At 40.9% G+C, this 125,157-nt stretch overlaps 7 protein-coding genes and 1 pseudogene across 7 annotated transcripts; 4 read left to right on the top strand and 4 right to left on the bottom strand.

Moving 5' to 3' along the window:
- Nucleotides 1-4,805: 4,805 nt before the first annotated feature.
- Nucleotides 4,806-14,056, top strand: LOC149276780 (coatomer subunit gamma-1-like). The gene is made up of 24 exons (XM_089503285.1): nucleotides 4,806-4,842; nucleotides 5,944-5,996; nucleotides 6,811-6,891; nucleotides 7,059-7,130; nucleotides 7,394-7,473; nucleotides 7,810-7,885; nucleotides 7,997-8,089; nucleotides 8,327-8,413; nucleotides 8,539-8,696; nucleotides 9,002-9,135; nucleotides 9,278-9,345; nucleotides 9,680-9,868; nucleotides 9,967-10,062; nucleotides 10,479-10,722; nucleotides 10,888-10,963; nucleotides 11,369-11,472; nucleotides 11,600-11,725; nucleotides 11,991-12,059; nucleotides 12,176-12,318; nucleotides 12,494-12,665; nucleotides 12,796-12,893; nucleotides 13,256-13,394; nucleotides 13,619-13,717; nucleotides 13,926-14,056. The coding sequence occupies exons 1-24, from the start codon at nucleotides 4,806-4,808 to the stop codon at nucleotides 14,054-14,056; spliced, it is 2,625 nt and encodes an 874-aa protein (XP_089359411.1).
- Nucleotides 14,057-17,373: 3,317 nt separating this feature from the next.
- On the top strand, nucleotides 17,374-20,755 carry LOC149276779 (abasic site processing protein HMCES-like). The gene is made up of 6 exons (XM_089503304.1): nucleotides 17,374-17,562; nucleotides 17,833-17,976; nucleotides 18,554-18,673; nucleotides 18,828-18,985; nucleotides 20,204-20,396; nucleotides 20,555-20,755. Exons 1-6 carry the CDS (start codon nucleotides 17,374-17,376, stop codon nucleotides 20,753-20,755), a joined length of 1,005 nt encoding a protein of 334 aa, XP_089359430.1.
- A 4,011-nt stretch (nucleotides 20,756-24,766) lies between these two features.
- Nucleotides 24,767-25,147, top strand: LOC149276778 (histone H2A type 2-B-like). Its single transcript, XM_089503289.1, has one exon. It carries the CDS (start codon nucleotides 24,767-24,769, stop codon nucleotides 25,145-25,147), a length of 381 nt encoding a protein of 126 aa, XP_089359415.1.
- A 4,756-nt stretch (nucleotides 25,148-29,903) lies between these two features.
- LOC149276777 (histone H1.10-like) lies at nucleotides 29,904-30,509 on the bottom strand. The gene has a single exon (XM_089503311.1). It carries the CDS (start codon nucleotides 30,507-30,509, stop codon nucleotides 29,904-29,906), a length of 606 nt encoding a protein of 201 aa, XP_089359437.1.
- A 5,056-nt stretch (nucleotides 30,510-35,565) lies between these two features.
- LOC149276776 (histone H1.10-like) lies at nucleotides 35,566-36,222 on the bottom strand. The gene has a single exon (XM_089503284.1). It carries the CDS (start codon nucleotides 36,220-36,222, stop codon nucleotides 35,566-35,568), a length of 657 nt encoding a protein of 218 aa, XP_089359410.1.
- Nucleotides 36,223-41,454: 5,232 nt separating this feature from the next.
- On the bottom strand, nucleotides 41,455-43,843 carry LOC149276775 (ras-related protein Rab-7a-like). The gene is made up of 5 exons (XM_089503286.1): nucleotides 43,791-43,843; nucleotides 43,245-43,371; nucleotides 42,838-43,056; nucleotides 42,193-42,321; nucleotides 41,455-41,550 (listed from the first exon to the last, which is right to left on the bottom strand). Exons 1-5 carry the CDS (start codon nucleotides 43,841-43,843, stop codon nucleotides 41,455-41,457), a joined length of 624 nt encoding a protein of 207 aa, XP_089359412.1.
- Nucleotides 43,844-57,752: 13,909 nt separating this feature from the next.
- On the top strand, nucleotides 57,753-62,829 carry LOC149276774 (dolichyl-diphosphooligosaccharide--protein glycosyltransferase subunit 1-like). The gene is made up of 9 exons (XM_089503303.1): nucleotides 57,753-57,977; nucleotides 59,399-59,460; nucleotides 59,705-60,011; nucleotides 60,142-60,351; nucleotides 60,593-60,785; nucleotides 60,976-61,075; nucleotides 61,295-61,553; nucleotides 62,043-62,288; nucleotides 62,647-62,829. Exons 1-9 carry the CDS (start codon nucleotides 57,753-57,755, stop codon nucleotides 62,827-62,829), a joined length of 1,785 nt encoding a protein of 594 aa, XP_089359429.1.
- Nucleotides 62,830-71,570: 8,741 nt separating this feature from the next.
- Nucleotides 71,571-79,226, bottom strand: LOC149276773 (fibroleukin-like; annotated as a pseudogene).
- Nucleotides 79,227-125,157: the final 45,931 nt, after the last annotated feature.

The raw sequence follows: 125,157 nt of genomic DNA, 5'->3' as shown, positions 1-125,157 counted from the left end.
TGACGTCTATAGTAGGTGCTGAGGTCTGCTGCCAATAGGACTTGTTAAAATGTCTGAGCACATGTTTTTTTTATGTAAATATTCAGTATATACTATAACACTTTATGTTAAAATGGTTCAAGAACCGTAATAAAAAAAGAAAAACAAATAAATCAGGGACTATATTATGGTGCTATTGTAACTCCTGCCAAGCATATTGCTTGAAATAACGTTGCAAATACATTTATAGCTTATTATTGCTACCTGTTTTACATTTGGTTTCCTATATTGTTTCTTTGCCATTTAAAACTTTTCTGTGCTTTGTTATTTTTCTAATGTAAGGCATCAATTTAAACTCTTTGAGACCAAAAAAGCTAATAAAAGCATTGCACTCCAGTAAGGCTGTTTTTACAGAGGTAATAGAAAAACGAACCTAAAAACAGTTTTAACATTGCCACTATTTAAAACAGAAACATGTAATAGACGCTATTTTTGGTTGTTCGACATTTCTTGTCATTTTTGGACCTATTAAAACATTCAGAATGTGTGGTCTTTGTGTATGAAACACTTGCATCCTCCTTCCTCCAGGTGGCAGCACTGTGATGTAGATTCACTTTATATACTATAGAGAGGTCTCTAATTGCTGATGATGAATAAACACCAGTTACCTTTTAAGATTCCAGTGTTGGTTGTTAGTTTTATAAATAGAAATTATATATAGAAAAATATTTTAAAAAGGAGACCCTATATGTCTGAGATAAATATATTGCATTAAAATTGGGATTTTTTGTGCAGTCTCATTTATTTTTTTTCTTCAATCAATTATTTTCTCCAGTTTAAGTATTAAAACAGGGCATCTATTATCCTACCAAGTTTAAATACAAAGTACAATTGGTTTATACTAAAAAAACATGCACCAATGTCTTAACCTAAATTTTTGGAAGCTTCTTTTTGTCCTCATTTAAATAAAAATGCTTTAATCTCCTATTTTTAAATAAAGTTAATATATTAAATATCCCAAATAACAAAAAAAGAAAACACATATAGGTTAATATCTGAGTAAACTGTGTCAGTTATACCTAAAATAAAATGTATACCATTCTCATTACATCAGCAAATTTAAATTCTTTACTGGTTTTTAAACGGAAAATTAGGTGAATTATTCGATGGTATGGATTATATATGATGACTTCTGAAAAAATTGCAATTTATTTAATCCAAATGAAATTAAGTGTATTCGCTAACCTTTTGGGAACATTCAACTCCTTAATATTATTGTGTATTATGAAGGGCTAGCCCAATTCATCTTCTGCGGCAAGAAGGGCTGAGCTCTCCATACTCCATAGCGACCCCCGATAAGTGAATGCATCTAACCATACGTCTTATTGTATAGAGTTGAAGTCTACTTTGTATATTAGGATAAACTTGCTTTGGGTACTAAGTGGGATAATACTGGATAGTACAATTCTAAACACTTCTTTCACAAATAAAAAGGGATTAATTTAAAAATATATTGTGTGCTGTTTCTTTTTTATAGCATTATTTTGTCATTTATCATATGTTTTGCATCATCGAGCCTATGAATTTAAAATGCGACGTAGATTTAGAGACTTGTCTATCAGATGAATGGCTAAAAAATAGCCTAGATATGATTGCTCAAATTTATTACATCATCTGGAAAATGGGAACGTCTTGGTGATGGTCTTTGCTCTAAACAAATGTAGGGCCCTAAGTAGCAGCTTATCCTGCTTACACAGTAATGCTGCCATCAGTAAAATTTAAGAAGTAAAGTTTTCTCAAGGCAAGTAAAACAAAGACACCAAGGCTGTTGGACATATAGGTGACCAAGGGGTAGACCCTGTAGGATGTAAAGGACCTGCCAAAACAAATTAAGATCCAGCAAAACCAACAGCTTTACATCATTGTAATAAGTGTTACGTCATGCGTACAAAAGTCATCAATATAAAGCATGGTTTCACATGACAAATATGAACTGCTATATGCTATTAATATATATATAAAGTGTTAACAAATGCCCCAGCACTGACATTCTGCCTCTATATAACTCATATAATGTAGCACAAAGGGTATTATTTCCTCACCGAAAAGACTGCACCGACGACGCTGCCTAGACAACTAGCAGTCCACAATCAGACTACAAATTAAAACCTAAAATGATGAAGCGATACCAGATAATCTGCATGAAGAGCTGTCGGAATCCTGTTCTAGATTCCTGTGATAATATTTGGAATTGCAGGCTAAAAGTAACACTGTGATGCGGCCTACATTCAAACAAACCCAATTGTCTGCTTTATTTTATCTAATTGCCATTATGCATACTCATAGTCATACGATAATTACAACAATAAGGTTTCATGGAATAGTAACTTCTTGAATACTTAATTCTCACAAATTCTGCTCATTTTATTGAGAAAAGCCATTAAAATCCAACGTGATTGTGCCCATCGTGTTCTCGACTCTTTTCATATATACTACAGAATTGTTTGTGCGTTTGTTACCCAGAGTCATACCCCTGATATTTACTGCTATTCAAGAAGGAATTAGTTTGGAACTATTAGCATAAACTGGAATAGTTCCAAATTAAGATCAGTTTGCCCTGATATATAGTATATGATAGAAAGTAAAATAAGACACAAAAATTCTGGAATTTATTTGATTGGCTTCTGTATTCCTAACCCTGGATTCTGTTCAACCTGGAACGTCTTGTAGAATACTATTGAACTCCTCTGAATAGATGAGAAATCTTGGTCACATACCGCTGTATATTTTCAGCCATTGGGTGGCATAGGATGAACATAGACTTGAGATGGAGCCCAATAGCCTGGGCTTCTTTAATGTGTATAAGAGCCAGTTTAATCCAGACTTCTAGGTGCTCACCACAATTATCCCATATTTCCCATCGTTTTATGCCTCCTCACATAACTTCTAATAGTCCAATTTCATCTGAGCAAAACTTCTTTACTTTCCATGCATCTCAGTAGCTTATATCCTTCCTGAATCACAGCCGCTCCCTCATGCTTTGATAGGAAGCTCCTACCTATGAGTCTACGGGCATTGCCTGCACAGTTGGAGTGAAGGGTTAAGCCTTCTGTTCTCTGATTATTTGACTCATGACTAAGTCAATGAGATAACAGGAGTGTTCCCAAGGCATTGTTCAAAGTACAGAGAACACTGAGCAGAAAAAATAGCAATAAGGACACAAGTAGAATGCCCCATAAAGGATAAACAGATCATTGTTTTAATCGCGTTTTAACCATGTTCTTCGATGATTACGACCACGGTATGTACATTTTTTTCACTTTTCAATACAACAACCGATTTTAGGTTCCTGGCTATAAGTAGGCAATGATTACAGAAGGTTAATACATGAGCTTCCGAACATTTGCCTTATTTGATTTAGATAATATTTGCATCTTTTCTTAAAGAGTCGACTGGCTCAGCCGATCGGTAAGCAAAGGATTCCATGGGAAATAACACTAAAGATGTATGGGGGCTTGCTAGTTAGAGCTCATACTCCGAATGGGGTTGTGGAATCTCAGTGGCATCTGAGGGTGAGTAACCTTATTCTTCTGTGAGGAAGATCCTTAATGTTAAATGGCTGCTGCCTTCTTGTCACTCGTTTGTTGTGTTGGGGGTCTCATGATTCAGACAGTTGAAGTTAGTTGCAATCTTTCTCTGTAAGCTTAGGGACTCTCTTGTCTGCCAGTTCTTGTTAGCTGTGGTCTTCTGGTCCCCCTTTGGTTGAGCTGAGGGTCTCTTGAGCTGGCCAACTGATGTTAGCTGCATTCTTCTTGTCGCCGTTTTGTTGAGCTGAGGGTCTCCTGAGTTGGCCAGTTGATGTTATCCGTGGCCTTCTGGTCACCCTTTGGTTGAGCTAAGATGAGGGTCTCTTGAGTTGGCCAGTTGATGTTATCTGCGGTCTTCTGGTCACCCATTGGTTGAGCTGAAGGTCTCTTGAGTTACCCAGCTGATGTTAGCTTCTGGCCTCTGGTCACCCATTGGTTGAGGTAAGGGTCTCTTGATTCTGACAGTCGATGTAAGCTTCTAGATTCTTGACCCTCTTTGATTGAGGTGTCTTTATGCCAACAACTGAAGCCGGATAGATTGTGCCTGTTTGGACCACTGGTGCTCTCAAGGATCAGTCAGAGAAGTCCCATTTATGGAAAATTGGCATACACTTGTCCCAGGCCTTTATTATCTCTTTAATTTTTAAGCAAGGGTCCATTAGATCCTGGCAGGTACCTCATATTCAGCCCATGTATGCCCTAAGAACATATTGGTTGTAACACAATGTGGATGAATATTGCAGGTAGGAAAAAAAAGTTAATTTCATATGTGTGTGTATATATATATATATATATATATATATATATATATATATGTATATATATATATATATATATATATATATATATATATATATATATATATATATATATATATACATATATATATATATATATATATATATATATATACAATAATAGGCCCGTAATCAGCTTCAACTAGAACATTACTGGCACTTTTTCTTCCTCATACATTTCATTCTATCCACATGAGAGAAAAACAAAAACGGCCGCCAACCCCACATCACACACACTGCGCATGCTCCGTCAATCACGTCTTCTCCACACACTACGCATCCGCTCCGGAGTCCCAGCGCTCGCGATCCAGACACCAGTTCCTGTTCTCGCAGCGAATACTCCGCCCATTCTCCCTGCGCGTGCGTAGACTGCGTTGTCAGGGGTGACGTGTCCCGGTGACAGCCTGGCAGGAAGTGGAGCAGATCTCACCCAGGCAAAGAGATGCTGAAGAAGTTCGATAAGAAGGACGAAGAGTCCGGTGAGTGTGTGCGGAATCGGTATGCGTGTGTTAGTCGGTGGGGAGAGGTACTGCGGAGGCCCCTGTTTGGGGGTTGGGAGTGTGCATGGGGCAGATCAGAGGCATAAGGCCTGGCCCTGTTGGTGCTGCTAATACACCTGCGAGCTTTATACACTTCACACCTGGCCTGGTCCCTTAGGGTAATGGCTAAAAAACACGGGTTAGGACCAGGTTATTATGTGTCAGGGTCTGGCCTGGGTCACTAGGGGTGGGTAACGTGACCTTTAACACTTATAAATAAAATGCACCCTCCAGTGTAGTAAGTAGTAGTTTTATTGCAGCCGCGCAGGATACCTTTGCCTGTATTGCCCTAGCTTGATGAAATTGTACTGCAGCACCCGCCATACCTGGTACCAGTAATGATTTTGGGGGCGCAGAGCTGGTCAGGGCCCTTATATCCCTAAAGAACGGGCAGATTCAGCATTCTGACTCTTTGATGTCAGTTTGGATCCTGGTCAGATTGCGCGAGTCGGTGCTGTCGTGATGAGTTTTGGGTTTTTTAGATTCCAGGGCTGGCCAGGGTAAATGGTAAATATATGTGAGAGTTGTAGGACTAACCCTGATGAGCGAGTCAGTTAAGGTGATAAGATCAACATCTATAACGGCACGGGCTTATTTTAAAAAAAAAATAAATAAAAAAATCCACGTATCGATAAACTTCGTATAACCATCGCCCCTTAAAGTAGAGCCGTGGTCAACCTAAGAGTACACTTCCGGCCCACCCTCACTTTTATGTAGGTTGGAGATGTCTGAGGTGGCTCTGACCTCCAGCAATGTCTACGTCTGGGATATTGTTGGCTTGGATCAAATAATCTAGCACAGCCCCAGCGCATGGATCGGCGTAACCCAAATCTGTACGGGGGCGCATCTTGCTTTTTCGGCTGGGCTAATGGAGTTGTCTTCTGTCACCGTATAATTCTTCATAGAAGAATTGCTACCTTTAAACATTTGTTGAATCACTAAGTTAACTAACTAAACACTAAATGCTTGTCTAAATTTAAAGAAAGTAATTCAGTAATTTAATGTTTTGGGGTAATTTTCGTATATGTTTTTATACTTTAGGTGGTGGCTCCAACCCTTTCCAACACCTCGAGAAAAGTGCAGTACTGCAGGAGGTAAGTGTTTTCTGTGTGTCGGGTATTAAATATGACATTTTGCAGCGTGCAGATCGTTATGGGATATACCGCAAAGGTATATATTACTGCATTAAGTATAAGATGTGCAATTGTGCAAATTGCTTTGAAAAACAGAATTTATAATACATTTTCTGGTGTTTGCACTTAAAGTATGTCTCATCGCTTTAAAATGGACACATTGACACATGAAGGAGGCAAATAAATACTCAAGTGACATGGTACAGGGCATAGGCACTTACTATAATAGTTTTCTTACTCTGTACCATCAAACATGCATTTTTTTAAAGGTATTTGTTAAAGATGCATTCTCGTTAAAAAAAAAAAAAAGACTGGCATTTGTGGAAGAAGCTGTGGTTATATCTAATATGGTACAGAAATATTCTGAAAACGAGACGTATCTTCTGAGAGAGATAGTGTTTACGGTTTTCTTAGTAGATCATTGCACGTTCCACCCGATGATCGGTGAGGAAAAGTAAAAAGACCGACTGTCTGCTAACTTCAGCTGTGAGAGACTCTCATTTTAGCTGCAGATCAGTAGAGGGGCTCTAGTTAAATCTATCCCTCTATGGATCTGAACTTTGGAGCATTATTACAATGACTTTGGCATCTTCAAAACATTCTAGGTGTATTTTAAAAGTTCAGTGGCACTTCATCTCGAACTCGTGTTATGGATTTGATTGGTTAGCTTTTGACGGTTAATGGAAGTTTTTGAGCTTAAATTGCGTAACTGTAGTTTCCTAAAACAGCCAAAGAATGAAATCTATGCACACAATATATTTATTTCCTTTTTCAGGCTCGTTTGTTTAACGAGACTCCCATCAACCCAAGAAAATGTGCTCACATCTTAACCAAGATACTTTATTTGATAAATCAGGTAGGTTCTGCATGTACTTTATTACCCCCTTGATACTGTGAAGTCACTTGATGGAGGCCACTTAATAAAATATTACATGCTTTAGTGACGGTGAATTGCTTAAAAAAAATTGTAACTTTTTGCTTATAGCCCGGTTTAAATGTAAATGTTCTTTTTCTTAACACCAGGGGGAGCACATGGGTGCCACAGAGGCAACAGAAGCTTTCTTTGCCATGACCAAACTGTTCCAATCAAATGATGTAAGTGCAGTCACACAAATGATAGAAATAGGTGCTATATGTATGGCTATAACATGTTTGTTAGATTTTTGTTATAATAGGATAAACGGCTTTATTTTTCTAGCCAAGGATGCGCTTTAAAATGCATGGTGCGGGGCTGCATTGTTTATAAATGCATGTCTCCAATGTACAATATGCATAAGCATCCCCAGTTACTATCCAACTACAGATAAATGAAGCTGCTTTCTTTTGCTGCTTAATGGCATCTCACATTTATCCAACAGCCGACGCTTCGAAGAATGTGCTACCTCACTATAAAAGAGATGGCCAGCATTTCCGAGGATGTGATCATTGTCACTAGCAGGTGAGCTCCCAGGTGGTCCTAGTGCAGTCTGGGGTTATGAGTGGCAAAAAGAATTACAAAAGCATAGAGGGGTCACACTTGCCAATTAACAGTAGTAGTTGTAAAACTTGCGTGTAAAAGGCAATTGTTCACCTATATGATTTCTGTAATGTGGTAAAAAGAAGCTATATTATCATTATTATTATTTATGACCTTTTCCTATATTGTATTGTATAATTTTTCAATTATTTTTAAGTTTAAAAATCTGGGACTTTACATCTTTTAAGTTCACTTAAGCCCTGTCAAAGTATAAATGTGCGATTCGTAACTTAATAACTTTTTTTTTCTCCCTAATAGTTTGACCAAAGACATGACCGGGAAGGACGACAGTTACAGGGGGCCAGCTGTGAGAGCGCTGTGTAAAATCACAGATGTAAGTTGTTTTGTTAACATAGCTCAAGATGTAAGTGCTTGCGTTGCCCTTGTATAGCTTGCCATTATGTGTTTAGTAACCAGTCCTAATTTGGTGTCTCTGTGTGTATAGAGTACAATGCTGCAGGCTATTGAACGCTACATGAAACAAGCCATAGTGGACAAAATTCCTAGTGTATCCAGTTCTGCATTGGTCTCCTCTCTGGTAGGTGCATTCACAGTTAATGAGTTGGGGTTAATTATGTTAATTTATTATTAATTATGTTTTAATATTAATATTAGAATTTTATATATATATATATATATATATTGTATGTGTAGGGGTTATCTTAATAGCAACATGGAATAGCCTTTCTGGTGGTTATGGCATCAACACCACCTTTTTCAAGAAAAAACTATTTTATATTTTAACACTTTATTCTCTATTTTATTTGACCAACAGCACCTGCTGAAGACAAGCTTTGACGTTGTAAAGCGCTGGGTAAATGAAGCCCAAGAAGCTGCTTCCAGTGATAACATCATGGTTCAGGTAAGATTTCAACACGTTTACTTATATACAGCGGGAAAATAAGGCATCCGCAATTCACATGTGGCTTCTTGACATTTCAGGTATGATGATTATCTAAATTTGCAAATGTATCTCTTCCCTTTCAGTATCACGCTCTGGGGCTCCTTTATCACGTGCGCAAAAATGACCGTCTGTCTGTCAACAAGATGTTGAGCAAATTCATGCGCCATGGTCTGAAGTCCCCCTTTGCCTACTGCATGATGATTCGAGTGGCAAGCAAGCTATTGGAAGAAGAAGATGGAAAGTAAGGACGGTTTTATTGCATGTAATTTGGAGTTTGCAAATTGCTGGAATTTAGGTTTTATTGGAGACAATGATGTTAGCGGGCTTCTTCATGTCTAGAAATTAGGATGGATGTTAGTGTGCTTCATAGGAACCCCGTTGGCTACCATTTCTCAGCAACATTTATGGACCTTAGTAGAGCAAGGTCAAGACACGGGACAAGCAGTGTTATATGAGTGAAAGATATCCAAGGATGATTTTTTCCTTGGCTGCGTTTGATCTGAAAATAGCTAGGAACGTTTGTAACGCATTTTTATTATTTTTCAGCCGGGACAGCCCCCTCTTTGATTTTATTGAGAGCTGCCTGAGAAATAAGCATGAAATGGTTGTATACGAAGCAGCCTCTGCCATAGTGAATCTCCCTTCTTGCACCGCCAAAGAACTTGCGCCTGCGGTGGCTGGTGAGTCCTCTACACACTTTTTAAAGACTTCCAAGTTTTATGTTTATCTTGGATTCATCTGAAATAGCAGAAGTTTGCAGCTAGTTTTGGTTTAAAGCTAATTTATACATGTCTGAGTTGTTATGTATTTCTTTTTTTCCAGTTTTGCAGCTGTTTTGTAGTTCCCCCAAAGCAGCTCTTCGATATGCTGCTGTTCGTACACTCAATAAGGTACGGTATTTCTCTAACACACATTTAAGTAAAACTTGATTAACAGTAGTTGGTTACCACTGTGTGATGTTAATGTTACTGGACAGAATTGCCAACGCTTGCCTCTTTTAATTTATATAAGTAAAGTTCCCACACAATGCAGAGATGTTAAGCCAGCTTGATTTTCGGATGCTGGCACCCTCGGTCTTGGTGCTGTCAGGGTACTGCAAGGTTCATCCTCTACCCTAAATACATGCCAGAAATGCACGGGGGTCACATAAGCAGGTACTTGTGCCCCCAGATTGCAAAAGAAGTGAAGTATCTATTTACTCATCTCTGACTGGCTTGATTACAGGTGGCCATGAAGCACCCATCGGCTGTAACTGCTTGCAACTTGGATTTAGAAAACCTGGTGACGGACTCCAACCGAAGCATCGCCACGCTGGCTATTACCACCCTGCTGAAAACCGGCAGCGAGAGCAGCATTGACCGACTCATGAAGCAGATTTCCTCCTTCATGTCTGAAATCTCAGATGAGTTCAAGGTCTGCTCGAGAATGATCGTTACGTTAACCTCTGTGGCCAGAGTCATGTTGCGTGTGTTCACTTTTCCTGAATAATCTTTTTTTTTTTACCCCCTCAGGTGGTTGTGGTGCAGGCGATCAGTGCTCTTTGTCACAAGTATCCCCGCAAACACGCCGTCATGATGAATTTCTTATTCACAATGCTAAGGGAAGAGGTAGGAGCGGTTGCAAGAGTGTGAATAACAATTAAGAAAATCTCTTTTTTTGTGTGTTTTGCCTCTTATGTTGAAGCCTGCAGGGTACGAGCTTCCGAGACATTTCCAATTACATTTGTCTATTATTATTGTATATTTGGGCAGTGAATAACCCATTCTAAAGATACCTCCTAACATTCTGTTGATTGTGGAACTGTGATTAACCCTTTAAGGACAATGGGTTGTGTATGGACTTTGTCATGAAGGGGTTAAAATCAGAATTTCCACCGTATCTGTGCATACATGGCATTGGCTTACCAGAGATTAAAGCAAAGTTGCTTGCATGAAACTTTACGCTTGTACGCGTTTCATTTCATTTCACGAGGAAGGAGGGTGATTAAAGCATCATATTCAGCTAGATTGTCTCTTCCTTCCAGGGCGGATTCGACTACAAGCGAGCGATTGTTGACTGCATCATCAGCATTATCGAGGAGAACCCTGAAAGCAAAGAGACCGGCTTGTCCCACCTGTGTGAGTTCATAGAGGACTGCGAATTCACCGTCCTGGCCACTCGTATCTTGCACCTCCTGGGACAGGAAGGCCCGAGAACCAACAATCCTTCCAAGTACATTCGCTTCATTTACAATCGCGTCATCCTGGAGAATGAAGAAGTGCGAGCAGGTACGGCTAAAACCATCTCTCACACGCACACTGCGAGCTGTGTATTTACTTTAGTTGAGACACTTTGAAGTTGGTACATTTTATACATTTAATCCGTCCACGTGGCTTCTGAATGATGGCATCTGTCACAGGCCCCCCATGATCTTTACTTTTTTTCTTTATCAGGCGCTGTCAGTGCTCTTGCCAAATTTGGTGCCCAAAACGAAGACATGTTACCTAGTGTCTTGGTGCTGCTGAGAAGGTAAAAAACTACAAAAAAACTTGCAAATCTACAGTGAGGACGGCCATTAGTTTTCTCTTGTCAACCTGTAGCATGGGACCTGGTTGGCTGAAGGCGATTTGAGTTATATGATTACACTGGGGTACGGTTGTGTAGCTGGTTCTCATTGAGCATTAATGCTTTCTCCTTTTTGTGTAAAAGTCAACAAATGATCTCAACATCGAACAAGTGTAAGGGAACAGCCCTGCACTTTTCAATAATGTTTTTTCCATGTTACTCAAATATTGCTCTTTATTGCTGAAAGTGTTTTTTTGTTTCTAAACAATCTCTAGGAATCCAGGAATATATATTTCAGACATTGCCCCTAGTCATAACGTCATGTCATTTCTCATGGTTTTGTTCACCTTTTTTTCCTTACGGTTTCAGATGCGTGATGGACGATGATAATGAAGTAAGGGACAGAGCTACGTTTTATCTGAGCATTTTAGAGCACAAACAGAAAGCTCTCAACTCTACCTACATCCTAAATGGTTAGTATGACTGTACTCAAAATACGCAAAAGCGTATATAAAGCTACATATAGATTTCTCTTTACCGTTCTGATCAGAATGGGATCCAAGTATAAGTCTGCGACTGACCTGTTTCCCTGGCTCTTAGGACTGTCTGTGTCCATCCCTGGACTGGAAAGGGCCTTACAGCAGTATACCCTGGAACCATCAGAGAAACCATTCGACATGAAGTCTGTTCCATTGGCAACAGCCCCTCTGGCTGAACAGAGAATAGGTATGTAGGCAAAATATTCTTTTCATTAGGCATTGAGGATATGTGCTTTTCAGTTATAGTAAAAGCAGAGCAAATTTATTGAAAATAATGAGAAGCTGCAAGGGCGGAAGTGAACTGTAGATGCAGGATTATTATTTTTTTCTTCCGCAAATAATTGTATTCTGTCAGACATGAAAAGGTTTTTCCTATAATATGTATATATACATAATATTTACTTTTGTCATTACAATAACTTGCAGTCTTACTATTCTTTCTGGTTCTTTAGAAAATGCCCCTGTCACAGCTGTCCGGCAACCTGAAAAAGTGGTGTCCACAAGGCAAGATATATTCCAAGGTAAGCTGAACCCATTGAAAGATAAATACAATGAGTCTTATATTCCAAGAAAGAGAGTGCATTGCTAACCGTTTGTCAGACTGTTCTTATCAATTTATTTACTGGTTTTGTTTCAGAGCAACTTGCGGCTGTTCCAGAATTTAAAGGCCTTGGCCCGTTGTTCAAGTCATCTTCAGAACCTGTTGCGCTTACTGAATCAGAAACGGAATACGTTGTGCGCTGTACAAAACACACGTTTGTAAATCACATGGTGTTCCAGGTGAGGTATCGTTCTTGGAGAAAGAAAAGCTATCTGACCAACTGTGGTTGGACATGTGACCATTGGAGTGTGACATAATTTGCAACCAAATTAATTTGGGTCATTCAGTATAATTGTAAAGGTATACAGATATAGATATATTTCATGTCGGCATACATTTGCTTCCTATTTATAGTTTGATTGCACCAACACACTGAACGATCAGATCCTGGAGAATGTCACCGTGCAGATGGAGCCTACAGAGGGCTATGAAGTCATCTCCTGCATCCCAGCTAAAAGCCTTTCATATAATCACCCTGGAACATGCTACACCTTGGTGTCTGTACCTGAAGAGGACCCATCGGCATGTATGTACTTATATGCAGGAACAAAGTCATCAATACAAAGCTTCTTGATGGGATTACATTAATGTGCCGTATCGGCATTATGTAGTTGGTTTGGTTTTTAAGAGTTTAATAGGAATTTTTTTCCCTTCAGTTTCATGTACTTTTAGCTGTCTGATGAAATTCACAGTAAAGGATTGTGACCCCAATACTGGAGAAGCAGAGGAGGATGGTTATGAAGATGAGTATGTGGTAAGCACCTGGATAGTTATGGACAATGTTCCTAACAATTATCCTTTTTTCATCTGTATTTAGTTTACCAGCCATACCCAAGTCTGCCCATTCTTTCTAAAAATGTAAATTAAAGGGAGAAAAAAAGAATGTTTTTATTAGATTAGCAGTTTTTTTTATTTTTACTGAGCATTATTAAAGGAAATCGTCCATTACGGGATATGTATGAATAATTCGGATGATTTAATTTCAATGTCGGCTAGATGCTCGGGGCAACAGGATCAGAACGGTGTTCCCGTAGGCTGGTATTTCAGGAGAAATTTAATAAACATGTATTTTATTGTGAATTTGGAGCTTGAAACCAACATCCTTTCTCAACTCAGCTGGAAGACGTAGAGGTCACAGTCGCTGACCACATACAGAAAGTTTTGAAGCCAAACTTTGGTGCCGCCTGGGAAGAAGTTGGAGATGAGTTTGAAAAAGAAGAAACGTTCAATTTATCCACTATTAAAACATTAGAAGGCAAGTTATTTTTTTATTTTTTGTAAATTAGGTACTTTCATCAGTTGTACCAGAATTGATCTTCATACATTTTATATATACTTAGATCAGAATGGCACGGGAAACGATTTAAAGGGGCAATATTGTTTTTTTTTTCGTTTATGTTTTTAAAAAACTATAATTCCAAGTGTGTTACATTGTATGATTCAGTTCAACTAACAGAGAAAATATCTATTTTTAAACAGAGGCAATTGGCAATGTAGTCAAATTCCTTGGAATGCAGCCCTGTGAGCGATCGGATAAAGTTCCAGAAAACAAGAATGCGCACACACTGTACCTTGCAGGTAGATTATTATTTCACAGTTTGTGCTGGATGGGCAGGGGTTAATTTACTAAGGAGCACTTCTCTAAAAGAATACTGTACTTTTTAAAATGTGACGATTTCTGCTCCTTTTTGATCTATGGACTGTCATGCCAGGCATTCGGAATGCGCTGGCACGAGAGCCGTTCACTCCAAATGAACCTGATATCATAACGATTTCTTCTTGACAGGTGTGTTCCGGGGTGGGCACGACATCTTGGTTCGGGCCAAATTCGTCCTGACAGACACGGTGACCATGCAAGTCACGGCACGCAGCAAAGAAGAATTTCCAGTGGACGTCATTTTGGCTGCCGTGGGTTAAGAAAAAAATAATTCCGCGTTTACACTACATAATCTACGCACGCAAAGGGATTTGCAGTTTAACATTTTGCGTGCCAGAGGGAATAGCATCACTTTGCTTGTCTCTCTCATACGCAAAAAAAATGTAAAAAACCCACAAAACATTTAACCAGTGATTGCCACGCGCGTACGGAAACATCCCGGCGTTGCGTGTGCAAAACCCTGCCATTAGTCACCTGACCAGAGCAGTCATTTTTCTTTTCTTCCACGCTGGCGTTATGACGGATGAACAGGAAGACCACATCTTTGTTAAATCAAATGATCCAAGGAGGGGTTCTTCTTTTATAATGTACAACTATACAAAAAATATATATCTCCATATTTCTCCATTCTGTTTAAATTATTGACTCTGCTGAACGTCGATTTCACATTTAGTTTTCAAAAGCAACTGAAATTAAATTTCCCTGAATTGTGAAAGTTCTGCGTATGTCGTGCAAACGTAGAAATACTAGATGCAGCATCTCATCAACTTTTTAACACAGATGCTGCATCTCGTATCTGCTCCCTTCTGCTCCAAAAGCGTGTGTATCTTTTTTATATACTGTATAACTCGCCATTTTTAGCTGCCTCGGCTAGTATTCAAAAAAGAATACAAACATTTCGATGTGTATAAAGAGATTTTCATGCTTCATTGCATAAGCGATAGATACATTGTTGGATCTGTGGGGCTTACGATTATGTGACATGGTTGTGAAGTGTCAAAAGTACCTGGACGGGTTATCTGTAATCTTTCTCTTGTAGTGAAACCTGCTACTCTTATATGAAATTGCAATCTGGTTCTTTCTAGCCTGACAAGCTTCTTTTTTTTTGGGGGGGGGGGGGGGGGGGGGATGTCTTATCCTGCCTTTTTTCCCCCGAACCTACCCAGCCCTGGTACATGCAAATCTTTTACGCCAACAAGATAATAATCAAAATAAAATAACAGAATTTGTTGGCCAAGATCATGCTAAGGAATAAATTACATCTGCATCGAAGGAACCTGTAAAAATACCTGCCTATGTTCCCTATATGATTTCTATTTTTGCTTTCTTTGTATGCAAAATGTAAAAATTTGGCATAATGACGCTCAATAAAAAAAAAAAAGAGGGGGGAAAATATCAAAACATTTTGGCTTCCTGAATGAAAAGCAATAGCTGTGCGATTTTGGCTTCTTGTCTTTCAGGTGGAGGCGTCACGTATCTTTAGATTGTGTAGAAGTGAGTGTTTGTTATAATGTAAGTGGAGGTTACTATTTTCTAGAGCAGGCCAAGTTCTCCATAGTTACACTAAAATCCACGCAGATCTAGAGTTTTGAGGGGTGTTGGGGTTATGAACAACCTTCTTAAAACTAACTACTCTCATTAAATTCTTCAGCATATAGCAGTTGTTCTCAGACTAGGGGCCACAGACCATCACTGGTCCTGAGGACCCTCCAAGGTGATCTCCAGCATACTACAAGGAACCTGAAAAAGTGTATAGGAGGGTAACAGTATAATGTTAGGCTTTGTCTACAGATAAGTTTTTATTATTTCAGCCGCACACATCCCCAGAATGGGAAATAGCAGCGGGGTGTTGGTTGGTGAACACGGGAGGGCTAGCGCCGTCTGGCTCAGGGGCAAGTAAAGCCTTGCGTCCCCTTCGGTAACTCACGTACACACATTTACACACTTATGCTAACAAGCACACGTACTAACACACGCTCCCTCTCGCACACAGCCATGCTCACAAACAATCTAACATATATATATTCAATCAGTTAAACCGCATCTTTCTGGTCGTTCACGCTTCAGGTTGCAGGACCGTATTGCCTGTCTTGGGCCAGGCGGTCTGTTGGTGAAAGTCTGATAACCGCTATCTCTAAAATAAATGTGTCCCGCTTTAGCAAATGTTGGGAGGTATGTTGCTTTGCCACCAAATGCCAACACAAAGTGCAGCTGAACACAACAGAAGTGGTGGCACCAAAGAAGAGAGTCTCTAGAGGTCTATATAAAACCAGGTATTTTTGGCATTTAAATCATAAACCATAGAGTAGCGGTGCAGTTAATTATAGACAACCCAGAGGGACTGTTCCAGACAAAAAGGAGACAGAGGCCAACTCTTAGTTGATTAGATTATATAAATCCCCATTATATTGCTGGATTGATCAGTAATGGTAGAAAACACATCTCTATCATCCAATCCGATTAATGCATTCTACAAGCGTCGTTACAGGTTATGCATGCTGAGACTTTTCAGAGCTGCACTACAACTCCCAAGATCCTCAGCCAGAATGGCAAGCCTCGATGTAACGTCTGTCCTGTTTACCGCAGTTCTATATACACGTTCCCTGCCTGGAGCTGTCAGTCAACCAGAAGCCCCACCCTCCATAACTGCTCATGCGACCACGTGACGTGTTGTGTAATCGTACCTGCACTTTCCCACCAGAAACTCTCCGCCGGCGGTTCGAAACGTGGTTTCCGGTTCTTAACGTAACAGGGGGGCGTATAATTACGGATACACCCGCCGTACCGTAGGTGAGTCCCAGATGGGCAGTATCGATACGGGTAAAACCTCGCTGTTAACACTTTGAGTGACAGGGGGCTGTCCGTTGCCTCACACAATGCATGTTCAACCCTGTGCCATGGCACCTAAATGGTTACATTTCATGTTTTTAAAATAACTTGCAATGATTGGGGGGCTCTAGGGGGTTTGTAATCATGTTATCGTAACACAGGGGCCACAGGTAAGGCCTGGCCTTGTGGGAATTCCTTGAATACTAGTATGTTGCAGCTGCGTGTTACCTGTTACATAACCCCCGAGTGTCCCTCTGTGTCATTAAGCAGTATGTGCCATCAGTTAGCTGTTATTATTACTGATTGATAGGACTGACATATTCAGTAGCGCTGTACAAAGCCATGACGTAACAAGGAGTAACACGTCAAATAATAAGTCGGATTTACAAAAAAAAAAACCAGGTGAATCCTATTTTCTAATAAAAATATTTAAAACCAAATCAAGTTATAATTTTAGTAAATAATTTCGTTTTTCTTTGGTAATCACCGAATTAAATGTGGTGTTTCCCTGTGAAGCAATCGCTTTCTATGACATCAACGCCCTTGATGGTTAGTAAACCTTTTTGCAATTATGTTACAGCCAGAAATTTCTGTGCTTTCCATGAAAACCGCTGAGTGACCCCAAACTTTTGAGCGGTAGAAAGTACTAAATAGGAAAATAATACCGGGCACTAAAACATACTGTTCTGTCTTTGCTATTGAAAATCATATTAACTAAAAACATGACTTTTTTGATTAGCGGAGCAGGATGTGCGGACGCACCGCATGCACTCTCGCGCCAGACGACGTCAGCAAAGCATGTTCCTACCGGGACAAGCGAGGGACGAGGAAGTGCCCCCAGTGGAGAGACGGGGACTCCACCAAATACACGCCATCCTATAACAAGGCTCCCCAGTCCACTAGTCCTGTACTTGTGTCTTTAAAACACTTTCAAGCGGTAACGATATTTTATTATCTGTATTTAGTGAACATTGGCCTGAGTCCCAGTTTTCAGTCTAAAATGTAATTTCATTTTCATTACGCGTCCTCTCACTTTTTAAAAAATCATTGTAAATGCCCAGAGCTGTTAAGGCTACACAGAATATATACTTTTTATACGGTAAAGATGATTTTTCACAATATTTTGGAGACCTGGATTGATTGGCATTGGTTAATTGACCCTGACAGATACTGTAATGTTGTTAATGTTCATTTTTTTGTTCTCTAGGATGCAGACTCTTCCGAGCGAGTCCTTGCAGCGATGCGCTGGGGACTTATTCCTTCCTGGTTTAGTGAATCAGACCCATCAAAGATGCAGTACAAGACCAATAACTGCAGGAGTGATACCATCACTGAGAAGACCTTATATAAAGTAAGTTTTGCATTCTTTTTCTGTTATAAAGAAGACCTGGCTGGTGATTATATGCTTTTGCAAAACAGGCATTATTATTTGTGTATTTTTTTTATGTCTATTACTAAAACGTGTGTAGTAGACTTGTGTGTTCGGATCTGTACGAATTTTACTGCTAGGGAAATTTGGCAATTTCATTAATTTGTACAAGTGTCCGAAAACAAGGTGGGGACCCCCCCCCCCATGAAACAAAACCGAAGCAGACGTTTGTATTTTATTGCTCTCTCTGCCAATGTCTTCCTACCTTCTTTGCCGACGCTTTCGGTCTATCTCCTTTTCCGCAGCCCGGCTGAAAAAAAAAAGGTAGGGAGACATGAGAGAATGAATGAGCGTGTGAGAGAGAGAATGAGAGCGTGAGGGTGAGTAACAAAGAACTTTGTTTCTATATGGGAAAAACTAAACAAGAAATTTGTCTGCGTCATTTTGATCCATTTGCACAAGTCTCTAATGTGTATTGTGTGCATCCGCTTATTTTGCTTTTTTTTTTTTTAAATACATTTTTAATATATGTACTTATCTGTGATCTTTTCTTCATTAGGCCCCCCTGTTTAAAGGCAAACGATGTGTCGTTCTCGCCGATGGGTTCTACGAATGGCAGAGACAGAATGGAGAAAAGCAGCCTTATTACATATACTTCCCTCAGATCAAAGCAGAACAGGTATCTTATCTCAGTCCATTCATATAATGGTTAATAAAATGTACAGACAATTTTCTCAGTGTCTGTAATGTTTTTATAGAAACCGTAGTATTGATTTTTTATATTGGTATATGAGATTTCATACTTGCTTCTTTTTTTTCTGCTTGGATCATAGTCTCCAGACACAAAAGAGAATGCAGGTTGGGATGGTTGGAGACTGCTTACCATGGCGGGACTCTTTGACTGCTGGGAAGCACCCGGCGGCGAGACGCTGTATACCTACACCATAATCACGGTGGATTCTTCCAAAAGCATGGATTGGATACACAACAGGCAAGCCTCAATTATCTCATCCCTTTAACTTGCTGCATGTTGTACCTTCTGTTATAGTCAAAAGAGGCTTTGTGATTGCCAGTCCTAATAAGCTGGTCCCGCATAATGCATGGATGAATCGGATGCTTTCTGAATCACCTAATCCACTGATGTATGCATTGTGCAGGGCTCGGACCTGCTTGCAGGAAAAACTTGCCTGATTTTAAACTTGCTGTGTGCTACGTGGTAGAAAGCTCATACCCTAATAATAAAATCGAATCGAACCCTTCACGGGCTCATGAGTTTATACGTTAGAGGCACGTAGGGGAGGAAGTTAAATGGCGGTTTATAATCACGCACAGCGTTCATGGTGCGTATAACCTCAAGAAATAACGTGAACCGGCACCAGTGCTAAGAATTCCATAAAAGTAGGTCCCACATCCACATGGTGCGAATACTTCCTTATAACGCACTTTCACTAGTGAGAGCGAGGAGTGTTTTCTATAGCCTTTTTTCTCTTCCGCTGGTTAAATCAGAAGCTGGCAGCTTTTCTTTTTCATTCAGTCTTTAATCAAGCAGAACCCGTTCCTCCACAAACCCAGCTGTGACCCGACCAGCCTGCAGGTTTCACTTCCTTCTTATGAATTTTTATTATTTCTCAGGTCTGTCTAAACAGAAAACTTATTTTTTTTTTTAATTTTTTTTTTTGGCAGGTGTTTTTTTTTAGCGTCCTTTCACTTTTATTTTAATTTTTTTACATACACCGTTTTAAATATTATACGAATACACAAAACTGTTAAAAATGTTGGGGTCACTTAGAAATGTCCTCGTATTTAAAAGAAAAGCAAACTTTGTCCTTGAAACCGGCGGCCCCAAACTTTTAAAGTGGTAGTCCTGGCTCACAACATGTGGGAGTTAATTATGTCATACACAATGTATGCGATCAATAGTTCTAAATAAATATATAAAACAGCAGAAATTGTGAATGAGACAAAACTTTACATAAATAATTATTTCTGGCGGAGGCGTTCATTGGCACCGGGAAGGATGTTTCTAATGCCACGTTTTATTTTATTTATTTTTACAAAAAGTGTTACATTTAGCAGGGTTTGTGTTATATACAGCAAAAATTGAAAGAAATTGAAAGTGAATAAACTGAGTTGGTTCTGTAACTCTTAATTTTTCCGGAGGCTTCCTATGAAATTGTAAACTTTCCTGATTTTTCACGACTATTTCCAGGATGCCGGCGATACTGGACGGAAACGAGCAAATAGAGAAGTGGTTGGACTTTGGGCAGGTGCCTACCCAGGAGGCTCTGAAACTTATCCATCCCATTGAAAACGTCACCTACCACCCTGTTTCAAGCATTGTGAACAGTTCACGTAATAACACAGCGGAGTGCATATCTCCATTTATTTTTAACAAAAAGAAGGTAGGGTTTTTTGTTGTTGTTTTTTTTGTTATTTTGGGTTTTTTGCCCATGATGTCACTTTAAAAGAAATAAATGAGCGAGGATAACTTCATAAGAATGAGATGATTGTGGCAGCTGCTTTTTGTAATTTGTCTTTCTTCCCTTTATCCTGCTTCCAGGAGCCGGCGTTAAACGCAAGCGGTAAAAGAATGATGCAGTGGTTACAGAATAAATCTCCAAAGACGGAAGACGATCTCGGTCCTAAATCACCACCCAAACTGTCCGATTTTGCGATATCACCCAAGAAAACAAGTGCCGGTTTAATGCATCAGTGGCTAAAGAAGGAAGATGCGCCGCTTCCGAAAAGACAGAAGAAATAAGATCGTTTCTGTCCTCAACACCCTGAAATTGTTCGTATTTTTACAATTTGTGCGTTTTTTACGCTTCTTTTTACACGGCCTGCGGATTAAAAGTCACACCGTCAGCCATTAACAATCAGTGCCGAAACAGCACAAATTTATTTAACGGCTTCTTTTAAAAAACATTCCTGTTAGAACTTTCACAGATGTAAGTTTTGAGGCGTAGAATCAGCTATTTACTGCTAAAGTTTTTTTCCATAAACTTTCTTCGGAAGTAAATAGCGTTTAGCAGGGAATAGTTGATTTCACGTGCAAAGAAAACCAAGATTTTGTGGGGATGTGAGGGAAGCAATTTCTCTACGCACAGTCCACTTCCTGAGCAAGTGCCTTCCATAATGCACACTGAAGCTGCCAGATGATTGGATAAATGGGGCGTTTGACCCAGCGTTCCTTGTTGTTGGCGTCACCCCGAGCTGGCATCCAGCAGACAGCACTCTAGCTAATAGTCCAACAGCTAGAGTCCTACAGTATATTAATAAGGATCTTTAACAGCGTCAAATTATTCTAGTGTCATTGGTGGATCCGGGAGGGGGGCAATGGGGCAAGATACACAGCAGTATGTCGGAGGGGGTATTTTCATGTGTGAACATGTGCCTTTTGGGTATGTTAGTATGTGTGTGTGTCAGTGCTGAATATCCAGTTGTGTTGGGGTGTCTGGATGCGTGTGTGAAAGTGTCTGAGTGTGTTAGTGTGCGTGCCTGGGTTTGTCAGTGTTGAGTATCTAGTTGTGTTGGGGTGTCTGAGTGTGTGTGGCTGGTTGTGTTAGTGCGAGTGTCTTGATGGGTGTATGTCTGGTTGTGTTAGTGCGAGTGTCTGGATGGGTGTGTGTCTGGTTGTGTTAGTGTGAGTGTCTGGATGCGTGTGTGCTTGTGTTAGTGCGAGTGTCTGGATGGGTGTGTGTCTGGTTGTGTTAGTGCGAGTGTCTGGATGGGTGTGTGTCTGGTTGTGTGAGTGTCTGGATGCGTGTGTCTGGTTGTGTTAGTGTGAGTGTCTGGATGGGTGTGTGGTTGTGTTAGTGTGAGTGTCTGGATGGGTGTGTGTCTGGTTGTGTGTGTCTGGATGCGTGTGTGCTTGTGTTAGTGCGAGTGTCTGGATGGGTGTGTGTCTGGTTGTGTTAGTGCGAGTGTCTGGATGGGTGTGTGTCTGGTTGTGTGAGTGTCTGGATGCGTGTGTCTGGTTGTGTTAGTGTGAGTGTCTGGATGGGTGTGTGTCTGGTTGTGTTAGTGTGAGTGTCTGGATGGGTGTGTGTCTGGTTGTGTTAGTGTGAGTGTCTGGATGGGTGTGTGTCTGGTTGTGTTAGTGTGAGTGTCTGGATGGGTGTGTGTCTGGATGCGTGTGTGCTTGTGTTAGTGCGAGTGTCTGGATGGGTGTGTGTCTGGTTGTGTTAGTGCAAGTTCCCCTCCCGAGGTCAGGCTCTGGATCGGCCCCTGGTCAGTGCGTCTGCATTAATGTCATACATTCCGTTCTCTCTGTATTATAAATTTGTGGGGATTTTCATGTTTTACAAAATGTTTTTTCACTTATCAGCTGGTGTTCTCTGCATTAATTGATTTATAAGATGCAGCCATAGCAACGGATTTTAATGGTCTGCTTAACATACTGAATACGTAATTGTCACGGAGCTGGCTAGTCCGACCGACTACCTCCGCTGTCTTGTGCTCCCTTAGCCTGGGACAACACACTTTCCCCGGTTCCCCAGTCACTAGCCGAGACTCAGTGTAGGGTAAAACCAAACGAAGACTGATTTATTTTAGACACACAGAGCTGGATATATCCAGCAAAACACACATTAACATAAAACAAGATATTGGGACACAAACCGCCCCCTTAATCTGCCTCTCAGAGACAACAAGGGCAGTAACGGGATTAACAATACAATAGGTGTGTGGGGGGGGAGACTGATTTATACAACATTAAACATCAAAGAATGGTGGTCACTCCCTGGTGGCAGATCCTGGCTGTCTGCTGGAGATAATCCCCTCAGCCAATGATGAGATGATACTGCTGGGGGTAGCCACAGAAGTCTTTACAAACCCAGGGCCCATAGTCAATAGGGAGGAGGCTGGCAGTCAGGCTTCTCCAGTGGCCCCAGTGATGGAGGCTTCCGTCACAGTAATACTCAATTATCAAGTGTGATTATACGTCGCAGCCCCTATTGCTTCTAGCGGGTCCTCGAAGGGCAAACACTTTACATACGTATATATTATATTTAATTTTGTAAAAAAAATAAACGTTTAGAATGTTTTTATGACTTTCAAATAAAATACTGTCTGCATGGAGCTTACATCTCCTACCCGAGGAGATAGTTAACCCTTCGTATTGGATAAGGTGCGGTAGAAGAGTCCAGCATCCCACTCTGCATTTGTTTAATATTTATTTCCGTAGGTTTGGATGCAGCACTCATGGACAATCATCTGAACATGATGGGAATTATAGTTCTTTTTAGATATACACACGGTGGGGGTGGTATTTCCTTCAACTTGCAGTGCACTGTTTGGCTAAAATTGGGGGATGATGGGAGTTATAGTCCACAAACAACTAACCCCTGATTGGCCTTGCGTGTTGCGCATGCTGTCTGTGAGATGCTTTTTAATCTCTGGCTGGATTGGAAAGGGGTCTGAAAGGCTTCAGCCGCGGCAGAGCGCGTTACATAAGAGACTGACGTCTGTAATCGCTTTATCGCAGCAGACTGCAGAACGCTGGTGTTGCTTTTTTCTTTCTTTCAGGAAAGAGTCCAGCATTTCTATATAGAGTCTCCTTTTTTAGCTTCATTTCCAGGATGGACGCCTATGTGTAGTAGTTTTGTTTATCTTTAATTTGATTAAAGGAATTGCTTTTCTTTCTTCTCATTTGGTTATATCTGCCCCCCTGCGGGGTTAACGTTGAATTTACATGAATTTGAAAAACTGGAATTGTCACCCAAACAAAATTAAAGAAATTAGTCTGGATTTTTTTAGCCGCTTTCTACAGGTTTGTAGGAATGAGTCTGATCCGTCGTTAAACGACGAAGGAACGGACCACGGGATGGTACCCGAGGACCAGCTAGGGGGGCTAGCCCCATGCACGGCTACTGGTTGTACCACCTGGATTGCAGCCCTGCTGGGTCCCAGCGCACACTTTGCACACAAACTACCCAAGCAAGTCCAAAAACACCAAGACAAGTGTGAAATCCTCATAGAAGAAACACGCAAGGGTTCCAGCCAGGGGCCTGCGACCTAGACATGTCTGCCTGTAACTGTAAACATCTATATGGCTACATGGGGGCATTAGAGCAGCTTAAAACCCCCTTCTGCTAGTGGTAAGAGGGTTCAGATCAACTGCCCCACCTCTAGTCAACCACCCCCTAGTGGCAGCTCTATCATAAGAATTGCCAAGAACACTTGGGGCGGTGAGCACTTCCTGCCACCCGGCACGTTTTTTATATATATATATATATATATATATATATATATATATATATATATATATATATATATATACAAAACACATTGAATGGAAGCAGCTTTATTTATGTTTATCAAACCTCAGGAGACCAGGCGATGCACCCGGCACGTGACCAAAGGCAGGCCAGGCAGTAAACAGGGGCCACTCGGTAACAGAGCCCAGCTGGGGGTGTGGCTATGTAAATCAAGGATGAAAGTTTCTTCTAATAAAAAGACGAGGGTACTTCAGGGCTGGCCAATAGCAGGAAGCGGCCGCGCGCTGTTTATAAAAGCCTCGAGTGGGCGGGGTTTGCTGTCATTGCTGCGCTGAATCCCGAGTGGAGTGGGTTGTTTATGAGTATCGGAGCTTGTTAAATACAGCGGGAAGCCTCCGAGGACTCCTCGTACAGAGCCGGTGCTGCCCGCGGATTCCCGGTACGGCTGCCGTTAGGGTAAGCTTCGCAAATTCTGCAAATAAGCGAGAAGTCACACGGATATTCGTCTCTTGTTCCCGCAGGTCTCCTTCTACCGTTTTTTCCGCCTGGGTGAGATGTCGGGCCGTGGGAAATCCGGGGGCAAAGCCCGAGCCAAGGCCAAGTCCCGCTCCTCCAGGGCAGGCCTGCAGTTTCCGGTAGGCCGCGTCCACCGGCTGCTTCGAAAGGGCAATTACGCCGAGCGGGTCGGAGCTGGGGCTCCCGTGTACCTGGCGGCGGTGCTCGAGTACCTGTCCGCTGAGATCTTGGAGCTGGCCGGTAACGCTGCCCGGGACAACAAGAAGACCCGCATCATCCCCCGCCACCTGCAGCTGGCCATCCGCAACGACGAGGAGCTCAACAAGCTGCTGGGAGGGGTGACCATCGCCCAGGGAGGGGTGCTGCCCAACATCCAGGCCGTCCTGCTCCCCAAGAAGACCCAGACCTCCAAAAAATGAACCCCACGTTTCCTGCCCCTCTGCGGAAGGGAAGGGGTTACAGGGCAGGGTGGGAGTTTTCATAAGTCACACTTTAGTCTCCTGGTGATGTGATCGGGGCGCAAAGTGGGTTACTTGCCCCTAAAGGTCAAGTTGTGTTGGGGGGGTAATATTGTTCCACATCTCATACGTCCATATTTCTGAAGAGTAATTGTGGTGTAAAGTTCTAGACCCGATGGAACGTCTGCGCTGATTGCTCCATGGTTAGAACTTTGCCCTGGAATTGGTCTTTATAAATATGGGAAGGGTCACCAGATGTCTGGTTTTGAAGGAAGCGGCTGGATATTCTGCTGGAGCCGCCCGCGATGCCACCGAGCCGTAGATAGAACCCAAAATAAGCACCCGTAACCTATTGACTCCTTTACGACTCTTGATACTGTGGGTCGCAGGACTCGCATCCCTATAGAGGATACGCGGATCTGGGTTATTATGCGTTAAGGTGTTTGTGGCCCCCAGCGGCACCTATTGCCGCTGAAAACGATGAGATGTAGGATATTATCCCCCTCGCCCTGCGCTCCTTTATTGCAGCAGCTGATGTTGATGGCAGCATCACAGCCCATACATGTTAGCGCTTAGTCTCGTTTTTGATCTGGTGGTATGGTAGGATTAGGGTTTTTTTCACCCCGTTTCCCATGTTATGTGACATTGTGGGGTTTCTTTTATTTATATTTAGATCCGAGGTGGAGACGGCCTATGTGTGGTAATACGATGTGTACGGGCCGCAGTTTGATGGTTCCTGGGTGAATTTCTCGGCATATCTTAAAAACCAATATGTTTCTTCATTACGTCTACAGAGGTAACGGAGTACACGGCCCTTCACTAAAAAAAAAAAAACGGCCAAGTGTGCAGCGTTACGGCCCCGCTTTGGTTGCTGAGGCTTTATTTAGGCGGACCCTCATATCCAGGAGAATGTTCTTAATGGTTGGGAACCATTGGCTTGGTTTTTGCCGCAGATGGGCCTCCAACTCCAAAGGGTTAAATGCTGTTGGAGCAGGCGGTGATATGTTTTAAGTTCTTTTGCGAAGGTTTTTATTTTTTGGGGGGTTATTTTTGGTTTTCTGCGTCCTTTTAACTATTCGTATGCCTTTAAAGGCTGCAGCATGGGACTCTTTAACGGAGAGAGCGAATAAAGTGACGCATCGCAAAACCGGTCAGGAAAAAGAGTTCCGTATTGATATATAAAACGAAGCACCTCCTGTTTTCTATTAGAGAAATGCAATTTAATAACGTTTTTCCAGGAACATTTCATTTTTATTTTTTTTTAAGCAAATAACAGGCATCCTGAAACCTCGTTGTGTAGGTGAGCGTAGGTGGTGGAGGATGATGCATATTAGATTCCCATGATTTTGGATATTTGTTTGATTTAAGGATTTCTAGGCCACTATATGAAGGGCACGATTATGTTAATGGCTTTAATAATCACTAATCTCCGCACTTTCATATAGTAATGATTTGCCTCTGAAAGGAGATTATTTTTCAGCCGAAGGGAAAAACACAATATAGTATTTTAAAAATAATTTGGAATTTAGTGTATAGGAATAACGGTGAGACTTTTCTTGATACTTCTCTTTTTCCCGTAGTGATGCAGTAAAGGGTGTATTAAGAGACGGACTGCGTGGATAGCAAGTTTATCGGTCGCTGCCCAGCTGTTCAATAAGGCTGCGGTATTTAGGGCGACCTAGTGGAGTTTTTTTTTTTTTTAATGGTCTCTAAAATAAATACATGGCTTGTGTTAAAGATGGGTCTTGAAAATGACGAAAACCAGAATAATTGGTTAAAAAAACCAAATAGGGTCTGAGGCATTAACTTTGCCGTACCTACAAACGTCACCCGCCAGCCTCTTCTAGCGGGAGCTTCATAGACCACCGGGGGCCATTTGTGGGCTGCCTGATCTGTTTATATGGTGGGCCCACCTTTTGTGGCTTTATAAACCACTATATATACGCCATAAAAGTTACCTCGGCCCCAGCCGGCACGTCAGTAGTCGTTCCCGTGATGTTGGCAGCTGGTGGCCCATCCGGCATTCTGTCAGTCTGTGGATCCCGGCGCATGATGTGAGCGTGTCACCAGATTTTACCGGTGGTCCGGTTTGACCCGATTCATTAGACAGGGAGGCGTTTGCTGCCCCTGATACCATCACATCTGCTGCTCCTTCTCACCAGGACCCCCCACGTTCAGCTAGCACGGCCGGCTCCACAAAGTGCTAAAATGATCCAACTTATTAAATATGCAGGAAACAGTATGGCAGTCGGGTCCGTGATACAGAGGGAGAGTCCTCAGGTGAGAAGGCATTTAGAATACAGGATTAAATCCGGTCGATCCAGGAAAGGTTGGGTTCACTGTCTGTAGAACGCTGCTGTGTTGACCTCTTGATCCTCTAGAAATAAGTCTCTATTCTGTTGGGGTAGAGGGCACTGTTAATGTTACGGTTGGGCGGCATGCGCCGTTATGGTTGGGCGGTATACCCTGTTACGGTTGGCCAGTATATGTAGCGACGGTCTGTGTGTTTAGAAACGGAAGCCGGATGGGATCTGGAATGTTCCGTAGCGAAGTATCATGTGGTCGATCTCGCCTCCCGGATGTTACAATGTGTTTTTTAGACGCGTTTTAATTGACATTGTGCAATATTGTTACTTTATAAACATGATTCTATTTTTGTTTTAATAAACTCCCTGTTTTAACAATAACGGTTTCTGTTTGGAGAGAGTGAAAGCGGGGGCCGTTACCGCGGGGTCTGTAAAGAGAATCGGTAAATGACCGCTGGGGTCAGACATGTCCGTTGGGCTGATTTTAACTCGGTCCCAATCTTGCCTCACTGATTAATAGCACGATGCGGAATCTGTTACACTCCAGAGCTTCAAGATTTAGAAAATCGAACTGTGACGGGACCCCCTGTACCCTGACTGTGTACTCCCGCCAAACGGTGCTTCCTCCTGCCGGGACACCAGCGATTAACCCCTTCAGCGCCAGACAGGAGCAGTGTTGTAGAGAGAAGGGGGGGGGACACCGCTGCGCTGGCACTGGGTCTAGCTGAAGCTTAGCTACCCAGTGTGAATATTATCCTAAAAAAAGTATCAGACAGCCCCCCCCCCCTAGCATCAGACAGCCCATGGACTTCTGGCTGAAACCTGCTACATATCAGATCCTGGTGCAAATACTGGTCATGGAGCTCTCTCAGGAGAGTAACACACCACGCATAACCCCCTCCACCCCAACTGCAAGTACCCCAAATCCATGTCCGAGGTCCACCAGTCCCAACGGACCCCCAGTACCCACCTCCTGAAAAACAACCCCTTCCGAGGCCAGGGCCCATAGTCTGTAAAGAGGAGGCTGACTCCCCAGGTGCCCAAGGCACGGAGGCTTCTCTGCCACGAACCTTTCCAAGGAAGAATAATCTTTATATCTACGAGATTTACACTCCTAGGTTGTAGAGAACCCACGGGCACCGGTCGTCTAAGCAGCGCAGTGTCTCAGCGATAGACTGAATGGCCTAATCTTATCCTGCTGACCGCCAAAGGACTCCCAGACTCACCGTCTACGGATCTGTCATGTTGCCCTGCACAGGGGGTTAACGCTACCAGCGAGAGAACATGGTTATCATCCTTGAGTTGGTGTGGTAGATTCAGACCCAAGTGGCTTTTGGTGTCAGACTAATTAAATTAGGGACATCTGCTGTGCATGGTCCCTTTAAATCTTAACGGTGTCACTCTCTCGCTGCCTGTGATAGGTTTCCCGCCTATCGACTCCGGCTCGGAGTGGGGGGGGCACAGCTGCCAGGAAAGCGCTGCCATCGGTGGCAATAAGGAGCAGGGCAGCAGCACCGAGATCTGGGGGTTTTCCTCGCCTATTAAAATACAACTTTGAAGGAGCAGGCGGGAACAGTAAATGGCCCCGTTAAGGCAATATCTGTCCATTGCTATGGTAACAGAGCCACTTTTCAAACTCTACACCAGAATCAGTTCTTATGCCAAAAAAAAGCCCAGCCTACAACCAGTCAGAATCACCGACATTTACTAAAATAAACCATTTACCCCTTAAATATTCATTGGGTATTAAGTTATTGTACATTTAACCGCATATTACCCAAAGCTTTGGGCATGTCATGGAGTAATACTATTAACCCTTTCAGTTCCTCATCTGATTTATATATATTTTTTTTGGGGGGGGTGATTGATACAGGTCCCTGGGGCATCAAGCTCATGTTTGACCCTTTAAGTACTAAACCCACCAAAACTTAACCCATTCATTCACTCTTTTGCTTTATGAATACCAGAAGACTCCTATTATATGTATCATAATAAACACTTTTATTCAAACGCGATACAAAAATATACAATAAGCATGTTTAACCCCTTCCTCCCCAAAGGGTTACAATTATCCCCACGACAGAAGGGTTCATTAAAAAAAAAAATATTTACAGTTAACCCCTTCTGCGCTGCAAGCTGAAAACTCAACGTACTCATCGACTACAGAATTTTTGGGTCATTCACAAAAATCTCCCCCCGGTGCAAAATTAACTTTTAACGTCCCAACGAGTAACAAATAAAGCAACAGGTCTTGGAATTTAGTAGATATCCTGTAAAGTGCGATCTACTGGCGAATAGATGAGCGAAAAAGAAACAAAGCTTAAAAGTTCCTTGTAGGATTCTTCTTAGAAAAGGAGTAAACGAACAAAAAAAAAATTAACAGTGTCCAAAGTCCGTAACGTAGATGGCTTTTATGCCTTCTTGGCTTTGAGAACCTTGGGCTTGGTCGCCTTCTTCACCGTCTTGGTCACCTTGCTGCTGGGCGCCTTCCTGGTTCTCTTGGCCGGTGACTTGGCGGTGGGCTTCTTAGCTGGTGGCTTGGCCTTCTTCGGACTCTTCTTGGGGGTGCTCTTGGCGGGGGCTGTCTTCTTTACAGGGGTCGCCTTCTTGGTAGCTGCTGCCTTCTTTACAGCTGCTTTAGGGGGCGCAGCCTTCTTCTGGATGGGAAGCCCCTCCAGCTTCTTCTTGTTCAGCTTGAAGGAGCCGTTGGCCCCGATCCCTTTGACCTGCAGCAGGGTGTCATTCTGCACCAGCGCCTTGATGGAGTACTTGAGGTAGGTGCGACCATTCTGCTGGTCAAACCAGGACACCTTCTTGGCCTCGTTGTAGATCTTGGCCAGGGATGAGCCGTTCCTCTCCCCGAGTTTTCTCAGAGTGTCCACCACGAGCTGGCTGTACCTGCCCGGCTGGTTCTTCTTCTTGCCAGCCTTAGTGGTGGTTGCTGCTTTAGCGCTGCCCGCTGCCTTGGCTTTCTTGGCAGGTGTGGCGGGGGCGACCTCTTGCTTCTCCGGGGCCATGATGCTTGTTGATCGGCTTGTAGATAGGCTTGTAGAGCTGTTAGTTGATCGACTGCTGGCGGCGTCTGCTTCGCATTCACTCTCTGTCGTTGGCTCCTCCTGCTTTATAGCTGCCTAGCGGACCACGTTGAGAGCAACAACAGCTCCAAGTTCCCGCTTTCTGCGACTTGTGTTTTTTCCACCACTTTTGCCCCCCGTTTCTGCAGAATCCGGGACCCCCAGAGGATGGGCGGACGCTGCCCCGGGACCCCCAGACGGTCCCCCAACACCCCGCATCCAAATCCCCTGCTCTGGAGCTGCAAAGACGCCGTGAAAAGCCGCTTTAACCCTTACACCCCAGGCTGTCACCAGCACAGGGGAGGAGAGGCGTGTGTTTTGGGGGCTAAATCCTCCAACTTCCCGGCCCGTGGAGGGGGCGACCGCCGTCTAGGGTGGGAGAAAACATTCCAAAGGAGATATATGGGGCTTTCTCTGTTCTCCAGGGAGGGGGGTTTGGGGAATAAAGTGGATTTAATTTGGGGAAGTAACACAGAGCCCCCTCACGTGATCCAGGAGCTGGGAAGCGATCGTGGGGTGTGCACGGGGGCTTTAACTGTGGGTTCTGATCCAGAGATGGTAACAGAGCATCGCCCACCGCCTGCTGGGGTATAAAATGTATGAATTCCACAAAAAAAATATTCTTTGCATATTAGGGACGGTAACTTACATTTTCTGGAACGTCTGTATATTTTGCAGTTTCCTAGAGCTCTGTTTGCTCAGGATCCAAAAACCCAAAGATCTTCTCTGACATGACTGAGGGGGTCAGTTTTGGGGCAATAATGCTTAGGAAAGGGGAGATTTTATGCAGTTTTAACTATTTCCATCCCATATGCTATGATGCGGGGGTTCGGACGCTCTGTCTAGTGTCTGGATTCAGGTTAATGTGTCGGGGGGTATTTTTGGGGAAATTAGGAGATACTGAGTTTCACTATAATGACGCGGAGGTTATGCAGTTGGGCGAAGTGGTAAAAGTTGAGCTATCACCTTTACCCTATTATTCTTTCTGGTTGCCCCACTTCTATTTCTTTGTGTTAGAATTGCGCTTTACACATTCTCCTATTTTTTTTGTATGTATTTGTAAATTTAACCTTAAAGTCAACTTCTTCAGGGAAAATTCACCCAAGGATTAGGATTTTGCCCGTGTGTATTTCTCCAGAGGCTTTCTGCACAAGGATGTTCCAGATCCTTCCTTAAACCCTCGCTTGGCACAGGCAGCCAATATCTCTGTTGCCATGGATTTGCCAACATCACAGATAACATTATGTGCTGATAATACTTTGGTAAATCATGTATCCATGTATTTATTTTCATTTATCATCAATGGACAATATTCATAAACCCTGATTTGCATTGAAGGGTATTTTTAGTTTTTCCAGGTGCTGGGTGAGAACAGCACGTCGTTATAATACGCCTGAAGAAGAGACGTAGATAGTCTTAAAAGCTTGCAATCCATTATACGTCAGTGAGCCAAGAAAGGTATGATCTTTACCAAATTTGCTTTCTCTTTTTCTATGGCTAAAACTGTACACTCTATACCACATCATTTTATACAGTATTAATTAATGCTGATCTGCAATTCTATTATTATCCACTAGATGGAGCTTTCTGTTATTACTCAGCTATGGTATAGCTACCCGGTCTATAGGGGTACCAGGGGCAGCTTTTATCCAATTGCCCCACAGCGGGTTGTCTCAGCCTGAACGGAGACGATACATACATACCTGGTTCATTAATTAAAACATTTCGTACAATCTTGCTAGGCATCTGTGTGGAGAAGGTTCACGACCAACCGGTCCCCAAATGGAGAAACCGAAGACAAATGTGACTGCGTCGGGTAATTAAATAGTACACATTAGTCAGCCCTGTCTAGACAGCTTCGCCCGCTACGTGCCACCTGTTTATCCTATTATTAACGCAGCTATTTTATTAATCTTTACGTATTTTATGACTTTTAATAAAATGAATAATACATTTCCTATGGTTTTATCATAAGCCAAATACAAATGAATGCAGCGAGATACTCGTGGCACCTGACGGCAGCTTAGCCCAGTCCTTGATGGTAGAAGTGAGTCGCCTGGGGGGGCCAGTGATCTCTCGTTTAACTGACCAGCCAAACGGTGGTGCTACAAAGAGTCTGATCACGCAAGATCAGCCCCCCCCCCCCGCCGGACCTGCAGCCCTAGGCCAGAATACAACACTGAATAATGACATTAAAGGTGAATTTGTCACTTCTCTATATAGCTGTCACAGAAGCCTCCGTGCCATGGGCTACCAGAGAGGATTGGGGGCCACCCTTGCCCCGACCATGGGCCCTGGCCTTGGAAGGGGTTGTTTTTGGGGAGGTGGGTACATGGGTTCCGTTGGGACTACTTCTTCCCACTGGTACAGAGTGCCTTGTTTCCCCAAGTACCAGAGACTCTAAAGAATGCGGAGTTCGGACAAAGATTTGGGGTGCCTGCATTTTGAGAGGGGGTTTATGTGTAGTGTTACTCTCCATCGGGTCAGGACTTACAGGACAGAGACCTCTATGGCCAGTATTTCCACAAAGATCCGGTTTCAGCCAGAAGTCAGGGTGTCATCTGTGTTTACTGTCTTCGCCACAGACGACAATAGCGACCCCCTACTGGGCTGAGGTGGGCCAAGTGCAAATACAGAGCGGTACTTTTGTATGTAAATTACCTCCCTTGGACCCCCTACTGGGCAGAGGTGGGCCAAGTGCAAATAAGAGGAGTTGGTTGAGAACTGTGTTTTGTTGTGACTATTGTATGTAAATTACCCCCCTTATATTCAACAGTAGTTCTGTCTCCTGCTTGGGGCAATCTGCAAAGAGCGCTATTTGTTTAACCCTTTGTATGCTGGAGCTCTGGGTTCCTGTCCTAGGCTTAAGAAACAGCTTCTGACGGTGTTTCCGTCACCGTACCTTTTCCGGTACTACAGGCCAGATCACACAAGACACTCGTCAGCCCAGAACCGGCCCTGGCGAGAAGAACGTTAAAAGGCAATTGTCAGAGGATAGATACGGCACAAGGGGGTGAAACCCAAAAATGCTGCAGCAGAGAGTGAGGTCCGTGAAAGCGGATCAATTAGAGGCAGCGGGTAAGAGGAAAGGGGGAAAATGGCTACAAGGTTGGGCATCTACAGGCCATAAAAGTCAGAGAAGAAAGAACAAAAGGAAAGACTAGTCAAAAAGGACTAGGGGAGAATCCAAGAATGAAGTGGAAGAGAGAAAGTGGGATAAAGAGATTATGAGGCAGGAAAGTGTGGGGTGGAGGAGGGACATGAATACCCAGCAGAGCAAAGAACAGGGGAGGTGAAAAGAGGAAAGAAGATGTAAGGAAGCAGCAAGGATAAAAGCCAAGAAATTAGGCGGCAAGACATAAAGCAGCAGCTGGAGAAGAAAGCCACAGGAAGGAGTGCGGAAAAAATAGTGCAGAAGCCCAGAGGTAGTGGTTACGGTTCCCCACACTTTGTGAGCCATTGTCTGCCCACTTGCACCCCTCACACACCCAAGTTTTTGTGCCTAGTGGCCCACAGGCAGGAAAGGGTGTAGGCCAGAAGAAAATAAAATGTCCCCCACAGCCAGATATAAGTTAACTGGGGGCACATTTTATTTTCTTCTGGCCTACAGCCGCTATCAGCCTTTCCTGCCTGTGGGCCACCAGGCAGACACTGGCTCACAAAATGTGGTTAACTGTAATCATTACCTCTGGGCTTCTGCACTATTTTAAAAAGCGGTGTTCTTGGCCAGTTACATAGATTGGGTTTATATATCATTAACTGAACATTGATATTAAAAGAAAGATAGTAATCTAACCTGGTCAGGTAGAAAAATCTCAAAATTATTAAGAATAAGGTTGGGAGAGGACATTGAAGTCTTCTCAGGCCTACAAATTGGTCAGTTAGAAGCCAATAGTCCCAAAATGAAACGTCCTGAAGGACAATAGGTGTAAACCGACACATAAGGGCACCTCGTTCCACCACAAAGGGAGTCTCCGCATTTTGGGGTAACAGAGGAGGTGAGGAGCGAGCGGCGTTTCCTTTTGTATATAGAACATGTCTAATATAAATTTGACCAACGTAGATCTTGTGATGGTACATAGGGGATTGTGTACGAATGTGCATATTGTTCCCCGCTTTCTCCAACAGCAGGTAGAATTTATTGGAATCATCTTTTATATGTACAGTATTCTTGATAAAATACCTTCCACAAATGGCTAGTAGTGACCCACCTTACAGCATTTGTTCATAGAGATCATATATATAAAAAGGGATTCTGGCTGGACAATTGTGTTATTACCATGACAACCAGTAAATGCGCTCAAGACAAACATCCCCTTTGTTGCTATGGAGATAAGAGCACTTATGCATTCCCCCACCCCCATATTCCTTTTCCCCAAATCAATTACATAAAACATCCAAATATGCAACAATTTAGTTTTATTTAGCAGAACAAAAAAAAAAAAGCATAATGCAGAATCAACACAATGAGACTGACATTACTGTGCAAAGAGACTGTCTGCAACCGAAACAAACCAACAGAACGAGTCCCGGCAACCCCCAGGGTCCAAACTAACCAGATCTGGGCAAATACCTTACAACGCCCACCCCACCCAGAGTCCTGCAACAGAGCTGTCACTTAACCCCGCCCATCGGACGCGGTTGCTAAGGTGATGGCTGTTCGCCAGCGTTAACAGCCAATCAGAGGCTCCTTGTTGTTTCTAAAGTTCCAGATGAGTGATACATTGTATCAGGTGACAGCTGCTCTGTGCTTTGAAGATGGCGGCTCCGGCTGCAGAAACACCTTTTACTGCAGATCAGAACCCCCCCCCCCAAAAAAAATCAAATCATAAAAATATCTAAGGGGTTAAAAAACTGCCCCCTTTAACAAAACACTGCCCCAGCACGACAGTCTCACGGCTCTTGGGAGAACAGAAGCTGCCACCACATAAGTGCAGAAACAAAACAGAAAAAACAATATGCTCAACATAGAGTTCATTTGGCCCCCAGGGGCCCTCGTTTACGCCTTTTTGGATTTAGGAACCTTGGGGACGCTGGGCTTTGCACTCTTCTTCACCTTTTTGCTCCCACCACCTGCTGTTTTTTTCTTGGGGCTCTTGGCTGCAGGTTTGGGGGTGCTGGCGGCCTTCTTGGGTTTCTCCTTCTTAGCCTTGGGCTTCGACTTGGCCTTCTTCGGACTCTTTTTGGGAGTGCTCTTGGCAGGGGCCGCCTTTTTGGCAGCTGCTTTGGGGGGCGCAGCCTTCTCAGCAGGAAGCCCCTCCAGCTTCTTCTTGTTTAGCCTGAAGGAGCCGTTGGCCCCGATCCCTTTGACCTGCAGCAGGGTGTCATTCTGCACCAGCGCCTTGATGGAGTACTTTAGGTAGGTGCGACCATTCTGCTGGTCAAACCAGGACACCTTCTTGGCCTCGCTGTAGATCTTGGCCAGGGATGAGCCGTTCCTCTCCCCCAGCTTTCTGATGGTGTCCACCACGAGCTGGCTGTACCTGCCCGGCTGGTTCTTCTTCTTCTTGTTCTTTTTTTTGGCTGGAGCAGCTGCCCCTTTGGTCCTCTTACTAGAGGACCTTCTGGTTGGAGTGGAGGCATCTTCTTCTCCTTCCTCCTCCCCTTCATCTTCCTCCTCGGTGGTCGGAATATTCTCTTCCAGCTCTAGAGACATGATGGAGGTTCGGAGATTGGAGGTTCGGAGCCGAATGTTTCTGGTTAAATGGATCGAACCGACTCTCTGCCTGACGCTCTGTGCGGAATGAAAAGCTTGGCTCGGCGCCTGTGCTCTTGTACTGACAGAGCGGACCACGTTGAGAACAACAACAGCTTCAGCTGCTCAGTGCATTAACTTGTGTTTCTTGAGCTGCATTCCTGTGGCTTTTTCAGCCCATCTAAGACCCCCCAAGTCCCCACAACCCCCGATATCTACAGTCCAGACGCCTCTCTTTACCCCTAAATGTATAACCCCGTTAAAAGCCCACGGAGGGGCAGCGGGAAAGTGAAATTAAATCGTGCACCCTATACCTCAAGGGCTGCAATGGATGGGGGCATCATGTTTGCAGGCAGATATTTCTCTATCCTCTTCTGGCATCGTGGATTTAAAGTCACTAGTGGACAGATAACAGCATGGAGATGCCACCTGGGGCGGTTAATGGGGGCTGGAGCCCGTGGGGTATTAATTTTAAAAGATTTAATTTGCGATAACTAACACAGAGTGCTCCCTCTAGTGGTAGATTGAAGCAACAGCACTATCAAAAATAATTCGGAAATTAAAAAAAAAAAAAAGTCACGCCTGATCCAAATAAAACTGTTTCAATCATGGTGTTTAACCCTTTCAGTGCCCGAGAGACTGTGTCTAACCGATCTGACTACAAGAAAGGGTTAACCGAAGTGAAAATATCCTTGAGATATTGGTCCAGATCTCAGGTTCCCACAATTTCCAATAATTCCTAATTCATAATAAAACAAAAGCTGAAAATTACATTATTTATGCTAGATATGAGACTTTATTTGCTCATCTAATATTTTTTATTTTTAAATTTTTATTGTATTTAATTTACACTAATACCCCTTCCATTGTGATTTTCTAAATGCAGGTTATATTTGTGCATCATTTTAAAAGCATGATCAGAACAGCGGCTTTATTTAAATTAGTAAACCTTACAGCAGTCGAAGGGTTAAAGACATGGCCGCTCAGCTCACTGTACCATTTAAATGCTGGAAATCAATACGTTTTGTGCAAGAAGACATGTGGTCTGCATGCAGCCTGTGTGGTATACATAATATAATATTTTATATATATATATATATATATATCTACAGGGCCGGGCTGGCGATGGCCGGGCAGCGCTGGCACTTTAAGACCAGTTGCCGTCTGACGACGTGAGATGCGGCTCAAAGCTAGGTATATCCAGTAGCAGAACAGGTGAGTGTGTGTGGCTGTCGGCCAGTGGCCCGCCAGGCATTTGCTCATTGCTCTGGTCCGGGCCCTATATGTATATGTATGTATATATATATATATATATATATATATATATATATATATATATATATATTAGTACCTTTCTAGATTGTAAGCTCCTTTGAGCAGGGCTCTCCTTACCTTTTGTTTCTCTAATTCTCAATTATGTGATGCACTTCTTGTTATGTACAGCGCAGCGGAATATGATGGTGCCATATAAGTCAATAAATAATTATACCAATAGCTTATGTTTTTATATAGCACCAACACCCCCCGCAGCGCTTCTTACAGTCTCTATATAAAACTAGAACCGGCAGACTGGATACATCAGGTAAAGCAGGTCCGGCTCGAGAGCTTACGATTACGCAAAGACCAAATGTGCTGTAATCGTCCTTCACTTTTCCCGCATCCTACATATAAATGTGTATAAAGATTGCATTATGCAGTATATGTATTCAGGGCTGGAGTGGGGAGGACTAAGTGGCCATGTCCAAATGGAAACAGCCATCTTAAGGTCCCTATTAAGTTATCTTTCAGGTCGTAAGAGGGTTACGTTGTAATAGCCGGTAGGTTCGGGCCGCACCGAGAACTCTCTGGGTTTTGCCTGGAGACTCCGGGAGAAGTTCTGCGTGTCCAGGTCACGGTGTGCCCCGCTCCCTGCCCGCTTGGTGGGACAGAGCGGCAAAATTGGGACTGTCTAAGCGGAACAGTTGGGAGCCATGCCATTGTTCTCCCAATTTAAAGCACCCAGTGCCGGGGGTTCCATGTCTGACTTTCGTTGAGTGGTTTGTAGATAAACACAAATAACGCATCGCAGCCTCGCCGTGCCTCTCGTACAGAGATCCGGGTGCCCTAAATAAACGGGGTCATGACTCGGGGGGATACAATAAGCGCACCGCGCAGGTACACGATGACTTCCCGCATGCTTATTCCTCCACCGCAAAGCTGCTGAGTGCCGTTAATTGGTTCAGGTGGTGATGGGCAGGGGGCGGAATAAGACACGGAGACAGGAGCAGCTTTGCCACCTTTTGCCACAGAGGTATCAAATACAACTAAAATGATTACAGCTTCATGGCGCCTTCATGCATTAACCCCTAGTGTCTTTTTTCAAAATTGAACTCTGCCATGACTGATCCGTGCCGCTTTATTGTAAAAGAAGGCGGCCATTGGGGGATTCTGCTAATCGCATAAAAACAAGGTTTTGGGGCATTTTTGTTTGTATTTCTCTTATCCATTGTTCCTCTAGAATTCTTTCTGTGGGGTACACAGCAATAAGCTAACGTGGGTTTTAACCGTTTGCACACTGCAATAAATTGTGTTTGACTCAACTTCGTTTGCGGATATACACGGCTGTTTCGGAGGACTGTCACGTCACACGCTATTATGGCTTCACACGCTATTATCGCTTTACATTAGGAACGATACACGCCAACGCTCACGATGCTGCATTTCTAGGAAAAGGTCTTTATGTTTATACAAGTCTTGTCTTGCCCCTCATACAATCCAAACCCGACACGAAGAGTCTGAAGAGGTGATTGTGAATGTTTTGCTTAATATTTCCCACGTGATCAGAGATCTCCCTCTTTAATTAGCCAATTAAGCAGCGGTGCACCCGGGAACCTTACCTGTACCGCTGCCCACCGGACGGCCGCTGCCCCTGCGGACCCAAAGCTGATTTAGTTTTAACTGCTTGGCATCCAGTACTTTACTCTGTTTTAGGAGCCCCTGTCCTGCTTCACCTGGGGCAGATCATCCGGGGGGGGGGGGGGGGTTAGATATCCTATAGGCCTATTGGATACGAGATTTTCTGCGTAACCAATGAATTAACACCTTGGAGGTCTGCGCTTACCAATGAGACACAGCCGTCGTATCGCAGTGTGCATCTTAGAGGAGTACTGGGATATCTGGAGGCACCGAGAAGGCAAAGTGGGAGCGGAGACCCCCAAACACATCACTCCTGCCATCATCTCTTATCTCGGGACAATGGGGGCTATTATTAAAACACAATACACTGCTTTTTACTGCTGTTTGCTGGACATTAGTTCAGTTTCTTATTGAAACTGAGATCTGGATGAGAGGAGAGAAAAAAATAAAAAATAAAAATCAAAGCTCCTGAGCCATATTTTCCCCAATAAGCAGTAATATAGAAGTGTTGGATTTTATGTACACATTGTATACATTTTATATGTAGAAACCGGTCTCTACAAGCGGCGTCAAATGGGATGTATTTAAAATGATGTGATAAATACACATTGTTAATTTTATTGAAACTAGCAACTCATTATATATATATATATACATATATATAAAACTGATCGCTAAATGTAATGTAAGATACAGTATTGTAGTAAAACAATGAAATTAAATAAAAAAGGGTTTTCATCCAGACTCCTAGTAGAAAAAGTAGAACATAAAAAGGTGATGACAGATCAGTCCCATCTAATCCCCGTTTTTCCCGATGTAGTCTCAGATATTAATCAGTCGATGGCGTTATCTTGCTGTCCCATGCGTGAGACGTATGAAGAGGTACGAAGCCAGACACATAATTCCTTGTTAAGTTTATTGGCATTATCATCATCTTTACAGAACTCAGCCTACGCAGTAACATGTAGGCTGGTGGAGGGGGGGGGAGAAAAAAAAAAAAAATATATAGTAGAATCGTCATAAGGAAGCAAGCTACAAAATGCAAGAACAGAGACAGAGGGGGTAGATAGACTGCCAAGGGTCTCTTACCTATAATAGTCTGCTCTGCTGTACAGGGGGGGGGGGAGGGGCTGTGTGTGTGAAAGGAGCGGAGCGGAGCGGAGGGGAGGGGAGGGGGGTCTCATTATCTGCCACTAAAGAGAGGAAGAAACAATATTACGCCCCAGAGGGAAGAGTTGTAGATCTACAGATATATCCAAATTCCCCTGCAGTCGTGATGAGATTATAAAACAGATGACTTAATACCTGCACTTAACCGAAATATTATATCCAATATGCACGTCACGGTTACAGATGTAATCGCAGTTAAGGAAGGCAAACGAGATCATAATAGTGAAATGAACAGGCGGCAGCCAACGTCAGAGACTCAATGGTTAAGAATCTGCTCCTACAAGCGCCTTTTCTTATATGTATTCTTAACTTTTGCAGGCCAAGCACACAGAAATAATGTGTCGCTGTACTGTCTAAATACCTGTGCTTCAATAGAGGTAAATAAAGTAAATAATAATAAAAAAAAAAAAAATCTTACACTAATTTATACATTTTTTTTTTTTTTTTTTAATTGGTTGCATATATTAACATGTACTATATGATTTTTTTAATTCCCCCCCCCCAAAGAATCATTACATAATAAATGGATTCTGTAAAAAGTTTCCGATTAGTTAAAAACTAACAAAAAAAAGCATTAACAGAGATACATACAAAACTCAAAAACCTAGTTGTGACTGGGTGCTGAGCTTGCAAAGGATTATGGGATATGCAGCCTTTCTGAACAGGAGACAGAGCCGTTAAAAGGTTTATTTTTTTTTTTATACCATGTAATATGTTAGACACGCAACTGTAAAAAGAAAAAAAAAAAATAGATAACCTTTTGATTTCTGGTCTCTCTCCACAAGACAAAAAAAATGAACATAGGTTGAATTAAACACAGTATGGTGTTACAGTCAAACCACTTTGCACCCAGAGGGGCCAGCAAAGCTATGCATATTGCAGACCACCTGGCAACATAGGGGTTAAACCAACATGGGTATATAGTCCACAGGGTAGTGGGGTGAAAGAACCATTGTGTTCTTATGATACAGGTGTTGGCTTCCACTTGGACCGGTGTCTAGGAGCTGGAGAGGGTGCAGGCGATTAATATCCTTTATGCTCTGGGCAGGGAGAAAAGGGGTCTTGTGTTCAAAGGCCTAAGTGTGATATCTGATAGCGAAGGACTCCATGGTTGCCCTCCTCCGTCACTCAGCAGCTGCAGCTCTCTGCAGAGGCCTTTGCTCGATCATTCTTATCCAGTTTGATGGGCTCGGGAAATTCATTGTACAGCTCAACCTCTGTTTCCTACAATAAAGGCAGAGAACGAAGACAAGGAAAATGCATTACACAGAAATAGTTAGAGGTGCAAGCTATTATGAAAGACATCTGTGCAGGAAGGCGGATCAGTCAAAGGGGTGACTTTACAATGGGGGGGGGGGGCTTTCCTACATCACAGCCCTTGTCAATCCCACCGAAGAACATGCAGCTTGTGGCAACTACACACAATGATAAATTACATCAAAAGACCAGCTGTATCTAAACCAAGGGTGCAAGTAACTTTTTTCCTTCGTTTAATCACATGGCTTTTTAAAGAGTGATATTCTTTTTAACCCCTTAACGACAATGCATTGTTTTTAACAGGTTTAAGGGCAACCCATTGTCCTTAAGGGGTTAAGGACAATGGGTTGTCCTTAAATCCATTAAAAACAATGCATTGTGAGGCCGTACATGTACGGGCTTTGTCATGAAGGGGTTAAAAAATGAAGATGTTCTGTTACAAAACACTTTTATAAATAAACATCTTCAAACTTTTTTTTTTATATTTCTATGTAAAACTTTTTCTGTACAGGATATAACCACGATACAGAAAACGTGCAAAAAAAACACAGAAAAGGTAAGTCAGTTCCACTGCCCGACCAGCAGGGGGAAGATATCGTTGCCCGTTACCTGTTTAAGTGCATTTCGTGCGATTGTTTGAAAAGCCTGTTCCACGTTTATCGCTTCCTTGGCGCTTGTTTCGAAATAGGGAATGCTATTTTTGCTGTGGCACCACACCTGGGCTCGCTTCGTAGTGACCTAATTGGGGTTAAACACAAAAGTGAGTCTTTTTTGTTTTGCATAAAACTCCCATAAATCTCCATGTTCCTATGGTCAGGTAAATAAAGCTGTGAAGTTGAGCGTCTGAATCATTTTCTGTGGTTTTTTGCTGGAAAAACCACGTTATTAAAACTGTTCTGAAAAATAACACCAAGAGCCTAAATCGGAGGTGTCCCAGATTCACATCCTTCAGCTCATGGATTTCTCCCATATTCCACAGGAGGAGCTCCAAAACCCTACATTTTCAAACTATGACCTCAATACCCAACAAGTGGAGGTTTTTTTTCTATAAAAAGCACTGGTGGATCTACCAATAGCTTTTTTTTTCTTTTGCTAGATCTCTAAAAGATCTAGTTGTTCGCAAAACCATTAAAACCCAAACTGCCCTACAGCCCCCGAAAGAATTTAGGTGTTCCTAATATTTTCTGCTTCTTTGCCCCTGGATAAGAATGCACGGGATGAAAATACAGTCTCCAAAACATTTAAAAGTCTTACTTGTCGGTTCTCAAGGTCTATCTTATTTCCCAGGACGACAAACGGGAAGTTTTCGGGGTCTCGGGGGCTTGCCTGGATGAGGAATTCATCCCTCCAGCTGTCCAGAGTTTTAAACGTGTTCGGTGCGGTGACATCAAAAACCAGCACACAGCAGTCAGCCCCTCGATAGAAAGCCACTCCGAGGGACTGGAACCTTTCCTGTCCGGCCGTGTCCCATATCTACAATATTCAGAAAAAAAGTATAAGATCCTGTCACGTGCAGAAGAATAAATAAATAATAATACACGCAGGAATGTATTATTAAAACACATGTAGATCTGACTAAACCGCATGAAATGAAGCCCGGAGTCACCGAAACACGTAATGCTCGGCTGGATAAACCTGATCTCTGTGTGTTTTTGACATACCTGCATTGTGACCAGCCTGTCATCCACCATCACCTCCTTGGTCAGAAAGTCAGCCCCTATGGTGGCCTTGTACTGGTTGGTGAATTTCTTGTTCACATACTGGTTCATAAGAGAAGTTTTGCCGACCCTTATAGAAGAAAGAAATGAAAGCCATATTTAAAAAGTAAAAATCGTCCGCCGCTGAAGCAGAGAACTAGATTAAAAATCACTGCCTGGGGGGTGTTCTATTCTTGCTTCATTCTGCCCAAGTTTGGTCTTTGGTATTTGTGAACCGCAAACGTGAATATCACACGTTTTACCACCAAATGTAGAAGCGAGCATCGCCATGATTTTCTTTTTAAAATATTACAATTAAGTGTTCGCTACAGAGTGAGATAACCATGTTGTTAGCATATGTATGGATTCACATTCGTATAGGTTTGTTGTTACCGAGCAGAAACATTGTCCGCGATCTGCTACACCAACAATGTAGTTTCTCTTCCAAATCGGTTCTTCCCAAGAAGAATAAAACAGACATAAAATTTCGTGTTCAGGATTTCTACTTACCCAGAATCCCCCAGAATGATGACCTTAAGCAGCACTTTCTTCCTGGATGTCATTTTTCAAAACTAAATGGAAAAGAAACAAAAAGCGAAAAGAGACATAGGTATATAGGGATAGTACATTATATGAGATTAATATATATATATATATATATATATATATATATATATATATATATATACACACAAACACACACACATATACATATATACACACACACTTATTTTAGGAGTAGAGGGTAATATACAAGCAGACGGTTCTCTAGAGAGGTGAATCAGTACGATGAATAGCGGAAGAACCATTACGCATGCATTTGAACCCAAAACGGAAGACATTGTACCCATTCTGCAGTATTATTGAAGTTCTAAGTGTTCAATGCATCTTGTTAAAGCTTACGACGGCACAAATGACAGCTTTTAGAAAATAAAAAAAGGCTTAAAATATTGAATTGAAAAGAAACTAATTAGCCTTAATTGGACACAATAAGAGACCCTGAAAGGGATCTGTCCAAAGCACTTGAAAGCAGGTATGCCGAGAGCAGGGAGACGAGAGGCTCTCCATGGTGGGGGTAGATGCCGCTTCACACGGGTCAGCTAACCTCTAACCACAGAGAAGAACGAGGTGAAATAGAGCTCGATTCTCCACGACGAGTCCCTCTGGGGCATGTGCTGTGCACATCTGACAAGGTTTACAGTCCAATAAAAGCAGGAGACCTAAATGTAACGAGAGTCTTGGACAAAGGGTTCTTTAGATGAGAACTAAGAGAGGGCAGGATGCAAAAGTAAGGGTTTTCAACAATGTATCGACACCGAAATCAAACTGATCAACTACCTAAGAGCAGGATAGAAAAACACAGTTCTTCCAAGAAACGGACAGCCTAGTCCAATAAACATCAGTTTCCGACAAGACTTCATGTAGAAGAGCAACGCGGCTCACGAGTACCAAGTACCGACAAGAGTACAAACGAAACAAACATATTACAGCAAAATCACCGGCAGTTCCCGGAACAAGCGAGGACTTCCGGTCCAAAGATATCTCGGCAACGAAATGATTCTGGAGAAACAATGTAACATTTAGTCATCGTTTGTGTAGAGTCGGTTTGCATGAAATCTTTGTTTTGAAGGGCTGTAGCTCCGAGGTGCTTTACAGAGATTAGAGATTAAGTATCAATGCATCGGAAACAAGATACTATAGACATGTTTACCGATGATCGGATAGAAGGACCAGCAGAAGTCAGGGCAAAAGGGGCAACAGAGTGCTTGGGACAGAGCCTGATAGAGGGGCAGGGAATAGTAAGAGGAAGATGTATGAAAGGACTGCATGATGTACCCCCAAAATATGACAACCCTGGAGAAACAAGGTCCAAATCCCAGACTGCGGCACTAAGCAGTCACTTTAGGGGCCGAGAGTAACAAGCCACGCAGTTTTTTTTCATGGTATGGCACTGGCCTTTAACATACATGTGGCTAACATGCTTTAATACAGCACTCGACAAACCCCAGGCGCCAGGTCACTACACCACATCGCTGCAGGAAAGCCGGATTAATGATGGCAGAAGACGGGCAGCGGTGTGGCTGGTCTGTACGAGGTGTGTTTGTGTTTGTATACTATAGCCTCAGAGTAAGTGTGTGTGTAAATGTATAGTGCTGGAGTCAGTCTGTGTATACTGTAGTATCGGTGTACGTGTTGGTGTCTAAATGTACAGTGTCAGAGTCAGTATGTCTACTGTATTGCAGTACCAGATCCCGTGTGTATGAGTCAATCGTTTTAGTCTTATATTTTTATATATGTATAGTGTTAGCCCCAGTGTGTGTGTGTGTGTGTGTGTGTGTGTGTGCGCATGTATATATGTTGTTAGCATGTATGGTGTTTATGGTACAGCTGGCATCAGCATGAGTATGTGTATGCCAGCATATAGTGTTAGTTTGGCTCCTAACTTTTTTGTCTGACTCGTAGATCCAAACCAAATTTGTCGACCTCTGCTTTAATATCGTTATGCCTTATAGAGATTTCTTACTGGTATGAAGGCCGAGCGGTGAGTGGAGTGCTGCAGGTAATCAATAATTCATGTCCGCTCCATCTGTATATGGCTTAGTGCTTTATAAAGCACCGAAGGCCGCAGAAAACCCTTTCATCTACTATTTCAGCCCAGATGTCTTTTGTCACCAAAAAAGGAGTCTTTAGGGACCCAACTCCACTCGTATTATTCCCCTATAGCGCCAGGTGATTTTTTTTTTTTTTTAACACACAGAATATATTAGAGTAATATATCCAATAGCCGTAAATACAAATTAAAGAGTAGGGGTGGCAAAAGAATACCAAACAAAATGGGTGGATATGTTCCCCTCTCAATGGAACGAAGGAGCTACTCAGGCCTCTGCCAAAGCAGAGGGTGTCCCAATAACTATAGAACTACAACTCCCATGATGCTCTGTAACCATATGCCAGTTGCACAACCAGCTTGCTGTTAGCACCCCCAGGCTAGAGAAGAAAACAAATATATAAGATGAAAACTAGGAGGCTATTTATTAAGAAAGGGGCTTGCTATCTGTTTTTTGAGACTACAACTCGCACCACCCTGGATCGTGCTGGGCATCGCGTGCTCAGGATGACATTAAGAAATCTAAGAAGAGGAATCAGTTTCATTCTAATAACGTCCAAACCACGGTTGCGTTTCATCACGAGAGGAGGGCGAGTATTGCGCAAGCACCTGAAAGCAGGATGACTGCACAGTTTAACTTGATTAAGTGTCCTTACCATACAAAAAGGTCTCGCTTCCAAGCTCCTAAGAGCTACTTCACTAAGAGCGGCACAAATCCAGTAAGGATACAGCTATGTTTATACTAGACACGATAATTATAGTTATTGCTTTGGGGCAGGTTCATATTATTTTATATAGGGCCATCAGATTCCACAGAGCTGTACACAAAAGGGACATAATTAGTATATAACATAAAATGACATACGAAAAGAACAGGTGAGGAGGCCCCTACACATAAGCTAGAAAACTGCTTCTTATACATTGTGAAATTTACACATTCCTATAATTTTGTCTCAAAGCCCACAGTGTCTTGAATGACGTAGCGCAGTCGAGTATATCTCCCTGCTTTCATTATCTCGGCTTCTCAGAACTCAGATACTCATACTTTGACCCCTCAATCTGCATTCCATATATTTCTTTACTGCTGGCAGTAAACTCTATTTCAACATCTAACCCAGACCTGGGCAAAGCACGGCCCGCGGGCCACATCCGGCCCGCTGAATAGCTCGGACCGGCCCGCAAAGAGTGTCCTGGTGACTCACCAATGAGTCCGGTGTCCCCCCCCGCCCCGGTCACTTACCTTAAACTCCTGTGTTGGAAGCGTTTGTCTCGGGTGCCGGCGCTTTACGCTGGGCGCCGGCATATGACGTCAGACGCCGGCGATCAGCAGTGAAGCGCCGGCACCCGAGACAAACGCCTCACGCTTCCAACACAGGAGTTTAAGGTAAGTGACCGGGGCGGGGGGGGGAGATCCTGAGAAGGGGGGGTTAGGGAGTTAGAGGGGAGATACTGAGAAGGGGGGGTTAGGGAGTTAGAGGGGAGATACTGAGAAGGGGGGTTAGGGAGGGAGGTCTTACTGTGTGTGTGTATCTTACTGTGTTTGTGTGTGTGTGTCTTACTGTGTTTGTGTGTGTGTGTCTCACTGTGTCTGTGTGTGTCTCACTGTGTCTGTGTGTGTCTCACTGTGTCTGTGTGTGTCTCACTGTGTCTCACTGTGTCTGTGTGTGTCTCACTGTGTCTGTGTGTGTCTCACTGTGTCTGTGTGTGTCTCACTGTGTCTGTGTGTGTCTCACTGTGTCTGTGTGTGTCTCACTGTGTCTGTGTGTGTCTCACTGTGTCTGTGTGTGTCTCACTGTGTCTGTGTGTGTCTCACTGTGTCTGTGTGTGTCTCACTGTGTCTGTGTGTGTCTCACTGTGTCTGTGTGTGTCTCACTGTGTCTGTGTGTGTCTCACTGTGTCTGTGTGTGTCTCACTGTGTCTGTGTGTGTCTCACTGTGTCTGTGTGTGTCTCACTGTGTCTGTGTGTGTCTCACTGTGTCTGTGTGTGTCTTACTGTGTCTGTGTGTGTCTTACTGCGTGTGTCTTACTGTGTTCATAGCTTATTCAGTTATTGTAATAAATATTTTAGCCCATTTTTTAGCTCAAAATATTTTTTCCTTTTTTTTCTCCTCTAAAATCTAGGTGCGTCTTATCAGCAGGTGCGTCTTATAGAGCGAAAAATACGGTATGCACTCCGAAGCCTTGTTCATTTTGTTCACTTCTGTGCTGTGCTAATAGTTATTCAGGCCTTACTTATTCAAGCACCTCTACCAATGACGTAGGCTTGAATAACTTTATTAAACAGCACATAAGTTAACAAAATGGACAAGGCTTCGGAGTTTGTAGTTTGTAGAGGTCTGGCCCTCTAAAACCATTCCAATTTCTCATGTGGCCCCATGGGAAAATTAATTGCCCACCCCTGATCTAACCCCACTCTGGGGGCAAACTTTCCAACCCTGGAATTTATTAGTGATAACGGTTCACATAACTCTTTGGTCTACGTGAAACACACTTCATAACTACGAGGATATCCTTCAAAATTTAGAACACAATTGATATTATATAATATACACACACCTGTTAGATGTAATGGCCCGATGACGTATGTAGGACCTGCCTCAAAACCAGAAGAAAAGGGATTCTAGGAAAGAATCTGACAGCAGATTCCAGATCACATCAGGGTTTAATCTACAAAGGGCCAAGACGAACAGCAGAATCTCTGAGGACTCCAGAGACTGTAGGCAAGTATCACCGACGCTGTACTGATTACGTTGGATGGGTAGCCGTGATGGACCAAAAGCACTCCTTAATCAAGCTTCAGCACCTAAAGAAACGTCCAGTGACAGGGGCAGATTGAAGTATAAGTAGCATGACATCTACACCTGCCAACAAACCAAAATAGCAGCTGTTTATACGCTCAGAGTAGGCTGGGAATCCACAGATCGACGGCACGCCTGGTACAGGTCTACATTCCACGGAAGTTACCTGTTTACATGTGAAAACATGAGACGTCAGAGCACGTGAGCGAAGCCCGACCTCACTGAGTCAGTTTCCTCAGCTTATGCCACATGCCGCTGATTCACGAAAACAGGAATATCTAACGAGCTTCACCCTTTGCCACCTTCTAGCTTTAGGCAGTTTAGTTAAAGTGTAGTTATAGGACTGTACCCGTGGCCCGTGTAGTGAAACGGCCACCTAGTCTATGAACTCCATGTCACGCGGGCCATCGACATAACAGGATAATGACTGATAGATCCCTCTTATCAACAATGTTAAGGTATAGAAGTCCGACCCGTCTTATTGGATGTGGATTTAATCCTTAATAATACGTAACGTTTTAAACAGCATTCATGTTCCGTCAATAAATCTAGAAGCAGATCACAAGACCGCAGTCACACCTCGAACTAATTCTTTGTAAGCTGCGTAAAGAAAGAACCTTTCCGTGTAACCGTAGGACACATTTGTATCTTTCAGATTCTTCTACTAGGAGGTAAGAAACAAAAGTTACTGTTCACCTTCCCGGCAAATGCCAGAATTGTCAATGTCTTAACAAAAGTGTGTGTATATAGGGGCTTGACAACCCCCCAGTCACCATGGCAACAAGAAATTTCTTCCTGGTGCCAGGATTTTACATTTTTTTTGGGGGTGGCTTCTAGATGAAAAACAAATTTGTCAAGCCCTGAATATATGTGATTAAAATCTATATATTATAGCACGTACCCTTTTTGAAAGCAGAAATAGTAATTAAGGGAGAAGTGGCTATTCATACCAATACCCTAGGAAAACTTGGCCCGTATAACAACGAATATCGGGCTCCAGCCATCCTTATGGGTAAGAAAACAGAATCCCGAGTTTTAAATAGACAAATGTGTTAACCCTCGGGGGATAGTGTAGCATTACTGTAAAGATTACTGCATAAGTCACAGTTACACAATGTAAGGTGCTGCGTCTGCTAAAGGACGGGAGAAGGAAGGTCGCCTGAGCGGACAGATCATATCGCCGCGTCAAAAGCAGTTATGACCACCGTAAGCCTGAAAAACGGTCAAAATAGCGAAAAGACACCAAAAAGAGACAAGACGGCATTTGCTTCCCTGAGCAGTTACAGCCGAACTGCACTTTCTCAGAACACAAAAGGACAAATAAATGATCTCATAACTCACCAACGGATCAGACGAGCTGAAAAAAGACCCTTAAAAATAAATAAATAGTAAAATCATTACAGAAAGGGTTAACACCAATGGCCAGACTCCAGCCGCCAAAAACCCCACCACTTAATTATTGTATGAAGGAATCATGTGGTTAATCAGCTGCTTGAGTCACAAGGGAGGGGACAGAACACACGAACAAAGAGCCTGAGATCCAGCGTCAAAAACGGCATAACGCGGCACAGGGACCCCCGCACCGACCCGTCACTAACGAGCTGAGCGATCACGGAATAGATCAGGAGCCAGAAAATATAAAGGAACGTATGAAATAACAGGTCTTCCCGGGCGGAAGGAAAGCCATTGTGAAGAAGCACGTGTTCGGAGCAGCAGGGCTCCCCACCAGAATCCCAACATGCGCCAACGCTGACCGCTCCAGAAGTAAAAAAAACGGCCAACATTAGCTTATTGTGACTTTTGGAACGTTATTGGCTATATTTATTAAGTTTTAGCAATTCACTAAGACCGCACCACGCATTCCACTGATTAACACAACGGCTCGTTTACGTTATCACGGCCCAGAAAGTAAAAGATTGAGACAAAATCATTCCATTAAAACCTATTAAAAGAATTCCACACTTGAGGATAGAATGCCATAAAACCTCAATTCTGCATGAATAATAAAACCTATTCTAACCTATCGATCACCTATATATTAATCACGCTTTGGTGTCCTCTCTGCACTTGAATCCGTTAAGGGGCACATGGGAGCTGTCATCTTGCTTGTTTTAAAGGTCCAAGTTGGCCCAATAAATGTGTTTCAGATGTAAATAGAGCCCAGGCCACCGAGACCGCTACCTACTACTCTGCCAAGGAACAGGGAATGGAGACAGATGAGACAGTCGTGATTTTGGAGCTTTCAGATATAAATCCATACCAGTAAAGCAGAATTTGGACCTCTCTTTTCTACTGGGAAGAAGTAATTTGCACAGAATGCACAGGTAGCCCCCAGGTCTCGGTCACGAGAGAAGATCCTTAAAGAAGTGTTCTTGAAGAAAAGCAGCACGTCCTGAAAGCACTCAACCCCTTCTGCCTCTTCAGCGACTATACAAACGTCTCAAACCACAGACTTTGCACACTACCTAAATTCTAATAATGCACAATTCCGCATACGGGTTACAACCAGTGCCGGCTGGTAGATTAAATTCATTGCTTAATTCAAAGCAGAAGGGAGACGCTTCAAATAAACCGGAAAAGTCCTGATCTGTATTATTGAACCATAACGAGCCCCCATGTCTGAACAATTACAACGCACCGGTGTATATATAAAGATTTATAGGGAGGGCTTTACATCATAAGTATAGGTCCCTGAGGTTATACGGAGACGTAGCAGGACACGCCGCAGATGTAATCTAATGTTTGACCTAACTAGAAAGCCAACCTCCACCTCAAGTATTAACAGATCTACCCTTCTACCCAGACAGACCACGGAGGCGTACTCTGGGACCCAAATACGCACCCCATACGCCTTAATTGTAAAGTATATTTACATACACATCTATATTATATATCTATACACACACACACCTATATCTGACAATATTTAAACAATTACTAAAAAAATTCAACAACAAAAAAAAAAAGGTGACAACCGGACATCTGTCACCAGCATTAAAACTATACAGAAAAGAAGGTTATTGAGGAACAGGAAGGCCTGGACAGCGTGTTTCATTCACACACACACACACACACACTATGACATGCAGCCTCTTTCCCGACAACAGAATCTGGCAAATAACAGAAATATGCATTCTTAACCCATTACTTGCTGGTGTGCACTGCAACCAACTGATTTCCTATTTAATTTAGTCCAACGAATGACCTACGTGATCGCTTTGTGATTTGAGACTTTGCAGATTTTGGGATAATACAAGCCTTTCAGAAAAATTTCAATCAACGCGGATATAAACTGCAGCTATTGGTCCTGGATTTGGCACGCACACACTATTATATATATATATATATAATTAAATCAAATGGGCATTTACTATACTTTAAAAAGAGGGAATACGAAAGGGAAAGTGAAAGATGAGACTATTTACTGGGGAAATAAGGCAATACCAGAAAGTCCAACCTTTAGAAAAATGTTCTTAAAATTAAGGCTCCGGGTGACGGGACAGGGTGGTCATCAGTGGGGGGAGGATAACAGGGGCACAGATGGGAAGGTAATGGCTACCGGAGTGACAAATGTCCCCAGGGGTATACTGGCCAAGCTGCGCTAATACCGAGAAACACAAGAGAGCAAAACGCAGTCCTTTCAGACTGAGGCATTCACTGCAGAAATCAGCGAAAGGGTTGGATAAATAAAGTTATTCAGCCACGGCATAAAATGAAAAGTTTTTTTGGCCACTTGCCATATGACCACAGAGTCAAAGAGCCACAGAGCAACTTGGTACAAGACGCTATAACATTTATTGTTGGGGGCCGGCTGACAGCACAAGGAACGGCACATAACGGGAGATAAGAAGCAAAGAAAAGCATCGAGGTGACCAGAGAAAGGCAGAAACCGACTCTGAAAGTGAAGAACAACGAGAATGCAAGTACAAAAATAAATAAATAAAAATAAAAAATGAGGGCTGTAAGAAATAAAAACCCCAGCAGGGGTAGAAGCAATAGAGAAAGACAATGGAACAAGGGGGTATCAAGATCTGAGGAGCTGGAAGGGGCACAAGTGACTGGGCAAAAAATGGCAAAAGGAATAAAATAAATGAAGAAAAAAAGTTGCCTGGAGTTGGCAGAGTAGGTTGCGGGGTAATTCTATAAACGCAATGGACGTGAATACTGGGGTTAATGGCAGCTTTAGAGCATGATGGCAATAGAGAGGTGGGGTGGCATTAGGGGGCAGAGTAGGGGGCACGGAGATGAAAGGGGAAAAAAAATGTCCGAGGGGGTGGGGAGGGGGTGATATCAGGGATACCCGTGTCTGATGTCAGAAGCCTCGAAGCACAGGATGGGGTTAAACGAGGGAGGGTAAATCCAGGAGTGTCCCTGTTGCGGGGCTTTCCGCCTCAGGCCTCGCTGGCTCTCCAAGGCCCCCATAAAGGGGCCCAATGCTTCGCCCATCCCAGCACCCCGCAGCATACCAAATACACCCCAGGACCCCCGGCTTCCCTCACCTGCTGTGTGCTCGGTGTCAGGTGCTTGCGTGTGACCAGGGCCGGTCCAGTTCAATCCGCCGAACCCGCTGCTTCTCTCCGCTTCCTTCCCTGCCAGCCCTTCTCTTCCCAGCGGAAGTGACAGCCAGTCATGGGGCTCCTGACGTCACCGCCTCCTCCTTCACTCCTATTGGATCGCGGAAGAAGGAGGGCATGAAAATGGGCCCACGTGATGCTGTTTGTGGAGGGGCCCCGGTCCGCCATGTTACCTGGGGCATGAAGATGCTTTTTTTCCCCCTGTGTTGCCCTAAAATAATAAATGTAGTAAAATGCTCGTCACCTACAGCATTCTATTCGCTTCCATAGTGACTGCTACACATTTCGATCTTTGGTCCTGAACTGTTCTGCTCAACATTGTCCATTACCTGTCTAGGACTACCTACGCTAGTGACAGGTGGTATTTACTGATTTCATACAAATACTGCCTTTTTTATATAAAATTACCGGTCATGTGTTTACTTCCATAGTGAAAAAGGGATCATGATATCGGTTAACGACCAGTACAGGCATGGTTTTATACCCAGTGCCTTTCTTGGCCCAGATTGGCTAAAACATGTCCCCCGCTCCTCTCGTTGGGTCCTAAGAATGCTGACAAGGACCTCGGATCCAAAAATCGAGACCAATTTAAAGGTTGGCCGGGGCGTTTTATTGGCCATGACCTAATTTTTCTCATAAATTACATGCTAGGTTACAGAAAAAACCCATATACTTTATTTTGTGGTCCTCAGTCGTTAAGTATTGTCCCAGAAGCCGAATGATTGACAGCTGATAGCTTGGCTTCCAGGCACTTGCACGCTCACTGACATCTGCCTATATCCTTCGCACACTCGCTTTTGCCCTACAAACCGGTCCGGGCTGTCCTGGCCCTTCATTGGCCTCCATAACAACCCCTGGTCAACTAATGTTCTCAGGTACATCTAAAGGTAACTTACGGTTACCACCCAGCAAGTATCGTAATGACAGAGCATTAAATATTGTACATATTATAAATTGTATTTAACGTTTCAAGATTATTCATCTGGAGCGATAAGAGAAACACAATCAAAGCTCATCATCTTCGTTATCCAAGGAGGCCGCCTTTTAGAAAAAGCAATGACTGCGTTATTGATGCCATAAGATCTTCGTTGGACATAATGTATATTTTTACTGACCATCTGGCGAATTTCCTACTTGGTAGCAACAATAGTTACATGCATAGAATTTCTAAAAAATAATGTATTTCAAGGCTGATACCAAGAGACACTCGATATTAACGTTGTACCTGGGCTTGGTCAACCCAATAACTAGTATCAGATTACAAAAATGTGTTGTTTTCTTTCTTAAAGACAGATTAGTTTTTGCAGGATACAATGTTTTCAGGCAGCTGCATATTAGTCGTTTTTATGAGTTCAATAGAATGAATCAGTCATCAGTCCATGGGACTTCCCCATTAAACGGGTATTGGCAGTCAAATATCTAGATAAAGATCACCCATTGTCTTTCCAATTAACATACCATGGAGTGTGGAGAAAGGATATTTCAGGGTTTTGATACATTGGTTGCAATTAAAGGAAAAAACTGAAGAAATACAGAATGGATGTTCAAATAGCTGTTCTTACGACATTTGGGGGCCGCCGGTCTTCCAAGGCCACCTCATCAACCCTAGGCCGGCTCTGTTTGCATCTGGCCAGCCAAAATGTTCGATTACTGAGATTAATAAATAATTGTTTAACTCTTGGTGTTCCGGCATAACGCATTGCTTATCACTCTGACGTTTAAACAGTTGACGTACTTTTGCATGTACTTCCTTAAAATCGCTGTGCGAGGTTTGCCGACGTTAACTATTCATGGAATGAGGAACTAGGATACTTTCTTGGGGTGTAAGAACTTTCATTAAATAATCAGCGAATGAATAATTTTGTGAATCCAGGTTGGTGTCAGCCTCGTTAACTGAGATCCCGTTCACTAATGGCCTCGCTGTAAAACGTTTTAAGAAGTATCACTGTTTATTTAAATGATTTTTAGGAAGTACAGTAGGTGTGACGGGTAAAGAAACCCCCTCATAGGAAGACCGCATAGTACTATCTACAAGTTTATTGAGGTTAAAGTCATATTTAAAATATGTTTAGGTGAAATAAGACACATATTTGTGAATTCTTAAGAGTCTGCGAGTCGCACTTTTATAATAACCAACTGACCAGTAGAGGATATGTTTCAATCACCTCTATGGGAGGTCTGGCCAACCGCCCCATGGGTCTCTCAGAGATCTTGGGTCGCACCAGAAGCTTTTGTAATTTGTAAAGCTGTCTGCCAAGTGTCTCGAGTACTTATAGGCATGATTTACACTCTAACTGGATCATTTCTTTGCTCCTTTTAAGATGTTCTATGCATTCCCATTTGGGTTATTCACATCGTACATGTGTCCGTCATGTGAGTTGTTTGGCAGATTAGCTTTGGGCCATGTGACTGGGCTTGTCAATTTGGTTGAACATTTCCAGCCCTCGCCAGATCCCACATTGGGAGTAACTGGTCAGATACCTTGTGGCTTTTAAAAATTCAGAGATCTAGAACCAATGGCTTAGCTGAAGCTCTATAACAAGATGGCCAATAGTTCTAAGTCCCCAGGGTAGGTCCAGTCTAGGTTGATTATGCAGATCTTTCTTCACCTGTCCCCTTGCCAGGTCCACTTTAGACCACATAAGGGTTCATTTTGAAGAACAATTGCCCCATCCCTTGGAGAAAGCTTTGTCTACTTATGTATCGACCCATCTTTGTTTTGCAGAAGAGAGTTACTACGTGGTGCTCTGGGCGTGTGGACTTAGTAGGACTTTCACATAGACAGCTCAACCCTTCTCTAAGGAGATGCTCACAGGGTCGGCCCTTCATAATGTATAATGAAGTCTGAAATTTTTTTTGTTTTGTTTTCAGAAATCACTTCTGAATTGGTGCTCACATTTGAAAGGCTTGGGGCGCCCCCTACTGATATAACAATCCCTGACACCTACAAAAAGCTTTTGCATACCCGCATTCAGTCATTAAAACGACTTCATGGAAACAGACATTGGTGGCAGCACTTGTGGTTACTTTCATTAAAGTGTTGTGTACTTACTAACTTTTATCTAGGAATCTGTTCTTGCACCAAGTACAGAGTGTGGAGGGGTATGTTATTTCATTATTTCCAGGACAGCTAGTAGATGAGACCGTCCTGAAAAAAAAAACGTAGTACTGTTGGCAGCTATGGATTATGGAGGACCAACCCTGGTGAGTTTCTCCAGCGGGAAAGGCACAGTTAGTCCTCCATAAGTCATATTTAAAGGGACACTTTTGTGTCCCATAGGGGCCCACCAATGAGTAATGCACTATAAAGGGCATAGTAAGCACTTTAATTACATGCGGTACCCTGCAGAAAATAAAGGTATTTATAAGAAGCTGCAGCTTCAGAGCTACAGCGCATCATCCCTCTGCTGTCAAGTTTTCATGCTGTTTTTTTGGATGCTTGAAGCAGCCAATCAGTGGCGGATCTCTCGGATGAGCCAGCATTAACGCTTGTGGTCACTGGCGATGTGTTCCCTCAACACATCTCCAGCAAGCGAATGAGCTGGGGAGTGGGGTAAGAGGACAACTGTATAGGCGGCATTCCGCTGAAACCCTTTCTGTATTTGCAAACGGAAAACAAAAGGATAATTTGATGGGACGCGCCCGCCTTCATATGAACTTTAATGGATATGATTGTTGAGAGGTCCCTTTAAAGTTCCATGTTGTCCCTTTTGCAAACGTATGCAGAGATTCTGCAGAATCCCCCCAAACGCATTTGCCCCCTTCCTGAGGACTTTGATAATCATTCATCCTTAGAGAGGCTGTTAGGGCTCGGCGCCCCTCACTCTCCGTTACTCCGTCGCGGTGCCGGCATTTCATGTTGATCACCGGAATATGACATCATATTCCGGTGCTCAACATGAAATGCTGGCACCGCGGCAAGACAGATGCCTCCCGCTCCCACCGCAGGACTCCGGCAACAAGGTAAGTGAGGATAATGAGAAGTAGAGTAGATAGTTAGAAGGGGCAGAGGGGGGGGGGGGGGTAGTGAGAAGAGGGCCAGAGGAGTAGTTGGCCGGCTCTAGTCTAATCTGGCTTCTATGTTTCCACATTTGCAGAGTAGGTGGAACTGCAGCTTTAGGTGCGCAGGCCCCCGCGTTAAGACAGCTCAGCTCCTAAAGCAATGCAGGGGGTAACTAAGGACGCCGCAGACTGCGCGGCACATAGGTGTCCGCAAGGTGCCGGTCACAACGGTTACAGCAAATAAAAGGTCTACATGCAAATGCATTGAAAATACACCTCTTTGGAATTAATTCGCTGTATGAGAAGCATAAACGTAGAACTAATTATTGAAATTGTTTTGTATTATTTAGTCAGGCGTTATCAGGACAAGCCACGGTTGCTAGGGTCCTCGGCGGCCATCTTGTTCCCGCTTGGCGGATGAATGAATAGTCAGCAGAGGCTCCCTAAGGAAGAGTCTCGTCCATCCGTCTCCATCCTCCCCTCTCCAGTCATGGAGCGTTCTGCCATCCGCCTTCTCTTTACCCTGGTCGCCCTAGCTTCCTTCTGCCGGGCTCAAGACCTAATCAACGAGGATGTCAAGCGCACCGTGGACCTCAGTAGCCACCTAGCGAAAGTGACGGCCGAGGTTACCCTCTTCAACCCTGGACCTGGATCCGCTCACTCCTTCCTGGTGGCTCTGGAGCCCGAGCTGGCCGACCATTTGGCTTTCATTTGGGTCAGTATATCCAGGCTGGCTGGGCCTGTGTCTAGTGTGCTAGGCCTTGTCCCCTGATTTCTATGTAGCATCCTGCTGGGTGATCTGCCCAGGTACCTGTCAGATGGGCCAACAAACATCTATGGATATTATAGAAGCGGCTGCCGTTCCTGTAGGGGGTTTAATTCAGGAGCAAGTAGAATAACTATTGATCATGAAGAATGGGCTGATCAGAATTCTATAAGTGAATGAATGATAGTACTTTGTATTATCTGGTAGAGCTGTCGGGGGCCGTGTATATATAGTGTATATATCTTAATCACTGTGCAAAGTATCTAATTCATGGAGTGTTCTGGGAGACATTCTAAAGTTTAACGGGCAGTCTGAGGTTTTCCTGCAGCCATTGTGTGCATGGATTGGATGGCAGTTGCCTGTCTCTTCCGCATCGGGCTCCTGCTCTGTAGATTTCTGACACGTAAGCACAAGCAGCTCCACTCACTCCCAGCAGCAGAGTAACAGACAGGGCTAAGTCCCTCAACTTCCTGCACAACCAGCCTTCAAATAAAACTTTATTAAACCTTTACACACAGACATATCTGGGTCTTTATCCATCTAGGAACAATTACATATTGGAGTTTAGCTTTTTAATGTACTGGGGCACTGCCCTCCAGAACTGTTCTAAAGTGTGATCAAAGCTCTAAGCTTTCAGGTTTTTAAAGCAAACATTCTTGCAGCTATTTTAAGTTTATTCATTGGGAATTGAGTTAACCAGTATTAATAATCTCTGCACATTGTTCCAGTTCAAAGATTGTATGGAATTAATCTGCATCACTCAATAGTGTCATGTTCCATTAAATGTCAATGTAATGTACAAAGGCTACCTATAACTAGACGTGTTGTAGGTTTTTCCCCTTTGGTCTTTTTCTTTTGTGTTGCACATAACGGTGCTTTCAATGGGTCTTTAACATGTCATGCTGCAATAAGGTGGAATTGAACTAAAGCACATCTTAGAAGTCCAAAGACCTAACTTTGTGCAAGTTGAGGTCCTATCATTGTTCTTATTTGAATAGTGAAATGATTTCAATTGAATGTTTGGTGCATTTGTTTAAAAAAAAAAATATATACTGTGTAATAGTAAGGCGTACACTTATTATTAGGGGTATACTATTGAATTTGTATGAAAGAACTATGTGCATCTAGTGAAATGGTGATTTGGCTCTAGGCTCACAGGCTTAGGTATGACCAGTGAATACAATATATAATGCTGGAGGAAATCCCCCCCCCTTTACATAGTAGAAATCATGATATATTTATTGGTTTATTCCCTAAAGAGGGGTTTGCAAAAGTTAACCCCTTAGTGGTCGCGGTCCTTGTTGCATTCTGTCACTTAGACCAAATATTGTGAATCATCGGCAGGCAATAATGTGTTTTCCTTTCAACAGGTGAAGAGTGAAGATGAGGAAGGATTTCCAGAAATCGAGGAAGCAAAAACTAAAGGGAAAGAGTAAGTATCAACTCTGAACGGTGCGATGTGGCAGCGGAATAATTACGGGGAAGGACTCTAAGTTGCAATAAAGGTGGCCGGAGCAACTGAACTGCTGCACCCCTGTTACTCTTGCGGGGAATCATCTCAAGGGAAGTTCATTTTGTCTTCTTGGTTCCTGATCTTTTTGTTCCTAGGGTTTGCACATTATAAATGTGAATTTATGTGTAACTGATGTGCTTGTTTGTCTTTTGTTTTTTGACAGAGGAAAACAATACACAGTGAAGTTAGTATCCTCCATTGCCCAAGGAGCCAAAGCCAAAGTGACCATTGAAATGGTCTTCACACATGTACTCCAGCCGTACCCAACGCATATCACACAGGCAGAGAAACAGTTTGTGGTCTTTGAAGGAAACCATTATTTCTACTCCCCCTACTTAACAAAAACCCAAACCACTCGTGTCAAACTGGCCTCCAGAAACGTTGAAAGCTACACTAAGCTGGGCAACCCTTCCCGTTCTGAGGATGTTATTGAATACGGACCATTTAAAAATATTCCTGGATGGAGTCAGGTCAGTTATCTTTAAAGCAGAATGTGTCTCTTTAAGTCTCTAAGTCGTATGAATATTAGTATATATTTGTTCTTTTTAAGAGATTGGGATATTCACCAGTTTATTTCAACAACGTTTATTTCAATTCTAGGATCCCTTAAAGGTTCACTATGAAAACAACAGCCCCTTTCTGACCATTACCAGCATGACGCGTGTCATTGAGGTCTCTCATTGGGGAAATATTGCAGTAGAGGAGACCATTGATATAAAGCACACTGGAGCCGATTTGAAAGGCCCATTTTCTAGATATGATTACCAGAGGCAGCCGGACAGTGGGATTTCATCAGTCAAATCGTTTAAGGTATGTAACGTTCAAGCATTACATAGTATTTTGTGTGTATGTCATCTGCTGTTGCCCTTTGTCTGGATCTCTTCCTGTGAGAAGCAATACATCCGCAATAAGCGAGCCGTGGAAGCCCTTTAATGTAGGGTCTTAGAAGTGTGTGTGGTAATAGATGATCTTGCAGTTATCTGGGACTGTGTATACGTAGGGCAAGTAATGATCTTTGTAATTATAAAACCATTTGTCTTATTTCACTCAGACCATTCTTCCAGCCGCCGCTCAAGACGTGTACTACAGGGACGAGATAGGTAACATCTCTACCAGCCATCTACTTATCCTCGATGACTCCGTGGAGATGGAGATACGGCCCAGGTTCCCCCTTTTCGGAGGCTGGAAAACTCATTACCTTATTGGTTACAACTTGCCAAGCTATGAGTACCTTTACAATCTTGGTGAGTGTTTGCTGTAGTTTAGTCTTTTTTGATCTGTTCTTTAATTTTAAAACTCCAGCCATGGAATAGTTGGCCAATTATAACACAGTTTAGTTAATATGGTTTTGCTAAGAAGTAAGCATAATTTATTATTGTGAGTTGCTTCCTGTCACCAGTTGTGTGACCACTAGAGGGGTTTCTGTCTTTGTAGGTGATCAGTACGCCTTGAAGATGAGGCTTATTGACCATGTTTTTGATGACCAGTTAGTGGATTCATTAACTGTGAAGATCATCCTCCCAGAAGGAGCCAAGTAAGTACCTTCTGTAACTAAAATGCTTTTAGTAACCGATGGTGACAATAAATTAGAACAAGATGCTCTACCCTGTATATTCTCTATTAAAACCCCTTGTAACTTTCTTTTTTCTTAAATGTTTGACCCAATTTTGCAATGTATCTAATCTGGGCTGAGCTAATAAGGACTCTGTCTCTTTTTTTCCTCTCATAATAACTTTACTCATCCTGTTTACAGAAACATCCAGGTGGATAACCCCTACGACATAAACCGTGCACCCGATGAACTGCACTACACCTACTTAGATACTTTTGGCCGCCCAGTGATTGTTGCGCACAAGAACAATCTGGTTGAACAGCACATTCAGGACATCGTGGTGCACTATACATTCAACAAGATCTTGATGCTACAGGAACCTTTACTGGTTGTGGGTGCCTTCTACATCTTGTTCTTTACAGTCATTCTGTACGTGAGGTTGGATTTCTCCATCACCAAGGTACATATACGCACATAGCTCTTCTGCTCAGGGGAATAGATTACAGTAGGAATGGAGTACGTGTTCGTTTGCTGAACACATTTCTCACGTTGCATCTAGCTAGAGGCGTGGGGAATGGATATGGGGGGGTTCTGGAGAATGCCCTTGTGCATCTGCAAAACGGGCACCCTGCAGCTTTCACATGTGATAAAGGGGATATCATGGCCAGTGTACCTTTTTAAAATGAGGTGAACAATACTGTGGGTGTATGCAGCGCTTAGAGCAAAGGTAGTGAACTGTTAGCGTCCTATCTGTTATTGAATCACTACTCCTTTACTCACAGCCATATATTTGTTGGAAATGCTTATAGTTGCAGTTATTAGCTTTTTTTTTTTTCTTCTGGATGATAACATCTTTAAATGGAGCAGCTGGCATACTAAAATTGTAAACAAGCTAGAACAGTTATTCGGCTTATTCAAGTAAATGTTGGCGTCGTATTATCTGTTCTAGGACCCTGCTGTTGAAGCCAGAATGAAAGCTGCCTGCATCACAGAGCAAATTCTTACCCTGGTCAACAAGAGGCTTAGAATCTACCGCCAATTTGATGAAGCCGTTAATAAATATAAGCAGTCTCGGGACATCTCCACCGCTAACAGCGCCAAGAAAACATTGGAGATGGAACACAAAAACCTCACCAACGAAATTGCCTCCCTGCAGTCAAAGCTTAAAGCTGAAGGCTCGGACCTGTGCGATAAAGTAAGGCGTTCTTTTCTTCCTCTTCTGCCTAAATGTCCTGCTGTTTTCATAATACTGTAGATCTTATTGTGTGTGTGCTTGGACTGCTCTGTCCTTAGATTCTCCTGTTTTTATGTACATATTCTCTAAATACAGAAACTGACAAATGATTTTATCAAAACTTGGGTATTTTAAGTGGGCCCTGGCATATTTTGATACCTATCACAGCTGCTCATTGTGAAACATTGGCTGTGTAGATCAACAAATCCCCATGAAACTGTCATAAATTTTAGAGCTGAACATAAAGCCAGCAAATATTAAACCAAAAAAATATGTGGCTTTCTATGAATCTGATTAAATGTTTACTTTTATTTCAAAGGTAGGGGAGATTCAGAAGCTGGATAGTCAGGTGAAGGAAATTGCATTGAAGTCCTCGGCAGAAGCTGAGCGTCTGGTTGCTGGAAAGCTGAAGAAGGAAACCTATATAGAGAACGAGAAGCAACATACAAGCAAGAGGCAGGAGCTGATCAACAAAATTGACAACATTCTCGACGCATTGTAATGGGAAATACAGAATGTTATTTTTTGTGAGATTAAGGCACAACTACGTGTAACGCACGCTTGAGCCAAATTTTTGTTTTGGATTTTTGGTAATGTTTTTTTTTCTTGTGTGGGCCCTTTAAGCCTTGGTAATCGGCTCTTATTCCACTGCCATCACTAGTTAATAGCATCTTATTTGAAGATAACCAAGTTATCAATCTGAAAATTTGTTATTATGTAGCCAACGATATTAAAGTCTTTCGGCTGAACATGCCCACAGAAGGGTGATTTATTTGGTTCAGAAAGATGGTGTTGCAAGGGATATAGTAGGATTTTATAATACTTTCCCTCCCACTGTAACTATACAATACATCGTGAGATCTGCAAATTAAGTTGTCCCCCTTTTGTCTGAATATGTGTAACTGCTCTTTGAACAGAAGGTTTTTGTATACAAAATTTTGAGCAAGGCAGGGATTTTTTTTCTTACTCCTGAATCGTTAACGGTAGAGTTTTTACACTTGCGCATCACAGCCTTTCCATTAAAAGGAGAAGAGAATGATTGTACGATGCTAAATCCATTGTATTTTTGTGACCAAAAGATAATAAACAAGGGATTGTGGAAGAAATGTTTGTGTGGTTTTGCCAACGGATAACAATTGGAGTGTTGGACAAAGTGGAAACGTTTATTCACAAAAAATATCTGGGCAGACAAGCCTGAGATTGGGGGGGGGGGGGAGATAAGGAACAAAGCAATTGTTCCTTGCTGCCACCAAGGGGCACATAAGCCATACATTTAAAGTGACCACACAGGTATATTAAAGGGAGTCTCCCTTCAACATCACAAGATGCTGGCAAGTATGGTGGATCTGGCATTTTCCAAATGCATCATGAATTAAGGGGAAAACTTTTCCTGTGCTAGCTTCTGAGAAATATTTAGTTAACGGGGTTTATAGCAAATTTTTAAATATTTCTTCTCAATGGCAGCATTGTGCTGATCGAAAACACTTGGAAGTGGTGTTCTTGTTGAGGGTCTCTTAATTGACTTCTAGCTACTGACATTACATTTTATTTATAGAGCACCATAAGCTTCTGTAGCCCCCATTACAACGTGAGAATACAAAAACATTAGCACTCATTAAATACTGGTAGCGTATCTCAAAGGCAGGGCCGTCTTCTCATTACAGTTGATTACGTGGTTGAAGGGGCAATCTGATAGAAAGCCAGGATGATTTGATTGTAGCGCATAAGTCAGCGATGAGACCAAGTTCATTTGCGCCAAAGATGACGTGAGGTGGTGTCTTGGTGAAACTTTCAAAAAGGAGAGTCCGCTGTGGTTTAATCAAAGAACTGTTCTGACAGGCACTTTGTGCAGCGGGACACTGGGGGGGGTTTAGGACAGGATACGTCGCTATATAGGGGGGGGGTTTAGGACAGGATACGTCGCTATATGGGGGGGGGGGTTAGGACAGGATACGTCGCTATATGTGTGTGTGTGTGTATGTATATATATGTATATATATATGATTACGGTAAAGAGAGCCCTGCTCAGGAATGTTACATGTTAATCTTCTGCACAGGACACTGTATTTAACCTACGCTTTAATAACTGTTCAGTTTTTAAGACGGCAGGTTTGAGAACCGTTCTGTTCTGTGGGTACCATCGGTTTGATAGGAACTAATTATGTTGTTGTGCATTTCTGGGGAGTAAACTTTAGCAGCGCACGCTTCCTTTAATTAAAATAAAAGAATTTTCCTTTTGTTAGCTGCAGTCTATAGCTTATATGTTGGTGAAACCTTGGTGTAGAGTGACCACAAAGCTGCCTCCCACCTCTTGGGGATGGAGCGGCGGGAATAATCTATCATTCTGCTGTCACATGAAACATCTCCCTGTTTATTTTCCACAATTCAACCTTTCTTACTTCTATCCACTAGAGGGCGCTGATCCCAAACAAATTGCCATTAGCTATTGTTATAGGCTCTCTATGCAATTATTTCAACAAATTAGAAACAAAATCATTTTTAAGATTGACATCACAGAGCAGTATGGTGAAACGCATCACTAACGCAGCCTCTTTAACATCATTGCTTTAAGATGATGCATTTATAATTAGTTTTTGGATCCCTACTGTACGGTTGTAAGGCTGTTATTGTGTAGTTCTGATATAATTGTATATTGTTACAACAGAATCACATGTAATTTCCTGCTGTTTGTATACATATTATCGGGTCTTTTAGGGCTGTGGAATCCTGTGATACCCTCATACCCAGCAAACATTCTGAGCTCCTAGAAAAGAGGGGCATCAGGGGAAGAAAGAGGGACACTTGGTTCAAAAAGAGGGACTGACTTCTAAAAAAGGGACATTTGGGATTATGGCCACGTAAGCATAACAGATGATCCGGTATATCAGACGCTATATCCTCTTATTCTACGATAAATTTCTTTCCCGATCCATTTAAACAGCATGCCCTGGTTGCAACCACTCACATACCTTCCTGTGTACACACATCAGCTATAGTGACAAGTGCAGAACAAACAGTGGCTCCGCTCTAAATGTTTAACCAGGTCCTCTCAAGCAGATGTGCGCACAATAGCCGCTCACAGCACACTCTGATAAACCTAGCAGGTCACACACAGGTTCCACAGAAGACAATACAATCCAAGGGGCAGCCATTTACGGTTTGTGTGCTCAGCCAAAGGTGTCTATTTCACACTATATCTCTTTACACCTTTAAATGCTTAACAGACACCGGGTCATTTCCTCCACCTCCTCTCTTCTAGCTTTGTTGACTACCTTTGTTTCCTTGAACCATTATTTTTTTTTAACATAGTTTTCCCTTCATTTAATTACATTCTGTTCTGCCGAGCTCTGCCCATCACTACCTACGTTGCTTATTTATCTATTTATATTATTAGCTATACCTTTTACTTTTTTGTAATTGTGTTGGACACACACTTACACATACATACTTCTCACCCCATCCTCACAAGGGCTGCTAGAACTAATCGAGTACATTGTACTGCTCAGAGAAGTATAATGGCGCTATATCAATCAATAATGATGACAATCAGCAACTTAACGACAAAAACATACATTTTAGTCATGTAGTAATGATGTTTTCTTTACCTAAATCTGATTCTTATGGGGAAAGTCCCTACAGCAAGATCTACATCCTAAGGTCCCAAACAATGGCTCAACAATGAGGTTCTCCATGCGCATGTACATGTCTATTTTCCACCACCATGGGTTTTGCCCATTCTCGATATACAATATGATGATGGCGTCACATGAACTGAACATGACAATGATTAACTACCCCAATTACCCGACTGCTCTGGTAACAGCCTGGGAGGTTTTTGGAAGAGAAACAATAGCAGCAACTTCCAAAATAAACAGAGACGCTCTCTATGCCCAGTGGCTGACATGTTTGTTGGCTTCCCGCTGTGCCCTATTCATTCTCCTCTGTGTATAAATAAAGGGGTTTATTGGGACAGTCTGGCCGGGGAGTAAAACTGCTAATTCTCTCTTCCACTAAAAGTCTGCGCCATGCCAGGGAAGTAGATCAAGGGACGAGGACACTGCCGGGCCATGTTACCCACCGAGCACCTTTTAAAAGGTGAAGTTGCACCATATTTTGTAAAATTGAGACTGTTGAGGCTACGTGATTATAAACCGCCTGTAACAATGTTTCATAGACATGTTTTAAGCCCGGAGCCCAGATTCCAAAGCCAATAAACATAATGTTACCTTTATTTGTAATTATCGCGTAAAGTCCATTGTTGTACATTTTTAGATCCTTAGCATAAATCTGTTAAAATGTATTTAATTAGCTTTAAATTGTATTTAATTTAGTTTAAAATGTATTTAATTTACTGACCCTATTAAAATAATAATGCAGATCTGTCACCTTTTGAATGCTACAGTTTACTACTCCCCCCAAAATGATGTTTAAAGAATAATAATGATAGTAATAATAATAATATTATAAATCTATAGTATTGTATATATAGTTTTGCCAATTTTTGCTATTTTTTAAACAATACAGGGTTTTTTAACAGCAATTCTCATCCTTCAGGTCCGGCCATCGGCTGCCAAGAAGAATATAAGGTCTTTAGCAAACAGACCCTAATGTCGGGAAATCCCAGGAAAAAAAGGTGTAGTTAGTTAATGAAACCACACAATACCGTCAGGGTCATTGATCACAGCGAGTAATGTTCAGACACGCCACGTCTAATTGTCTTATTTACACACCAGCTTCTTATGTAAAAGGAAAGTCCCTGAAACACTAAAAAGAGTCAAAAAACATTAAAAGTAGATAGGGCTCGTTTCCCAAATTCTATATTTTGCATTAAATCAAAGTCCGTCTCCCATGACCCAGAGCAATAATATTACAGTACGCTCAGTATCTGCTCGCGGGGAAGGGTGGGTAACTATCGAACCACCGGACAAGTCCAGCCTTGTGACCCAGTGATGCTGCGGCACCTAAAACACAGTTAAAAGGCAGGGGAATCTGATCTGATGTATGTTATGACCTCATACATTCTTTCTAACAGCAATTACAGAGTTAAATGCAATTGAAAGAAATATACTCAGTTCTGCATGGATGAATGCTTATGTATACAAAAGTATATGTGTGTATATATATATATATTCTGCGTTCTATGACATGACATCACAACTATCGCTCAGTACACCACCGGTGGAGGGGGAGCCCAGGAGGAACCCAGTATCGAGTCACATCTCTCAAATCGAAATAATCCCACATAATTGCGTTTATAGAATAAAATAAGCAAGGCATATATATTAAAAACTCACCTTGTGTGTTCTCAACATGCTTTTCTTGGGACCTACTTGATTATACTTCGTCTTTAAGAGATCTCTCCCCTGTTAAGTTACTGATTGTTGCTGATTGGTTTAGGAAGCCATTGTAAGCAGTAAGAGGAGAAGGGAGAAGCTCAGGAGACGCAGGAGATCAACTTCTATGGAGTTAATGTTCAAACTAAATATCCCACAAGACAGTTACACCGATTACCAAATAAAAAGCACAAGTAATTAACAAATGCACTATACCAATCACGTTCGGTGAAATGTACACGTTAACCCCTTAAGGACAATGGGTTGTCCTTAAACCCATGCATTGTGAGCCCGTACATGTACGGGCTTTTTCATGAAGGGGTTAAACAAAGCTATGAATCACTTTTACTTTCTGCTTCTTTTCAGATAAACCACTTTAAATACATTTTCGCGCACCTCTGGAACCGTCTTTCCTTCCACTGTGTTCTACACAGCGCGGGATCTTGCTTAATCCTCTTTAAATACATTTTCTCTTTCTTCTCCATAAAGCCGGGTTTAGCCACTCAGGTCTTTCAAGAACGGGTCCTTCAAAGTGCGAATGGAAATGACGTTAAGGAACATTTTATTTACGTGACTTGTCCCACTAAAAGTCTTTCCGTGTGATTAACAAACCGGCTTTAGTAGGACTTTTTATATTGCTTTGTCACCTATTGATAGTTTTTTTTTTGTTTTTGTTTTTTAACGGTAAAACCTTTTCACGAAGGAAAAAGAACCATATGGTAGAAAACCGACTTGGATACCAAAGAGGGACTGGACCTCCTAATCAGGGGCGCTTGGGAAGCATGATAAAATATAAAAAATTCTCAACAAATCGCTGCCCCCCCCCTCCCATTCATTAGAAGGGAGGAATGGACTGGGCATCCGGCACACCGGGCATCAGGCGACTGCTGGCCTTAAAGTGCCAGGGCCGGACTGGCGGTCAAGGGGCTGCCCTGGCACTTTAAGGCCAGAAGTCGCCTAATGCCCGGTGTGCCGGGTGCCATTCCTCCCTTCTAATGAGGACAACACAACAATTGGCTGTCAACTGATGTCACGCCAACCAATGGAAACCATTCCCCCCTCCCATTTTGAAGCCTTTTGTCCTTAAAATGGTACGTTAGTGGATAAGTAAAGGCCTATGTGCTTCTCAGGACATTCGCACTTTGACGGCCCAGCCAGTGTCTCTCTAATTGCTCATCTTTCAATCGACTCATCTAACTCCGTCAATGCCACAGACGGTGGTAATTTGTAGTTCAGAGGCCTCTCCTCTACATGCTAATTACCCCGTCCCTCTTCAAAGGCCTGGGAGCCGCAGGGCTGGAATGGCAGAGCGGGGGGGGGGGGAGCCCCGTCCCACCGCACCAAGCTTTTCAAGGTTGTCATGTCACCTTGCACGTTAGCGAGTGTCGGACTTCACCGACATGAGCAGACCCGCTAAGAGAATAAAACGAGAACAGTTTGAGAGAGAATAACACAAATCTCTCGACAATTCTGCTGGGTCGGGAAGAGGCTTTGAAGTGCGTGATTATCTTCTATCCTATAATTAGACGCACGTCTGCCTGCATTAGGCTTCTGCCTGCTTGCAACATCCTCTTAACTCTTTCAACAACAACAAAAAAGAAGACCTCACGAATCGATTTTAGTTCTTTAATGTACAAATCCATACTGGAATGTCCCACCGAAAAAATAAAATGAAAATATATATATACACACTAATATTCAATGTTTGGGGTCACTCAGCTGTTTTCATGGAAAACAAGAATATTTCTGGCTGTAACATAATTAGCCTTTTAAACTTAAACTTGGATCAGCGAACACAACGTGCCATTGGAGTGATGGGAGTGATAAAAGGCCATTGGAGTGATGGGAGTGATAAAGGGCCATTGGAACACAGGAGTGATGGGAGTGATAAAGGGCCATTGGAACACAGGAGTGATGGGAGTGATAAAGGGCCATTGGAACACAGGAGTGATGGGAGTAATAAAGGGCCTCTGTACGCCTATGAAGAGATTCCATTAAAAATCAACCATTTCCAGCTACAATAGTCATTTACAACATTAACCCCGTCTGCGCTGGATTTCTGATCATTTTAACAGACTCAAATTTGCTTTTCTTTCAAACACAAGGATATTGCTAAGTCACCCCAAACCGGTAGTGAAATATATGAAATAGAAATATATGAATAGAATAAACAGAAAGGAGACTGCAAATTCCATGAGCGGGACACGCTACGATGTCACAACCCACGAACAAGTAAAGTAGGGTGAGCGTGATGTGATGTCACACGCATATATAAAGGTGCGGGCCATTGAAAAATTGGTAAGCGTGATCTATGCAGTAGTAGTCCTGGCAGGCAGTGTTTCCAATCTCCCTAACTGACCCGTTGAGCAATGGCACACTGGGTAGCCTGATCACCCAGTAGGGCAATCTGATGCCTTCTTTACGGCCCAGGATCTCTGCTTATTGCATGAGCAGTTAACATATCCCCCATATCATATTCAATTGGGTAACCTTTCTCAAATAATTCTTGTTTCACGGGGACCCCAAGGTATGAAACCAAATAACCCTAAGAACAATGCATCTCTGTATCTACAAATAACGTGAATCAACCTGAAGAGATAACATATTACAGTTTTCTGTCTAGATGCTATATTCAAGACCAAACACGAGGGTATCCAAGATAATCATCTTGTTTAATACAGCTTTAAAAACGCATGGATGAAAAGTGTCTGCCTAATTAAACTTCAAGACGGTCTAAACGGCGTTGTTAATGCAGAAAAGTAACCAGGGTGACACGGAAAAAGGAGAGGACTTGTTTTATTTCCTTAATAGCTCACGCAATAACGCCGAAATAAATGAATGTGTCAATGTTAATAAAAAATATCCTTCTTGTTTAATTACGTTATAAAATACATTTTACATGAACGCAATCCCTGCTTCAGATCACGCACAGAGAATTACTGGTTAATTCTGCACAAGAGGGGTTAAACAGGAAGCTAACATAGCAACGTTGTATCAACACTTAAAATCATAACTACAGAAGAAATAATATATAAAATATAAAGCACCAAACTGAGAGTTTCACCATTTATAAAAAATAAAACACACCTAGAACTGCCGTGAAGGGTGCTCATTAAAAACCCGATTGCGTCATTTTTCCGTTAAGAGGTAATTATATTATATTGTTCGTGACGCAGTCCTTTTATGTCAGGCTAAAGCTTCACAGAAACGAATCCTTGCTTTAATCTGGCGTTCTATCTCAACCACTTGTGTTACGTTTGAGAAGGAGGGAAGACTATTGTGTAACCTAAAACTCCATTAAAACTGACTGTCCCTTTAATTATAATTTATTGAAAGGGGGATTAAACTTGTCTCTTGTAGAAAGAAAGCGTTCCATGTAAAAATTGAAATCTGCTGATATATACACCTGCAGAAGTCACACCAAACACAAAATCCTCCTAAAGCCGCACCACTTTTAATGAGCAATTTATAATAAATAAAAAGTAACTTTTATTATTATTATTAGTTTATTTTTTTTTTACAAAAACTCTACTTTCACTGAGGCTTATCCAAGCACAGACTGGTGATGACAAGGCAGCGCTGGCACTTTAAGGCCTGCGGCTGGCTCGCGTAGCTTCCAGCCAATCATATCCAGCTGCTGGGCCCACGCTGCATGCCACGGGAGCTGCTACCACCCAACAGCCCACCAGACATTTGCCACGTGTGCCAGATGACCAGTCCAGGGCTTGAGCCAACGTATTTCTATCCCCAATAGTATGGGTAGTCATACAAATTCCAATTTCTTATTTATTAGTAATATATTTATTTTTCTCACCGTAATTAAAAATTAAAAACTAACCCACAAAAAAAAAAACATAGATTGAAAAAGTAATTCCCCTATTAAGTCCTTTAAATAAAGATCTCTGTATAATCACACATTTAGAATTCTGGTTTTCATTTCTATTTTCTTGAAGGAATACTTCTGCTTCGTCCTCTTATCGGTTAGAATATACCACGTACCCCAGTAAATACCATTGGTTACTCCGCTGTACCTGCCCTTGTGATACTTCCCATTTAAATTGGCAGCCAAGCAGGCATCAAACCACCAGCCCGAGCCGTAGTAAGTGCCACAGTTCCCAGATGGATAATTGTCATTGTCGCTGTCGTGAGTTGTGAAATATTTGTGATCGTGATTGTAGTTCCGACTGTAGCTCAGGGCATTGCCGGCATTACCTTGGTACTCTCTGGCCGTCAGTTTGTATTTGTTTTGTTCACTGGCCACTTTGAACTTTCGATAGATGGCATGCCTCTTGACACCGTACCAATCTTCTAGCTCAATTCGCAGTGAGTGTTGACCAACTCTAGTTAAGCTGTGTAAGTTTTCATTTCCCAGCCAATGTTCGCCTTGAAGGCTACCAAATCCCTGCTTGTATTCCTGCCAGGTACAGTTGAAATCTACCGAGCCGTCTAGTCTTCTCTGGAAGACGGTCCAACCTCCACCATCCGTCGCCATGTCACAATATGCCTTAAAACAGAAACACAGTAAGAAGTTATTTCTCAGAACAGTTGTCTTCCCTTTTAATATATTTACAATGATAGAGAGCACCCATGGGAGGAAAAAGCAGCCTGGACCCGCCGCATCTAACCACCTCACGTCCTATGCTTGGACCATATGGTCTACTTTGGAAATGGGGAGTTCGTTGCCTCTGTTCTCCTGACAATCATCAGTTCCAGGCTCTGCAGTCTCAGGGTGCCAGGTTTTTATGTCACTAAAGCAAAAGTCTACATGAGCTAAGACTTTGGTAGCAAAATCACCTTTGGCTCTGATGACACTAATTATGACCAACAGGCAATGAAGAAGGGTTAGACTTCCCTGGGGCGGTGTCATGGCTGTGACTCCAAAGCTCCATACAGGCAGATACATTAAATACACTATAATATTGAAAATCAAACACTCTTGTGCTAGATATTCTATGGATCAGTCTATGAGAATTAAAACAAAAATAAATAAATATCCAAGCCTGGGGTCCTGATAATATAGCCAGACAGCCTTGGGTGGGCATTAAAGGGCCATAAATACCTCGAACGGCTGTCTTTGGGATATCGGCTGTATGGTATAGATTCCATTGTCTCGGATTCCTTGCTTGTAGATCTCTGCACAATCCTTAGGAAACAGTCTTTCTGAAGATTCAACTTTCAGCAGAGCAACAAAGGAAAAGACAGGGAATTTCATGTTTTAATGTGTTATCAAACGACACCTAAAACAGTCTCATACAAAGCACCCCTTAATGGTCCCGAAATATTTGCCCCCACTAAATCTATAGATTACATATGTTTCATATATATATGGAATATTTGTGGGATAGAAGCACTATAACCTGCAAAACTTGAGAACTGACTCCAATGCTAAAGGATCATGGGAGTTGTAGATGATCTGCCAGAGAAGGGAGTAGATAAAATCTCTAAGCAATGTAGTTCTAGGAAGATTAGTCTAGGCTACATGTGAATGTCGCTTAAAGTGGCATTTAGTGATATGGGTCTCATCTGATCATACCCGGGTAAAAGTTGAGTAACTTAGCAGCCAAAGCAATTAACAATAAGGATGAGTTAATCATTTTATTAAATAAAGATGTATTTATAAATATATCAATTCAGTTCTCTGCGTGTTTGGCATAACCATGCTCTAAAGAGTGTGCTCAGTAAACATAGGTTCTGCATGGGCAGAGCTATTGTAAGCCACACCCCTTTGCATTTAGAGGCATCCACATGAAAACAGTTACATTATTAGGAACAGAGTCAGGTCATGGAACATTCTCAGAGGATGATGTCTAAGGCATCCCATTTATTAGGCTCTCACCTGGTAAACCTGTGTTTGCAACACCCTTCACAGTCAATGGGGGGTCCTCTTTTGTTTCAAGTGTCTTGAGGCGTCGGTTTTCTACAACAAAGACTTGTTGAGTGAAGGCAAAGAGAATGGCACTGGGTGATTGGGTGAATTCAGACATCACAAGCACAAAACAGAACAGCACTATATAAGTTATAAACAGGAGGCAATCACAACTCATAGCTTTATGGAAGAACATTCTACAGCACAAAACTGGTCTTGAACCCCAATAACTTCAACTCTGCCTATATTAGGCATGCTTCAACAAAAGGCTAGCTACTTAATGGGGAGGAATAATCTTTTAAATCATGTCACAGGTAATCAGGTTGCTGCTGTCACTGGCATACCTTTAAAGTAGGTTCATAATACATGGATATAGCATTACTTTTAAGCTTTCTCTAATAACATCGCTGGTATAGTAATGATTGACAAGTAAAAGTGATTATTGGCAATTCATTGATTTAGCCTGGACTTGGCAGCACCCCCAGCCATGCTATCTCAAGGGGGCCCTAGGCAGTTTATATGGTAGCAACACCTCTGCTCAGGTGGAACTATGAGGAGCATTCCCAAAAATAAATGAAATGCGCTCAAAAAGGGCATAGAGCATATCTGAAATTGGAGTGACTTGTTTTGCTTTATGGGGAATCCAGTTTTTAAAATTGGTTTAATCTTTGCTGATTTTATTGGCAGAACAATATTGCACTTTTATTGGGACCATTCAATAATATTAACTTTTGCAGATATTGAAATAAATAATACTTCTTAAGGTTTTGTTGGTTTTTTTTGCGGGTTGGTGCCTGATAGCACCCATAAGATTCCACCGAAAGTTTGTAATTAGTTCCGGTTCTTTTCCCTCTACTCTTTCTAAAGTTCTGAACAGACCGCATTGTATGTTAACTTCCCTCTGTTAATGACGGCTTTTTCCTATACATCTGCCGCTTTTAATAATGTGCAACGGCCAATTCCACAGCAGCGAGCCAAAAAACAGAGTGGGGATTGTCTGTCTACGAGTCCCGGAAAAGAAGCGCCCTCTCTTTTGTTTAGCAGAGGAGCTGGAAGCCTCTGCCGTCACATCAGAAAGCCAATGTGAAATCTCTTCCAACTTTGGAGGGTGACAGTGTTCGAGGGGGCTTGTCGGGGCATCAAAGTTTAAATGACAACATTTAACAAGCGGCGTTTCATCATTTTGCTTTTGTTTGTTTTCTTCTTCCACATCAGTGTTTTTTTTAGACAATCCCAGTTTAGAAGTTTATTTTTTTTTTCTCCATGAATCTGTTCGCTCATTTATTGCAAACAAATGGTTAAAAGAACGTGTTATTATTCACACTCACATACCTGTTACAATGTATTACACATATAATAGATAAGCGATCATTTTAATCCCATTTCCAATGTAAAAAGTAATGTCTTACTAAGTTGGAATCAATATTCAAATGTGTGACCTTGTATGCAAATGTTATTCCATATAAGGCGAAGATCATTAAAGGGGAACTCCCAAATTGTTTTCAAAAATATTATGTTTTTTTGTCTTAAAACAATTCTAGTTCTTGCATAATGTTTTTTATGGTTTGTTTTTAGACAAACACCTGGACTCCTTAGCATACTGCCATGGTATAACAAAAATATAATGAGAATAGAATAGAATGACTCAGTCCGAATCACTTGAATGGGCCAAATCTGTGAGTCAAATGATGTCATTGGATTCACAGGATTTCTTTAAAATTCTCATAAACAATCTACCCAGTGTAGTCTTTGAGCAAGGAAAGTCCTCCAATAGTTAAGTAACCACTATAAACCAGTGCTGCCCAAAAGGGTATCTTTAAAAGAACCTTGAAGCAGATGAACCAACAACAGAAGAAGACCAGGTGAGGTTCCACCGCGGTCCACTAAGAACTAGATTATTGTAAGAAGTGGCCAGTAAATGTAGCCCACAGAGACTTCTAAGACATGCAAGAAAGCCATAATTTGGTCCCCAAAACTGAAATGTGCTTGGAAGCTCTTCACATACTAGGTTTAAAAATGTATAATATGTTAGGATAAGTATATGAACATAGAGGTATGTGATGAGGCAGTTGGATCTGTAGAACATTCCCAACTTTGCTATAAGATTTACAGCAGTTTGATCATTTCGGCCTCAAATGTTTTGGAGGAAATTTCCAAGCATTTGCCATCAGTGGGACAATGCAGGCGGTTCCTCTGAAATCCGAGAAAGGATCATTAATTAAACTGAAAATCATTAGTGAAATAAAAGCTCCTACCTCGGTGTGTGTGTGTGAAAACAGAGCATCCATGACGGTCAACTGACCCAGAACATGATTGTTTTATATAAACCCTATCCCCAAATATCTATTCAGGACTTTTATTTTTCTCCCCCATTCAAGGGGAAGCTTAACAATAAATGGACTATATTTTTTTTCCCCGAGTCACAAAAAAAGAAAAAAAAACCTTTCCAAATTCCATTCCATCAGAAGATGCATCATAATGTTACATCAGTGTAATGTAATTTTTAACATATGTAGTGATATCCTGCATAATTCAATCCATCACTCATACTACAGATAAGCTGTCTTTGCTCTTAGGGGTTCGCTCATCATATCAGGAGTTTGACTGAGTTTGACTCCAGTTGGCCTGGACCCTTATAAATGTGTATTAACCAAAGTAATGCATTCTGGAACTATAGTCATTGTGTGGTGTTACGTAGTGAGTATTAAGTACCTAGACAGTATACTTTGCGGTGGTTCCCTCTTGTAATGGAACACATTATAACCCTATAGCCGTGGCTTGCTACACTGTAACGGTATCTGTAAGGACTTGACACCGTGCCCTTATTCTGATAATGGAGAACATATTTGCGTACCCTGGTGTTCCTTCTTCGGTTCACCTTTTCTTCACCTTGTGGCAATCAGACATGATAAATGATGGAGGGTGCTTTAGCTACACCTTATCAGCATATGTGCAGAAAACTTTTCGAAAGATCATGTAACAAGCAGCAGGTCAATGTATTAAACAGATCTTGTGAGCAATGTAAGAGATCATTTGTCTTCTCTGGTGCTCCACAAGGTTCAGTGCTCCACAGGGTTTGGTTTCTCTTAGATGGCAATGAGGCAATAAGGCAGAAAAAGTTATGCGTGGAAAGAATATGTTTTTACTGGAATGATACATTAATGACGAAGAGATATTTTAACATAAATGGTGAACGAGTGACTTGTTATTGAAAAACCAATCAAAATATTGAGTTTAGTATTATAGGACTAGACATATGTATCTCTAAGTATGTGGTTATTGGTGTCTCACCCAGCAAGTGACTTACAACTGTCTTCTGTGACATCAAATTATAGTTAATTTCGAACAACCCATTCAGCTACTGCATCATCACACTTTCTTTTCATGTATCCAAATGTTACAACTTTACGGTTACTTAGTTAATCCTTTACAGGGCTTTGCCATCCTTAAGTCATCCCAACCTCTTGAAGAAATGATGGGCTATTCCTTGATTAGACCATCATCAGCTTGGAGTATAAATTATAATATCCTTTAAGCAGGGCTCTCCTAACCTTGTGTTTCAGAAACCTTGGATTCCTGGCTTATTTTAGACTTTTTCCCAGGAAAAGTTGCTGGACTTACTGTCTTTCTGACATTGGCTATAAGATATATAGAATTTGAGCTTCAAGCTTTTCCCAAGGCTCTTACAAAAATCCAAATGCATACATTGCCTGGTTAGTTACTATTTGCTGAAATATATCCCTGACCTTTGTCATAAGTTTTTTTTCAAGGAATTTATAAGGAGTTGGATGTGACATTGTGACCCCTGTCTAAATAGACTCATAGCAACCACTTGGTATTATATGCCATCCATCTCCCACACTGCGTATGTTATTCATCAAGAGATACCTCCAAGTTCAACAGGCAAGGCTTTCTACTAGAGACCTAACCAACAACAGCTGAAAATCTCTTTTTTTCTGTAAATAGATTTTCTATAATTGTATGCATAGGAAAAGAGAGAGAGGGAGAGAGAGAGAGAGAGAGAGAGAGAGAGAAAGAGAGGGAAAGAGAGAGAGAGAGAAAGAGAGGGAAAGAGAGAGAGAGAGAGAGAAAGAAAGAAAGAAAGAAAGAAAGAAAGAAAGAGCTGCCATGGTCATGTTCAGAATTTTTTTCATTCTCCTTAGGACATGAGAGTCCCCAATAATGATGGACCCACAGGAAATACCCCCTTTACCCACTGGTTGAAAGGACACTGCTTACTGGGTGTTTGTCTTTTAATAATTTGAACTGTTGGCTAAACAATTGGCCAGATGACGCATGATTTTCCAGCCTTAACTTCCTCTGCCTTCGGAACAGCAAGTGAATGTGAAGTTCACATAGCCCGATGTCATAGAAACTTCCTAAACACTCGCTGAGGGGAAACAAGGTAACTATTGGAACTGTCTGCTTGAACAATACAATGATTCAGTTCAACACAACCCGTTAAAAGAAAGCTGTCTTCAAAATGAGAAGGGTTAATTCCAGACTCTTCTGCCACAACGCACACACACAGACCATCTGTATTAATTGGATTTCCAGACCGTGGAAATAAACATGGCCAAGATGCCCAATGCACCTCTATCTGGCACTTATAGGGTTAATAAATGACCCCTCTGATGTTTTTTGTTAACATGGCACATCCTCTACAGTTCAATGCAAAAGAGGATGCAGGAATTTACAGAGTTTAATGCAGATCAGACACTTTCCATTTTTCTAGTCTGCCCATTTTTCCTGTAAAGACTTGAACCATAGTCATCTCTCGTTGATTTCATCTCAGATTCTGGAGCTATATGACTATCCCATGCATGTTTAGGTCACCTCAGTGTATTAGTCTCTACCTCTTCTGCTGGGAGGCCGCTCTATGTATCTACCACCCTCTCAGTGAACTAAATCTTCCTTACTTTACATCTAAACCTCCAAAGCTCTGGTTTTAGATCACGACCTCTTGTTCTTATCTCTGCATTAGGTTGCATATGGCAATTATGCCTTACAAACACCTGAAGGGAAGATGATGTTGTTACTCATTTTCATTCACCTATAAAGTGCATAAACCCCACCCAAACCCAATTGGGGTCTTTTGTGCTATACCCAAACTCTCTGCTACCCCACCTGGACACTTTCTCAGCACTCACCTAACATAGATAATTTCTGGACAGACTCGTTGCAGGGCAATTCACACCCAGATAAGATCCCTAGGAGTAGAACCACCAGCGAGTTGAGTCGATCTTCTATCCTGCTCAGGTTCACTTTACCATCTTCCTGTAACTTCTGCAGTTTAGAGGTCAAAGAGATGAGGTTGGACTCCACAAGGTTCAATCTGTCCGACACACTCTTGGGTTTGGAGTTCTGCTGCTTGCTTCCAGCTTCACCTCCAGTTTCTTTCAGGGTCTGTTTGAACTCCTGATTGAGTTCATGCTGTAGTTCCTTCAACCCTTCTGCTGTTGGTTGCTCATCTGGAAGGAGAAAGTGAAGCTTGCACCCCTCAGGTCTTTCACAGTTGGAGTCTGATGATGGCATGGCCACAAGAAGGTCTAAGCAAGCAGGGTCTTCTCTCTTGTCGCCACAGTCAGGACTTTCAGACCCAACTGCCTCCAAGTCCAACAGCAGAACAAGAAGAACCACGTACAACATGTTCTTGGAGTAGGGCAATCCCAACACCATTAACCCCCAACCTCCACACATTCTCGCAGGAGATATAACATCCATCATCTCCTGACTCAAGTAAATAACCTGTGCAAACTAAGTGCACCGTTTTATAGGTTGGGAAATATCCCTCTGTACACAATCTTTCATAGGCTGGGAAATACACTCAGAGATCTTCAAAGCAAATGAAGATAGTGTGTGTGAGGCATGCATAAGAGGAGGGGGTAGGGGGGCTGTAGCTTTCAAGAGAGGGGAGAGGAGGGACAGAAAGCCTCCCAAAAAGAACACTTGAAACTCAGATTAGCATCTTACAGCCCATTGACGATCATCTCTGGTTGTGTCTAGGTAAATGGACTTTTTTTCCCAGTCGTCAAAAAAACTCCTCCAGAAGCGTTAGCCAGTTCCAAATTCCCAACAGTGTAAATAATGTGTGTATCCCAATAAGAAGAGGCTATCGAGGAAGTACTGAAGAAGTCTTCTTTTCTCTTCAACTAGCACATGTAAGGAGTGCGAGTTTACCGAAAGAAGAACTAAGACTACAGGCCCTAGGCTAAAATGTGAAGCTGAGAAGTTTAGAATGTAAGAAAGTATTTTTCAAAGAGTAGTGTATAAGTTGAATAGTTTTTCAGCAAAAAACATTCAGAGCTCAGAGAGACAAATATTAGATACATATGTTAGGAGCCCAAATTGGCATTCCTGTGTTGAGGGTTTGGCTCGAGTTGGGTAGCAGCACGGATCTCCATTGATTTTACAGGCGAGAGAGATCAGAGTATTCTCCAGGTGGCCCAAGATCCCGATTGAGCTCATAAGTGAGACTGCCGTTACAAAACCATGACACTTGGGAGGTACACCAAGAGAGAGATCACTTTGATACAGAGAGATCCAGATTAGCTTTCAAAAAAGGTCTATCCTTCCAAAATAGAGAAGACACGTGGGAGGTGGGGCAGTATGCCACCACGACCCTGAAAAACTCATACACCTTGATTATGAGAGTCAAACTCAGTGCTCTTAAATGTTTAAAGATATCATTGCATGTTACTGAGTGGAGATGTTGTCACGTTATATCATTTGGCGCTGGAAGTACCCTAGTGTCTTTACTCACTTTGCTTCCTCCCACGTTACCCACGAGCACTGCGTATTCTCCATTCTCCGATACATACCTTCTCTTTGTGTCATTCTGCTTTCATCTTCAAGGGAATCTCTCTGCATTGATATTATGGCTATAGAGACCGTGCCACTCAATCGGAGAATGCTTAACCCTCTAAAGCCCGCTCACTGACAAAACCATTAACGACCAGTAGAAATATATGACTATTAACAATATGTTTTTGGTTTTGTTTTTTTGCCTGATACAGATACAACTGGTAACGTAGTACAAAATACATGTAGGATGACCACACTCTTCAAAAAGCTAAAGTCCCTATAAAGGCTAAAAAGACACTACAGAGAGAATCAAACTTTGTCACTTTGCCACTAGAATCCTCTAGATTGTAAGCTTGCGAGCCAGGTCCTCTTTACCTAATTTATTAATTTGTATAAGTCTGTCGGTTCTAGTGTTGTCAGACCCTTTTAATGTATGGACTTTAAGAAGCGCTGCGGGAATTGGTGGCGCTATATAAATAAAAAAAGATAATAATGATAGGAAACTACTAAACTCTAGCATAAGTTTGCATTATCTCATAAACCAGGCTGGAACATTTAAGTAAGTTCAATCATTAGTTATACCTTTGCATTGCTTGTCTTCAGTGTCTGAGCGGTGAACAACTGACCAGCTACTTTTAACATGGAAGGGCAAAGGATACCAGAAAAAGAACATATGATTTATCCTCAAAATAACTTTAAATATACACAAGATAGAAATAAAACAATCGCTTCCGCGCAACACAGATCCCAAAATGCCCCTTTTTGGAATCCAGATCCCGAGCTCCTTCTTTCCTCCTCGTTTGTAGGCGTTCAGAATGTTTGCTGGGTATGAGGTTATCTACAGCCCTAAACGTTGCAATGATATGTATAGAAACAGCAGAAATGGCTTTATAAATGAAATTAAATACATCATTCATCTTATAAATGCCTCAGTTACATAAATAAATGTCAATAGTATACAAAGTGACACAAAAGGTCTTCTTAAAGTCCCAGCTCCTAGCACACCTCTAACGGCAAGCTTACATTCGTATGACCCAAAAACCTGTTTTTACATAAATAGATATGATTGTAGAAATGAGCAATCCTTCAAACCATGTCTACCAGAATACCTGTGTGTGGATTTTTAGTTTTTGAAGGAAATCTAAGATTAATTTTGAGATGCCCCCAAAGTGGCAAAGGGACTGCATGCTTAGAACTAGAGATCAGACTCAAAACAGAGGACAGGGTCCCCAAGTACAAGAGGGCTTTGACTAAGCTCCACAAAAGACTTTGTGGGGAAGGTGGCAGTTCAAGCACTGGATTTAGGAACAGGGGGCTTGTATTTGTTGATAGAGGCTACACATTAGTCCTACAACATCCCCGTATGGTGGTGTTATCCTGTATCTAATAGCGCCAAGGGAAACATCAAGGCACGGTTCAATCCACCATTGCCGATGGGCATGTTTTCCTAACCCAGAACTAGTGCCAGGTGGACAGAAATAATTTTTTATTGACGCTCTAAAGAAGTGAATAGGTGTGGATAGATAGAATTATTTCCTGTTTCCCCAGCACTTTTGATGACCTTGGATTCCTCCTGAACATGATCCGGCGCTTTTACTTTTGGATAAGACCTCTTCACCTCTCAGCAGACCCTTGTTTGCATTATTTAAAGATGGAACTGAACACAAAATAAATCAAAGGGATTTCAGGGGTAGATGTTAGACCTGCCAGTTCCGAGGAAGTTCAAGTTAGATGAAAGGCAAACTTCAAACCATGAGCTGACGGACAATGCAAAGGAAAAGCATCTGATAATCGAAGACCAGGTCCAAACTCTTCCGATGGACAGAGGGCCTTTTGTGCAGGACAGGTCTATCTGTAGACTGATGCTACCTCTTCGAGGACACACATCCAAAAAGAAAATCAAAGTCTTTTTTTCCATACTAGGTTGTTTCCTTAGTTGGCGTTATCACAAAATCCGCTTAGACATCTGCTTATGGGACTCAGTGTCCTACAAGACTCCCATCAGAAGACAAATTACAATATTATGTAACAATTTCACCCAATTTCTCCCCGTTTCCAAAAGTCATCAGAAAGTAGCACTTTTTTCCCCAAGGAAACTCCTATTGGGCAAAACCTTCTCTAGTTTTCTGTCCATGCGTACATCCCAAGCATTATTATGTATAAATCATGTGACTTCGTATGAGGTCACATCGCCATATTTCAGGGAACCGCGGCTGGCATTATATCAGCGACTGTAAATTGGCTACTTTTGAACAAGTTCACAATCGTCACTGCTTCCCGCAAAAGCAAGGGAAAAAGACATTCTTGTGTGTTAAATGTTGCATTTTTTTATATTGCGCGCAGTCCTTAACTTATATCTTCCTGTTCTTAACATTTCTTCTATATTATATAGGTATTTAAATTCCACCAGCATATGATTGCTGCATTGGCTCTCACCCTGCGAACCCTTAGGATTTGTGGTTTCCTTAATAGCATGGACAGTGACATCTACTGGATACAAATATACCCGCATCAAATGTCTTTCATATTGTTAGTAGGATTAGGTTTTTCCTTTGGTCATTCAACCTGCGCAGCTGCACAGAACACAACATATTTAACCCATGGAAGAATGAATGGTTTTCCCTAGAAAGAATGAGAATACCGCCTCGTTAGTCCAAGTGTGCACCAAGGAGACGGGCTACAAAGGCCCAGACTGGCCATCCGGCTTACCGGGCAAATGGCTGGCCAAAAAGGCTGTATAGGACGATACATCATTTGGTGGGCGCTGACCTTAAAGTGGCAGGGCTGCTTAATCATCCCCAAAATTAAGAAAGTGGAAGATCTTGACTATTAAGACAGGTTTTACAAACTGGTCTTGATTACTTTGGTGAAAAGATGCCTACGTGGAGATAACTTTACTACATATCAGTATATTCAAGGACAACACAAATAAATCCCTCTTATTTTTTTTTTCACAGAGCTTTAAGACATCACAGGGCATCCTCTAAAGGAAGAGGAAAAGAGATTCCTTGTTTAGCAAAGGAAATGTTTTTTTTTGCAGTGGGGGCAGTAAAGATGTAGAATGCACCGCCAAGTGAAGTGGATTGTGGCAGACGTAGTTATTATTTTGAATAAAATGTAGGATTTTTTGGTTGTTGATGAGCCGGGGAAAAAAAATGGATTGCCTTTTGAGCCAAAAAGGGCAATATTGGATAAAAGTCTCATTGTGTTTTTTGTCTTCTTCTGGATGGATATGGTATGGTACAGATATGACATGGGTGGATCTTGATGGACTTTGTGGTAACCTGAGTAAGTATGTAATGGATCTTAAAATAATCCCAGCCCATCTTTATGTAAAATGTGATGACTTATCAGTCGTTCAAGGAGTAAATAATAAAAAAAAATGACATGACGTGTTCTTTTCCAGTTTAATTTGTCTTCAAGGTTGTCACCGTAGAAAACCCCAAATTGCCGTTCACGCTGTACAGTTTTACCACAGTATCCTGGCAAGGCATCTGGTATCGCACTGATAATGAAGTCTAAACCAACTCAAGAGGCCTGAATTAATTCTTCCGGAAACGTGCGGGTAGCGGGGGCCGAAGATCTGACACGTTCAATCTGTTTTAGTGACAGGAAACTTAAGGAGTCCTATACAGTCTTGTGTCATGATGCTCGGTTACTAAACAGTAACACAATAAATAACTGAAGCGAGGAACAAGACAAACACCAATTCAGAGAACCAATGGAGTCCATATCAACATCCTGGCCAAACCTCGACCTTCACATTGGATCTTGTTCATTGATTGAGGTCTTATTAGAATACCGTGAGCAGAAATAGACTTTGTCAAGAAAAGGATGACCATTTTCATGGAATATACATTGCTGACATTGGTTTACAACCAACATTTTTGTTTAATAATCAAATCGTACTTCTGGGAACTCGTCGGGATTTCAAAAGTCAACAGTTGAAATTTTGGTCATCATAATCTTTAAAACCATCTTCATCTTGGTGTCCTCCAACACCATGTGCATAAAACAGTACATCTTTCTAATATATTGAGACAGGCCTACGTCCAACCCAGGGACGTTCTAGATAACTCCTGCTACTTAGTCAAAATACTTTATGAGTTATGCCCAAGTCACTTTTATTTTGTGTTGTTGAGGTTTTGGGTTCTTAGTGTAGTAGTTATGTGAGAAAGAAATTCTATTTAAAATCTTGGATGAAGAGATAAATATGAACCATCCAGGCATTTCAGATTTGATTTCCCTATTCCCATCAGATAAAGAATACTCAGTCTATGGACTAATTTAGGGTCAATTTAACAAATAAAAAGGAGACGGGGGCAATGAACTGTATAAAACTATAAAAGAATCAATTAATGTCAGCCACAATTGCCCCAAGCTTTGTTTGTGGCCTAACTGAGCTATGATACTCAGTGTAAGGTACCATGACATTTTCATACAGGTCCTTGGTATGACCTCATAATGCTATCTGTACTGAACTATTAAATTGATGTCATAGATTTCCTGCTGTCCCTAAATAACATTGATTGGCAGTTGGAGTTTCTTTTTTAATGAAGAACTCTTAGTAAGTTAGAAAATATATGTGTTTTCTTTTGTTTTTAATGTCTTTGTAGAGGACCATGGCCACTAGATGTCACCCAGAGTCTTAGAATTAAACGCATCTTGTGGAATGAGAAAGGCTCCCCCTGCGGTTATTTCTTGTGAAATCCAGTTGATAAAACACAAGCCGTTGAATGTACTTAACTCACTCTGGTTTTCTAAGCTTCTTCCTAAAATCAATGAAAAGGTCCTCATTGTTACAAGGAAAACGGTTATGTCTGGAACAGTCACAAAAAATACTTACTTATTGCATTCAGATAGCTCAACAAGCCAAAAAAAAAAAGTCAAAATATCACTTTTGAGATTAATGGAACAGGAGGACTTCTAGAGTCCCTCTATAAATAAATGTTGAATGCCCCAAGAAGGATTTCTTATACAAAGGGCGGATTGGAAGCACAAGAAAACATGGCTGAAGGTCACTTCCTGACACATGATAACTGTTTATGAAAATGCTATTGTTCAAGAAAGCTCATTGGCCCAAAGAAAATTCACAACATTCTATTTTGTCCTCCATTACAGGATATTTTAAAGTAGAGTATCTTCTTGTAAAGTTGAAACCACATTAGTGAATTACCTGTGTGGCAGCAGAAATATCAAAACCAAAGGCCCAACGTTAACGTGACTCTCAACTTGATGTTGGGGGTCAATGGTTTAAGGCAGAGTGTTCTTCATAAAGCCAAATTCCAACCTAAATTCTCAAATTAGAATTGTTACAATCGCTTCTGTCAATTCATAACCCCTACTGTTGTCATGTCCTTTGTCTTCTTTGATGTTTCTCACTTCTGTTAGTCAGGCCTTCTTTCTGACAGTTTGAACATGAAATGTTTTTGTGTGTGTGTGTGTGTGTGTGTGTGAGCGCATTTGCTGGGCAAGATGACTTTTATTACAGTTCCGTTAATTTCAAGCCATACCTTCCGGTGGCTTAGACCAAAGAAGAGAAATGTTCCTCCTGTGTCACACTGACTTGGCAGAAGGTTCCAACTCAAGTCAACCAGGCTTGAGCTACTCATCGCCCTCCCTGCACATTAATTACATGGGTTTCTTACCACATCAGGATACAGGATCTGCTTGAATTCCGGTCTAAATTCGAATGTTTCAGAACTTTGGTCAACCTCAAATATTGAGGCCATACATCACAACAAAAAAGGGTGTGAACGCCGGAGCATGAGATATGGCATTTAACGAACTCCTAACCCTTTGCTTGCCAATCTTACATCCAATATGAACCATATAAAAAATATATACCGGCATATTTCTCTTTCTTGGCCTTATGGTTTACGTTTATACCCAAACCTCAAGCCAAGCGATACTCAAGACACCTACAAATATGGCTTACGCATTGATTTAAAAAAAAAAAAATACATTCATAAATAAAAATATTTTACTAACTGATGGCAGGTGACTACAATTCTAATATCAAAAATATCCTAAACATACCTGTTTTTATTCCCTACTGACAGGATTTGGGAGAGTTTTTTTTAAAACTAATTTTATGTAATGAAATTCTATAGATTCTATAGTTTTGGAAAGACCCTTCTTCATTGAGCCCCAAAACACTAATGTAGACACAATTAATAAACAATAGATCACCAAGAGGTTTCAATAACTATGTTCCCACTGGCAAAAATATCTGTCTCCCCTTTGGTCCTTAACAAGGTTGAGGCCGTGTTAGGGTATCTTTTCATTGATACATTTTTAATATTGATTTTACTGAAGAAAATAGTAGTCAGTACAGGTGAATAAAAGTGATTATTCAATATAAAGACACCCAACATGAATACAATGTAGCTTTTTTATTTTTCAACACTCTCTGCGAATAAGAGGAACTCAACAACCTCATATGTTTGCCATAAAGTTGACTTACTTAACAAGGGTTGACATAAGAATGGGAAAATGTTATTTCATGAGTCTTGGTGAAACAGAATGTTACAATTAACTGCATGAAGTTCTGAAAACATTATTATATAGCTGTTGATATATTCCATTTAACGTTACTGGGTCTTAACATAAGTTATAAGAAATTCTAAAAAGTTCTCATTATGTTACTTTAAGATTTTATTTAATATAGAATTATAGTAAAATATGGTTTAACTTTAATGAGTTTTTAAAATCAAATCTTGTTTTCAGAAAGCGTACAAAAGAGGTAAAAAGGTCATTTTTTAATTACTACAATTGGTGAACTGTAGAGAATGTAGACCAATATTTCAAATCTCTATTTATATTGTGCGGAAGAATCTCATAAAAATATATGTGTTTGATGTAAAAAATAATTAAGACACAAGCTAGCTAAAAAGAAAACATATATATCCCTATGTGAGCTCCATATTTGGATACTTTTCCTTTAGTTTTGGTCTAATGTTACCAACATGCTTTTGAAGGATCTCTCTCTATTTCTCCTTCAAAAAAATAATTTCTTGTTCCTTATTTTCTCCATTAGTTTCTGTCCAAAACATTTGACTATAGTCTTTATAAATATGTATATATTATTATGTAGCACCGCGCATTATATTTGAATAAATTGGTTCTGATATCTAATTTATTGAACTATGTTTGGGCCACCAGCTCTACTAAATCGGAGACTCTTTTGTCTTGCCCCCACTGCAGAAACCCCCCATCACAAACTTGTGCAAACATTCTTTTGAGAAATCCAATGAAAGAAAACACTGTGTTGGTAAAACGCTCTTCACCTGTTCATTGGTGAAAAAACATGAACTACAATTGTGAAAGGAGAGAAACTAGACAAGAGGAGAGACAAAGCATTGGAGGGACCCACAAAGAAACACGTTTATAAACAACATATAATTTAATATTAATATTTTATGAACATTCACCTTTAAAGTCAAAGCTTTTGTACAAATTCTCACTGCTGACTTTCTATGTAATCTCCATTAGGGGTCACCAGAACTCCAGAACTGGCACCATTCTAGAGTTTTTCTTTAAATTGAGACCATGGAACTCCAAGACCTCATCTCAAATTAAATGTGTACTGTGGTATTAGCCAAGTATGCATAATAAGACAATGAAATCCAAAATCTTGTGAAAGTAGTGATATTTAACAATAAAACTTCCAAAGAATGTCCAAATTATTTATGAATATTTTTTTTCTCCATGAATATATGCTCAATTTGTCCACTTTTTGGAAGTAACATTAAAACTGTGTATTTTGTGTTTTTTACATTCTTGTTCCATTCATAACTAGAAATAAGCTTAGTCTGGATGTCCCTCTGTGACTATAAGATTGCTAATTAAAAATGAAAACTGCATGTTCTTTATTTCCAGTCAAATACAAGCAATTGACCCCTTTATCAGCGTAAAATACCTCTACTGTTATTCAGCTTTTTCATAAAATCCAATAGTTATCGTGATGCCCCTGCATTCTCTTCTCAAAGAAACCACCATCTTTATCATCGTTTGGTCAATCCTTGCTTCACCTATGATGTAATTTCCTGTGAAAGATGCCATCACAGGATGGTCTGGGCTAGTAACGGAGTGGTAGAACAGTACAGATTTCAGAAATAATGGAGAAATTAGTATTTCACTAAGTCAGCGATGTTGATCAGAATGCCCTAGATAAAATTCCATACATATAGGTTTACTTATATACACACCTCTACATCCTGGTGCATTAAATGTCTTTATTATACAGTAAGTACATCTGAAGATATTTGGTCTTCAGAATTTGTTTTCTGTAATTTGTTAGATCACAAGCTTTTGGAATTTTAACTAGTTTAGCTGTTTGTATCATTCTTAGTAACCATTTTTTATTAACTCGCATGTCCTCGCCTGTAACACTTTAAAGTCACCAGCACCCGTGTGCCCTTTCCTTGCAGATAGATGAATTCTGTGAATTCAGTCTGTGACTTGTTTTGTGCGTGTTAGCATTAGAAGGCATGCGACTGAAGTAGAATCTGGTCAGTCGAGTTAACCCATTACTTGACTGACCACTCGACTTTTTAGTAAATAGACAGAAAGGAGTTGAACCCAGTGCGTGTGCCAAATGGACATCTCCGGTACCTCAGAAGGCTTATAGGACAGTCATGTTAATGCATGTTCTGCCTACCCTTTTATGATTTAATATAACTATCAATGCACATCTCTTCCCAGTGCATTACTAGCACCAACTCCTCCATACGGACCACAAATGAGTGCACTCCAGGGGGGCAGCAAATTGTATGTTTCCCTGGTAAACCAGTAATTTCTTGTAATAACAGCAGCCTCTGCATTATATCCAAAGACTTCTAAGATATATAAGTCCCTTCCTTTCCAGGAGCTGATAAGATACGATTTGTAAAGTGTAACATGGTTCTCCCAAGTAATAAAACTCACAATAATGTATGTCTAAATCGCAGTAAAGTGCCAATAAACTGTAGCAGTGTAAATACCGCACTCTGGTCTCGTCCTAAATGGATCGTAAACTGTATGTTTTCACCTGTTGACTCTCATTGACAAAGGCTAGAAAACCACCAAATCTGCTTTATATCTCATATATTTTGTTATTTTTGGGCAAAGTACATCTGTTTTCACTAATTCCATTGACTGATAACTTATCTTTTGTATATCGTTTTTATATCACAAGTGATAACAGAAAAAAGTTGCCAATTGTGAATCAGGGTGTTGGTTGTATGATAAAAGTGCCAGCAAAATCTGTTGTGATAACGAAGGAGTGAAATTAATGATAATATCAAAATTGACAACATAGATTCACAGAAACATGAACACACATAGATACATAGAGGTACAGGAGAAGGAGAAGACCCTGCTCTTGTGAGCTTACAATCTAATGTTATATTGACATACCATTTTTGTTATGTTTTCAATAGCTTATCCTTTCTGTCCCGGACATCAAACCTCATGATTAATGGAATTCACTCAAGAAGACAATCATGAACAAAAGACACATAATGAAAAAGTGACTTCATTGATCTGTAACATACAAAAACTACACTAGAAAAAGGAGAATCCTATTAGCAGCTTGGTTGCTTAATTAACACTTGGATGTCCTTAATTATTAGCCTGGTAGATGGATGATCTTGTAAACCAGCTATAATCGATAGTTTGAGAAACTGGTTTTCTCGCTGACAATCTTAGAGTACCTCTCGTGCCCAGACCTAGCTTTAAAGAGCCAGAGCTGCTTTTTTGGCCCTGGTGCCTCTTACACTAAGCTTGGGGACATATATAGTTTTCCCTCTGAACAGCTGAGAATGGAAATAAGTGAAATAAAGAACAAAATCTTTACCAAGCCAACATTCTGAGCTCCTAGAAAAGAAGGGCATGGGGGGGGCAGTAAGAGGGACACAGGGATTTGGGGCACAATGTCCGACTATCTCTCCTAAACAGGTGGTGCAAACAGGACTGGATTTCCCACTAGGGCACAATGTTTTGGGGGAGGGACTTGTAAAAGAAAAAGGCGGGGCTAAACATTAGCCCTACCCACGCACCACCCTTTTAGATCAAGCACATGCATTATCTGTCCAATTGCCACTCATGCCCTATTGCATGCCTATGCTACTTTTTAACAGATCTCTTGAAATATAAGGGCACAGTATGGTTTGATGCCTATGGCTATATTGAATGTAAATAATGCCATAGTGCCCCTGACTTTCTAGCTGGTAGTACACACCATTCAGACATCACTCTAGGCATCTTTCCGTCTGAGCCCATGGCCATCCCAGGCTTGAACAAAATTCATATAACTCCCAGCGTTGAAAGGATTTTTTACGCCCCATTTCTGCTTCTGAAACAATGTATCACTATCCTCTCTGATCAGGATTTTTCACATACTCATTGGGGATCTCCCATGGGTCTTGCCTTCAAATTTTCTCACCCCACACTTTCTCGTAGCCCTTTCCATTTCTCTGTGCTGCTCTTTAGGAAACCTTTCATGTCCTTAGTGAATACTTCTTCATTCCAGAAGCAGCAGGAAGCATCACAAAACAGTAGGGTTACTGTAGGATATTAATAACAGGAGCTGAGAGTGACTTGCCCACTAATATAATCCATCAATGGGGCCTTATCCTGCTTAATGCGCATTACCCTGTGGCCATACAGTGAATGTCAGCTCTTAAGTCTTCAGTGGCACTTCTAGTACTTCTAGCTGTTTTATTGGGCCCGTGGCCAGTACTCTTTGGTTAAATTGAGAGGCTGGGTTATAAATCAGGCCACCACGACTTGCTACAAACTGGGATCCCCAAAACAAAACGTTAAGTGTTTAGGATGGGTAAATGGCATCCTATCATCCTATTTATTAAATCAACACAGTGTATACATTACAAACAGATTTAAGCATACTGGGGTTCAGATATCCCCAGAGAAGCATGATAAAGAAAAAACATCAATAAATGTTTAATTCATCTAATAAATATTTATCTTGTACTGTCAAATAAAGAATCTAACGCATAAACCAAAAAAAAAAAAAGAATTATAAAAAGTGCCGGTTACTATTTTAATCCTTCCGGTGTCAGAGGGGAAACCATGGGGTTTATTCACAAAGGACTGGTCCCCAACCAACCTACGTAGGCTTTGAATGAGTCAGTACAAGGTTCTACGGGGGGGGAGCTAGGACAGGGCTCCGCACAGATAAGGAGATCGTCCAGGGCTCTGCATGGATAAGGAGGTGGCCCAGGGATCCTCAGGAGAAGGAGGTGGCCAAGGGCTCTGCATGGATAAGGAGGTGGCCCTCCATAGTCACCCCAAGGAGCTTGTCTGTGGCACCAATAAGTACGCAAATACAGAGAGAGAGAGAAAAAAAAAAGGGTTTCCTAGTATGGTCCACAACAGATGCACTTGAGAATGTGTCTTTCTGGAAAAGCAATAAGGAATGTTCCGAATCAAACAATAGAAGTTTTTTTCCTGCTAAATGCAGAGAGGATGATCAAGGGAGCTTCAAGAATGCCGGCTGTGGCACATCCAGGGGTGCGGACAGATCGCCAAAATGAAAGAGGTATTCTGCCCAGCAGCATCTCACGCGGCATCTGTCACCGCAGCATCTTCTTCATATACAGGCCTTGCTTTAATAGATCAAGGAAAGGCTAATCCTCACAGGCATCCCCTTTATATGGAACCTGAAAAATAACAACAGAGTCCTAATCGCCTAATCCTCGCGCTATCAGAGAGGAGCTTCTTTGATACAGTCACTGTCTGAGATGCTCTAATGCTTCGGGTCTTGACAGGCACCCTGCCTTTCACTATCGGGGATATTACACAGGACTTGCCACTGCTGGGTACAAACAGGGGCTGTTAACTCTTTCATGGCCTTGGGGGTCTATAACATTGGCTCCATCACTAAAGGATGAGACCTTGCAAGGGAGCACAGAGGCTATCGTGTGGAACCATGGACCATGCAGCCCTCCATGAGCGAGTAGTCATACAGATCCATGTTAGCTTTGGCTCCCATTCCTTTAAACATACAGAGCCACAGCCCTAGCGTCTCTGACAAAGATCCAGCCAGCTCATTATTATTATTATAGAGACCATCTTCTGGAGAAAATACAGAATATTGCCCCAAGAGCTTACACTCTAGCACAGCAAAGAAGCCTTTAAACAGTATATGCTCTTTGCTGTAGATACCCCCCTCTAACTATTCTTTTCTCTCGATTCACAGTCCTAGGGAAATCAAAGCTCCTGGTGCCCCTGGCATTTCTGGCAGCGTTGATGCAGCTACACGTTCCTTCCAGTACTGAATGCTCGCTGTCACCATGGCCGCTTCCCTCTATTTGAAGTGTCATGCCCTGCTATCTCCCGGTGACATGTTTCTTTCGGTGAGAATTATTTCCCCGGGGCTTCTGTCAGTGCTTCTCTTCTCCCTCCCTTCCCAGCTCTATTCTCTCTGTCCTAACACCCACTCTCTGCTACGTCCGAGCAGGTGTGAGGACAGGCTGCTCTTTTGTGTCGACTTTTTTACTCCGTCTTGTTTCAGACAGAGCAGGAGGCTTGCTGCGTCGTCACCTGTGCTAGAGCTGTGTGCCTGCCATAATCTCTCCCCATAAAGGCCATTCTTGTCACTCAAAGGGAATCGACTCATACCTTTACAGCAAAGGCTTCGGTGGCCGCGAGCCGGCAGCAGGTCTGACAAGCCGCCGTAGAATAAAAGGTCTCTGCGTGTCACACTTTTCACTCCAACCTGTGTTTCCAGCTCAAGTTCACTGGAAACTTTATTCTTCCATTGAAAACAGAAACTTTTTATGCTGAGTAGGTTCTAGAATTGGTAAGCAATGGAGGTGCAGTTTGCAATTAACTCTCTCCCTTTTGGTGTGGTTTAAGTTGACATCCTTCCAAGGAGCCTACACCAAGAGAGTCAAACTAAAGCGCTTTGTGAATGTTAATATGGAGCTTCACGGAGTCCTTTCAGTACTTATAAAAGCTCAAATCTCACTTTTTGGCATTTGTAGAGCATTTAGACAAAGTAGAAACAGTAACGAGACCGTTTTTATACACACAGTGGTATTTCAGGGAAGTATCATCAAGCTAGTAGCCTCTGGATGTGGCCTTCAAAGCCTCCTTGCTCTAATGTATGACATCATGGATTTAAATGGAAAAAAGCTTGCCCGCCTCCTTCATATATTCTTCTAACTAATGTTTGGCCATAAAAAAGTTGGACAATTCTACATTACCATACATAATTTTTCCTCGTATACATATTCTACACGACCTTTCAAACACTTATGAGACAAGGAAATGGGTGGAAATGACTTTCTAGACATTGCATATAATTTGTATTTCCACCGATCTGGTTTTAACAATATTAATGTGAGACTCTGCCACTGCACAATGGTTCCCGCGGCCAAACTTGTCAAAAAAATCATTGTTCTTCAGTTGAAACAGAATGTCCTTTTTCTTCACTCTTCCTGGGCTGTAATGATCTTAGGTTTCCTTTTTTGTATACAAGAGCTGTAATAAAAAAAAAACCGAACAATTGAGACTAGTTCCAAAATTCCAAGAAACTGCTAGGTACTAGGAGACCAGGGCAAAAATACAGCCGGTCATAACCGTAATCATCACAGTTATACAAAGGTATATCTTTACATATGATTAATAATGGGCATCTAAAATATCGGACAGAATCGAACCTGGAATCAAGGACAACAGGACAAGAGCTTTCAAATCAAATTAAACGCTGAATCAAATCAGTAAATTGTATATTAAAAACAAAAAAACCCGCAAATATTAGATTACTTGGAAATAAGGATATCTCAACCTGTTACACCAATAACAAATATGCTTCCAAACCATCTTCAATCCTCACCAGCCCATTCCCTACCCATCACCTTCTTCCCACCATCTCTCCTTCTAAGTAAAAAAATATTATGCCAACAATTTTCATATTTAAAAAAAAAATTGTGTGTCTATCATCTAAAGACCTTTACAACCTTTAAACCATTCTTATTTTTTGTCATAGACAAAAAACAAAAGGTTTTTTTTCTTCAAAGTATCCGCAAACACAATATTAAATGGCTAATAAATTGTTCATTGAAAAATACCATAACGTTAACCCAAAAAAGTTTTGAATTTTTTTTGTACATAATCCCTGCATTCAAAACTTTTTTTATTTGATACATTTATTAATTTCTGCTGCTTTCAGTTTTTGCACAGGGACACTAGTTTGCCAAGATCCATCCCAACTAAGCTATTGTTTCTTTTAAACCAAATATCATAGTTTTTTCTAGATATTTCATGGTCACATCAGACTCCTCCTTTATACCAACAACCCCTGCATGCAAATTACAGTTATATTGTTTTCCAACTCTTCAAAACCACCATGGAATTCAACACAGATGCCGAGGACAATAGTGTCCCGGGAGATGTTATATGTTTGCTTTTTACATTTTCAAACCAAATATGTGTGTCCAGATCTCGTTCCCCTGCAAAGAACATAAACTGGCTTTTATTTTGCAGCAAAACAAACAAGTACAATAGAAAACTTGCAATAACAGGTTCCAGTCTATACAAACGCATTATTGCATAGGCAGGGTCACAGACAACAATTGAGTCAGCTATCAATATTCGAGTTAACGCTGATAAGTAACTAATTGTTTCCTGTGGCTGTGACTCAGTATCTATATGTCTACTCAGTAACCTCAGAGTGAGTAAAACTGGGGACATTTTGAGTTTAGGTCAGGTGCACCATATAAGACAGAGCCTGAGATCCCTTGGGTCCTAGAGAGGGACCCCAATCCCTCAGTGCATTTTGCCCTCCCCTGATGCCCCTCTTTTCTAGGAGCTCGGAATGTTTGCCGGGTATGAGGGGATCACAGGGTTCTACAGCCATAAAAGTCACTGTACACCTAATATTTTAATAATATTATCAGCGCTGGACTGGCCATCTGGCACATCGGGAAAATGCCCAGTAGCCCGGTGGCCGACAGCACTCAGCACTCGATCTGCTGCGCTGGCTGGATTTACCCGGCCATCAGCCACACGTACATCACCTGTTGGCTGTTGGCCTTGAAGTGTCAGGACCTCCTTTACATCACTAGTCTTGACCAGACTATTACGCTTAAGTTAAAGTAATATTTGTGTTGTAAATGATTTTCTTAGATGTTTAAGGAAGAACAGAGATATCACCGTATGTTCTTTGTTGCATCTTGAGTTTGGATCTTTCCCCTCAAATTAGATTCTATTCATTTCTCCCTTATCCATTAATCTTGTCCTTCCCTCCTTTTTTTAAAATATATATTTAAAATCTTGGAATGGAAGAGACATTACACTGCTTCCCATTGCCTATTCCAGCATCCTCTGCTCTTAAAGCTAAGAGCCTTTCACGTCCTATTTGGAAACGATAGGAAACTCGTCCATTGTTTGACTACATGGATATTAGCACTGATGAAGGAAATGCTTCATCTGATAACAGAACCGTTGAAAAGAGTACAATTTCCAAATAAGCGAACTTTTAGACACCATGTTCCTGCTTTTTTTTCTACTCCCAGTGACATTGCTGCAGATGTGTTTAATGACCACAGGACAATCTTTCACCGGCTACCGTCTGCTCGAAGTACACAGACCAAAGAGCGATTCCTAAATCTTTCATGGCATCACAGCCACAGTCAGAGGATGGCAGTATGACTCCAGCGAGCCAAATGTATAGCGCCTGGAACACAATGTAACAACAGCCCCCCCTGTCTCAGGGACCTTAGTGTATCCTTATCTAAATATCAGTGTTCTAAATTAGAACACTCATCTTCTCTTCGAGTTGTCAGCCTGTCTAATCTCACTTGCTTTTTTGCATGATATTTCCCCTTTAAATAAAGATTTCAAGAATATAGCTCTAAAAAAAATATTTTTTTGTGTGCCTCCTTTGGCTGGAAACCATCTACTTCATACATCATCTGAACTCATACTGTAACAAATAAAACTATGCTTTTATTGCAATTAAAAAAAAAGGTCACATTATTGCCAATTGTGATTTTGTCTCCGTAGTTGTTAAATTATATCACAATAACATATTTAACTCTAAATGCCAACTTTGCTTATGATTTCATTTTCATTGTACCTTTATATATAAATAGAATACTTATTTCATAGAAATTCATTATCTTACATTTATCAATGTTGAATTTTATTGACCAAGTATACTTTTCTGTCTACATTTTAGAAAACACTGTAGAAACAGAGAATTTTACGGCGGGTAAGAAACATTAGGCCCGTCTAATCTGCTCCTTTTTCCTGATGTAGAGGCTCTTTTGCAGTCCTTGGTCTTGTCCAAGATTCGGGAGAGTAATGTCTATCCCATGTATGTTTCCTTCACCGGGAGGCTGCTCTGTGAATATATTACATAAAAGAACAAGCTGCCAAAAGATTACCCAATTACTTAATCTTCGTAATTTGATGATTTTAGACCAACTAGTTATTCCTTGATCAAGGATCAAGCAGGACTAGCTGAAATTAACCCATATTTTGCTGAGCTTTAACTCATCGTTAGTCTTTTTTGCAAACATTTTAGAAATATTCTCGAAAACAGAGATTGTTTTGAAGACTGACCTTCATCAGTATCAAGAAAGCACAGAGGATATGGAGTTACCGAATACTAAAAGTAGCACCTTGGCTATTTTTGGAACTGTATTTATTTAAGTACATGTGGCGGGTGTCATCTGACTGTTAATGTTATCCGTTAGGTTGAGTGCTTCTTCCTGTGAGATTCTGAGATCTGGGAGAAGAGTTTTGCTGGTTTACATTTTTTTGTTTGTTTTTTTTTCATTTGTTTCTACGTAAAACCTTCTAGAGTTTTGTGCTCTTTATCTGACTAATATATCCATCCGGCTTGATTGCTGATGACCCCCAAATTGTTCCTGATTCATTTCTTGTACCCTTCGAGGCCCAAGAATGGATTTAGCGAAGCCATTGTCTGTCCGCACTAATTAACTCCGAAATTTTAAGGGAAAGATATAGCACTGAAGTGGTTAAGCAGTTAGCTACTAATATGTTTTCCTATTACTTTTGCCAAACAGTAATTTCCTCTCGGTGCCCACCCTAAACCAGTTAATGGATTTGTCTCTAAATAGAATTGCTGACATCAACCTGACGTCCTTGCTAAAAGGTAGTCTCTGTCCCCTTTGGGCAGGAAGCCGCTGGCCTTGTTATGGGACTAGGCTGGGCTTTTTAACGCACAGTGGGATACCTATACATTATTATGATTTTGCAATCCATGTTCTACCATTCCAGGTACCTCCCTTTCTTAATGTCATGGGTGAATACAGCAGAGATACTGATACCGTCATCAACACGTATGTTCCAAAGGCCAGAGGTACAGAACATTTGTACATGGTACAATTGGAACTAGCAAATAAAGATATACACATATTATAAGATGAGTTACAAGCGGCTGGTATATACTGGGACCCTTGACAGACACCTGGAGGTAGTCAAGACTCCAGCCCTTCTTGCCAAGCCAGGGAAAGAGCAGAGCTGAGTTGCCCTCCTAGAAATACTCTGCTCTCTACAGAAGCACTGCTTAACCCAGGACCATCTCGGCTCTGCAACCCCCCCCCCCCCCCCCCGGCTAAGCCTTGGGAATGCCGAAAGAACAGATGCTTTAAGGCTCTGGTAGGCTGTGGCCATAAGGTGGTTTATTGCCTCTCCTAACATTTTTAAAAAAATGTAATTGTTAAATATACTTTGTTAATCCCAGAATGTCAAAAACAAATCAGCTACCAAATACAACCTACAACAATGTGTTTATGGGGTATACAGTGGGTAGAAGGAGGTCCTTGAAATGCTTTTTCAATGAGTCCACTAAAAAAATAATTTAAAAAAACACAAGACATTTGCTCTTTTATAAACAGATTAACATATGGCTAAAATATATTTCTGTAATCAGTTTTCTTAATGTTTTTTTAAAATTCCATTTTCCATGAACTAATAATGGGTAAATCAGAGCAGATTCCAGGGTGTTGATTAGATCTGAAATGATGGAAAAATAAAAAAAAAACAAATATCAACATGTTTCCAAAGAGGTCATAGTGGAGATGTCCTCTTGACCCTTTTTCCCAATGGCTATATATTTAGGTCATTATTCCCTGGCCTCCACCCAAGAACTGACAGTTATACCCATTAATGTGGTTCATGGAAAATATGAACCAAATAATATTCCTCTCCTGCGGCATTTGAAACACATGACAAACACACGTTGCAATTTTCCTGAGCAGAGCTGGAAAAACAACACGGGGCTGAAAGCCAGCTTTATGCAATGAAACGAGATGTCCAAGCTCGTCTTCTCCTGCACGGTGCATTGGCTGGTCTATTCTCCATTTCCAGGAACCCTGCGAATATTTTTCCCTTATCTCGGTGACAAGGTTGTCATCGCTTTGGGAAGATTTTTGCAAAAGGGGTCTAAAAGTTCAAAGTTATTCATATGCTCCAGTGCTGTCGCATTCACAAATCAGGATGTACACAGAAGACACCACTCATGGACATTCGCATTCAAGAGGTCAGATGGGCAAAATATTGCAAAACACTTCCACAGGGGTTACTGAGAAATGCCGGCTTTTTTGCCTGCTTTCGCAGTAATCCTTGGAAATGATGATGGATGCAAAAGCGAGCTAGTGTATTGCGACATTACAAGCGATCATGTGACATATAGCTCACAAAACTCATGATGTATGTGTTAATGGAAGCTCAGGTGTGGGAACAAGGTCTCCCCAAGAACTTCTTCAATCCAACATATGGGAACATTTTCTGTCCAGCCCAACTAATGGTTTCGTTTTCTACACAGACAAGGAGCCTACCTTGGTTGCCATATCTAGGCATATCATGGAATCAACGCATTACAAAATCTAATGACAATTTGGTAGAACTTGATAGCAGACGAGAACCATTCGAAACATCTCCTCTGTTCAGCTTTTCCCTGCTGTAAAACCTCAAACCTTGTTTGATCCTTGGTCTCATCTTACATTCTGGATAGCCTTATACCTGACCAATGCACGTTTAAATCCCGTCACAGTATTAATCTTAACTACTTGAGCTTGAAGGCTGCTCTACTTATCTAACCACCTCTCCACACCGCCACATGGAGGACCACATATTTCCCCGTCATGTGTTAGCAGTGAATCAAGAAGATATGAATTGTATTGTTTATTGTATTTTTGACTGATGAAAGCACTTTCCATTCAGCAAAAAGGTACCTTTGCTCATTCTCTGTCCGTCCCCTTCCATAACTATATTAATAATAGTGCCTTCTTGAGTGTCTTAATCCATCATATATTAAGAATTTTGAAATCTTTGTGCAACTCCTTATACTGCCTATCATAGGGGTTTTGATGTTTCTGCTGGAGTGTTTATAAGACTGTGCACTATTAATCCTCCATTCCCATCCAAAATGCATACTTGATTTATTTAATAACCATCTGTCCTGAAGAGTCAGCCAAAACTCACAGCATCTCAAACAGCTGGAGGTACCACAAGCCAAAAAAGTTTTCACTCCACACCTTTCCTAAATCACAATAGTTCTGCTAATGTATCCGTACAAGAAAAAAAACCACTCTCTAAGGTGCTCCACTATATGAACCTAAGCAAAGAACGTTAAAAACGTCATAAAGAACTTTAGAAAGACTGTTCTCTCTAGATGATGATATGGACATTTTAGAAGATGATGTATATCTTCTGAGATACAATGTGTCTTCTTTGTCCCCTAAAACTTCATAACAACAACATGGCATGTCACCCTGAATTCAAACCCTTGGTATCTGGAGTGAAAGGCTTGAGATCCCATAAGGCTTTTTGGAAATTAAAACTATGGATACCTTTTCTGCTCCTGACCACCCTTTAAAAGGATCCACCTTTACATACATAGGTGGACATGGGCTTCAGTGTATCTAAATATTTAGGGGCCTAACATGGAAATAAAGGAGCCACCTCTACTGTGACACATATACACAATCTAAAGAATGCAATATATGTATCTTCACATTTTTTTTAAGTTAAAAACATTGGAATTGTAAAGGTTCACCATTATAATAAATCTATATCATGAACGCACAGGTCCTTCTTCTCATCTGTAGATCAGAGAGGCCTTTAACATCTACTTAAAAAACTTCTTCATTAGCGATATATCTGATCGACACAGAGGGACGTAAGACTTTTAAATCTGATCCTTCCATGTCGCGCTTACCTAGGGGACCCTAAATAACGTTCCCTACGATCCAACGTCCCTTCGCCTTTTGTAAGCAGCTCTCCCTTACAAACGGCGTAAAGACTGTCCTTTCTGGAGCGGTGGTCAGGACAAGAGAGGTTTTTTTTGTAGCTTGTTAAAATTTTTTCCAGCTTGACGGTGAACCCCCTTTCAGCTGCAAAGGGTCCAAACACACAAGCAGGTTTCCAGGCAGCTGAAGGGAAACCCCATCTGCTGCCTTGAAAAATAACAGATAATGAAGCAGGCAATGCACAGCCATGAGGCCGACAGGAAACTTTCCCAACAACACCTGTATCCTGGAGGCAGAGTTTATTTGATCCCAAGGCACCATGTGTGCCGTGCCCTGTACTCTGTTTGCCTTCATCGAGAAACAAGCCAAGCACGACTGATGACTCTTCAATGTGTTAAACACTGCAGAATGTCATTAACTCTCTCTAGGTTAATTGGGGGGAGAAGCACAAGCAAAACGTTAAAATCTCTTCTGGGAAAACTTGAGGAATAACAAAATTAAATCTGTTTTTCTCGCTCTAAAAATATTATATATGAGGCCTTAGACCCCGAACGTATTAAAATGTATGCGGGTAAATTATATTTCTGTATTAAAAATGAGAAGGCATGTGATAACAATAACTTAATAATGTAGTTTTTTTGTAAAATAATGTATATTTATTTTTACTGATTTAGCAAAATATTACTGATGTTGTATTTAAAATACACAATGTGTTGTTTTTTTTAATTTTGTCAAACAGCGATTTCTGAACACAACATATTTGTAAAGTAATACAACTGTCTCAAGCTTTTACCCGAAAACAGGCTTAAAATTAACTACTTTTTTAAGGCGGTCTTAAACTAGAGGGAACTTGTGAAAATAGGCTCCCTTTAATTTACATCCACCTGAAAACGTTCTTGAAAAAGAACTGATCGGAGTCAGCAATATAATCTCAGGAAACCTGATTTGGAATCCAGTGAAGTCATTCCTGCATTCCAGAGGCATTGCATATGATAGAATGATAGAACTGTATCCAATGTCTCACCAGGATTAACGTCAATGCAAAGACATTCATGGCGATTTATTCCTGCCAAGTCGCTTTGTAAGAACAATCACTTGACCTTCCATTCTTATCCATGTTCTAACAGCATTGAGAAAACTCCTGGGTCTCCAGTTTGAGATTCTCCAACGAACACCATAAAACCAGATCGTAGGGAAAAGCGGAACTGTAGAAAGAGACAGACTGACATATACTGTACTTAATATGCCATGAACATATGGAAATGGATGATGTGTGTATTTTAAGATATAATAGAATAGATGTAATAGAATGCTGGATGCATGGGATTCAGAAATAGAATGCTGGATGCATGGGATTTAGAAATAGAATGTTGGGTGTAATTCAGAAATAGAATGCTGGATGTATGTGAATTAAAATTCAGGAAGCATTGGATTCAGGAATCGAATGCTGCGTGTGTGAATGAGAAATGCTGCGCTCGTGTAATCTGGGAAAATATTCTCATTGCACTTGGGTGTTTGGGAACAGCATGCTGGATGCACATTAACATGGAAGCCGAAACATACAGTAATTTATACTATTTCATCATTATTATTAATAATAATAGTATATCATGAGACGGGCAGACATTTATTTGGCACCTTGGGTGTTTCTATTTATCAGAGCAGAATTTGGCAGAATTCAAACATTCATGGCTATGAGAACATAGGGTGTATAGAGGATTGTATAGGAGATTAACCACCAAGGCTGCTTGTAGCCCACCCTGGCGTTCCATAAGCAATATCGTGTCGGGTAACCATTGAATCGTAGCCAAATCCTGGATAAATACATAGCATTTTTTTTCTCAATGGCTACATTTGTTTCTTTTTCCAGCGCTACCCCTAACAAGCCATGAGCACACTATCATTCGTTCTACCACTAATCCAAGCTATTATATTGGAGTTCAATGGACCCCACTGCAATTAAATACTGTATGTCGATATGATCGAGGCTGTGTACGTGAAGATGCAATTTTAACTCCTTAGTTGGAGATGCATTGCTGGCTGCTCCGGTACTTGAAGGGTTAAAGGTTAAGTGGCAACCTAGTAAGGAGGTCGCCAAGAAACGACTGCAAGAAGAAATATTCCAAGCAGGAAGAGGAGTTCAAATTTCCAGGGGTTGCAAACATTCTGCAGCTACTTCCTGGGGAGCGCACACACGCTTCCTGCCTCACTTCCTGCGTCTTTTCCTTAAAGACTCTGAGGAATGACTTAAGTGAATGATCATTTTAACAGCATTTCCACAAACGCAGGGGGGTTAACCTTCGTCCACCTGCACGACTCGGCCTAAATCACGAACAGGCAAATCGAGGGCTACAAACAGACCAGAAAAACAACATGGTCCAGTCCCTAATTCATGTGTTTGGCCAGAAAAAAACGAAATAAAAAGTTGTTTGTGGCACTGAACGGGTTAACGCATGAGAAGGCTTGCCGAAACAGTTTATTTCCGCAGAAATCCGCAGTAATCAGTGCATTCCTACATTCCTATATTATTAAACTGAGGTCCAGAGTTTAAATAGCTATTTAGTAATGCTATTTATTTTACCAAGTGTATTTGTACCGCTTGGTGTTTTTCCCAATATTATGGAATAAATCAGACCTGGAATCCCGAAAATATCCTCGTTGCTGTAAAATACGCACATGAGCGGCCAAGGGTCCCTTGGCACGAGGGCGCTAATAACATAGTATCGCTGGAAAATAATCTGCAGGCAGCTGGCTTTATGTACCGAAGAGGGTGGACGGGGTGAAGAGCTGATTGAAAGGTGATGGAGGGGCGTCTAATGGACAGTAAAGCGCCAATTTTAAAAAGAGACACTAACACCTTAATATGCAAACTGAAATATTCAGCCGTATTGGCAGGCGGAATCCTGTATTGTGTTAAAACAGAATATTTGTGCCTTCCTTTAGGTTCAAGTATCACAATATTAACATTAATAAGAAAATGTACAAAAATATGCGTAAATGCAGGTATTTTTAATAAACTAATCAGTTATGCTTAAATTACTTCACTTTTAAAGGTGCTGACCCTCGCAGATCGGTCATTAAATAAAATTAAAATGGCATGACAGCTTTCTATGGCAACATCCCACTAGTGCTTGCTTTTGTGTCACATGACAATTAAGCGTTCCCAGCAAAAATGTTTTATAATTCAGTGTTTAGTCAAGGGTCGGTAAGACTCTTAAAAAAAATCATAAAAGGTTGTTGAGACACTTAAGAAAAAAAATATGCCATGGTCTAATGATTAAAGGTCATTTGGATTTTAGATCTTGGGAAAGATTATAGGAGAGGAAGAGTCTGAGATTTTCAACTTTCTTGTCTATTAGAAAATCCGTTTTCACCGAATTGTGAGAAATTGGGACTAATTGTTTCAGCGTGTTTGCAATGGTCTTCAAAATTTGTTGATGGTGGCAAGTCTGCAAGGGGATGATGGGTGTATATCCTGTAAGTCATACCTTCAAAAAGTGGTAATGAGGGCATGCAATGACCCAGCATCTTAAGGATTTCCTCACATGAAATGTAATGGATTATTCTTTGTGATACTGACAGATCTGCCAGGGTTATTTTGTCTTGACCTTTCACTCCACCATCCTTCAAAAACAAATCTCATATTTGTTACAATGGTTAGTTTGGTGGCCAAATCTTTGCACTTAAATCATTAGTGAATAGGTTTTATTAAATCGCCTCTGGTTAAACGAGACCTCTGGGCTTCATGTACTAAGTGCTCATATTCTGGGCTGCATCAAACATAAGCACCTATAAAACAAAATTAATCTGAATCCATTCCTCTCGTAGCAGGTTAAAGGATATCTCTGTACCATTTGCTCCAGCTGACTCGTTGGAAGAAGACATGTTGAGTCTGGTAAGTGGTGCCACTAGCCTTTAGTATCTATACAAGGGGTATCAAGTTCCAAGCCTAAAGAGCCCAATCTTACCAGAAATTCTGTATTTCCTTTCTTGGACACATGTTGTTTAATCAAGTTCAACCATTTTCATCGGGTTACTGGCTTGGAGTTCAACAGAACCATGGTAGACCAAGTGGGATTGAATAATAAATCTCCAGCTCTTGGTGAACTACTACTCCAAATATACTCACCTGGCCATCTTTTGGAGTCAAGTACTGGAATCACTAGAGTTGTAGCTGAGTTAACATTCCTATTGTTAACGCAAGGCTTCGACAGGAGCGCATGCAACTCTACACAGTGATCTCATGTTCATAGCTGGGAAATTCCTGGTATTGTTCTACTGGAGCTCTTGCTTCTCCCTTATCTCCTTAAGGGCAATGGCAGGGCTACCTGAGTACAACTAGCCACCAATATCCAAGAAATGATAATTGATAGGGCAAGCATTGGTAGGAAGTAATACTTTGGAATCAGGAGTTCCCAGGACAATCGTGTAACAGTATCAAGGTTAACAAAAAACATAGTAACATAGTAACATAGTTCATAAGGTTGAAAAAAGACCAAAGTCCATCAAGTTCAACCTATATACATATTGTGTCCCTACTGTGTTGATCCAGAGGAAGGCAAAAAACCCTTATGAAGCAGATGCCAATTGCCCCAAACCAGGGGGAAAATTCCTTCCCGACTCCAAATATGGCAATCAGAATAAATCCCTGGATCAACGTTCTGTCCCTATTAATCTAATATCCAAACAATGGATGAAACCCTTGAAAATGAATGCATACAAGCATGGATTTGTAGGCTTTAAATGAACGTGTCCATATAAAAAAATCCACGGTCCATTCAAATATGGTTTAATGTCCAAATCTAGATTTTCTCATACAGACAGACCAGTTGCAACATTTTCTAAACCAAAGCTTAGGAAATTCAAGAGAATTTGAAGCAGGAATACCCGACAGCCGTCAGACTAGACCCAGGCGGCTCTCGGAGCTGCGTGGAAAATTATCTGAGGTTTAGCAAAGCTACGGTTAGGCAGATATGACAGAAACCAAGCTATGACAGATTAGGCTTCTTTGTAAAACTGTGAATTAAATAATCTTTAAACAGGTAAATCCACTCAAGGAAAAAAAAAACACTTGGAGAATTCCTTTACCTCGTTCTCAACCACATAAGGAATGAAAAAAATATTGCAACGTGGTTAAATCTCTTAATGCAAACTAAATAAATGGAAAACTAAAATTCATGTGTATTATTCAGCTTGATTAAGACGTGGTGTTTTAAGAAAAAAATAATAGCTCTCCTATTGTAAAGCTCTACACACACACATATATATATATATATTTAAAATGCACGTTATATTACATGTCAATCATGTATAAGAAAATAACACAAAATAGTAGAATGATTAAACAAAGTCTGCAAAAGACATGATAATCCTGTAACATTTCACTTATATGTAAAGGTTTCCATAAGAAGCTTTATAGATTGTAGCTGAGATTAGACTGCTTGGGAGGCAAGCAATTTTGTTACAACACTGACACTATAAATCCATAGAAAAAGTTTTTTTTACTAATTAATAAGAGGATTACAGATTTACAGAAGAACTAATTTATAGGATGGTTATTTTTATAAGTCAAATTTATTTGTCAAGACAGGAAACATATAGGATCAATGATTTAAGATTAGTGCTGGGTTAAGCTACTTGGTCTATTGGACTAAAGGGATATGTTGGGGTTTTTTTTGGACTCTAGGGCAGCAAACAGGTCCCAGTTTATAGATACACCACCTTAACCGCAGGTGTCTGAATTGAAAAATGCATTAAACTACTTGTTTTCGGTAAAAATACACAGATTTTGTGGACTGTTTACTCCCCTTAAGGGTGGGAGACAGTAATCATGCAGGCACAGGCTACCAGACACTCATACAAAGTATGGCAGATGAGGCAACATGCAAAAAACAAATGTTATTTCTTAAATATTGACTATTAGTGATATACATTTTATTTCTTATTTAAGCTTGCACATAAATTCAGTCAGGTTGTTTTTTTTTTCAATTTTATTTAGACAGAAAACACCTGCTAGAAACAGATTGATCGGTTGTAATGGGGTAAAGTCCATCATTATTCCCCATGAGGTCACATATTCTTTCATGGCTTTCCAGGATTAAAGAGCAAACTTTTGTTGGTAGGGAAAGCACCAATTGCTTCTGCCTCCAGAGGAGCTAAGTGGGTCTTCAAGCCTACGTCGCGTCTCTCGCCTTTCACGTGCCGACCGATAACTTCAGCTAGAGCCAGGCCGCTAACAGCTGCGCCCTCAATACACGGGCTAACCAGCCAGTCTCCGCAAATACCCACATTATGACTAGCCTGGAAAACACATTCTTCTCTTTGAAGAACATTCAGAGGGTTTGCTGCTCCCCACAGCTGGACTTTGGTGAAACAAGGCATTATACTTTTTCGGTCCAACCCGGCTACTTCTGCAAAAGCATTGAGTAGTGAATTGGTAACTTCCTTCTCTTTAGAAGGTGGTATGTTCTCCTGGGGTACCTTATGCTTTGCGCCAAAAGTCCTTGTGCTGATAACAGTCCAGCATTCTAAGTCATTGTCAGCCTTGTATTTTGATGTGTTGTTTCCAATCCAGGATATATCAGAATGTTCAACAAATGCGCCATCAAAGCACAATTCAATTTTTTTGGAAAACGCCATTAACAACACCCAGAGGGAACACAACTGCATGATATTGGTCTGCGGCGACAACACTGGGCCAAACTTTACCCTCAAAAGATTGTGGATTTGTGGTGCGCCACAATCAGCCATGAGCCTGTCTGCACACTTTCCATTATGGGCAACTACCAAATAATCAAACCAGCCATGGTTATCAACCTTCCACTTCTTCACAACAGCATCCCAAAGAACATCATTGACCCACGTATTCCCTTCAACACGGACAAGGCTAGAAAGAGTCTCTGGAATTGACTGCATTCCTCTCGTCCCAACAAACGCTTGAACATCCTTCACTTGGACTGGCTCTGCACCCTTTTTAAGTTTAACTATTTTCCCAGGCCAAACCTTCACAGCCTTCTTACTGTGCAAAAAGGAGACAATTTTTGCAAATCTCAGATCGCTCACAGTGAAGAACTGGACAGCATGGTCAAATATATGGAGTTTACCACCAATGCTGATGAACCTACTGCTGCATCGACCACCTGGAGCTCTTTTCCCGGTGTCAAACACTTTGGTGTTTGTCAGTCCCAGCTGTGAAAGCCTGGCTGCACACACCAAGCCTGCGATTCCTCCACCGATAATTGCCACCGATGGCCCGCCTGAGGTCATCTTCTGTTTAATCCTAGAAAGGGGGAAATAAAGAAATAAAAAGATGTAACTTATCACATTTTGTAAGGGCAACCTTTAATACACTAATAAGTCATTGAATATTGATAGGAATAGGCAACCCTATTTATCATATGGAAGGAACTCCACCTACGCTAGTAACTTGCGGTCTTCTGCTTTACACAAGAGTAGAGCTAAATTGGCATTCCTTCTTGAGACATTCGACACAGTAGTTTCTGTAAATTGGTGAGGATTGCACAACTTTCATACCAACTGCCACACCGGATACATATTTTGCAACTTTGGCTGTCAAGACCCCAATATAATTGTGTTCTGGAGCGTTCTGCTGTCTCTGAGGAAGTGTGAGGCTTACAGAAAATATTATAAGAGTAAGAAGAACTGTCTCACGTGGAAGTTGATCAGGGTTCCAATTCTACAAAGCGATTGATGTGCCAACCACAAGTTAATGGCAACAACTCTGATGTCTCAATGAATCGAGGTAGACAGAGACCTTCGAGACGTATGTGTCTAGAATAACTTTTTACCATGCTCCTTTGTAAAACGTATATATGTTCTCCGTACCACCCTGTAGGAGAACGTGATCATCCATATATAACCAGCTACTTAATACAATCACTTCTATTCAAATAAGTTTATGCACATGCACATGGTGAGAAATCAGATACACTAGAAATTAGAAGCATATACGCACCAACCTCAAATGACTATTAATATCCAAAAATACTTGTAACATTAGTTTTACCCCCCCCCCCCGAAAAAAAAATTCAGAACAAGCAGTGATGTGGGTGTCTAGGCTTTCAGAAATAACAAACCTCGTGAAGTTAGAATATGGAAAGACACGATCTGCGAGTAGACCTTACAATGCTTTAAAGTGGTTAACTTAGGACGCTGAATTAATACAAAAAAATTAATTTAAATAATAAAAAGACCTAGTGGGAGACAGAGACTCTTTATCTCTCTAGAATACAGAGCTTCTACTGCTTAATCGTAGAGAAGAGGAGACTTCTTGCTGCTGTAATAACATCATCATACAAAGCTATAGGATGTCACTTCCTGGCGCTCAGACGCAATCAGTGTGTGGAAGAGCTGGTGAATTTCCCTTCCTGAACAAAACTAGAGGTACAAAAAAAAGTGTGTATATCTGTATGTTACTGTGTGTGTTAGTATGTGTGTGTATATTAATATGTTACTGAGTGTGTGTTAGTATGTGTCTGTACGTTACTGTGCGTGTGTGTAAGTATGTTACTGTGTAAGTATGTTACTGTGTATTATATGTTGCAAGTATTTTACTGTGTGTTAGTATGCGTGTATATGTTAATGTTACTATGTGCGTGTAAGTTAATATATTTCTGATTGTGTGTATGTTACTGTGTGTGTTATTATGTGTGTGTGAGTTAATATGTGTGTGTATGTTAAATGCTCGAGTCCTTTAAACTACCTGCTCAATCAAACTCCTCATCTGATGTTGTGAGGTTGAGGTCTCTGTAACAGCTGACAAAAATAACATTTCAGGGCATTCGACGACTTGCTCTATGGGTTCCTCCTCGGTCCACTTTGGCTGCGAGAAGGTAGAATTGTATTTCATACAACTGACACAGAGACGGTGATATATAAGCAGAGCAGCTTTCCAGCAGAAGTGGTAGAGGCTAATACCGTAAAAGAATGTAAAAAATGCACGGGATAGGCATACGCCTCCAGAATCTAAGAAGAGACCAACGACCGATTAAGGTGTGAGTCGCTACATCAAGAAAGACCGATCGACTAAATGGTGCCGAAAAGATCTGATCGACCGGGCAATTCTCTGTTTCTTTGAGCCGTTACATAACAGAACCCTAAGAGTGTCTCAATTCCATTACCCCATTTCTCAAGTATCTGAACGTCTGCTCTGACAATAACCTCTTCCCACCTTGTATCCTTTCTGCCTCCTTCCTCTTTTTAATATTTCTTCCTTCCTACGAGAAGCACAACAAACCACCAGATTCTAACCGCTTCCCGTATCTCTAAATCAGTTTATAGAAAAGTTTCTACCGTGGAATCCAACCTGCGATAGAAACCAGCGATACCTCTGCTCAGTCCAGCCACATGTACAGCTCCGTCTACTTCCTGACAGTCGGCTGCTCTTTCTTTCCCAGCATGCCCCGCTCCATGCTAAGCATCTCGTCTGCCCAGTCCCTCCACTCTAAACGTGGAAATGAATTAACCCCTTGGGTGCTGGAGGGGAAGAAAAGAGAACATTTGCGACTAGTAAACTGGTGGACGATGGGGATTTATTATATAATTGCCCAATGGTATGTGTCCTTTTTTATTTTATTTTGCGAGACTGGATTGTAAGCCTGTGAGCCGAGCCCTCGTTACCTAATGTATCGGTTCGTGTTAGCCTGTCGGTTCTAGTTTTGTCAGACCCTTTGAATGTTTGGCGTGTGAGAAGCGCTGCGCGAATTGTTGGCGCTCTAAAAATAAAAGATAATAATAATGTTGAACAGCTCTTCCGGCACCTAACGGGTTAATGTCTGCTCACAATGTTGAAAGTACTGTTTGGTGCTAAGAGGTGGTATTTTGGGAGCACTGGTGTCTTCGTCATGCTCTGCGTTATGTGACCATTCTCCGGGACTCAAATACTTTTCATATATTGCAGACGAGTGCGCGTAAAGTGCTGCCCCCTGCAGTATGTGGAATGTATACGTTTATCGAGGAGAAACAAATACCCCGCACACTACCTAGTTGACACAACCTCCAAATACTTCCCAACAGTCTCAGTTTTCATGGGACAGTCCTGATTTCTGGGCACTGTGCGGCTGTCATAAGCAGCCGCACCACTGTCCTGTTTCTCCAGGCAATGGGGTGAGAAAGTCAATGGAGGTCACAGATCGCCATTGGAGCTCTGACATAGCCTCTTTGCCATGCCAGCATCGCAAGGGTGGCTATTCAGGTATGGGGGGCGGTGGCCACATCTTCCATTTATTTCCAAGGATGACACCGCCCAATTTTGAGCTGGCCTCACCCCTCCGCAACTCTTCATTTGGACACCTAAAATGTTGCGGGTATGCAACTCCATAGTCTTAAGAGAGATTGCATCATTATATGACATCACCATAGAGGATAGCGGGGAGGACCTGGTGCTGGTAGTGGCAGGGGTGCTACTCTGAGTAAGCCCTGGGGCAGCCACCAACTTAAACACAGGACAGGGTAGAGGTCTAGGAGAGGTCTAGGTAGAGGAGAAAGCATGCTGGGCATAACGAGCTGTCTCTCACCATGGATCAAGACCATTGGGACATTTACCCTTGTGCTATTTTACATTATACTTTTTGCCCCCCTCCCTCACTACATTATAATTAGGGTTTCAGTTGCACCATGTGCTGCTTTGTTCCATGGACGCCCTTACACCCCGTCCTGCCAAATATTTCCCAACTCCTGTCATCTCCTATTGACCGCGACACTTAATGTTAAAAAAAATATATGAAGTTCCTCCCAGTTTTCCTTAATATAGTATTTCTTAAGAATTTCAAAAGACCTTCAGACTGGATTCATATATATATATGCAAAGCCACGTGGCCTTTGAATGAAACCATGTAAAATATATCTTAATGGGGATTTCAACACATTTCTCTTGAGTTAAAAAAAAAAAAAAGCTGGTAAGACATTTAAAAACAAGTCGATAAATAATTCATTTTGGAAGGTGGAAAAAAAAAAGCATTTTAAAAATCATCTTCGAGAATAAAATGTACATTTTCTTTCTCCATCCCCTGGTGATGGAAGCAAATTTGATTTCATTTCAGATTCATCAAGGAACACTGGAAGCTTACAATCTACGGTACGCGGCTGGGTTTTTGACAGGAGAAAAGGGACACCTGTATTGGCAGGAGCCGGGGCAAGGCATTTGATACCTATGGGCATAAACTCGAGTCGGTAACTGTGGCCCTTGGGATTGATGTGGACGTTTAAAGAGTAGGCTTTTATTTGCGCAAAAACTCAGCAGAAAGCACTCAGTGTTTAAAAGAAATGCCCTTTAAAAACAACCTTAGGAGTTCGGTTATGGAAAATTTAAAGGGACAGCCACACACCTTTTAAGATAAAGACATTAAATTATAACAAGATCCTTATAACATTTCTTTGTCAATCAGCGTAATTAGAAACATAGAAGTTAACGGCAGATAAGAACCATTCTTATAACTGCCTGTTATTCTTGCCAGGACCGGACTGACGATGATGGGGCGGCGCTGGCACTTTAAGGCCAGTAGCCGTCTGATGACATAAGAGCGCCTGATGTCTGGATATCCGCGGCTGTTCATCACAGTATGTTTTATGGTCACATAGGGTGCCGTCAGCTAAATCCAGACACCAGATAAGGTGAGTGTGGCTCTGTCAGCCAGCAGCCCATCCGGTATGCCAGATGGCCAGTCCGAGCCTGATTCCTGCTTTATTAGCCTCTACAACAGTGCATTTTACACATGGTGGATTTCTAATATATATATATATATATATATATATACACACTATAAATTTATATCAGTAACCAGTGCCACCATTGTATGGGTTTATCTTGGATGATGCTCGTATCCAGCAGTGTTGTAATTTCTATGCAACTGTCAATATAAAAAAGTATGAAGAATCGCACTTTTCTGGGTGTTCTTGTAGCCTCACTTAGTGTCCTTTCTACTTTTCTCCACTGAAATCCCACTGTCCCATCTCAAAACCGTGAGATCCATCAACGTCCCCATGGGGATCACATGATACATCTGGAAGCTGAACTCCAGTGCCAGCGGGTGAATAATTAATTGCCGGCCTATCTGGTATGAAAGGGTTAAAAGCTTTTTTATTGCCTATTCACAAAAATAAAGCCTTATAGAACATGCAGAATTATTAAAAAGATAAATCACGATGATTAACATTTGGGGACTAGCATAGTGTTTGATCTCTGTATTTTTATCATATTTATTATTATTATAATTTTTTTATTTTTTTTTTGCCAAACCAGCCTTTGACTTTTTAAGTCATATTATAAAGGTCACAACCGTACCAGTATCCTACTCAGGACTCAGTCTTTGCCTTCCCAAGCTCTCTGGCACAGCAAGGGTTAACATGCATACCCCCATTTGGAATGTTCTATTATGTTCCTGTGTATTTTTGTTACATTTCTTTCCAACTTGTTTTTTAATTCCTTATTCAGAAAGGACTCTCTCCGAAGCAATGTTTTATATAATGCAGCTGAACTAATTTGATGAAAGGCAAATACAAAATTTGGAGCCGGGTCAAATACACAGCGTTCCTACCTACAAGCATCTCTTTGCCTCTTGTACCGGGCCAAAGCAAACACATGTCACGATTTTACATGACTTGACCAGAAGGGATTGGATTACTTAATGAAGAGGCTGGAACACTCAGCCTAACAGAACTATTTTATTAAAGCGTCCATCAAACGGTCCTGGCGGGGTGGTAAAAAGCCACAGAGCTTTAAAAATAGCCCTCTACGTCTTTCTGTTTACAAGAAATATTTGGGGCTTTTTTTCCCCTACTGTTTAGAAAAAAAGGTTAAAAAGAAATTAACGATATGTATTTACGAGGACAGGAACTCATTTGTAAGCATAGAAAGAGTTAAATAATCAATAGTGTTAGAATGTCACATAGTAGGGTGGAGGTAGGCATTCTTCTTGTCCAAGGAGAAATTAACTTTTGGTCCCTCCAGGTCAACCACCAAACCCTACCCAACCATCCTAAGTAGACTGATCACACTAAACCTAGCCTATGGCCTGTGGCCCCTGGCAAGTCATACAGGGCCATTTGTATAGTTACAGGCCCCATTATATTTTAAATTGGATGGAAATTGTGATGGAGCCCAAGCTATTTAGATATCTTGTGCCTGGTGAAATCTACTACTGGCCATGGCCAACATTCATGAATACCCTGACTTGAAGCCGTAACTCTTTATCGGGGACCATATTATTTGGGAACCACTGGCCCTATAGGCTTGTTTTTTTAGTAACTACATATTTATTTGGCTTCTCTGTCTGAACTTTTAATGTTTTCGTGGTAACTTTATCCATCAGGGTGGATGAGCAGGTTCTTGGGGTAGATCCAAATTACGTATTATTTTATCATTTGTTGAGTTTAATAGCGCCATCACATTCCACGAACGTTTTTAGGCTTAACGACACTACCTAACTAGACATCAAAGGACTGCCCTGGGAAACTGCTGCCACACCCAGGGCCACAGGGGCAAATCTGTCCCCCACCCAAGCCACAGGGGCAAATCCGTCAGTTTCCTATTTATGGTGATCAACAATAGATGGCCTTTGCAGATAATTCATATTGTCTATGGCCATGTATTTTATAAAGATTGATATAGAATACAATAATTACAAAGCCAAATATGACATATTATGTGTACAAGAGAAAACACCTAAAAAAACAATTTTGCGTAACTTAGATTGTAATCAAACTACACTAACCAACCAAAATAAATGGAGAATTCCAAGTGGTACCAATCTAATGCAGTTGATTTTCCTCATCTCACGAGTCTTTGATTCAGGTGGATGGCGTGTTTGGTCATCTTCCCAACCATTGTTTGCATAATTGTACAGGTCCCATCCTTTTCTTTTATGGTGAACATTGGGTTGCCCACAATTATGGTAGTCTGGGTCTCCAATCAATCATAATAAATAAATGGTTTAAAAGAGTGAAAATTATTAATTTGAATCAGAAAAAAACATTTATTTAGAATTTCTAGAATACTAAACCAAAGCTGAAAAAAAAAAGAATAAACATAAAAAACAGCAAAATATCTAATCCCACCAAATGAAAGATTTAATTCATTAAGCGCTATTGGTTTTGCAGGCAGGTGGTGGGTGCAGTGGCAGGTAGGAAGGAGTTAGAAGGGGTTAATGATGCATTTCTGTCTGCATTCCTCATTTCAGTTTTTTTTTATAGAAATAAGCACAATAAGCTTTTCAGTGTCTAAAATGCAAGCAACTTTGTATCCATACGTGACTTTTTGAAACTAATGTATTCACCATGTTTAGGGTTACGTGTCCAGTGTGGGTTGAGGTCGGGCAACCGGGGGGAAAAAAAGTCAGCAATTCGCTTGCCCTGTTAGGATCCCCCTCATTGTACAGGCCAAGTCTGGTGAATGGGTCTAAGTTCGTTGCTTGCGACCGGCATTCTCCGACTTCTTTCGGCTCTTTGTTCTGTTGCAAAAAAAGGGCTGAGGGTCTAAGAGATGAAAAGCACTTTTTAGAAAGTCAGCCGGTTCTTGTGGTTTCTTCATGTCTCACTGTACACTTCTAAGTCTCGGGGGGGGGGGGGGGGGTTACGCGCACAAACACAAAGAGGGGCTGCAAGCAGTTAGCAAACTCTGCAGTTATTTAATGGCATTCCAAAAACCCATGCAGCTGAGCCGCAACGAGTGACCGGTGACATCGATGATGTTGTGACATTGAGAACATAGTGCTTGAGCTGGTTGGGGATCAAATGCAATTCTGGGGAAACCTTTTAATGTGATTTTTCTGTTGTAAGATGAAGTGGCCGCAGGGTATCTGCGTGCTCGCAGCTTGCTTGTGAATCATTTGCACCCTCTTACTGAAACCATCACCGAAAAAGCTTAAAGCATAAATAAATGAATTATGTTTTTTTATTAATTATAAAATAAATTAATTTATTATTTTTCTCTTTCTAAGTAGGCATGCGAGTATGTCTGAGGCAAGATCAACCAAGGATATCAGACTGGTCCCATCGTAAGGACAGTCGAGGGCTGAAACCTGAGGCCCATTTTGTTTGAACCTCTAGTCCTAGATGTATATTTTGGCCTTTGTGAGCCTCTACTATTGAAGAGTTGGACCCCCCCAGAATTTGTGTTATATGTGAGAGATGTAGTTGGTCAAAGCCGTGAGTCTCCATATTATTATGTTTGTTTTATTTAACAAGGAACTGAATGGATATTAGGGTTAGCAATCAAGAATGAGCCATTCTGCCAATATATCAAGCATTTTTGTTACCTTCTTTAAGACCTTAAACCTTACTTGGTAATTGGCCTTATCTTAATTTCAGGATAGCCTTATGCCTATCCCATGGTGGCTTACATTCCCTCACTGTAGTAGCCTCTATCAATTCTGCTGGAAGGTCATTCCATGTATCCAACACCCTCTCAGTAAAGAAATTGCATTCAATATAAGCTTCTGACCTTGTATCCTGGCTGTTTCCCTTCTTTGAAATTTTCCTTCCTTCCACCAAAGCATTATGAACTTCTTGAACTGCGCTTAAGATTGTCCAAAGGAACAGCTGGATAAAAGCCAAGAACATTAAGCCCATGACACGTTGTGTTCTCTAAAACATTTGTCATTCTCTGGATCACCATCATATGTGAAGCCTCCATGCCGTCAACTCTTCCATCAAATAGTTCATGGTTACATTTGTATAAACATTATACCTGATCTTCACATGGAATCTTCATGGTGGAACCCTTGACTCAACCCTCCATCTTCACGTGGACCAAGTTCTCCTATCTTCATTGTGGGACAATTGAGAGCAAGGTGAGAGCCTCAGATTAGTAAATTGTTATTTATTGTTGATAAATGGCTCTTTTACCTGGTTTGAAGAAAATCTCCTGGACCTGTATTTAATTTCAAGCGTCTGGCCAACATTTCTGCCATGTATTTAAAAGTCTGCTCTTGAATTATTTTTTTTGGTTGGAAATGGAATGTTTATTGTTTGTTATTGTAAGTTTGCTTATTTTAATTTGGATGTCGTTAATAATAATTTTATAAGCAGAAATTGGAGAGTTTTAAACACTTTTGGCAGAAACGGCCCTTAGCCTCGGGCAAACGATTGTATTGAAAGGCCCAATGGAAAAAGTATGGCCATCTAAAATTAACTGATTCCGTACAAACAGGAACAGAGGGCTCAGTAATTTCTGCCACCAGGGTGCAAAGACAAACCCACGGAACTAAAAATACAATGAATGCGACATTTTTGTGACATTCAGAACTGGATTTTCCCATTACGTATGATAAGGCACACTGGATGAGTACACCTGTTTGTTGCCATGAGATATAATTTAACGTTAACATTTTTACATTTTTTCTAGTTTCCAGAAGCTATTTAAAAAATTGGTTGTGAAATAAGCAAAAAATATATATTTTATTGATTTTCTTTTTTTCTGAAAAATGCATTAATTGAGTGAACATTTTTAATATTAAAATATATTAAATAATAATATTTTAGAGATATACCGTATTTTAGAGATTTTTATCTCAATTTCCACAGAATGTTATTTTAGGTTCAGATTAAAACATCTTTCTTGTATTACCTGTTTTCTTAAAACATACCGCATAAAGGGGAAATATCCAAAAATTCAGTGGTGTGTTTTATGCTGTATTGAGAAGTTTCTACAAACTGAACTAACTTTTGGTTCTGATCACAACCACAAGAGGGGAATGTACTGCAAATTCCCTGATGTCCTGACTGTAATGGATTAAAAAGTGAACCTCTGATGACTTTGTACCTGGGGGCTCCTGGCATGACCCCATTCACCTGCTATATCTGGTTTTATGGTATCCCCTCTCATTATAGGTCACAGAAATACAGCACCAGGCATACAAGTGTTGCCCGCTGCATACCAAATGTCTTTTTTTAGGAGGGACAATCCCTCTTTGGAACCTAAACCCCTATGTCCCTCTTTCCTCCCCTTTTCTAGCGCTTGAAATGTTTGCTTGGTATGAGTGTATCACATTGTTCTACAGCCCTAAAAACCGCAATAACCATCAGAAAAAAATCATTTCCTGAAATATAACTGCCTGTTGCTGACTTCAATTAACCTTCTTTTCCACTGATGGATTTTTGTAAATAAACTATGAAAAGTGTCCAAATGAATTAAGAATCCCTGGAATCAATTCAATGGATTAGGGTTGGTGCTGCAATACCATACACTGCCAGCAGGTGGCATTGTGTACCTGCATATGAAAGCACAGTAGCACAATTAAGTGATTCATATCAGACAGGTCCATAGCCACAGATTGACAGATAAAGCAGCCTTTGCTATTAAAAAGGAAAATAAAAAAAAACAATGAGGTCTTTCCTCACTTTTTAATCATATTTTATTTCTTTATATTTTCATAGAAGCCCCGTCAATTGTAAATTCAGCCCTCAGCGGATTCTGAAAGGACAAGGGTACAAAAAAAAAAAAAAATCTGGTATACATAGATTCAAAATATTTCAGGTTGTGTGACTTTGTGTTTGACCTTACGAAAAGATGAACTAATCCTGCAATATAATAGACTTTCATAGAGATATGGAAAATGCCTGCACTTTATCTCTGTAACCATGGCAACCATCAGACAGGACGCCTAGCTGAGTTGCATTGGAAGTTATTAAATGTGAGCCTGTGTGTATTGGAAAAATACAGTTTTTTTTGTCATTGTGAGTCACTCAGAGTCTTTAATACGTAATGTTTGGGTTATTAAAAGGAAAAACAACATGTACGGGTTGCTTAACACGGGAACCAGGTATTCAGATGTAAAAATAGCAGGACATACTTAACATTTGCAGAGCTGACATTTAAGAGAAAGGTGACGCTTTCTGAGCGACAGTGTTTATTCCTTTGAGTATTAATTTAAAATTTAATTTTAAATCTTATTACGCATATACAGCTTATATATTAAAACATTTATAATAAAATTATGACATTTAACTTGAGAGAAAAAATACGTCCAGATGTGTATTTGTTACAGCTTTATATCATTCATAATTCATTTTTTTTTTTTCTTCCTTGAAACATATTATTTATGACGCAGCTGCTACCGTTGGGTAGAATCGTAATTTTATATCCGCGAGATAAAAAAATATAAAAAATAAAAAGAAAACACTGAGTTTTTGGTTTTTTACAACAGTACCAGATTTATCAAGAAAAATAATAGTTATTTCTTTGTTTCCCAGATAAATCAGATACGGAATTTATTTTTCGTTCCAGCCTTGCGCACGAAGAGTGTCATAAATAAGCCGCGTAATATATGGTGTGTCGGTTCATGAAGTCAGATGTCGCAACTCGCCGTTTATAGTAACGCTTTATCCTTATCCCTCCAGAGACCTGCAGAAAATTATTTGAAAATATTAATTTTGAGATTTAGATATAGCCTTTTTTTCCTGCTTTATATAGAATGGGACTTGGAAGATGTTTATCAACGTGCTTGGGTAGAAAAAGTGGGTTTGATGAGACCCATTCGGCCCTTTTAGCATGCCCATTTTCCCTGCTTTATCAGTGGTTCTCGTCTTAGATTCAGGAGCCATATGCCTATCCCATTCATGTTTAAATTCCCTCACTGTATTAACCTCTACCACTTCTGCTTAGAGGCTGTTCCACTTATCTGCCCCCTCTCAGTAAATAAGAGGGTCGTAGGATGATCTGATCAAAATGCTCTTATTTTCAGGTTATTAAAGGTTACGGTTATAATACTTGAGTGACCGAACCTTTGTATATTTGATAACCAAGTGGTCCATAATGCCATATCTGAAAGCCCCCAAACAGTTCGTACATTCTGTATCTGCTCATACTAATTCGGGCATTTCAAATAATGAATAGCTTTCCATCTGTACTAATTACTGACAAAAATGAACATTTTTTTTAATTATTATTCATATTTGTTGATTTATATAGCGCCATCATATTCCGCAGCACTGCACAGTTAATATGTAGTATACTAATTACTCCCCCCCTATTAAAATCATTTGTGTTGGCCAGTTATATTATTAATACCTTTTTTTCATGTATCTATATTACAACCTGTAACAGTAGACTGTCTTCTCTGTACTTATAAATATGCCTTCGTTTTGTACACCCCTATGGAATCTGCTGGTGCTTCTTGAATAAACTATGATGGTGATCACTGGCTTAGCTTTCTCCAATCAGCTCATAAACATTTTTAATTAATTGTATTCTTTGGCAAAAAAGCAAATATTTATCCTCGCTTTTTCTTTTATATATATATATATATATATATATATATATATATATATATACACATTTTGTGGCACAACTGTATGTGACAATGAAAAAGAAAAAATACATACTGTTGGCCAACGTGTGTGTCCTGTTCTTTATGGCACTGGCCACCAGGCATATTGGCCCAATGCCTTTTGGACATTGCGTGTGATGTGCTAAACAATTAAATACCCTAAACTGCATGGGCATTCTTGGCCAACACCATGGATTGCTTGGATGGCTCACAGCTTCTAACCCTCCATAGCAATGAATCATTTTGCATTTTTAAAGCGCCAACATGTTCTTTAGCTCTCAATGTGGATTTGCTGACATATTCTGGCGCAAGGTTTGAAAAGTGATCCCAAGCAATTGAACAGCCAACAGCGCAAAAAGGGACAGCACCCATATTTATAAATAATATCTTCCATTGATTACATGGTGGGGGAGATTTGTAAATATTTCTCTACATAATTAATGCCAATGCATAAGCATACAATTATTGCATGAGAAATACTTTATTGGATTGTGATTATCTGCCCCATGCATTATAGGTACTATCTGCAAATAAAAATAAAAAAAATCTCCCCCGTACCATAATAGAATAGAATATATATAGGTGTTTTCGGTGCAAAGTTTAAAAATTGGCATTTTCACCAATGGTGTCGTCCAATCAGCAGTTTGTTGCTATGTGAGAAGAACAGTTTCCAAACTTTTCACCAGATTCACTTAAAACATAGTGTTACCTGCACTACTATCACCCTTTCTGTGAAAAAAAAGGAGAAACATACACAGAGCATCCTCCCTTGTATGTGGATTGAATATTTAAAAATCTTATACCATTGAAATATTCTCTTCCTATAAAGCTGCCAAGAGAATCTCCCTTCCTGGCACCCTACATCAACACCCAGCCCCTTCTCGCTGCAATTAATTAGCCAAACATATTGGGGAAAGGCTCAGATCTCTTAGACCTGGCCAAAAAATTAAAGTGACACTAATGTAAATATTTATATGAATGTCCTAATTCACACTATGTGTAATTTTAGTAATGAATGTTTGTAATTCTGGTGAAATAATAATAATAATAATATACTTTTTCTTACAATTATTGTATTTATTATTTATGCTGTTGATGTTTTTTATTATTATTATTTATTGGCCAAATATTTGCAAAACAAATTCTTATGAACTGAAAAATGGTTAACTCTACTGCAAAATCCAGATTGCAAATGTGAGACCTCTTACTTTATTAGCTGCTAATATGTATACAAAATTTAAAGCCTTTTTTTATTTCATGCAGGCTGTATAATTTATCCTGAGAGCAATATATTCAATCCCCAAAAGCCAATGCATGTGTGCTTAGTGGGAAAAAAAAAGAAAAATCCATAGATTTTGTCTATATGGCCATCAAACGCAGAGATCTGCTGTGGTAAATGATGCATAAGATGCTGTGGATGTGTTTGTTGTGTGAGTTTGAAAAGGCTCAGATTATCTGCAAGGTAGAGATAAGAAACTGTATTTATTCTGCCACACTTTGGAGCCAATTCCCAACCTAGCTCAACCCTATTCTATAGCAGCCTCCAGGAGCAGAAGAGATAAAGATTGGTCTATTTATTATCTTCAGAAGGAACAAAGATTAGCTAGCAGAGATGAAAAATTACCCCAGGATCCTAATAATAACAAGGGGAGCTATTGGAGGTACTGAGCCTTATATCCCCTTTAAATCACCCAGGAATAGTTAAATCTGCCATTTAAAAAAATGTCATCTACTATTCCTTTTTAGAACATGTAAAATAGGGATAGGGAAATGATTATATTTTACAGATGACATCTAACCGGAAAATAAATAATATTAATTAACAGAAAAATACATGATTCTTTTAAATCGTACCTGTCTTGATTTCTTTTAATTCCAAAAACATAATAACGCTAGTTCACTGTGCCGATTTAATTAGATTTGTATTGATTTAATTTAGTATATAATAATACAATTTGTATATGGGAATTGTTTAAGATATTATTTTAAATAATATTTTAAATTATTAATTAATCTATTATTTTTTAATAATATTATTAAACATATACCATATAAGTCTTATTTTTAATATAGGAATTTTTTATGGAATTTAAAGAAGGGAGCTGACTCTCTTCTATAAAGTAATTTTGCTCTATATAATTTAACCCTTACCTTTACATGTACAGCCCTCTGAGTAGCCTCCATCTGGTTAAATATATCATCTCTTTGGATGGTGTGATAATTCAGAGGAGTAATTAGGACAGTTACTTTGGATACATTCTGCATTTTACTGATAAGAATTATCTACAGTATATCAAGGACCCTCTGCCCTAAACCACATCACAAAAGCCAGGGTGAAATGATAGGAAAATAGGGTTTTTTCAGCTCCTACTAACATTTTTCATCCCCATTATTATGGAAATTTTTTTCCCTATTAAACTTTTTTTTTGCTGCAAGCTTTTTGAATTGATTTTTTTTTACAGAGCAGGGTTTGTATTTAAATCATTCTTGAGAGTGGGGGAAAAAAGACAGTATTTTGCCAATTTTAATTGTGTAAGTCTCATGTATTAATAACAATGTATCTCAAACACTCGAATACAGATTTGCATGTCTATCTAAGTGATGGTAAAAACATTGTTACTATCTCCCTGGGCTCAGTGTAACCTCTAAAACACATGCTTTCTATTTTATCTTTCTTGAAGACTTCTTCCTGATTCACTATTTTCCTTGCCCCCCCCCTCCCAATTCATACATTAGTTATGGCTGAGTTCCTTAATAGGACTTAAACATTTGGAGATTTCTTTATGTCCAACAATGTCTCTGATGATAACTGCATTTCCATTCAGATGATTTTATTTACTGTTGTATTCATCATTTTCTTTCAATGACATAAAAAGCAAATGGTACCTTAAAAAGTGTATTTAAATTAAATACATTTACCAGGAATAGGATATGGCTGTTCTTGCTGTCAGACATATATATATATATATATATATATATATATATATATATATATATATATCATTGTTACAATATCTATACAAGCTTATATTATTCTCTCTCTCTCTCTCTCTCTCTCTCTCTCTCTCTCTCTCTCTCTCTCTATATATATATATATATATATATATATGTAAAGAAATTAGTAAAGCATTATGTAATAATGCGAAGATATACGTGTTAACAACGTTTCGGGAAACCAAGTGCACCTGCAGCCTTCTATACTATAGTTATTTTGAAAATGCATTTATTTATAAGTAGACATATTTATATATATAATAAGTATCTATACATGTAAACACTCCCTGTTTCACAAACACGCATATATATAGTCTATATGAAGGAATATTTGCTCAAATAGATCTATACTATAACACACGTATGTGCTTGTAATGTATAAAGATATCTGTACATTGTATAGGTACATTTATGGATGCCCCCATGTCCACCTGATCAATTCACATATATACAATGTATATGTTGTGATTGAGCTGCACATATTATACTCAGCATTCTGCATTAAGGATGATCTCAGTCCAGAATTGTAACGGGTGTAGTGGTTTCATTGCGCTGTGTCTGCGCTGGGGTGGTCCCCCACACCTCCTCCATTCCTCTAAACCTTGCTTTACTCTTTAAACCTGCCTCTCTCTGCTTCCATAGTATCAATCCACTGAAAATATTAAAGTCAAGTCGCGTAGGATGTGACAGCGACTGCTAACAAAAGGTGCAAGCAGCAGACAATAAGATGAGCTTGTATAGATATTGTAACAATGCAAATGAGGGCGAGGGGATGAACACTTTATTATGTACATAAATACACACAGGCTTCCCTGTGCCATCCCTGAATGCAGGAGAGACAGGCACTAACTACTACTGCAGACTGCTGCCAAGTTTAAAGAGACAGCTTGGTAGCCTCTACTGGCCTGAGCGCATACATCAGCCAGATCTCTACCCCATACAAAAGGGGATCCAGGGAAGTAGGAATAAGAGTGAGACCCCACCTGAGTCACAGAAGAACTGGAGTCCAAAAGGCAAGACAGAATACAGAAGGAACACACAGGAAAGGTAAGAAATTGACACGTCAGTGTTTTAAATGGGTATTTGTTCTCCCAATTAACACATTTTCCCTGCCAGATCTTGCTGGTTTTACTGGTTTGTTTTAAAAAACACAGAATTTGAAACTAGACAAGGAAATTGTGTTAGAGGCTAATCATTTTTTGAGGATCCCCTATTAGCCATGTTAATAATGGCTTGCGTGGATTGCTTCAGATTCCATGCAAGTCTAAGTAGAGCCTTGCAGAGATTGCTATATGAATATTTTATACTTTCTTTAAAAAAAAAATACATTTAAGCAGAATTATATAAATAGAATGCAAGTGTGAATGAAACTATGTGATGTCATGATCCAGAAGTGCATGAATGTTTTTTACGTGCCCTTTAAAAACTCAATACAACCCCTACCAAGGTTTTGTTTGTTTTTTTCAAGAAAAGCTAATCCTTAGGGACAGATATTTTGTAACTTTCAAATTAAAAGTGACAGGAAGCAGCCTGCTTGTCACAGGAGACAAAATCACTCAAAAATTTGGTAGGAAGTCAATGATGATACTTCGGAGAATTTGGAAAATCCTTTCCCACATTCATATAAGGAATCGGAAAATATAAAGTTTTATTTTATCTTTATTGGATTCACATTTTAACTAAACATAATAATTTAAATTTTTTAAAAGATAAAAATATTTATTAATGCAAAAGGAGATATGTTGGACTGCATTATAGCATATAATATATACAATAACATATACATTTTAATTCCCATTTTACCATTTAAAGTACCATTTAAATACCCGTTCAAAGATCTGTGTATTGAAATTTTTTGATAAATATTTCATTTTAGTGGTAATTTTCATGGAAATTATTTCTTCTGATGATGACATTTCCAGGTAGATTGAAGGAAAATGATGATCATGTTCCAAAGCAAACACACAAAATACATATTTTGTAAATGTTATAATTTGGACACATATATTTCAACAAAATAAGGGTAAAATACATTTTCTTTTTTTTACAAAATACATACAATACACAGAATGTGAAAATAAATTAGTTCCGGTGACGTGATTATAAAAGCAATGGCTAAAAAAATAATGAATTATAATTTATAATATACTCACATTAACAAAGCGCAATATCAACAATAAGAGAAAAATAATAATATTGTTGGTAATAATTATCATACATTATAATGGGAAATAATACAGACGGCATTGATAACATTAGGTCATATAATTTTATTATTGGAGTAAAACATGAAGCGTTAATGTTTCGAAGACAAGAGGT

Source organism: Sceloporus occidentalis, unplaced genomic scaffold (genome assembly GCF_023333645.1).
Source record: "Sceloporus occidentalis isolate IW3139 unplaced genomic scaffold, rSceOcc1.0.p SCAF_225, whole genome shotgun sequence".
Classification (NCBI taxonomy): domain Eukaryota; kingdom Metazoa; phylum Chordata; class Lepidosauria; order Squamata; family Phrynosomatidae; genus Sceloporus; species Sceloporus occidentalis.
Note: the sequence above shows the minus strand (reverse complement) of the source record. Positions and strands in the feature narration are given on the sequence as shown.

What these genes read in the sequence shown, in the direction of transcription:
- LOC149276778 (XM_089503289.1), top strand. Translation starts at nt 24,767, where the DNA reads ATGTCGGGCCGTGGGAAATCCGGGGGCAAAGCCCGAGCCAAGGCCAAG.
- LOC149276777 (XM_089503311.1), bottom strand. Translation starts at nt 30,509, where the DNA reads ATGGCCCCGGAGAAGCAAGAGGTCGCCCCCGCCACACCTGCCAAGAAA.
- LOC149276779 (XM_089503304.1), top strand. Translation starts at nt 17,374, where the DNA reads ATGTGCGGACGCACCGCATGCACTCTCGCGCCAGACGACGTCAGCAAA. An exon ending in CTGAGAAGACCTTATATAAA is followed by an intron (nt 17,977 to 18,553) that starts GTAAGTTTTGCA and finishes TTTCTTCATTAG; the next exon opens with GCCCCCCTGTTTAAAGGCAA. An exon ending in TTATTTTTAACAAAAAGAAG is followed by an intron (nt 20,397 to 20,554) that starts GTAGGGTTTTTT and finishes TCCTGCTTCCAG; the next exon opens with GAGCCGGCGTTAAACGCAAG.
- LOC149276780 (XM_089503285.1), top strand. Translation starts at nt 4,806, where the DNA reads ATGCTGAAGAAGTTCGATAAGAAGGACGAAGAGTCCG. An exon ending in AAAGTGCAGTACTGCAGGAG is followed by an intron (nt 5,997 to 6,810) that starts GTAAGTGTTTTC and finishes TTCCTTTTTCAG; the next exon opens with GCTCGTTTGTTTAACGAGAC. An exon ending in TTGGAAGAAGAAGATGGAAA is followed by an intron (nt 8,697 to 9,001) that starts GTAAGGACGGTT and finishes ATTATTTTTCAG; the next exon opens with CCGGGACAGCCCCCTCTTTG.
- LOC149276774 (XM_089503303.1), top strand. Translation starts at nt 57,753, where the DNA reads ATGGAGCGTTCTGCCATCCGCCTTCTCTTTACCCTGGTCGCCCTAGCT. An exon ending in GCAAAAACTAAAGGGAAAGA is followed by an intron (nt 59,461 to 59,704) that starts GTAAGTATCAAC and finishes GTTTTTTGACAG; the next exon opens with AGGAAAACAATACACAGTGA. An exon ending in ATCCTCCCAGAAGGAGCCAA is followed by an intron (nt 61,076 to 61,294) that starts GTAAGTACCTTC and finishes TCCTGTTTACAG; the next exon opens with AAACATCCAGGTGGATAACC.
- LOC149276775 (XM_089503286.1), bottom strand. Translation starts at nt 43,843, where the DNA reads ATGACATCCAGGAAGAAAGTGCTGCTTAAGGTCATCATTCTGGGGGAT. An exon ending in ACAGGCTGGTCACAATGCAG is followed by an intron (nt 43,057 to 43,244) that starts GTATGTCAAAAA and finishes TGAATATTGTAG; the next exon opens with ATATGGGACACGGCCGGACA. An exon ending in CACGAAATGCACTTAAACAG is followed by an intron (nt 41,551 to 42,192) that starts GTAACGGGCAAC and finishes CCTTTATTGTAG; the next exon opens with GAAACAGAGGTTGAGCTGTA.
- LOC149276776 (XM_089503284.1), bottom strand. Translation starts at nt 36,222, where the DNA reads ATGTCTCTAGAGCTGGAAGAGAATATTCCGACCACCGAGGAGGAAGAT.